The following is a 144,179-nucleotide window of genomic DNA, read 5'->3' as shown; positions in this document are numbered from 1 at the left end:
GGTGACATATCACTTAGCCACATTACCCTATTATGAGCTTATAGGTAATGCCACTGAGGTGCAATATCACTTAGCCACATTACCCTATTATGCGCTTATAGGTACTGCCACTGAGGTGCCATATCACTTCGCCACATTACCCAATTATGCGCTTATAGGTAATGCCACTGAGGTGACATATCACTTATCCACATTACCCTATTATGCGCTTATAGGTAATTTCACTGAGGTGACATATCACTTAGCCACATTACCCTATTATGCACTTATAGGTAATTTCACTGAGGTGACATATCACTTAGCCACATTACCCTATTGTGCGTTTATAGGTATTGCCACTGAGGTGACATATCACTTAGCCACATTACCCTATTATGCGCTTATAGGTAATGCCACTGAGGTGACATATCACTTAGCCACATTAACCTATTATGTGCTTATAGGTACTGTCACTGAGGTGACATATCACTTATCCACATTATCCTATTATGCGCTTATAGGTAATGCCACTGACGTGACATATCACTTAGCCACATTACCCTTTTATGAGCTTATAGGTAATGCCACTGACGCGCAATATCACTTAGAAACATTACCCTATTATGCGCTTATAGGTAATGCCACTGAGGTGACATATCACTTAGCCACACTACCCTATTATGCGCTTATAGGTAATGCCACTGAGGTGACATATCACTTAGCCACATTACCCTATTATGAGCTTATAGGTAATGCCACTGAGGTGCAATATCACTTAGCCATATTACCCTATTATGCGCTTATAGGTAATGCCACTGAGGTGACATATCACTTAGCCACATTACCCTATTTCGACCTTATAGGTAATGCCACCGAGGTGCAATATCACTTAGCCACATTACCCTATTATGCACTTATAGGTACTGCCACTGAGGTGACATATCACTTAGCCACATTACCCTATTATGAGCTTATAGGTAATGCCACTGAGATGCAATATCACTTTGCCACATTACCATATTATGAGCTCATAGGTAATGCCACTGATGCAATATCACCTAGCCACATTACCCTATTATCGGCGTATAGGTAATGCCACTGAGGTGCCATATCACTTAGCCACATTACCCTATTATGAGTTTATAGGTAATGCCACTGTGGTGCCATATCACTTAGCCACATTACCCTATTATGAGTTTATAGGTAATGCCACTGACATGCAATACCACTTTGCCACATTACCCGATTATGAACTTTTAGGTAATACCACTGATGCAATATCACTTAGCCACATTACCATATTATGAGCTAATATGTAATCCCACTGAGGTGCAATATCACTTAGCCACATTACCCTATTATGAGCTTATAAGTAATGCCACTGAGGTGCCATATCACTTAGCCACATTACCCTATTATGCGCTTATAGGTAATACCACTGAGGTGCCATATCACTTAGCCACATTACCCTATTATGCGCTTATAGGTAATGCCACTGAGGTGACATATCACTTAGCCACATTACCCTCTTATGAGCTTTTAGGTAATGCCACTGAGGTGCAATATCACTTAGCCACATTATCCTATGATGCGCTTATAGGTAATGCCACTGAGGTGACATATCCCTTAGCCACATTACCCTATTATGAGCTTATAGGTAATGCCACTGAGGTGCAATATCACTTAGCCACATTACCCTATTATGCGCTTATAGGTACTGCCACTGAGGTGCAATATCACTTAGGCACATTACCCTATTATGAGCTTTTAGGTAATGCCACTGAGGTGCAAAATCACTAAGCCACATTACCCTATTCTGAGCTTATAGGTAATGCCACTGAGGTGGAATATCACTTAGCCACATTACCCTATTATGCGCTTATAGGTACTGCCACTGAGGTTACATATCACTTAGCCACATTACCCTATTATGCGCTTATAGGTAATTTCACTGAGGTGACATATCACTTAGCCACATTACCCTATTATGCGCTTATAGGTAATGCCACTGAGGTGACATATCACTTAGCCACATTACCCTATTATGAGCTTATACGTAATGCCACTGAGGTGCAATATCACTTAGCCACATTACCCTATTATGCGCTTATAGGTACTGCCACTGAGGTGCCATATCACTTAGCCACATTACCCTATTGTGCGTTTATAGGTATTGCCACTGAGGTGACATATCACTTAGCCACATTACCCTATTATGCGCTTATAGGTAATGCCACTGAGATGCAATATCACTTTGCCACATTACCCTATTGTGCGTTTATAGGTATTGCCACTGAGGTGACATATCACTTAGCCACATTACCCTATTATGAGTTTATAGTTAATGCCACTGAGATGCAATATCACTTTGCCACATTACCATATTATGAGCTTATAGGTAATGCCACTGATGCAATATCACCTAGCCACATGACCCTATTATGAGCTTATAGGTACTGCCACTGAGGTGCAATATCACTTAGGCACATTACCCTATTATGAGCTTTTAGGTAATGCCACTGAGGTGCAAAATCACTAAGCCACATTACCCTATTCTGAGCTTATAGGTAATGCCACTGAGGTGGAATATCACTTAGCCACATTACCCTATTATGCGCTTATAGGTACTGCCACTGAGGTTACATATCACTTAGCCACATTACCCTATTATGCGCTTATAGGTAATTTCACTGAGGTGACATATCACTTAGCCACATTACCCTATTATGCGCTTATAGGTAATGCCACTGAGGTGACATATCACTTAGCCACATTACCCTATTATGAGCTTATACGTAATGCCACTGAGGTGCAATATCACTTAGCCACATTACCCTATTATGCGCTTATAGGTACTGCCACTGAGGTGCCATATCACTTAGCCACATTACCCTATTGTGCGTTTATAGGTATTGCCACTGAGGTGACATATCACTTAGCCACATTACCCTATTATGCGCTTATAGGTAATGCCACTGAGGTGACATATCACTTAGCCACATTAACCTATTATGTGCTTATAGGTACTGTCACTGAGGTGACATATCACTTAGCCACATTACCCTATTATGCGCTTATAGGTAATGCCACTGACGTGACATATCACTTAGCCACATTACCCTTTTATGAGCTTATAGGTAATGCCACTGACGTGCAATATCACTTAGCCACATTACCCTATTATGCGCTTATAGGTATTGCCACTGAGGTGACATATCACTTAGCCACATTACCCTATTATGCGCTTATAGGTAATGCCACTGAGGTGACATATCACTTAGCCACATTACCCTATTATGAGCTTATAGGTAATGCCACTGAGGTGCAATATCACTTAGCCACATTACCCTATTATGCGCTTATAGGTAATGCCACTGAGGTGACATATCACTTAGCCACATTACCCTATTTCGACCTTATAGGTAATGCCACCGAGGTGCAATATCACTTAGCCACATTACCCTATTATGCACTTATAGGTACTGCCACTGAGGTGACATATCACTTAGCCACATTACCCTATTATGAGCTTATAGGTAATGCCACTGAGATGCAATATCACTTTGCCACATTACCATATTATGAGCTCATAGGTAATGCCACTGATGCAATATCACCTAGCCACATTACCCTATTATCGGCGTATAGGTAATGCCACTGAGGTGCCATATCACTTAGCCACATTACCCTATTATGAGTTTATAGGTAATGCCACTGTGGTGCCATATCACTTAGCCACATTACCCTATTATGAGCTTATAGGTTCTGCTACTGAGGTACAATATCACTTAAACACATTACCCTATTATGAGCTTATAGGTAATGCCACTGACATGCAATACCACTTTGCCACATTACCCGATTATGAACTTTTAGGTAATACCACTGATGCAATATCACTTAGCCACATTACCATATTATGAGCTAATATGTAATCCCACTGAGGTGCAATATCACTTAGCCACATTACCCTATTATGAGCTTATAAGTAATGCCACTGAGGTGCCATATCACTTAGCCACATTACCCTATTATGCGCTTATAGGTAATACCACTGAGGTGCCATATCACTTAGCCACATTACCCTCTTATGAGCTTATAGGTAATGCCACTGAGGTGCAATATCACTTAGCCACATTATCCTATGATGCGCTTATAGGTAATGCCACTGAGGTGACATATCCCTTAGCCACATTACCCTATTATGAGCTTATAGGTAATGCCACTGAGGTGCAATATCACTTAGCCACATTACCCTATTATGCGCTTATAGGTAATGCCACTGAGGTGACATATCACTTAGCCACATTACCCTCTTATGAGCTTATAGGTAATGCCACTGAGGTGCAATATCACTTAGCCACATTATCCTATGATGCGCTTATAGGTAATGCCACTGAGGTGACATATCCCTTAGCCACATTACCCTATTATGAGCTTATAGGTAATGCCACTGAGGTGCAATATCACTTAGCCACATTACCCTATTATGCGCTTATAGGTACTGCCACTGAGGTGACATATCACTTAGCCACATTACCCTATTATGAGTTTATAGTTAATGCCACTGAGATGCAATATCACTTTGCCACATTACCATATTATGAGCTTATAGGTAATGCCACTGATGCAATATCACCTAGCCACATGACCCTATTATGAGCTTATAGGTACTGCCACTGAGGTGCAATATCACTTAGGCACATTACCCTATTATGAGCTTTTAGGTAATGCCACTGAGGTGCAAAATCACTAAGACACATTACCCTATTCTGAGCTTATAGGTAATGCCACTGAGGTGGAATATCACTTAGCCACATTACCCTATTATGCGCTTATAGGTACTGCCACTGAGGTAACATATCACTTAGCCACATTACCCTATTATGCGCTTATAGGTAATTTCACTGAGGTGACATATCACTTAGCCACATTACCCTATTATGCGCTTATAGGTACTGCCACTGAGGTGACATATCACTTAGCCACATTACCCTTTTATGAGCTTATAGGTAATGCCACTGACGTGCAATATCACTTAGCCAGATTACCCTATTATGCGCTTATAGGTAATGCCACTGAGGTGACATATCACTTAGCCACATTACCCTATTATGCGCTTATAGGTAATGCCACTGAGGTGACATATCCCTTAGCCACATTACCCTATTATGAGCTTATAGGTAATGCCACTGAGGTGCAATATCACTTAGCCACATTACCCTATTATGCGCTTATAGGTACTGCCACTGAGGTGACATATCACTTAGCCACATTACCCTATTATGAGTTTATAGTTAATGCCACTGAGATGCAATATCACTTTGCCACATTACCATATTATGAGCTTATAGGTAATGCCACTGATGCAATATCACCTAGCCACATGACCCTATTATGAGCTTATACGTACTGCCACTGAGGTGCAATATCACTTAGGCACATTACCCTATTATGAGCTTTTAGGTAATGCCACTGAGGTGCAAAATCACTAAGCCACATTACCCTATTCTGAGCTTATAGGTAATGCCACTGAGGTGGAATATCACTTTGCCACATTACCCTATTATGCGCTTATAGGTACTGCCACTGAGGTGACATATCACTTAGCCACATTACCCTATTATGCGCTTATAGGTAATGCCACTGAGGTGACATATCACTTAGCCACATTACCCTATTATGAGCTTATAGGTAATGCCACTGAGGTGCAATATCACTTAGCCACATTACCCTATTATGCGCTTATAGGTAATGCCACTGAGGTGACATATCACTTAGCCACATTACCCTATTTCGACCTTATAGGTAATGCCACCGAGGTGCAATATCACTTAGCCACATTACCCTATTATGCACTTATAGGTACTGCCACTGAGGTGACATATCACTTAGCCACATTACCCTATTATGAGCTTATAGGTAATGCCACTGAGATGCAATATCACTTTGCCACATTACCATATTATGAGCTCATAGGTAATGCCACTGATGCAATATCACCTAGCCACATTACCCTATTATCGGCGTATAGGTAATGCCACTGAGGTGCCATATCACTTAGCCACATTACCCTATTATGAGTTTATAGGTAATGCCACTGTGGTGCCATATCACTTAGCCACATTACCCTATTATGAGCTTATAGGTTCTGCTACTGAGGTACAATATCACTTAAACACATTACCCTATTATGAGCTTATAGGTAATGCCACTGACATGCAATACCACTTTGCCACATTACCCGATTATGAACTTTTAGGTAATACCACTGATGCAATATCACTTAGCCACATTACCATATTATGAGCTAATATGTAATCCCACTGAGGTGCAATATCACTTAGCCACATTACCCTATTATGAGCTTATAAGTAATGCCACTGAGGTGCCATATCACTTAGCCACATTACCCTATTATGCGCTTATAGGTAATACCACTGAGGTGCCATATCACTTAGCCACATTACCCTCTTATGAGCTTATAGGTAATGCCACTGAGGTGCAATATCACTTAGCCACATTATCCTATGATGCGCTTATAGGTAATGCCACTGAGGTGACATATCCCTTAGCCACATTACCCTATTATGAGCTTATAGGTAATGCCACTGAGGTGCAATATCACTTAGCCACATTACCCTATTATGCGCTTATAGGTAATGCCACTGAGGTGACATATCACTTAGCCACATTACCCTCTTATGAGCTTATAGGTAATGCCACTGAGGTGCAATATCACTTAGCCACATTATCCTATGATGCGCTTATAGGTAATGCCACTGAGGTGACATATCCCTTAGCCACATTACCCTATTATGAGCTTATAGGTAATGCCACTGAGGTGCAATATCACTTAGCCACATTACCCTATTATGCGCTTATAGGTACTGCCACTGAGGTGACATATCACTTAGCCACATTACCCTATTATGAGTTTATAGTTAATGCCACTGAGATGCAATATCACTTTGCCACATTACCATATTATGAGCTTATAGGTAATGCCACTGATGCAATATCACCTAGCCACATGACCCTATTATGAGCTTATAGGTACTGCCACTGAGGTGCAATATCACTTAGGCACATTACCCTATTATGAGCTTTTAGGTAATGCCACTGAGGTGCAAAATCACTAAGACACATTACCCTATTCTGAGCTTATAGGTAATGCCACTGAGGTGGAATATCACTTAGCCACATTACCCTATTATGCGCTTATAGGTACTGCCACTGAGGTAACATATCACTTAGCCACATTACCCTATTATGCGCTTATAGGTAATTTCACTGAGGTGACATATCACTTAGCCACATTACCCTATTATGCGCTTATAGGTACTGCCACTGAGGTGACATATCACTTAGCCACATTACCCTTTTATGAGCTTATAGGTAATGCCACTGACGTGCAATATCACTTAGCCAGATTACCCTATTATGCGCTTATAGGTAATGCCACTGAGGTGACATATCACTTAGCCACATTACCCTATTATGCGCTTATAGGTAATGCCACTGAGGTGACATATCCCTTAGCCACATTACCCTATTATGAGCTTATAGGTAATGCCACTGAGGTGCAATATCACTTAGCCACATTACCCTATTATGCGCTTATAGGTACTGCCACTGAGGTGACATATCACTTAGCCACATTACCCTATTATGAGTTTATAGTTAATGCCACTGAGATGCAATATCACTTTGCCACATTACCATATTATGAGCTTATAGGTAATGCCACTGATGCAATATCACCTAGCCACATGACCCTATTATGAGCTTATACGTACTGCCACTGAGGTGCAATATCACTTAGGCACATTACCCTATTATGAGCTTTTAGGTAATGCCACTGAGGTGCAAAATCACTAAGCCACATTACCCTATTCTGAGCTTATAGGTAATGCCACTGAGGTGGAATATCACTTAGCCACATTACCCTATTATGCGCTTATAGGTACTGCCACTGAGGTTACATATCACTTAGCCACATTACCCTATTATGCGCTTATAGGTAATTTCACTGAGGTGACATATCACTTAGCCACATTACCCTATTATGCGCTTATAGGTACTGCCACTGAGGTGACATATCACTTAGCCACATTACCCTATTATGCGCTTATAGGTAATGCCACTGAGGTGACATATCACTTAGCCACATTAACCTATTATGTGCTTATAGGTACTGCCACTGAGGTGACATATCACTTAGCCACATTACCCTATTATGTGCGTATTGGTACTGCCACTGACATGCAATACCACTTTGCCACGTTACCCTACTATGAACTTTTAGGTAATACCACTGATGCAATATCACTTAGCCACATTACCCTATTATGAGCTTATAGGTAATGCCACTGACATGCAATACCACTTTGCCACGTTACCCTATTATGCGCTTATAGGTAATGTCACTGAGGTGACATATCACTTAGCCACATTACCCTATTATGCGCTTATAGGTAATGTCACTGAGGTGACATATCACTTAGCCACATTACCCTATTATGCGCTTATATGTAATGCCACTGAGGTGACATATCACTTAGCCACATTACCCTATTATGAGCTCATAGGTAATGCCACTGAGGTGCAATATCACTTAGCCACATTACCCTATTATGCGCTTATAGGTAATGCCACTGAGGTGACATATCACTTAGCCACATTACACTATTTTGAACTTATAGGCAATGCCACCGAGGTGCAATATCACTTAGCCACATTACCCTATTATGCGCTTATAGGTACTGCCACTGAGGTGACATATCACTTAGCCACATTACCCTATTATGAGCGTATAGGTAATGCCACTGAGATGCAATATCACGTTGCCACATTACCATATTATGAGCTCATAGGTAATGCCACTGCTGCAATATCACCTAGTCACATTACCCTATTATCGGCTTATAGGTAATGCCACTGAGGTGCCATATCACTTAGCCACATTACCCTATTATGAGCTTATAGGTAATGCCACTGTGGTGCCATATCGCTTAGCCACATTACTCTATTATGAGCTTATAGGTTCTGCCACTGAGGTGCAATATCACTTAGACACATTACCCTATTATGAGCTTATAGGTAATGCCACTAACATGCAATACCACTTTGCCACATTACCCTATTATGAACTTTTAGGTAATACCACTGATGCAATATCACTTAGCCACATTACCCTATTATGAGCTAATATGTAATCCCACTGAGGCGCAATATCACTTAGCCACATTACCCTATTATGAGCTTATAAGTAATGCCACTGAGGTGCCATATCACTTAGCCACATTACCCTATTATGCGCTTATAGGTAATACCACTGAGGTGCCATATCACTTAGCCACATTACCCTATTATGCGCTTATAGGTATTGCCACTGAGGTGACATATCACTTAGCCACATTACCCTCTTATGAGCTTATAGGTAATGCCACTGAGGTGCAATATCACTTAGCCACATTACCCTATTATGCGCTTATAGGTAATGCCACTGAGGTGCAATATCACTTAGCCACATTACCCTATTATGCACTTATAGGTAATGCCACTGAGGTGACATATCACTTAGCCACATTACCCTATTTCGACCTTATAGGTAATGCCACCGAGGTGCAATATCACTTAGCCACATTACCCTATTATGCGCTTATAGGTACTGCCACTGAGGTGACATATCACTTAGCCACATTACCCTATTATGAGCGTATAGGTAATGCCACTGAGATGCAATATCACTTAGCCACATTACCCTATTATAAGCTCATAGGTAATGCCACTGATGCAATATCACCTAATCACATTACCCTATTATCGGCGTATAGGTAATGCCACTGAGGTGCCATATCATTTAGCCACATTACCCTATTACGAGCTTATAGGTAATGCCACTGTGGTGCCATATCACTTAGACACATTACTCTATTATGAGCTTATAGGTTCTGCCACTGAGGTGCAATATCACTTAGACACATTACCCTATTATGAGCTTATAATGCCACTGACATGCAATACCACTTTGCCACATTACCCTATTATGAACTTTTAGGTAATACCACTAATGCAATATCACATAGCCACATTACCCTATTATGAGCTAATATGTAATCCCACTGAGGTGAAATATCACTTAGACACATTACCCTATTATGAGCTTATAGGTAATGCCACTGACATGCAATACCACTTCGCCACATTACCCTATTATGAACTTTTAGGTAATACCACTGATGCAATATCACTTAGCCACATTAACCTATTATGAGCTAATATGTAATCCCACTGAGGTGCAATATCACTTAGCCACATTACCCTATTATGCGCTTATAGGTAATGCCACTGAGGTGCAATATCACTTAGCCACATTACCCTATTATGCGCTTATAGGTACTGCCACTGAGGTGACATATCACTTAGCCACATTACCCTATTATGCGCTTATAGGTAATGCCACTGACGTGACATATCACTTAGCCACATTACCCTTTTATGAGCTATAGGTAATGCCACTGACATGCAATATCACTTAGCCACATTACCTTATTATGCGCTTATAGGTAATGCCACTGAGGTTATATATCACTTAGCCACATTACCCTATTATGCGCTTATAGGTAATGCCACTGAGGTGACATATCACTTAGCCATATTACCCTATTATGAGCTTATAGGTAATGCCACTGAGGTGCAATATCACTTAGCCACATTACCCTATTATGCGCTTATTGGTAATGCCACTGAGGTGACATATCACTTAGCCACATTACCCTATTTCGACCTTATAGGTAATGCCACGGAGGTGCAATATCACTTAGCCACATTACCCTATTATGCGCTTATAGGTACTGCCACTGAGGTGACATATCACTTAGCCACATTACCCTATTATGAGCGTATAGGTAATGCCACTGAGATGCAATATCACTTTGCCACATTACCATATTATGAGCTCATAGGTAATGCCACTGATGCAATATCACCTAGTCACATTACCCTATTATCGGCGTATAGGTAATGCCACTGAAGTGCCATATCACTTAGCCACATTATCCTATTATGAGCTTATAGGTAATGCCACTGTGGTGCCATATCACTTAGCCACATTCCTCTATTATGAGCTTATAGGTTCTGCCACTGAGGTGCAATATCACTTAGACACATTACCCTATTATGAGCTTATAGGTAATGCCACTGACATGCAACACCACTTTGCCACATTACCCTATTATGAACTTTTAGGTAATACCACTGATGCAATATCACTTAGCCACATTACCCTATTATGAGCTAATATGTAATCCCACTGAGGTGCAATATCACTTAGCCACATTACCCTATTATGAGCTAATATGTAATCCCACTGAGGTGCAATATCACTTAGCCACATTACCCTATTATGAGCTTATAAGTAATGCCACTGAGGTGCCATATCACTTAGCCACATTACCCTATTATGCGCTTATAGGTAATACCACTGAGGTGCCATATCACTTAGCCACATTACCCTATTATGCGCTTATATGTAATGCCACTGAGGTGACATATCACTTAGCCACATTACCCTAATTCGACCTTATAGGTAATGCCACCGAGGTGCAATATCACTTAGCCACATTACCCTATTATGCGCTTATAGGTACTGCCACTGAGGTGACATATCACTTAGCCACATTACCCTATTATGAGCGTATAGGTAATGCCACTGAGATGCAATATCACTTAGCCACATTACCCTATTATGAGCTCATAGGTAATGCCACTGATGCAATATCACCTAGTCACATTACCCTATTATCAGCGTATAGGTAATGCCACTGAGGTGCCATATCACTTAGCCACATTACCCTATTATGAGCTTATAGGTAATGCCACTGTGGTGCCATATCACTTAGCCACATTACTCTATTATGAGCTTATAGGTTCTGCCACTGAGGTGCAATATCACTTAGACACATTACCCTATTATGAGCTTATAGGTAATGCCACTGACATGCAATACCACTTTGCCACATTACCCTATTATGAAATTTTAGGTAATACCACTGATGCAATATCACTTAGCCACATTACCCTATTATGAGCTAATATGTAATCCCACTGAGGTGCAATATCACTTAGCCACATTACCCTATTATGAGCTTATAAGTAATGCCACTGAGGTGCCATATCACTTAGCCACATTACCCTATTATGCACTTATAGGTACTGCCACTGAGGTGACATATCACTTAGCCACATTACCCTATTATGAGCTTATAGGTAATGCCACTGAGATGCAATATCACTTTGCCACATTACCATATTATGAGCTCATAGGTAATGCCACTGATGCAATATCACCTAGCCACATTACCCTATTATCGGCGTATAGGTAATGCCACTGAGGTGCCATATCACTTAGCCACATTACCCTATTATGAGTTTATAGGTAATGCCACTGTGGTGCCATATCACTTAGCCACATTACCCTATTATGAGCTTATAGGTTCTGCTACTGAGGTACAATATCACTTAAACACATTACCCTATTATGAGCTTATAGGTAATGCCACTGACATGCAATACCACTTTGCCACATTACCCGATTATGAACTTTTAGGTAATACCACTGATGCAATATCACTTAGCCACATTACCATATTATGAGCTAATATGTAATCCCACTGAGGTGCAATATCACTTAGCCACATTACCCTATTATGAGCTTATAAGTAATGCCACTGAGGTGCCATATCACTTAGCCACATTACCCTATTATGCGCTTATAGGTAATACCACTGAGGTGCCATATCACTTAGCCACATTACCCTCTTATGAGCTTATAGGTAATGCCACTGAGGTGCAATATCACTTAGCCACATTATCCTATGATGCGCTTATAGGTAATGCCACTGAGGTGACATATCCCTTAGCCACATTACCCTATTATGAGCTTATAGGTAATGCCACTGAGGTGCAATATCACTTAGCCACATTACCCTATTATGCGCTTATAGGTAATGCCACTGAGGTGACATATCACTTAGCCACATTACCCTCTTATGAGCTTATAGGTAATGCCACTGAGGTGCAATATCACTTAGCCACATTATCCTATGATGCGCTTATAGGTAATGCCACTGAGGTGACATATCCCTTAGCCACATTACCCTATTATGAGCTTATAGGTAATGCCACTGAGGTGCAATATCACTTAGCCACATTACCCTATTATGCGCTTATAGGTACTGCCACTGAGGTGACATATCACTTAGCCACATTACCCTATTATGAGTTTATAGTTAATGCCACTGAGATGCAATATCACTTTGCCACATTACCATATTATGAGCTTATAGGTAATGCCACTGATGCAATATCACCTAGCCACATGACCCTATTATGAGCTTATAGGTACTGCCACTGAGGTGCAATATCACTTAGGCACATTACCCTATTATGAGCTTTTAGGTAATGCCACTGAGGTGCAAAATCACTAAGACACATTACCCTATTCTGAGCTTATAGGTAATGCCACTGAGGTGGAATATCACTTAGCCACATTACCCTATTATGCGCTTATAGGTACTGCCACTGAGGTTACATATCACTTAGCCACATTACCCTATTATGCGCTTATAGGTAATTTCACTGAGGTGACATATCACTTAGCCACATTACCCTATTATGCGCTTATAGGTACTGCCACTGAGGTGACATATCACTTAGCCACATTACCCTTTTATGAGCTTATAGGTAATGCCACTGACGTGCAATATCACTTAGCCAGATTACCCTATTATGCGCTTATAGGTAATGCCACTGAGGTGACATATCACTTAGCCACATTACCCTATTATGCGCTTATAGGTAATGCCACTGAGGTGACATATCCCTTAGCCACATTACCCTATTATGAGCTTATAGGTAATGCCACTGAGGTGCAATATCACTTAGCCACATTACCCTATTATGCGCTTATAGGTACTGCCACTGAGGTGACATATCACTTAGCCACATTACCCTATTATGAGTTTATAGTTAATGCCACTGAGATGCAATATCACTTTGCCACATTACCATATTATGAGCTTATAGGTAATGCCACTGATGCAATATCACCTAGCCACATGACCCTATTATGAGCTTATACGTACTGCCACTGAGGTGCAATATCACTTAGGCACATTACCCTATTATGAGCTTTTAGGTAATGCCACTGAGGTGCAAAATCACTAAGCCACATTACCCTATTCTGAGCTTATAGGTAATGCCACTGAGGTGGAATATCACTTAGCCACATTACCCTATTATGCGCTTATAGGTACTGCCACTGAGGTTACATATCACTTAGCCACATTACCCTATTATGCGCTTATAGGTAATTTCACTGAGGTGACATATCACTTAGCCACATTACCCTATTATGCGCTTATAGGTACTGCCACTGAGGTGACATATCACTTAGCCACATTACCCTATTATGCGCTTATAGGTAATGCCACTGAGGTGACATATCACTTAGCCACATTAACCTATTATGTGCTTATAGGTACTGCCACTGAGGTGACATATCACTTAGCCACATTACCCTATTATGTGCGTATTGGTACTGCCACTGACATGCAATACCACTTTGCCACGTTACCCTACTATGAACTTTTAGGTAATACCACTGATGCAATATCACTTAGCCACATTACCCTATTATGAGCTTATAGGTAATGCCACTGACATGCAATACCACTTTGCCACGTTACCCTATTATGCGCTTATAGGTAATGTCACTGAGGTGACATATCACTTAGCCACATTACCCTATTATGCGCTTATAGGTAATGTCACTGAGGTGACATATCACTTAGCCACATTACCCTATTATGCGCTTATATGTAATGCCACTGAGGTGACATATCACTTAGCCACATTACCCTATTATGAGCTCATAGGTAATGCCACTGAGGTGCAATATCACTTAGCCACATTACCCTATTATGCGCTTATAGGTAATGCCACTGAGGTGACATATCACTTAGCCACACTACACTATTTTGAACTTATAGGCAATGCCACCGAGGTGCAATATCACTTAGCCACATTACCCTATTATGCGCTTATAGGTACTGCCACTGAGGTGACATATCACTTAGCCACATTACCCTATTATGAGCGTATAGGTAATGCCACTGAGATGCAATATCACGTTGCCACATTACCATATTATGAGCTCATAGGTAATGCCACTGCTGCAATATCACCTAGTCACATTACCCTATTATCGGCTTATAGGTAATGCCACTGAGGTGCCATATCACTTAGCCACATTACCCTATTATGAGCTTATAGGTAATGCCACTGTGGTGCCATATCGCTTAGCCACATTACTCTATTATGAGCTTATAGGTTCTGCCACTGAGGTGCAATATCACTTAGACACATTACCCGTTTATGAGCTTATAGGTAATGCCACTAACATGCAATACCACTTTGCCACATTACCCTATTATGAACTTTTAGGTAATACCACTGATGCAATATCACTTAGCCACATTACCCTATTATGAGCTAATATGTAATCCCACTGAGGCGCAATATCACTTAGCCACATTACCCTATTATGAGCTTATAAGTAATGCCACTGAGGTGCCATATCACTTAGCCACATTACCCTATTATGCGCTTATAGGTAATACCACTGAGGTGCCATATCACTTAGCCACATTACCCTATTATGCGCTTATAGGTATTGCCACTGAGGTGACATATCACTTAGCCACATTACCCTCTTATGAGCTTATAGGTAATGCCACTGAGGTGCAATATCACTTAGCCACATTACCCTATTATGCGCTTATAGGTAATGCCACTGAGGTGCAATATCACTTAGCCACATTACCCTATTATGCACTTATAGGTAATGCCACTGAGGTGACATATCACTTAGCCACATTACCCTATTTCGACCTTATAGGTAATGCCACCGAGGTGCAATATCACTTAGCCACATTACCCTATTATGCGCTTATAGGTACTGCCACTGAGGTGACATATCACTTAGCCACATTACCCTATTATGAGCGTATAGGTAATGCCACTGAGATGCAATATCACTTAGCCACATTACCCTATTATAAGCTCATAGGTAATGCCACTGATGCAATATCACCTAATCACATTACCCTATTATCGGCGTATAGGTAATGCCACTGAGGTGCCATATCATTTAGCCACATTACCCTATTACGAGCTTATAGGTAATGCCACTGTGGTGCCATATCACTTAGACACATTACTCTATTATGAGCTTATAGGTTCTGCCACTGAGGTGCAATATCACTTAGACACATTACCCTATTATGAGCTTATAATGCCACTGACATGCAATACCACTTTGCCACATTACCCTATTATGAACTTTTAGGTAATACCACTGATGCAATATCACATAGCCACATTACCCTATTATGAGCTAATATGTAATCCCACTGAGGTGAAATATCACTTAGACACATTACCCTATTATGAGCTTATAGGTAATGCCACTGACATGCAATACCACTTCGCCACATTACCCTATTATGAACTTTTAGGTAATACCACTGATGCAATATCACTTAGCCACATTAACCTATTATGAGCTAATATGTAATCCCACTGAGGTGCAATATCACTTAGCCACATTACCCTATTATGCGCTTATAGGTAATGCCACTGAGGTGCAATATCACTTAGCCACATTACCCTATTATGCGCTTATAGGTACTGCCACTGAGGTGACATATCACTTAGCCACATTACCCTATTATGCGCTTATAGGTAATGCCACTGACGTGACATATCACTTAGCCACATTACCCTTTTATGAGCTATAGGTAATGCCACTGACATGCAATATCACTTAGCCACATTACCCTATTATGCGCTTATAGGTAATGCCACTGAGGTTATATATCACTTAGCCACATTACCCTATTATGCGCTTATAGGTAATGCCACTGAGGTGACATATCACTTAGCCATATTACCCTATTATGAGCTTATAGGTAATGCCACTGAGGTGCAATATCACTTAGCCACATTACCCTATTATGCGCTTATTGGTAATGCCACTGAGGTGACATATCACTTAGCCACATTACCCTATTTCGACCTTATAGGTAATGCCACCGAGGTGCAATATCACTTAGCCACATTACCCTATTATGCGCTTATAGGTACTGCCACTGAGGTGACATATCACTTAGCCACATTGCCCTATTATGAGCGTATAGGTAATGCCACTGAGATGCAATATCACTTTGCCACATTACCATATTATGAGCTCATAGGTAATGCCACTGATGCAATATCACCTAGTCACATTACCCTATTATCGGCGTATAGGTAATGCCACTGAGGTGCCATATCACTTAGCCACATTATCCTATTATGAGCTTATAGGTAATGCCACTGTGGTGCCATATCACTTAGCCACATTCCTCTATTATGAGCTTATAGGTTCTGCCACTGAGGTGCAATATCACTTAGACACATTACCCTATTATGAGCTTATAGGTAATGCCACTGACATGCAACACCACTTTGCCAAATTACCCTATTATGAACTTTTAGGTAATACCACTGATGCAATATCACTTAGCCACATTACCCTATTATGAGCTAATATGTAATCCCACTGAGGTGCAATATCACTTAGCCACATTACCCTATTATGAGCTAATATGTAATCCCACTGAGGTGCAATATCACTTAGCCACATTACCCTATTATGAGCTTATAAGTAATGCCACTGAGGTGCCATATCACTTAGCCACATTACCCTATTATGCGCTTATAGGTAATACCACTGAGGTGCCATATCACTTAGCCACATTACCCTATTATGCGCTTATATGTAATGCCACTGAGGTGACATATCACTTAGCCACATTACCCTAATTCGACCTTATAGGTAATGCCACCGAGGTGCAATATCACTTAGCCACATTACCCTATTATGCGCTTATAGGTACTGCCACTGAGGTGACATATCACTTAGCCACATTACCCTATTATGAGCGTATAGGTAATGCCACTGAGATGCAATATCACTTAGCCACATTACCCTATTATGAGCTCATAGGTAATGCCACTGATGCAATATCACCTAGTCACATTACCCTATTATCAGCGTATAGGTAATGCCACTGAGGTGCCATATCACTTAGCCACATTACCCTATTATGAGCTTATAGGTAATGCCACTGTGGTGCCATATCACTTAGCCACATTACTCTATTATGAGCTTATAGGTTCTGCCACTGAGGTGCAATATCACTTAGACACATTACCCTATTATGAGCTTATAGGTAATGCCACTGACATGCAATACCACTTTGCCACATTACCCTATTATGAAATTTTAGGTAATACCACTGATGCAATATCACTTAGCCACATTACCCTATTATGAGCTAATATGTAATCCCACTGAGGTGCAATATCACTTAGCCACATTACCCTATTATGAGCTTATAAGTAATGCCACTGAGGTGCCATATCACTTAGCCACATTACCCTATTATGCGCTTATAGGTAATACCACTGAGGTGCCATATCACTTAGCACCATTACCCTATTATGCGCTTATAGGTAATACCACTGAGGTGACATATCACTTAGCCACATTACCCTCTTATGAGCTTATAGGTAATGCCACTGAGGTGCAATATCACTTAGCCACATTACCCTATTATGCGCTTATAGGTAATGTCACTGAGGTGCAATATCACTTGGCCACATTACCCTATTATGCGCTTATAGGTAATGCCACTGAGTTGACATATCACTTAGCCACATTACCCTATTTTGACTTATAGGTAATGCCACCGAGGTGCAATATCACTTAGCCACATTACCCTATTATGCGCTTATAGGTACTGCCACTGAGGTGACATATCACTTAGCCACAATACCCTATTATGAGCTTATAGGTAATGCCACTGAGATCCAATATCACTTTGCCACATTACCATATTATGAGCTCATAGGTAATGCCACTGATGCAATATCACCTAGCCACATTACCCTATTATCGGTGTATAGGTAATGCCACTGTGGTGCCATATCACTTAGCCACATTACCCTATTATGAGCTTATAGGTTCTGCCACTGAGGTGCAATATCACTTAGACACATTACCCTATTATGAGCTTATAGGTAATGCCACTGACATGCAATACCACTTTGCCACATTACCCTATTATGAACGTTTAGGTAATACCACTGATGCAATATCACTTAGCCACATTACCCTATTATGAGCTAATATGTAATCCCACTGAGGTGCAATATCACTTAGCCACATTACCCTATTATGAGCTTATAAGTAATGCCACTGAGGTGCCATATCACTTAGCCACATTACCCTATCATGCGCTTATAGGTAATACCACTGAGGTGACATATACTTAGCCACATTACCCTATTATGCGCGTATAGGTAATGCCACTGATGTGACATATCACTTAGCCACATTACCCTCTTATGAGCTTATAGGTAATGCCACTGAGGTGCAATATCACTTAGCCACATTACCCTATTATGCGCTTATAGGTAATGTCACTGAGGTGCAATATCACTTGGCCACATTACCCTATTATGCGCTTATAGGTAATGCCACTGAGTTGACATATCACTTAGCCACATTATCCTATTTTGACCTTATAGGTAATGCCACCGAGGTGCAATATCACTTAGCCACATTACCCTATTATGCGCTTATAGGTACTGCCACTGAGGTGACATATCACTTAGCCACACTACCCTATTATGAGCTTATAGGTAATGCCACTGAGATGCAATATCACTTTGCCACATTACCATATTATGAGCTCATAGGTAATGCCACTGATGCAATATCACCTAGCCACATTACCCTATTATCGGTGTATAGGTAATGCCACTGAGGTGCCATATCACTTAGCCACATTACCCTATTATGAGCTTATAGGTAATGCCACTGTGGTGCCATATCACTTAGCCACATTACCCTATTATGAGCTTATAGGTTCTGCCACTGAGGTGCAATATCACTTAGACACATTACCCTATTATGAGCTTATAGGTAATGCCACTGACATGCAATACCACTTTGCCACATTACCCTATTATGAACGTTTAGGTAATACCACTGATGCAATATCACTTAGCCACATTACCCTATTATGAGCTAATATGTAATCCCACTGAGGTGCAATATCACTTAGCCACATTACCCTATTATGAGCTTATAAGTAATGCCACTGAGGTGCCATATCACTTAGCCACATTACCCTATTATGCGCTTATAGGTAATACCACTGAGGTGACATATACTTAGCCACATTACCCTATTATGCGCGTATAGGTAATGCCACTGAGGTGACATATCACTTAGCCACATTACCCTATTATGAGCTTATCGGTAATGCCACTGATGTGACATATCACTTAGCCACATTACCCTATTATGTACTTATAGGTACTGCCACTGAGGTGACATATCACTTAGCCACATTACCCTATTATGCGCTTATAGGTAATGCCACTGACGTGACATATCACTAAGCCACATTACCCTTTTATGAGCTTATAGGTAATGCCACTGACGTGCAATATCACTTAGCCACATTACCCTATTATGCGCTTATAGGTAATGCCACTGAGGTGACATATCACTTAGCCACATTACCCTATTATGCGCTGATAGGTAATGCCACTGAGGTGACATATCACTTAGCCACATTACCCTATTTTGAGCTTATAGGTAATGCCACTGAGGTGCAATATCACTTAGCCACATTACCCTAGTATGTGCTTATAGGTAATGCCACTGAGGTGACATATCACTTAGCCACCTTACCATATTTGACCTTATAGGCAATGCCACCGAGGTGCAATATCACTTAGCCACATTACCCTATTATGCGCTTATAGGTACTGCCACTGAGGTGACATATCACTTAGCCTCATTACCCTATTATGAGCTTATAGGTAATGCCACTGAGATGCAATATCACTTTGCCACATTACCATATTATGAGCTCATGGGCAATGCCACTGATGCAATATCACCTATCCACATTACCCTATTATCGGCATATAGGTAATGCCACTGAGGTGCCATATCACTTAGCCACATTACCCTATTATGAGCTTATAGGTAATGCCACTGTGGTGCCATATCACTTAGCCACATTACCCTATTATGAGCTTATAGGTTCTGCCACTGAGGTGCAATATCACTTAGACACATTACCCTATTATGAGCTTATAGGTAATGCCACTGACATGCAATACCACTTTGCCACATTACCCTATTATGAACTTTTAGGTAATACCACTGATGCAATATCACTTAGCCACATTACCCTATTATGAGCTAATATGTAATCCCACTGAGGTGCAATATAACTTAGCCACATTACCCTATTATGAACTTATAAGTAATGCAACTGAGGTGCAATATCACTTAGCCACATTACCCTATTATGCGCTTATAGGTTATACCACTGAGGTGCCATATCACTTAGCCACATTACCCTATTATGCGCTTATAGGTAATGCCACTGAGGTGACATATCACTTAGCCACATTACCCTTTTATGAGCTTATAGGTAATGCCACTGAGGTGCAATATCACTTAGCCACATTACCCTATTATGCGCTTATAGGTAATGCCACTGAGGTGACATATCACTTAGCCACATTACCCTATTATGAGCTTATACGTAATGCCACTGAGGTGCAATATCACTTAGCCACATTACCCTATTATGCGCTTATAGGTACTGCCACTGAGGTGCCATATCACTTAGCCACATTACCCTATTATGCGCTTATAGGTAATGCCACTGAGGTGACATATCACTTAGCCACATTACCCTCTTATGAGCTTATAGGTAATGCCACTGAGGTGCAATATCACTTAGCCACATTACCCTATTATGCGCTTATAGGTAATGCCACTGAGGTGACATATCACTTAGCCACATTACACTATTATGAGCTTATAGGTAATGCCACTGAGGTGCAATATCACTTAGCCACATTACCCTATTATGCGCTTATAGGTACTGCAACTGAGGTGACATATCACTTAGCCTCATTACCCTATTATGAGTTTATAGTTAATGCCACTGAGGTGCAATATCACTTAGCCACATTACCCTATTATGCGCTTATAGGTACTTGAACTGAGGTGACATATCACTTAGCCACATTACCCTATTATGTGCTTATAGGTAATGCCACTGAGGTACCATATCACTTAGCCACATTACCCTATTATGAGTTTATAGGTAATGCCACTGAGGTGACATATCACTTAGCCACATTAACCTATTATGTGCTTATAGGTACTGCCACTGAGGTGACATATCACTTAGCCACATTACCCTAATATGCGCTTATAGGTAATGCCACTGACGTGACATATCACTTAGCCACATTACCCTTTTATGAGCTTATAGGTAATGCCACTGACGTGCAATATCACTTAGCCAGATTACCCTATTATGCGCTTATAGGTAATGCCACTGAGGTGACATATCACTTAGCCACATTACCCTATTATGCGCTTATAGGTAATGCCACTGAGGTGACATATCACTTAGCCACATTACCCTATTATGAGCATTTAGGTAATGCCACTGAGGTGCAATATCACTTAGCCACATTACCCTATTATGCGCTTATAGGTAATGCCACTGAGGTGACATATCACTTAGCCACATTACCCTATTTCGACCTTATAGGTAATGCCACCGAGTTGCAATATCACTTAGCCACATTACCCTATTATCGGCGTATAGGTAATGCCACTGAGGTACCATATCACTTAGCCACATTACCCTATTATGAGTTTATAGGTAATGCCACTGTGGTGCCATATAACTTAGCCACATTACCCTATTATGAGCTTATAGGTTCTGCCACTGAGGTACAATATCACTTAGACACATTACCCTATTATGAGCTTATAGGTAATGCCACTGACATGCAATACCACTTTGCCACATTACCCTATTATGAACTTTTAGGTAATACCACTGATGCAATATCACTTAGCCACATTACCCTATTATGAGCTAATATGTAATCCCACTGAGGTGCAATATAACTTAGCCACATTACCCTATTATGAACTTATAAGTAATGCAACTGAGGTGCAATATCACTTAGCCACATTACCCTATTATGCGCTTATAGGTTATACCACTGAGGTGCCATATCACTTAGCCACATTACCCTATTATGCGCTTATAGGTGCTTGAACTGAGGTGACATATCACTTAGCCACATTACCCTATTATGCGCTTATAGGTAATTTCACTGAGGTGACTTATCACTTAGCCACATTACCCTATTATGCGCTTATAGGTACTGCCACTGAGGTGACATATCACTTAGCCACATTACCCTATTATGCGCTTATAGGTAATGCCACTGAGGTGACATATCACTTAGCCACATTAACCTATTATGTGCTTATAGGTACTGCCACTGAGGTGACATATCACTTAGCCACATTACCCTAATATGCGCTTATAGGTAATGCCACTGACGTGACATATCACTTAGCCACATTACCCTTTTATGAGCTTATAGGTAATGCCACTGACGTGCAATATCACTTAGCCAGATTACCCTATTATGCGCTTATAGGTAATGCCACTGAGGTGACATATCACTTAGCCACATTACCCTATTATGCGCTTATAGGTAATGCCACTGAGGTGACATATCACTTAGCCACATTACCCTATTATGAGCATTTAGGTAATGCCACTGAGGTGCAATATCACTGAGCCACATTACCCTATTATGCGCTTATAGGTAATGCCACTGAGGTGACATATCACTTAGCCACATTACCCTATTTCGACCTTATAGGTAATGCCACCGAGTTGCAATATCACTTAGCCACATTACCCTATTATCGGCGTATAGGTAATGCCACTGAGGTGCCATATCACTTAGCCACATTACCCTATTATGAGTTTATAGGTAATGCCACTGTGGTGCCATATCACTTAGCCACATTACCCTATTATGAGTTTATAGGTTCTGCCACTGAGGTACAATATCACTTAGACACATTACCCTATTATGAGCTTATAGGTAATGCCACTGACATGCAATACCACTTTGCCACATTACCCTATTATGAACTTTTAGGTAATACCACTGATGCAATATCACTTAGCCACATTACCATATTATGAGCTAATATGTAATCCCACTGAGATGACATATCACTTAGCCACATTACCCTATTATGCGCTTATAGGTAATGCCACTGAGATGACATATCACTTAGCCACATTACCCTATTATGAGCTTATAGGTAATGCCACTGAGGTGTAATATCACTTAGACACATTACCCTATTATGTGCTTACAGGTAATGCCACTGAGGTGACATATCACTTAGCCACATTACCCTATTTCGACCTTATCGGTAATGCCACCGAGGTGCAATATCACTTAGCCACATTACCCTATTATGCGCTTATAGGTACTGCCACTGAGGTGACATATCACTTAGCCACATTACCCTATTATGAGCTTATAGGTAATGCCACTGAGATGCAATATCACTTTGCCACATTACCATATTATGAGCTTATAGGTAATGCCACTGTGGTGCCATATCACTTAGCCACATTACTCTTTTATGAGCTTATAGGTAATGCCACTGAGGTGCAATATCACTTAGCCACATTACCCTATTATGCGCTTATAGGTAATGCCACTGAGGTGACATATCACTTAGCCACATTACCCTATTATGAGCTTATAGGTAATGCCACTGAGGTGCAATATCACTTAGACACATTACCCTATTATGTGCTTATAGGTAATGCCACTGAGGTGACATATCACTTAGCCACATTACCCTATTTCGACCTTATAGGTAATGCCACCGAAGTGCAATATCATTTAGCCACATTACCCTATTATGCGCTTATAGGTACTGCCACTGAGGTGACATATCACTTAGCCACATTACCCTAGTATGAGCTCATAGGTAATGCCGCTGATGCAATATCACCTAGCCACATTACCCTATTATCGGCATATAGGTAATGCCACTGAGGTGCCATATCACTTAGCCACATTACCCTATTATGAGCTTATAGGTAATGCCACTGCGGTGCCATATAACTTAGCCACATTATCCTATTATGAGCTTATAGGTTCTGCCACTGAGGTGCAATATCACTTAGACACATTACCCTATTATGAGCTTATAGGTAATGCCACTGACATGCAATACCACTTTGCCACATTACCCTATTATGAACTTTTAGGTAATACCACTGATGCAATATCACTTAGCCACATTACCCTATTATGAGCTAAAATGTAATCCCACTGAGGTGCAATATCACTTAGCCACATTACCCTATTATGAACTTATAAGTAATACCACTGAGGTGCCATATCACTTAGCCACATTACCCTATTATGCGCTTATAGGTAATACCACTGAGGTGCCATATCACTTAGCCACATTACCCTATTATGCTCTTATAGGTAATGCCACTGAGGTGACATATCACTTAGCCACATTACCCTCTTATGAGCTTATAGGTAATGCCACTGAGGTGCAATATCACTTAGCCACATTACCTTATTATGCGCTTATAGGTAATGCCACTGAGGTGACATATCACTTAGCCACATTACCCTATTATGAGCTTATAGGTAATGCCACTGAGGTGCAATATCACTTAGCCACATTACCCTATTATGAGCTAATATGTAATCCCACTGAGGTGCAATATAACTTAGCCACATTACCCTATTATGAACTTATAAGTAATGCAACTGAGGTGCAATATCACTTAGCCACATTACCCTATTATGCGCTTATAGGTTATACCACTGAGGTGCCATATCACTTAGCCACATTACCCTATTATGCGTTTATAGGTGCTTGAACTGAGGTGACATATCACTTAGCCACATTACCCTATTATGCGCTTATAGGTAATTTCACTGAGGTGACTTATCACTTAGCCACATTACCCTATTATGCGCTTATAGGTACTGCCACTGAGGTGACATATCACTTAGCCACATTACCCTATTATGAGCTAATATGTAATCCCACTGAGGTGCAATATAACTTAGCCACATTACCCTATTATGAACTTATAAGTAATGCAACTGAGGTGCAATATCACTTAGCCACATTACCCTATTATGCGCTTATAGGTTATACCACTGAGGTGCCATATCACTTAGCCACATTACCCTATTATGCGCTTATAGGTGCTTGAACTGAGGTGACATATCACTTAGCCACATTACCCTATTATGCGCTTATAGGTAATTTCACTGAGGTGACTTATCACTTAGCCACATTACCCTATTATGCGCTTATAGGTACTGCCACTGAGGTGACATATCACTTAGCCACATTACCCTATTATGCGCTTATAGGTAATGCCACTGAGGTGACATATCACTTAGCCACATTAACCTATTATGTGCTTATAGGTACTGCCACTGAGGTGACATATCACTTAGCCACATTACCCTAATATGCGCTTATAGGTAATGCCACTGACGTGACATATCACTTAGCCACATTACCCTTTTATGAGCTTATAGGTAATGCCACTGACGTGCAATATCACTTAGCCAGATTACCCTATTATGCGCTTATAGGTAATGCCACTGAGGTGACATATCACTTAGCCACATTACCCTATTATGCGCTTATAGGTAATGCCACTGAGGTGACATATCACTTAGCCACATTACCCTATTATGAGCATTTAGGTAATGCCACTGAGGTGCAATATCACTGAGCCACATTACCCTATTATGCGCTTATAGGTAATGCCACTGAGGTGACATATCACTTAGCCACATTACCCTATTTCGACCTTATAGGTAATGCCACCGAGTTGCAATATCACTTAGCCACATTACCCTATTATCGGCGTATAGGTAATGCCACTGAGGTGCCATATCACTTAGCCACATTACCCTATTATGAGTTTATAGGTAATGCCACTGTGGTGCCATATCACTTAGCCACATTACCCTATTATGAGCTTATAGGTTCTGCCACTGAGGTACAATATCACTTAGACACATTACCCTATTATGAGCTTATAGGTAATGCCACTGACATGCAATACCACTTTGCCACATTACCCTATTATGAACTTTTAGGTAATACCACTGATGCAATATCACTTAGCCACATTACCATATTATGAGCTAATATGTAATCCCACTGAGATGACATATCACTTAGCCACATTACCCTATTATGCGCTTATAGGTAATGCCACTGAGATGACATATCACTTAGCCACATTACCCTATTATGAGCTTATAGGTAATGCCACTGAGGTGTAATATCACTTAGACACATTACCCTATTATGTGCTTACAGGTAATGCCACTGAGGTGACATATCACTTAGCCACATTACCCTATTTCGACCTTATCGGTAATGCCACCGAGGTGCAATATCACTTAGCCACATTACCCTATTATGCGCTTATAGGTACTGCCACTGAGGTGACATATCACTTAGCCACATTACCCTATTATGAGCTTATAGGTAATGCCACTGAGATGCAATATCACTTTGCCACATTACCATATTATGAGCTTATAGGTAATGCAACTGTGGTGCCATATCACTTAGCCACATTACTCTTTTATGAGCTTATAGGTAATGCCACTGAGGTGCAATATCACTTAGCCACATTACCCTATTATGCGTTTATAGGTAATGCCACTGAGGTGACATATCACTTAGCCACATTACCCTATTATGAGCTTATAGGTAATGCCACTGAGGTGCAATATCACTTAGACACATTACCCTATTATGTGCTTATAGGTAATGCCACTGAGGTGACATATCACTTAGCCACATTACCCTATTTCGACCTTATAGGTAATGCCACCGAAGTGCAATATCATTTAGCCACATTACCCTATTATGCGCTTATAGGTACTGCCACTGAGGTGACATATCACTTAGCCACATTACCCTAGTATGAGCTCATAGGTAATGCCGCTGATGCAATATCACCTAGCCACATTACCCTATTATCGGCATATAGGTAATGCCACTGAGGTGCCATATCACTTAGCCACATTACCCTATTATGAGCTTATAGGTAATGCCACTGCGGTGCCATATAACTTAGCCACATTATCCTATTATGAGCTTATAGGTTCTGCCACTGAGGTGCAATATCACTTAGACACATTACCCTATTATGAGCTTATAGGTAATGCCACTGACATGCAATACCACTTTGCCACATTACCCTATTATGAACTTTTAGGTAATACCACTGATGCAATATCACTTAGCCACATTACCCTATTATGAGCTAAAATGTAATCCCACTGAGGTGCAATATCACTTAGCCACATTACCCTATTATGAACTTATAAGTAATACCACTGAGGTGCCATATCACTTAGCCACATTACCCTATTATGCGCTTATAGGTAATACCACTGAGGTGCCATATCACTTAGCCACATTACCCTATTATGCTCTTATAGGTAATGCCACTGAGGTGACATATCACTTAGCCACATTACCCTCTTATGAGCTTATAGGTAATGCCACTGAGGTGCAATATCACTTAGCCACATTACCTTATTATGCGCTTATAGGTAATGCCACTGAGGTGACATATCACTTAGCCACATTACCCTATTATGAGCTTATAGGTAATGCCACTGAGGTGCAATATCACTTAGCCACATTACCCTATTATGCGCTTATAGGTACTGCCACTGAGGTGCCATATCACTTCGCCACATTACCCAATTATGCGCTTATAGGTAATGCCACTGAGGTGACATATCACTTATCCACATTACCCTATTATGCGCTTATAGGTAATTTCACTGAGGTGACATATCACTTAGCCACATTACCCTATTATGCACTTATAGGTAATTTCACTGAGGTGACATATCACTTAGCCACATTACCCTATTGTGCGTTTATAGGTATTGCCACTGAGGTGACATATCACTTAGCCACATTACCCTATTATGCGCTTATAGGTAATGCCACTGAGGTGACATATCACTTAGCCACATTAACCTATTATGTGCTTATAGGTACTGTCACTGAGGTGACATATCACTTATCCACATTATCCTATTATGCGCTTATAGGTAATGCCACTGACGTGACATATCACTTAGCCACATTACCCTTTTATGAGCTTATAGGTAATGCCACTGACGCGCAATATCACTTAGAAACATTACCCTATTATGCGCTTATAGGTAATGCCACTGAGGTGACATATCACTTAGCCACATTACCCTATTATGCGCTTATAGGTAATGCCACTGAGGTGACATATCACTTAGCCACATTACCCTATTATGAGCTTATAGGTAATGCCACTGAGGTGCAATATCACTTAGCCATATTACCCTATTATGCGCTTATAGGTAATGCCACTGAGGTGACATATCACTTAGCCACATTACCCTATTTCGACCTTATAGGTAATGCCACCGAGGTGCAATATCACTTAGCCACATTACCCTATTATGCACTTATAGGTACTGCCACTGAGGTGACATATCACTTAGCCACATTACCCTATTATGAGCTTATAGGTAATGCCACTGAGATGCAATATCACTTTGCCACATTACCATATTATGAGCTCATAGGTAATGCCACTGATGCAATATCACCTAGCCACATTACCCTATTATCGGCGTATAGGTAATGCCACTGAGGTGCCATATCACTTAGCCACATTACCCTATTATGAGTTTATAGGTAATGCCACTGTGGTGCCATATCACTTAGCCACATTACCCTATTATGAGTTTATAGGTAATGCCACTGACATGCAATACCACTTTGCCACATTACCCGATTATGAACTTTTAGGTAATACCACTGATGCAATATCACTTAGCCACATTACCATATTATGAGCTAATATGTAATCCCACTGAGGTGCAATATCACTTAGCCACATTACCCTATTATGAGCTTATAAGTAATGCCACTGAGGTGCCATATCACTTAGCCACATTACCCTATTATGCGCTTATAGGTAATACCACTGAGGTGCCATATCACTTAGCCACATTACCCTATTATGCGCTTATAGGTAATGCCACTGAGGTGACATATCACTTAGCCACATTACCCTCTTATGAGCTTTTAGGTAATGCCACTGAGGTGCAATATCACTTAGCCACATTATCCTATGATGCGCTTATAGGTAATGCCACTGAGGTGACATATCCCTTAGCCACATTACCCTATTATGAGCTTATAGGTAATGCCACTGAGGTGCAATATCACTTAGCCACATTACCCTATTATGCGCTTATAGGTACTGCCACTGAGGTGACATTTCACTTAGCCACATTACCCTATTATGAGTTTATAGTTAATGCCACTGAGATGCAATATCACTTTGCCACATTACCATATTATGAGCTTATAGGTAATGCCACTGATGCAATATCACCTAGCCACATGACCCTATTATGAGCTTATAGGTACTGCCACTGAGGTGCAATATCACTTAGGCACATTACCCTATTATGAGCTTTTAGGTAATGCCACTGAGGTGCAAAATCACTAAGCCACATTACCCTATTCTGAGCTTATAGGTAATGCCACTGAGGTGGAATATCACTTAGCCACATTACCCTATTATGCGCTTATAGGTACTGCCACTGAGGTTACATATCACTTAGCCACATTACCCTATTATGCGCTTATAGGTAATTTCACTGAGGTGACATATCACTTAGCCACATTACCCTATTATGCGCTTATAGGTAATGCCACTGAGGTGACATATCACTTAGCCACATTACCCTATTATGAGCTTATACGTAATGCCACTGAGGTGCAATATCACTTAGCCACATTACCCTATTATGCGCTTATAGGTACTGCCACTGAGGTGCCATATCACTTAGCCACATTACCCTATTGTGCGTTTATAGGTATTGCCACTGAGGTGACATATCACTTAGCCACATTACCCTATTATGCGCTTATAGGTAATGCCACTGACGTGACATATCACTTAGCCACATTACCCTTTTATGAGCTTATAGGTAATGCCACTGACGTGCAATATCACTTAGCCACATTACCCTATTATGCGCTTATAGGTAATGCCACTGAGGTGACATATCACTTAGCCACATTACCCTATTATGCGCTTATAGGTAATGCCACTGAGGTGACATATCACTTAGCCACATTACCCTATTATGAGCTTATAGGTAATGCCACTGAGGTGCAATATCACTTAGCCACATTACCCTATTATGCGCTTATAGGTAATGCCACTGAGGTGACATATCACTTAGCCACATTACCCTATTTCGACCTTATAGGTAATGCCACCGAGGTGCAATATCACTTAGCCACATTACCCTATTATGCACTTATAGGTACTGCCACTGAGGTGACATATCACTTAGCCACATTACCCTATTATGAGCTTATAGGTAATGCCACTGAGATGCAATATCACTTTGCCACATTACCATATTATGAGCTCATAGGTAATGCCACTGATGCAATATCACCTAGCCACATTACCCTATTATCGGCGTATAGGTAATGCCACTGAGGTGCCATATCACTTAGCCACATTACCCTATTATGAGTTTATAGGTAATGCCACTGTGGTGCCATATCACTTAGCCACATTACCCTATTATGAGCTTATAGGTTCTGCCACTGAGGTACAATATCACTTAAACACATTACCCTATTATGAGCTTATAGGTAATGCCACTGACATGCAATACCACTTTGCCACATTACCCGATTATGAACTTTTAGGTAATACCACTGATGCAATATCACTTAGCCACATTACCATATTATGAGCTAATATGTAATCCCACTGAGGTGCAATATCACTTAGCCACATTACCCTATTATGAGCTTATAAGTAATGCCACTGAGGTGCCATATCACTTAGCCACATTACCCTATTATGCGCTTATAGGTAATACCACTGAGGTGCCATATCACTTAGCCACATTACCCTATTATGCGCTTATAGGTAATGCCACTGAGGTGACATATCACTTAGCCACATTACCCTCTTATGAGCTTATAGGTAATGCCACTGAGGTGCAATATCACTTAGCCACATTATCCTATGATGCGCTTATAGGTAATGCCACTGAGGTGACATATCCCTTAGCCACATTACCCTATTATGAGCTTATAGGTAATGCCACTGAGGTGCAATATCACTTAGCCACATTACCCTATTATGCGCTTATAGGTACTGCCACTGAGGTGACATATCACTTAGCCACATTACCCTATTATGAGTTTATAGTTAATGCCACTGAGATGCAATATCACTTTGCCACATTACCATATTATGAGCTTATAGGTAATGCCACTGATGCAATATCACCTAGCCACATGACCCTATTATGAGCTTATAGGTACTGCCACTGAGGTGCAATATCACTTAGGCACATTACCCTATTATGAGCTTTTAGGTAATGCCACTGAGGTGCAAAATCACTAAGCCACATTACCCTATTCTGAGCTTATAGGTAATGCCACTGAGGTGGAATATCACTTAGCCACATTACCCTATTATGCGCTTATAGGTACTGCCACTGAGGTTACATATCACTTAGCCACATTACCCTATTATGCGCTTATAGGTAATTTCACTGAGGTGACATATCACTTAGCCACATTACCCTATTATGCGCTTATAGGTACTGCCACTGAGGTGACATATCACTTAGCCACATTACCCTATTATGCGCTTATAGGTAATGCCACTGAGGTGACATATCACTTAGCCACATTAACCTATTATGTGCTTATAGGTACTGCCACTGAGGTGACATATCACTTTGCCACGTTACCCTACTATGAACTTTTAGGTAATACCACTGATGCAATATCACTTAGCCACATTACCCTATTATGAGCTTATAGGTAATGCCACTGAGGTGCCATATCACTTAGCCACATTACCCTATTATACGCTTCTAGGTAATGCCACTGAGGTGACACATCACTTAGCCACATTACCCTATTATGCGCTTATAGGTAATGCCACTGAGGTGCAATATCACTTAGCCACATTACCCTAACATGAGCTCATAGGTAATGCCACTGAGGGGCCATATCACTTAGCCACATTACCCTAATATGAGTTTATAGGTAATGCCACTGAGGTGCGATTCTTTTATGTCGGCGTTGCCCCTCTTTGCAAGGAGGACTCGTACGAGGCAAATTAGTTTGACAATAAACCTAATCACTCAACAGTTGGGAGATTTGTTGTTTGCAAACTTCATTGATTTTTTTCAAGGGATTCTTCCAGAGAGCTGTGAGCCCCCTTGGTGGTACGACTAGGTGCCATCAAACACATGGTCCTATAAGATGCCCCAGTGTTCTTTAGTGGACTGGCAGGCCCGCGCAAGGCAGTAAGGCATGGTAAACCTTTTTTCCTATTTCAGCTCTCCAGCACTGGCAGTAATAAAAAAGTATAAACCATTGTCGAGGTGAGAGGGAGACAGCGAGACCATGTGGCACAGCTGGAGGAGCAGGGGCAAAGGGATTACTTTGATGGGGGTGAGAAAGGGCTTATTCAAAACCCAAAAGTGATCCCTAAATATATGCAAATGAACAAATGTTGGAACCACTTTTGGAGGTTCATTCACTTTTGGGGAAGTTTGCCCCCTTTGTCCACAGCAGGGATTCATTTTTTAGGGACGGAAAAGAGAGAAGTGACTTTGCATGATCTGAACATATGTCTGGGAACTCTATAATTGAACCCAGAAATGCCAGTAATACTTAGAACGTTGAAAACCGTGCATTGTTTTCTAAAGTTTGTAGCACTGTTCGGGGGCAATTACCTAAATCCTGTGGATCATTATTCAATAATGGCAAATGTTTTACTAGCATTTTTACAGACCCGTGGAATTTTCTTAGATGCATCAGGCAGAGTTGGAGCGCAGAGCAGACATAGGGCCGGATTCATGGAATTTTTAGCGCAGCGCATCAGTTCAAAGTCATAACATAACAGGCGTATTTGTAAAGTGCTCATTCACCCACAAAGGGGCATCTTGGCGCTAATAACAGATGTTTATTGTTACCCAACTTAATGGTACTCATTTCATCCACCTCTGAAGGATGAAGGGCTGAGTGGACTTGCCAGGATTTGAACCTGTGACCATGAGGTCAAACACAAGCACCTGTTGTGGATGGATTAGTCCACTGAGCCACAGACCCGGCTAAAGTCAGCGAATGGTCACTTTGCACTTAAAAATTCACTTTGCCTCGCTCCATGAATCCGGGTGTGTGTTGGCAGTGCAAAGTCACTTTGTGCAAAGTCACTTTACACCGCACTACAAATTCCATGATTCAGGCTGTAGGATATTTTGTCTTACTGGAGTAAATTTGGGGTTTGGCAGTAATTTCTTACTGTAAAAATGTTGGTGGTGATTTGGTGGTAAATTAGTATTGGATTTGGATTGGGTATTTAGTGATGAGCATAGCTTTCTTCCTTATATCATCATAAAGCTACACCTTCCTTTCTATTAGAATACCTCCGAGTGGTCTATAGAGGGCCTTTGACCTATGCACTGTTATAACCCAATAATTTTATTCAGAGCGCCATCTACAGTTTGTGGCTGGTATCACTGGCTTATCTACATCCAGTAATCTATGTACCCTTAGGTGTCACTGACTCATGGACATCCAGTAATATATATTATTTCATGAAGTATCACAGGCACAATATTTACATCCAGTAATCTATGCCTTTCCCGTCAGCATGCAAGGAAAGCACACACACACACACACGCACACAGAAAAACCTGCTTTATCAGTTACTTGGTTTGCATTGGTAATTTGGCAAATGCACTACTGCACTAAAATGAGCCTCCCCTTTAGACCTTGTCTGCTAAAAATAATTCACATATGCATGAATGACACAAACCCATTAGTTTTTATATACTCTCATTATATTATATGCAAATGTTATTGACAATCATTAATTCTTGCCATGAATACATTGCATCGTCATCTAGAATACAAAGAGAAAACAAAATAGAACAAACAGATCTTTTGAAACATGGGTTAATACTCCCACATTCTGAACATGACGAAAAAATACATGCAGTGACTTCCCTGCCTTTCTACACTGCTTTAAAACTCAGCCATTCATGCAGCATTTCACAGTGTCCTCACTTGTACATCTTACCAAAAATGTTTCTTTGAAGTCCCCACGCAACCTTACTCCACTTGCAAAGACAGGCCCAGTCAGCACAGAATGCTTCTGTAAATCTTGTGTGTGTGTGGGGAGTACAGCAAAATCATTTTCTCAGCCAACGCTCTGTACCCTTCAGAACTCCTTCTGGAATTGTATGCAGACACTTTCTTCCAATCAGGTCAAAAGCATGTTTTCTGTGCCACCCTTAATTTTTAGAACAATGAAATCCTTGCTCTGTGAGCAACTGTTTCAATTTATTTCCTGCTGCGCATACTTTCTGCTCTCCACAAACTAACACAGAAAGGAAGAGAAAAAAAGCCATTGTGCATTTAAAATGCATTTCAGCAGTGCCACCAACATATGTATTTTCACCTCATTTTGCACATGACACTATATTATATGATAAGGAAGTTAGAATTAGTATTTAGTAATGTTAATTCAATTAGTCAGTTATATGATTAATGTAATCTCATATATAAGGCATCACAGTGAAAAAATTGGTGCACTTCATTCTCTGCAGTTCACATTGGGCTTTTACTGTGTCATGAATTCTGTACCTTGCATGCCACCAACAACATATTCACATGTTATACTGGCAACACAAAAATATATGTATGTACCACATGACTGCTGGCAATAAAATGCCACTGCACTTTTCAATAAAAGTATGTCATTACATTTTGGTAAAACTTCATATATTTTCTTACACATTCCCTCCTTTTCCGACAATTATGGCTACCCAAATCCACAATTGGAGGAAACCCAAATTGTTATCCTTTTTTCTTTCCATCATAGCAACTCAATAAAATGAACATTGACATTTTTCATCATTCATCACTGCTCAATCATAATTAAAGTAAAATTCATCTCAACTGAGTTCATAAGTCCTTATAACATTTTGTACACGTTTCTTTCCAACTGAATTGTCCATGTGTATTCAAATGTCTTTGTTCAATTGCGAAATCAATATTTTAAGTTGCAATAACAAAATAATAAAATAAAATAAATAAATAAAATAAAGAATTAACATAACTAATTAAAATAATTAAATAAAACAATAATGTTGTGGGACTCCATCGCCCATACTTTCAGTCACATAGGATAATCTTCTTCACCCACAAGAATGCAAAATTAAGTTCAAGTCATCACTGTTCCATTAATAATGTTCACTATCTTTATGATCACACCTCTGAGACATCTTGTTCATCAACTTTTCATCATCTGGTTCATTTGGTGAAATTCTTTCATCCTGGCACCCTTGGATTCTTTTCTATAAGAGTCATCCCTTTGGGCGTCCCTGTTACTTTGTCTTCACCTCCATATTTCGTTCCGCAGGCATTGCTCGAGCTTCATCCGTTGGACTCCAAGACTCCGTCATCTCTTGTGCGATTATGCGCTTGAGCCTTGATTGCCTTTACTGTCTCCTCGACCTCAAACATTAGGCAAGGCCCTATAAAATCTAACTCGGCATCTGGTCGTTCTGACCCAAACAGGTTACCAAAATGCATTAGCCAGGCCCCTTCTTCCACATGGGTGCTACTCCCCACATTGGACCAATGCCCCTCCGGCCCACTTTTTACATATGCCCAAAAAGCCTTCTGGTCCCCTTTCAATGCGGCATTCAAAAAACATTCCCAAGCTGCCTGTTCTATCTCCCCTTTCCTTCTCTTTAGCTCCTTTTGGTAGGTTTTCCTGTCTTGGGCAATCTTCAATCTGCAGCTGGTCGGGTCCTTTAGAGTTATCAACAACGATTTCTTCGCCCTTTTGCATGCCTCATCAAACCAACCTCTTTTTAATACATTTCCCTTTGCCTTTGAAGTTTTAGTAAATTTGGATGTGAGGGCAGCCAGTAGTTCTATAAATTTCTCTACAATTTCACACACAGGTTGATGATTGCCCAAAATGTCCATCACGAGGGGTTTATTCTCACTTAAGGAGATGTAATGTAACTCCTCCTCTAGAATGGTACCCCATTTAATTCTTCTTGAACCAGTGGGTACTCCCAACCAGGGACTGGGGGCTGTGACCTGCGATGCCCCTTCCCCCAACAAGCCCTTAAGTATTAGGCAGTTGGGCAAATGGTCACTATGTGTGTCCGTAACACCTCAAAACTTACTACACATTCCCAAAGATTCACTGAGATGCAGAAGTAATCAATTGTTGAACAACCTTGATGATTTTTAAAAGTCCCCTCACCTGGTATATCTGGTGCCATACGTCCATTAACAATACGAAAACCCCATTCCAGCAACCAAGAGCTTAGCTGTAGGCCCTTTGGGCAGACTCTCCCATCTCTCACACTCCTATGCAGGATATTCTCTACCTGATCCTCAACGGGGTCTAGAACATCCATGTCTACCCCTCCCCCCATTTTAATATTGAAATCCCCGCCCCAGATATAAAAAATGGACTTCCTTCTTCCCTTGGACAGCAGATTCTCAATAAACTTTTTAACCTTGGTTAGCCTATCTAAATCAGAGATATGAGGACTGTTATAAAAGTTAATGATACCAATTTCATCCCCCTTTCTGGTTGTTAAAAGCACCACCTGCAAAAAGTCCAGCCCAGTAGGAATCACCTCAATCCTACACTCCAAAGCAACCTTGATCAAAATACACAAACCACCATAGTGTCTACCTCTCGGTTTTTTATTGGCTGGAATATCAAAGGAAATAAAACCATCGAGGTGTGGAGGTTCTAATGCCCAGGTTTCTTGGAGTAGGACTACTAGTTGGCTTGTAGGAGTTCTATCACAGGTCCCAACTTCAGTTTCCTAGGTGCACCTGCAATATTCCAAGAAAGCAGGCACAATTGCAGACTTTCGTTGGCCAAACTCCCCTGGGATGCTAGGGGGGTTGGCACAGTTGCACTAGCCTCCATGACAGCCTCTTGTCAATCCACATCCTCACAGGACGTTAAGATCTCAAAATGATTATCCAGGGGCAAAGGTGCTACATCATTCCTTACCGAGGCATTTCGCTGGCTCTTTTTATTTGAAATTATGCTCCGACCCCCCGATGGAATATTGGTTGGTAACTTCCGGCCCGTATTAGTATTTTGTTCTCCATAACCTCCTCCTGTCCTACTTCCCATGGTTAGGTTCTGCGTCTTCCTACCCCCACCCTGGATGTAAAAATAATCCACTGGTTGAAGTTTACTGGACAGGATATTGCCATTGGGCTTAAGGCCCCGGGCAAAATTGGTATTCAGAAGATATTCTGCGATCTGTGCATCAGAAAAGGTAATTACCACACAGTCCCCGCTCAAATTCTTGGGCCTGTTCCCCACCCAACCCACTCGCCTGGCCATACGTACCAATTTGGGATCAATCTTGGGCCCCATCAAATTCGAATTGATCCGGTGGGGGGCCTTGTTAATCAGGGAGAGTGTAGATTCAAAACTTCCCATTGGGAGCCTGGGTAGTCCAGTAATGATCCCCACAAAGGGGACCGCTTCCGGGGGTAGGTTCAGAATTACATCATTCCCCAACCCCCTCCGCTGCCCCTATACATTTGTGATTGTATCTTGTTTACCACTCTCCCTATCCCTCCTGCGACCTCCGACCTCCAAAGATATATAAGTAGTTCTAAATCAAATAGAAAAGAGACAGATTAAGTACATATCACAATACCAATTTCACCCTTTCTACCATAAAAAAATAGTTCAAAACATCCGCTTCATTCGGAAATTAAACACATGTTAAAGAGAAAACAAACATATACATAAGACGCCATTATATATCAAAATATATTTCAACATTGTACCATGCTAATTCAATCTGCTTCAGCCTTTTATGTCAATGTTTATCATCCATGCTATTTTCATTTACATTTATCTTTATAATAAGGACTACAACTATTTTATTTCTATGATGTGGGATATTATTATGGGTTAGATTGTGGGCCAATGAGCATGCTTCGCTGTGTCATTTTATTATTCGCTCTGTGCTAGGTAAAGCTGGCTGGAACAAAATCCCCTGGCTTGCGTATGTCTCTTCAACCTTGGGTGAAGTCAACTTAGGTGTCCTTTTTCTGCCTAACTCACTCATAACTAAGAGTGAGTGGATTGTTTACAAAGTAACGTTGGGTGTAATCACAGTAACAAAAAGAACCCTATTAGAGTATGGCCATAAAACTGGCCAATTTCATACCAGCATTAGTAGCTTCACTGGAATACAACCTTACTTGTTATGGAGCCCGTTTAAAAAGGACAGGTGGCTGATTACAAGGGCACGGTTTGATTGCCTTCGGCTGCAAGGAAACACATATAAGTGGAAGGGTTTCCCCAATTCAGCGGGTTGCCCGGTTTGTGGCTACTCTTGAGAGGATCTCTCTCATTTGCTGTTCTTCTGTTTAGGGTATGTTGGTAAAATGACCTTGATTCCCGCCCTTAAGAAGACAGCGATTCGCTCACATAGGGCTGCACTTGTGTTCCTCTTGAGTGCTGAAACAGTTTTTACAGCTTGGGCTCTCTTGACGTTCCTGAAAAGAACGATGTGCTTTAGAAATAGTTTACTGAAATTGCAAGGGGGTGAAAGTCAGTGCTATAAAGTATAAAATTATCCGTAATGGGACAAATGTCTAAGTACTGTTTTTTGTATGACTCAGTTATATTTTTAATGCAACGACTGCTTAGGTAAGCATTTGATAGTTAATTTTATTTGTATGTCGCTTTTAGAAATGCTTATTGATTGAATTTTTATGGAAATGTAATTTTATGAAATTGTAACTTGGATTTGGCAATAATGTGTATTTATGTCGTTTAATGGTTGTTTTTATACATCCGAATAAACTTGTTTGACCATGACCATTATATATCAAAATATATTTCAACATTGTACCATAATAATTCAATCTGCTTCAGCCTTTTATGTCAATGTTTATCATCCATGCTATTTTCATTTACATTTATCTTTATAATAAGGACTACAACTATTTTATTTCTATGATGTGGGATACTACAAATACAACCACTGTGTCTTCCCTTCCATGTATCCAAGGGCTCTTAAACTGTTTCTACTTGCTCAAGTCTCCTGATTTCATGTTTGGGATGACAGGGCTTGATTTGGTTGACATGAACAAATTGCTCTGTTACCGTTTCACCCTCTGTCCTCAATATTTTGTAGACTACTGGGGACACCTTATCCACAATTTGAAAAGGCTCTTGCCAGGCTGCCAGAAATTTAGAATTTTTATGTTTACCTTTTCCAAAATGAAATTTATATACCTCATCCCCTACGTTACACTCTTTCATAGATGTTTTTCTATCATAATATGATTTTGCACTGCCAGCAGCCCTTTCCAAATTTCGCTGCACAAATGCAAATGCATGTTGTAAATGCTTCCTCAGTTCTTCCACATATTCGTGAACTGTAGATGCACTTACAAGTGTCTGTTCATGTGTCCTGTATAATAAATGTTGTGGCAGCACCATTTTCCTTCCTGTTAACACCTCATGAGGCCTATACCTGTTGCTTTGGGACAGTCGATCTGATTGCCATCAAAACCAGTGGTAATCGTAAATCCCAGCTTGAAACTGCCTCTGCTACAAATTTCTTTAATATCTCCACAACAGATCTGTTGCAATGTTCAACATTCCAAGAAGAGGCGGGTCTGTATGCAATATGCAGTTTTCTTTTCACCCCCAGTATCTGCCATACTTTACTCATTAAAGCGCTTGTAAAATGGCTTCCTCTATCTGATTCTATTCTTTGAGGTAACCCAAATCTTGAAAATATATGATTTACCAGTAATGTAGCTGCGGTTTGCACACTACAATCTGGTGCAGAAATACACTCTATCCATTTTGACATCAAACAAACCACGCTCAAAATAAAACGGTTTCCCCTACTCAACCTTTTTACAGGCCCTACATAGTCTATTTGCAAATCTGACCATGGAAGGGTTAAGCCTCTTTTCATCAGTGGAGCTCTATGCATTGGTGAAGTGGGTTTAAATTGGGCACATACTAGTCACCCCCTAGTATATAACTCTACATCTTGGGGCATATGTGGCCAGTAAGCATAATCTTTCAGTATCTCTAAAGTCTTTTGTGAATTTCTGTGTCCAGCAGTTATTGCATCACGTGCATGGTGTAGCATTAGCCCTCTGAATGAAAGGGGTACCACCCACTGTATTTGTCTTATTATGGATTCCCTGATCATGAGTCCATCCTGTAGTCTAATTCATTTTTGATTCTTTAATAATACCCTCAACTTCTCTTTTCCTGTACAATCATTCTCAGTTAAAGGATTTTGTTCGGGATTCATCAAATGATTATAATAGATTCCCAATATTGGATCATCTTTTTGTGCCTTAATCAGATCTTGATCTGGTGTATCATAACTCCATTGCACTACTGGTTGTTCTACCTCTTTTGGAGACTTAGAGCGTGTAACGGCATCTATTTGTATTTCACCAATTAAGTGTTCAATGGGTAGATATTCTCCCATCACAGCCCCAATTTTGGCTAAATGATCTGCCTTATCATTTCCCTCCTTATCTTCTCCTGGAGTTTTTTAATGTCCACAAATTTTCCTCCAAAAAATTGTTAAATCATTCTCTGATACTAATTTGTCTATAGCCTGTATCATTTTTCCATGTTTGAGTGGCTTTTTATCATATTGAAGCATGCCTCTTGCTTTCCAGCCAGGCAAAAATATCATAAAGCTATTTCGTGCATAATCAGAATCGGTCACCAGGACAATTTCACTGAATTTATTATCAACTGCAGTAGTAATTGCTTTATAAATGGCTGCCAATTCCGCTACCTGACTACTTCTAGCCCCAATTCTCATCCCTATACTAGGAACAAGACATTCCCAATTCCTGATACCAATTGTTTATTACTGTAATTTTCAATATGAAAAGCACAACCATCAACATATACAGTTGGTAAATTGTTGCATGTCTTTTCATCAAAAGCTTTGTGTGGTGACTGTTCAAACTCCTGCAAACTAGATTCCACCTCTACTTCATCTGATACATATTAAACTGCACAATCATATAAATCTGCTAAACCTTTAGCAACTGGTCTATTTTTATTTTGGCCATACCTCACTTCTACAGGAAAGCCTTGCAATGCCAATGTCCATGAAATAATTCTGGACTGTGCTAGGTTGCCTGACCTAATCCTTTTACTCTGTAAAAACTGTAATGGTTGATGATTTGTCTCAATGATTACCTTTTTTCCTGGAACAATGGGGCAGAAATGCTGCAATGCCCACACAGTGGTTAAAAGAGCCTTTTCAGATTCAGTGAATTTAATTTCAACTTGAGAAAATGCCTTACTTGCATAAGCAATTGTTCTGTGGTTCAAATCATGTTTTTGAGATAACACTGCTGACATATATTGTTCAGTGAAACCTATTTCTATAAAGAAATCCCTGTTTCTATGGGGTATGCTAAACATGGTGCCTTTATGAGACATTCCTTTAATTTAGCAACTGCCTCAGATTGCTCCTTTTCCCATTACGAGGGAGTATGCAGCTTCAATAGTTTAGTTAATGGTTTAGTAATTTCAGCATAATTCTCAACAAATTTCCTGTTATATCCTGTAATTCCTAATAAACGTTTTAAACTTTACACATTTCTAGGATCTTTCAATTTATGTATGCCCTCCACCTTGTTCTTTTGTGGATTTAGTCCATGTTCAGTTACTTCATGGCGTAGGAAATTCACCTTTTTCTTGCACCATTGTGCTGTCTGTAAAGATACTTTGGCTCCTGCCTTTTGCAATTGGCCAAGCACATGTCTAATTTAATCAAAATGGCTTTTTAAGTTTTCATTTCTTATCAGAACATCAGCCACATAAACTATAGTTCCTCTTTCCGCTGCATCTGGCATAGCCTTTCTCAAAAATATGCCAAATTCGCTCCCACTTTTGACGTACCCAAATGGTGTTCTAGCCCGTGCGTATTGTGTTTTATCAAATGAGAATAAATTCTGAATATCCTCGGCCGCTGGCACACACCAATATCCAGATGTGAGATCTAAGGTAATAAATACTTTTGAGCCATGCACCTGAGCAAGGCCTTGATCAATGAATGGCAGTGGCCATCTGGACACTGGCACTCATTTATTTAATTCTCTCAAGTCTGAACACAGTCGCCATTGACCATTTGGCTTTAACACACCCAAAATAGGAGTGTTGGAGGTGCTATGAATGGGCCTGATAATTCCAGAGACTCCAAGTTTCTAATTATCTCTGCCAATGACTCTAAACATGCCAGTGGTAATCTATATTGGCGCACAAATGCTGGATTTCTACCACATCCTTCCGGTAATGTGGCAACATGTAAATTAGTTAGGCCGCAATCATATGCATCTTTGGCAAAACCGTCTTTAAATTCCATGAATATTTTCCTCAATTCATTTTTATCCTCATCGCTATCACTGTCATGAACCAACACCTACGTCCTTTCTGGACTTCGTGGTCCCTGACCCATAGGGGATTGAATGCAGTAATCCTTCCAACATGGCCACATGATATGGAACGCGGCTTGCCAGTCTTTGCGCTCCACGCTATACGTTCTACTAAACAAACACGCCCTCGTGGCTCTGCGCTTCTCAATGCTACCGATTGTTGTAGTTGGACGTGTGTTGCCGGAGTTCGCTCGGGGCTTTCTTCTGAATCCTGTTTCCCGGTTCCTTGAATCCCCCTTCCTTCCTTCTTTTCTTCAAAACTTACCTTTGAACTTCCTGGATTTTCACCCGCGCTCGGGTCACGGCGTTTCGTGTCTCCGAGCTCGGACATTGTTCCTTCCTGGTCTCCGTCCTGGACATCTGAACGTATCCTGGAGTTGGATTGTCATCCTCATGCTGGAATCCGAAGACCAGCACACGGGTTTATACAAATCCTGGAAAGAAGTCACCAAAGGAGGTCTCAAGCAAACAACAAAGGCAGGTGAGAAGGGGAGAGACTTGTGACAATCAATTGCATCTGCTAACAAAATCTGCTCCTCTACCATTTTTGAAAATTCAGTGGAGGAATCTTTGTGCTTTCTTCCTGTGGCTTTTTCTCTCTTTAAAGCTGCCACTTTTAAATATTTTGGCATATTAGCCTCAACTTCAATGTGTTGATTTTCTATTTCATTTCCATGTAAGTCAAATACTATACAATGTTCTTGGTGACAGCATACTGTCTCATTTTTATCATAAGGGTACACAGACTGAATTTTAAAGATCCCATTGGGTTGAGAATCCTGATATTCTGGCAACACACCCTGTGCATCTACTATCTCTCAGGGATATTTCCAATTACCATGTTATTGAAATCTGCAGTATAGTGTGATTTTTGTATGGCCATTCCTAAGGAAAAATTATCTTCTAAATAACTGACACCCTTTATTATTCAGCATAATTTTGACAAATCCTTCTCCAACATCTATCAATGGGGTGTCTTCATGATCCAGGCCTTGCTGTTTTATGGATTCATTTAAGCACACAGATGCAACAGAATCTTTCATTTGCTGTCCATTCTTGCACTTTAGTGTTATAGTAGCCTGCTTGGTGAATGCAGGAATGGTAATATCCTCTTCACCTGTAATTCCATTGCATATGGTACCAGTTGTGCACAATGATATAAGCCTTTCTCTTGTCTTCAAATTCAGGCACAGGGCCACCTAGCCGGGACCATATTTTTTGGTTAAGGAAATCTAACACCATACACATTCTGTGCATGATATCATTGCCCATGTAAAAATCATTTTGTGTTCCACTCACTATCTACACATAGTGTTCCAAATACTTGCACTTTTAAGGAGCACATCTGCCTCCTTGCACAAATAATTGTTTTCATCACTCATCTTGTTACTCACACTTTGCATATCGCTCATTTGCATTTGGCATTCATTGAATTCTTTGTCTCTCTTGTCTCTTTCTTGAAACATTTTAACCATTTCCTGTTCAGCATTTTGAAGATCCATTTCTTTCTCAAAGTGTTTGTTTTGTAAAATCTGCATTTCTAAAACAACTTCATCTTTATATTGTCTAATATGATCTACCAACACTTTCAAGTGTTTTAATTCTTGCACACTATCCTCAAAGTGTTTCTTTCTTTGAGACAATTGAATGTCGAGATCTTTACATTTTGACTGCATGTCCTTTTGGCATACCTCTAGTTCTGTTCTTAACTTTTCTTCTTGTTCACTAGCTCAATCCAGCTCAATCATTAACCTGCTAATCAGCTTGGCATCATTTTCTTTCATTTGCAGAGACCTATTTAAAATGAGCCTTGTCTTGGCACATAGCTGTATCAGACAATCTTTCTCTGCATGTTTATCAGCAGCATTTAATAATCTCAAAAGACAGACCTGGATTATGCTACTTTCTGCAAAAATGCTGTCTAATGGTTCTTTCTGCACTTCACCATATATGCGGTCATGCCATTCTGTGGTATTATTTGATGACCATGTCCGATATGCATATAGCTTTGCCTCCAGATATTGCACTAACTATGGGAATGTGGCCTCCATTTGAGACATTCTGAGATTCCCTTTTGGTGTCACACTGCTCTCATAAAATGGGTTCCCTTTAATGCATGTATGGTAGTGTGAGACGCACTTGCCACGCCCATTATCTGTAGAATATTTTGTCTTATTGAGGTAAATTTGGGGTTTGGGTTTGGCGGTATTTTCTTACTGTAAAAATGTTGGTGGTGATTTGCTGGTAAATTAGTCTTGCATTTGGATTGGGTATTTAGTGATGAGCATAGCCTTCTTTCTTATAGTATAACCCCATTATAAAGCTACACCTTCCTTTCTATTTGAATACCTCCCAGTGGTCTATAGAGGGCTTTGGACCTATGCACTGTCATAACCCAATAATTTTATTCAGAGCGCCATCTACAGTTTGTGGCTGGTATCACTGGCTTATTTACATCCAGTAATCTATGCCTTTCCTCTCAGCATGCAAGGAAAGCACACACACACACACACACACACAAACACACACACACACACACAAAAACCTGCTTTATCAGTTACTTGGTTTGCATTGGTAATTTGGCAAATGCACTACTGCACTAAAATGAACCTCCCCTTTAGACCTTGGGGGTAATTACGAGTTGGGCGTAAGGGTTTACCCGCACCGTTAAGGATGCCGGTGCCGCTAAACACTTACCGCCCTATTCCGAGGTCCCTTAGCGGGTCCCAGAAGGAACGGCTGTTCTGACCAGCCGTTCTCTGCAGGTCCCATTAAGGGACCACGGAGCTAATAACTGGCCTGCAATTTGCAGGCCCGCTATTAGCGCCTTCCCCATTCCCATTGAGCCCTATGGGTGCTCAAATGCGAATGGGGAATGGTTTACTGAATGGGGACTTACCGGGTCCTCCAAGGCTGGAATGACCGGTAAGTCCCCATTCAGTCAGACCGGACCCGGACCCAGGTTTGGAGGCAGCCATGGCGCTATTAGCTAAGAATCTTTAATTCTTACCATGAATACATTGCATCGTCACCTGGAATACAAAGAGAAAACAAAATAGAACAAACAGATCTTTTGAAACATGGTTTAATACTCCGACATTCTGAGCATGGCAACAAAAATACATGCAGTGAACTCCCTGCCTTTCTACGATGTTCTAAAACTCAGCCATTGATGCAGCATTTCAGTGTCCTCACTTGTACATCTTACTAAAAATGTTTCTTTGAAGTCCCCACGTGACCTTGCTCCACTCGCAGAGACAGGCCCAGTCAGCACGGAATGCTTCTGTAAATCTTGTGTGTGTGTGGGGAGCACAGCGAGATAATTTTCTCAGCCAGCGCTCTGTACCCCTCGGAACTCTTTCAGACTTCACAGCCAAGTCCCCACTAAAATCTCTATGCAAGTTTTGCCGTTAGCAAAACTCAGAGCCTTCCTACTTTGTTTACGTGGCCCGTCTGCAGACACTTTCTTCCAATCAGGTTAAAAGCATGTTTTCTGCCCCACCCTTAATTTTTATAACAATGAATTCCTTGCTCTCTGAGTAACTGTTACAATGTATTTCCTGCTGCGCATACTTTCTGCTCTCTACCAACTAACAATGAAAGGACGAGAAAAAAAAGCCATTGTGCATATAAAATGTATTTCAGCAGGGCCACCAAAATATGTATTTTCACCTCATTTTGCACATGAGACTACATTATAATGTTAAGGAAGTTAGAATTAGTATTTAGTCATGTTAATTCAATTAGTCAGTTATATGATTAATGTAGTCTCATATATAAGGCATCACAGAGAAAAAATTGGTGCACTTCATTCTCTGCAGTTCACATTGGGCTTTTGCTGTGTTATGAATTCTGTACCTTGCATGTCATCAACAACATATTCACATGTTATACTGGCAACATAAAAATATATGTATTTACCACATTACTGCTGGCAATAAAATGCCACTGCACTCTGCAATAAAAGTATGTCATTACATTTTGGTAAAACTCTATATATTTTCTTACAAGGCCCTTAATACATCCACCTGCTCTTCCTCCTCCGCCTGTCAAATAGGCATACTTTTCCCCATGCATATTTTCTAAAAATTGTAAATTGCCTAAAGGGCACCTCTAATGTTTGCACCCCTCAGAGACAATTTTCATCAGTTGCACTCTGCAGTGCAAAAGGGAAGTGTAAAGTGATGCCAGAATCATCTTTACACCTCTTGTTTGCACTCGTCAGTGAGATACAGTAAAGGCTTCCTGCCATGTACCCACAGCAGTCTGATTTACAATGATTGAATCCATCTGCTTTTTGCAGGTACATAAAGCAGACGTGTTCCATAGGAAATCATTGGTTTTACGCCAGCATAAAAATCTCATGCTTGCGTAAAACTATGTTGTTTTTGAAGACGGAGAGTAAAATGGAGGTGGAAACGTAACTTGCATTCTGCTTCAGCCATCCACCTTCAAAAAAAATAAATATTCCCCACAGCATGAATGGATGCGTTGTGCAAAACTTATACATTTATGCTTTGGGCAACTCGAGAATGAGCCCCTATGTATTATCAAGGGAAGAAGAATGGATTCCTTTGGAATCCGCTTGAAATGACCACCAGCTGAAATGTGTTGGATTCCATAGGAATCTATTGTAAATGCCTCCCACAAACATTGATTGTGGGATTTACTGTTTTCCTCATGCATGCATCAAATCGCCCCTCGCGCCACCTGACTTGCTAGACGCTGTGTGCCCCTCTGCTCCCCCCCACCCGGTACCCATCCTCTGTATCCCACCGCCCCCTGCTGTATATCTGTTCTGTTGTTACCTCTGAAAAGCACTCTGTTATGCATCTGAGCTGTTGTATACCTCTTTAAAGTGCTCTGCTATGTATCTGTTTTGTTGTATACATCTGTAAAGCGTTCCGTTGCTTCCCGAATCTAGGCAAGCACTCAATAAATACAATAATTATAATGGAAATTGAAGAGTAAATACGATTTACTTTTCAATTGCATGTTGAAATTCACAGAAATGCACAGAGAATACCTTTTTGCACAAATGTGCACATTTAGCCACCCGCCTCCATGCAATTAGTACTTGGAGGAACGTGACCTCCAGTGACGTTTGCGCTTCTTGTGGTTTTTGAGCTCGGTATTTATGCCTCATTTTGCTAGACGGGCCTGTGTTTGATATACGACCAAAGGTGGGAGCAAAAGAGCAATGCTGAGTTATATATTTTTATTAACTGGTATGCTGGTGATGCAGAAACTTAACTGTAGGCACTTTCACATATCTCAATAATGACCTTGCCATACACGCATTACTTGCACATTAAGTTGTTTTGCATAGTAATTGAATTAAATGGTGAGTGCCCAGAGTGTGAGGACCTTTTATTTTTAGCAGATGGTGCCATAAGGAGCGTATGAGCTCAACTGTTTGCAACATGACAGCACCCGCTCTGAGCATCCTTGCTGCATTACATGCCCAGTTACCTCCTCCTGTCACCCAATTACAGCCGCAGGCATCTGCCGGGGCCAGAATCTCTTCGAGTGTTTACATCTTGAGAACGTTTTTTTGGTCTTTTAATAGTAGATTTGCCTGCAATGATTCGAAGCTGCTGAAGTTGACTTTATGATGACACAGTTACATTTAAAAACTAAATGGCTTGTGAGAGACTTTATAGTCAGCAAGAGGTATCCGGTCATTGCATCGAATCCAAAGCATCAGCATACCATACCATTGAAAAAAATGCATAAAACAAAAAACAATGAATGCATTTTTTTTAAATGGTAAAGGGTTTAATTTAGTAAAAATGTGTTTTAATGTTTTAAAAAAGGGGGGCAGGGGAGAACCCCCCAGTTAAAAAATAAATAAAATAAAATGCATTTGATGGGTTTTTTTAGATGCTTTTTCTGTCAATGGTATGGTTGTCGATGGTTTGACTGTTGATGGAATCACTAGGAACCTCAGCAAGAGCAAACCCGGCCTTGTCAAACCGGGTTTCAATATGAGTGTAGAAAGCAGAGAGGAGCAGAGAAAGGTTTAGCTTACGGATGCACTCTAGGCAACCAAGCAAAGTCATCAAACCTCCCTCATCCACCCACTTGCTCCCGTTAGGAAACAACAAATGAATGGTGTCATGCTGCCCTACCCATCTCCCTCATGCACTCCACCCAAAGGAAAAACAAAATGTGACACAATGAACACAGCTGGGGGCCGATCTCTGTCCTCGGCTGAGGCCTCCCTTTGGAACAGCCTCCTGGCCAACCTGAAACTTGAGGAGAACCATCTCCGGTTCCGGAAAGCGCATCAAGACCTTCCTCTTCACTTCTGCCTTTGCCCCTCTTCTCCCCTGCTGATCTGCTTTGATCTCTCGGCACCATGCACCTGGCCACCCTCTGTCCTTCGGGCCCAGGTACCTGCTCAACCTGCCTCACTCCTGCACTGCCTCCGGGCCACCCCTTGCACTGGGATCTGTATCTGTACGCATACAGCCTCCCATTTTCTTCTGCACTTATCAAATATACTCTATCTGACTAATCATACACTTGCTGGCTGCACTACCACTTCACACTGCCTTTATTTATTTATTTATTTATTTCACTTATTATTTATTCGTTTCTCTCCTCTATTCTGCACTTTCCACTCCTCCCCCTTCCATGCATTTTCCCCCTTTTCCCTATTCCATGCACTTGCGTGTTCCTGATGTCACTGGGCCTAGCAAGATCGTTGTTTTCGTTTCTCCCTTGTTCCCCTCCCTTTGCTTGGTCGCACCTTGAATCATTTGTGAATGAGCGCGATATAAATAAAATATCATATCATCATATCATACAGCTCTGCAGGTGTACAGGGATGAGTAGTGCCTAAAATGCCCCATGCCACCATTAAATCAACCGCAATTCCAATCATAGAGGTCAAACATGCACAGCCCAACAGTTATTCCACCTTCGCCTTTTGAGGTAGCATGGACCAAGGGCAGACTATAATCTATGAAGGGGTATGAAGTAAACAGTAGCAACCCACACAGCTGTAGGACATAGACTCACAAATAAGAGAGAGCCCAATCAAGGCGCTATGAAACATGTATACTGTAATTGAACAATCAAATAACAAACTATAAAAAATCAACAAAAACACGTACCTTCAAAAAGAACACTTAAAATTCATAACTGGTAGAGAATAGCGCATTGCGTACTTGAGTAGGGGTGATCATACAAGCAATTTACAGCAATGCCAATGTTCAAGGATATATCTTTACAAGAAAAGGTGCAAAAGGGGCTAAAAAGTCACTATGGACCCAGCAAGTGAACCACGGGACAGGGTCACTTAACAGTACCTTGTTCTCAAGCTTGGATGGTTTAACAGTGTAGAACTGGGCCTCTCTGCACTGTCCTTGTCATCAAGCCTGGTTTTGCATGTGGTGAGGCGGGTTGATACAAGCAGCGAGTCAGCGTCGAATCAGCTTTGGGACAGGCTCTGTGTGGTTCAATTCAGTGTTCACAGCAATGAGGTTTGATAGGTTTAAAGAATTCAGATTGCTGGTGTAGTAGGCTCAAAATGATAATAAGTCTGGCTTGAGTCAGCATGTGAAACAATGGTCTCACGTGGTTCAAGTCTATGTTCAAGTTGGTTCGTGGCAAGGTCCTGTTGGTTCAATGCAGTGCTCAAAGAAGCAGTGAGTCGAAAGGCTTCCACAGTGGTGAGTCAGTATTTTAGTTGATGCGGAGATGAGTGCTGCCAGTCCGATGCAGCATCATCCCGGTTCGAAGATGCAAGCAGCGGTTCGACTATGAGAATGACTGCTAAAAGTCACACTGCAGGTCCTGTGATGGTTCGAAGGTGTGGACCACGGTCAACGCTGTTCACAGGTGCCTCCAAGTGGCAATCAAGGTACCATGCTACTTCTGACTTCTTTGGGTTGCTTTGAGTCCCGATGCAGAATTTCTAGGACAGGGTAGGTCCTTTGGTACTGCACTTCCACTCCATGGAGCTTTGCTATTACCTAAAGGGGATCCTTCACCTCCAGTGAGGTGCCTGGCTCGGATGCATAGGGGAAGACCTTGGTTGAAATTGCAGTCACCTCCACTGTTCCTGGGAGATGGCTAGGAGACAGAACTCTCATCTGCCTTCAATGCCTTATCCCTTCGCCTCTCTGTTGGAGGACATTGAAATGGACTGCACTCCCAACAGATGACCAGTCAATTAATGTCTTCTGGAAAGTCAACAGATAAATCAAGAAATGAGTGGGAGACCCCTTTCTTATAAAGGCAAAATTTCACAGGGGATTGGCCAAAACCAAGCCTGTTGTAATTGGTCCAATATAGGTTGCACTAACAAGTGACCCTTAGCTTCTTGCATCATACCCAGATTACCTTGTCCTACAGGAAATGGAGGGGACACGAAAGGAAGAGCACCACAATACAAGCAAGATGGTGGAACACCCTCCCAGGTCCACCTTTGTTCTGCCTACTCCAACCAGGCCCCCAACCCAATCCGGCTAACTTCAATAGGGTTTATGGTGTGCAGCACCCTGGTGTGAAGCTGCCCTTTGTTTTGTGGATGCTCCATTAAAGTATGGTTACAGTGAGTTTTCCTGGTGAGAGCTCCTGTGCCTGAGGGGAAGTGTTACCCTTCTCCCTGAGATTCAAATTTGGGCAGCACCCTGCCTATGTCTCAGTTGCTGAAGTGGATACAGCTAGACTGCCCTGTGTCCACATTGCCCACAACTAGCTGGTCTGGGTTTACCGGTGAACACTTCTATGATATGAATATGGTTTGGCATTAATACTTGTGTGCTCTTATCAGTCACCATACCGTAACCATGATGGGCTTATTCTTAGAGTTTACCCTGCCACCAGACGTATAAGCAACAATTATTACATTTAATATCAGAGGTGCAGGAGTTAAAATGCAGCGTCTGTTTGCATGGGCATGGTACGCAGGCAGCTGTCAAGAATGCACATGTGACCTGTGAACCTGCCCTGTGCCCGCAAAGACAGGGGCTGTAGTTATAAAGAGACTGGTGCAGCTAAGGCACATGGATGCACTATGCTTTTTACAATGGGCTTTATGAAAGGATGGATTTAGGAGGCTCTCGCTTAAGGAACATAATTATCTGCGTAATGGTATATTGATACAATTCAAAATAGCTAGGGATGTCACAAATGCAGTTCTGTCATACAAAATTCCCTTTATTCCTGACTTTCACCATAGTAGACTCTACAAAACATGTCAGTCTGGCCCAGCTGCTGTGGAGTGGTGGGAGTAGTGGAAATGCCCACCAGTCTCTGAAAGTGACTAAGAGACTGCTTTGCACAGACTGCTCTCTTATGCTATTCCTCATCAATAGTTTTATTTCAGCAAAGTAAGTTTTAAAAACATATAGAAAAAGGTGATACAAATTTCCAAATGTCCCACTATTAAGGAGCATACCAATTATCATAGTTAAAATCCTTAAATCTCACATTAAATAAACTGTGCATTACATTATGCTATCAACACTTATTTCAGGAGAGTACTGTAGGGAGTTCTGGATGCTTTATTTGTCCTTCAAAATCCTTAAGTACCAGAAACCTGGAATGCCACAGAAGGGAGAAAGGGCCACAGAAGAGATAAACACTGTGGTCGAGGCCCTCTTTTTCATTTACTTTCAAATGTTGTATAGCGGAACACACATTTCCAAGTCTCTTTGTATGTGCTCAGTATCTTAGATGGATTAAGTTGACGCTTCTCGAATCCCATATGCGCCCATAAATGAAAGTGACAGCAACTGGAAGTCATGGTCTATACAGCTGTTATGTTACAGTGCTCACCAAGGTTGTTTTTTGTGCATTGCAATAATCTCACAATAATCTGCTGGCAGAAGCTTTGGCTGCCAATGCAACACATAATGTATATAATTTGTTACCTTCAGGAAAATGCTCAATGCAAGTGCACACATTGCAGGACTTCTGATCTTTTTGGGGCCGAATGCTCATTGCAAATGCATACCCAGCTCAACTTGATGGGTTATTCTTAAGGTTTATTTTACAACCCACAGCTTGTCCTTCCTAGACTTCTAAAGAGAGTTAACATCTGAGAGTTATCGAAACATCAAAGTCATGTATATGTGGGCATCTGATCATAACTGTTTTTGTATGCAAATTTGCACTAGTATTATTAGATGGCTAGCAAATATGTTGGTACATATTTTAGTCAAACAATACAGACCATTTCAATTAAGATACATTGTGGCAGTGTATGGCAATTGCTCTATATCTTTGAGCTTATTGACACAGGTCCTGCATTTAATATGTTTATCGAATTTTTGTTCAAGTGCTGAATTGTCAGATCATGTCAACACATATAAAGCAAATTCAAAAATATAATGTATTCAATAATGATTAAAAATAAATAATTACACCAACATCTCCAAGTGGCATGGGCACACAAATAAAATGACTTGTGGAATGATCACTACCTCTCACATAATTAAATAATGATAATAAAACACATATGACGCTAACACATTTCATATAATTAGGGATAGCAATTCACAACTGAATATTGTCAATACTGAAGTGTTAATCTCTTATTCTTGTTGCTTCTATGGTGTAGCTCAAACACTTTCATAACCCCCTTTTGTGCAGCCTCCCTAACGTAGTTCAACAACACGCCCCAACAAGTTTTGTTCACTCTAATATCAATATCCAATTATTGGAAATTCTTCAGGGGATCTTCTACATTGAAACTGTGTTAGCAAACTAAAACAATCATTACAGTATTCACATTGTCTACAATATATTCACACCACATTTAGTTCCCAATTCATGATTTATGCGAACAGGCACAAGTTGCAGGTGTTACGACCTTTCAAGAAAATGTAAACACAGCCAAAATTAGTACTGTTGAAGTCGTTCTTTATGCATTTTTCTAAAAATGTAATAAAAAGAAAAAATCTTACCACCAATACTATTGTAAATCAATTCAGGTGTGTCAAGCGCGTATTTAGTTGGAGATCTCCTGAAACCAAAACAACATACATACTTTCTTAAGGGGTAACTCACAGGCCGATTCATGGAATAATTAGCGCGGCGCAAGTGGCCAAAAACGTGCGAATCGCAGTGGAATAGCGAAAATCGCAGTGGAATAGCGAAAATCGCACGAAAAGCAGCGCACATCGATTCATGGAAGGCCGTGCGCGAGAAAACCATCGGACGTGCGATAAGAAAGTGCGCGGCGCACGTTGGCGCACAGGCCATCTAACGGCATGCGCCAGGTCACAGCGAAAATCGCACAGTCCACAGCGAAAATCGCACATAGCGCGGCGCACGCAACAAAAGTAGGCGGAACACGGGGCGTAACACTCGGAATGGGGAACAACTTGCCAAAATGTGGGCGTCACGGGGGAAGCACAGGGTAAAAGTGCGCAGAACGCCCACACGCTCGCCTACAACACGTATTCATGGAATAGAATAGGTCAAAAAAGCGCACGCTCAAACCAGCGCACAGGCACAAACACGACCGCCACAAGAAAGCAGGCGGTAGCGTCTCAGCGGCTGTAAGAAATGTGCGCCAAAAGGTGCGCCAACAAATAGCACCCATATACTGCCATGATGAATGTCCTATACTGTGGCCCTCCAGGACAAATGACGTGCAAAGGGGTACCCACAAACACGGACACGCTGACAAAAAATACGTGTGCGCGGGAAGTCTCACACGCGATTTGGCCGGGTACGTGGATTTCAGGGGTGCGCGGGAAGGTCCACACGCGATTCCATCAGGGTAGGTGTATTTCAGGGGTGCGCGGGAAGTTCCACACGCGATTACAGCAGGGTACGTGTATTTCAGGGGTGCGCGGGAAGTTCCACACGCGAATAGCCTGGGCGCCTGTATTTCAGGGGTGCGCGGGAATTTCCACACGCGATTCCAGCAGGGTACGTGTATTTCAGGGGTGCGCGGGAAGTTCCACACGCGAATAGCCTGGGCGCGTGTATTTCAGGGGTGCGCGGGAAGTTCCACACGCGAATAGCCTGGCCGCGTGTATTTCAGGGGTGCGCGGGAAGTTCCACACGCGATTACAGCAGGGTACGTGTATTTCAGGGGTGCGCGGGAAGTTCCACACGCGACTAGCCTGGCCGCATGTATTTCAGGGGTGCGCGGGAAGTTCCACACGCGATTACAGCAGGGTACGTGTATTTCAGGGGTGCGCGGGAATTTCCACACGCGAATAGCCTGGCCGCGTGTATTTCAGGGGTGCGCGGGAAGTTCCACACGCGATTACAGCAGGGTACGTGTATTTCAGGGGTGCGCGGGAAGTTCCACACGCGAATAGCCTGGGCGCGTGTATTTCAGGGGTGCGCGGGAATTTCCACACGCGATTCCAGCAGGGTACGTGTATTTCAGGGGTGCGCGGGAAGTTCCACACGCGAATAGCCTGGGCGCGTGTATTTCAGGGGTGCGCGGGAAGTTCCACACGCGAATAGCCTGGCCGCGTGTATTTCAGGGGTGCGCGGGAAGTTCCACACGCGATTACAGCAGGGTACGTGTATTTCAGGGGTGCGCGGGAATTTCCACACGCGAATAGCCTGGCCGCGTGTATTTCAGGGGTGCGCGGGAAGTTCCACACGCGATTACAGCAGGGTACGTGTATTTCAGGGGTGCGCGGGAATTTCCACACGCGAATAGGCTGGGCGCGTGTATTACAGGGGTGCGCGGGAAGTCCCACACGCGATTACAGCAGGGTACATGTATTTCAGGGGTGCGCGGGAATTTCCACACGCGAATAGCCTGGCCGCGTGTATTTCAGGGGTGCGCGGGAATTATCACACGCGATTTGGCTTGGTACGTGTATTACAGGGGTGCGTGCGAAGTTACACACGCGATTAGGCTGGGTGGGTCCTGTCACCCTCGACGGCCCCTGCAGGCAGCCCACAAAACAGGGGACTACCCTGCACACCTGCTCATGTCTCCCACCACCCCCACCCCCCCCAGTCACCAGGGGTACCCTCCACCAGGCCCCCACCCATGTCTCCCACCACCCCCACCCTCCCGCCACCAGGGGCAGCCTCCACCAGGCCCCCACCCATGCCTCCCACCACCCCCACCCCCCCGCCACCAGGGGCAGCCTCCACCAGGCCCCCACCCATGCCTCCCACCACCCCCACCCCCCCGCCACCAGGGGCACCCTCCACCAGGCCCCCACTCATGTCACCCACCACCCCCACCCCCCAGTCACCAGGGGCACCCTCCACCAGGCCCCCACTCATGTCCCCTATCACCCCCACCCCCCCGCCACCAGGGGCACCCTCCACCAGGCCCCCACTCATGTCCCCTATCACCCCCACCCCCCGCCACCAGGGACACCCTCCACCAGGCCCCCACTAATGTCTCCCACCACCCCCACCATCCAGGGGCACCCTCCACCAGGCCCCCACTCATGCCTCCCACCACCCCCACCCCCCCACCATCCAGGGGCACCCTCCACCAGGCCCCCACTCATGTCTCCCACCACCCCTACCCCCCACCATCCAGGGGCACCCTCCACCAGGCCCCCACTCATGCCTCCCACCACCCCCACCCCCCCCACCATCCAGGGGCACCCTCCACCAGGCCCCCACTCATGTCTCCCACCACCCCCACCCCCCACCATCCAGGGGCACCCTCCACCAGGCCCCCACCCATGTCTCCCACCACCCCCACCCCCCAGCAGTGCAGGGGCAGCCTCCACCAGGCCCCCACTCATGTCACCCACCACCCCCACCCCCCCAGTCACCAGGGGCACCCTCCACCAGGCCCCCACTCATGTCTCCCACCACCCCCACCCCCCCAGTCACCAGGGGCACCCTCCACCAGGCCCCCACTCATGTCTCCCACCACCCCCACCCCCCAGCACTGTGGGGAACCTGCCAGCAGGCCCCCACACATGTCCCCCTGGCCCCAGGTCCTGACGATACACAATCATGGCAGTAATGGCCAGCATACCCAGCACAAACACCCATGCAAGGATTGCATCCACCCACATAGTGAATGCAATCACATGACACAACCCCAATGCCAAGTATGCAAAAGAACACATGTCCGTCACACACACATACACAATGGGTGCAAGTGAATGTCAAAACCCATATCATGACATGTAACAAACCAATGAGAAAATAACACAAGTGTAAGAAAATATAAAAAATGTATTAAATACCAAAAATAAGTGAACTTATCAAACATACAACGATGTGGCTAAGTAAATAAATGGTCCATGTCCGAGAACAAAAGTGATAAACAAAAAAACAAAGGCATAAAAAATAAAAATGATTTTGTCCAAAGCAATATCATGTCATAGGAAATTAATGAAAAACCATTACGTCATGGTGAAAACAATAACAAATTAAAAAAATGTATCTCCCAAAAAAACAAACTATATACAGGAATGTTCCAGGGTCCATGAGCCCAACACCAAAAATGAAACCTACCACTAACTAATGAAAAATATATGTACAAAAAAGTGGCCATTGTCCGAGCGGTCCAAAATAATAAAAATAAATAAAGGAAACCTAGCACTAACTAACTAAATAACTATATACAAAGGCAGCGGGCAAGTCCTGCGGCTCACTTGGTGATGTTGCTGGCCAGGGCATCATCGAACTCCATGTCGATGTCCTGGAGGCGGGACTCTGTCCTGGCCCCGAGGTCTCGCAGGGACAACCCCATGTCCACCTCAAACTCCCTGCGAGCTTCCTCGAGGCACTCAGCCCGCCTCAATGCCCGACGCATGGAGAACTCCGCCCTGACCATGGCGAGCCGCTCCTCTTCCGCCCGCTGCCGCTCCGCACCTATCCGCTGGCCAAACTCCTCCCACACGGAACACACCACCATCCCAGGGTTGCCCTGCCCTCCGGCCGATGCCTGCCCCTCTGATCTTGATGGCCCCGAGCCATGATGCCTCCCACGTCGAGCCCGCTGCTGCCTCCGACGCCACTGCCTCTGCCAGCATGACGGCATCCAGGCTGATGGAAACCACCGACGCCGTCGTGCACGTGCCCTGCCCGATGATGCCGTCACATCTTCCATCTGCTGGGGTCCACTTGCTGTGTTGTCCACCCCTGCTGGACCTCCGACTCCCAACTGTGGCAGGGATGGGATCCCCACCGAGCTGGCTGCATTGGTCAGGGCAGGTCCACAGGGGGCCCTGGTGGCATCTGGGCCGGAAGACGGCAAGGAGAACGACCGGTGGATAGCCTGCACAGAGGAGGAGAGGGCCGTCAGATTGGCCAACACATGCAGGAAACCCCCGAACATGGCCGATCCCAATTGGGCCACGTCGGCACGGTGCACTTCGTGATGACGTGCGTGCTCCTCCCGGGAAGCACGCACGTCATCACGAATCACAGCCGTGCGCATCGCGACCCCAATCAGGACCTTCTCCACGCGGCCAGGGGTTACCACGTCCGCAGGTGGAGGGGAGTCAGGTGACATGGACATCCCCACTACCTGCGGACGGGCCTGGGACGGGGCATCCCTGCTGGTGCATGGTGGTGCACTCACAGGGTCAGGGACAGTGACATGCACAGGCCCCTCCACGGTGACCTGTGCTGCCTCCTGCCCCTGGCCCTGGACTGCACCACTTGCACCTGCAGGGATGCTCCCACCAGGCCCCATGTGTGCACCTGTGTCGGCCTCCTCCTCCTCTGTGCAAACCACCAACCTGGATGGCTCCTCACCGTCTCCCGCCGTAGCAGGCCCCTGTGGGGGCTCACCCACCCCTTCTGCTGCAGCCGTGGGGGCATCCCCGCCGCCTTGCTCCACAGCGCCGTCTCCGCCCTCTTCTTCACTAGCCGCTGCGTAGAGGGAGACAAAGGACACAAGCATCAGGCTACTGTACAATGGTCCCCTAGACAGGAAGCAATAGCAGATGAGCACCACTGTCAAAGTACACTTCCATCATGTCCCTCCACAACACATGGGTCAGTCCAGGCAAAACACACACAGTAACAGGCATGGTGCATGCAATGGACATTTCCATGCATGTCCAATGGACTCTTGAAACATTCAATGATATGTAACTCACATGCATCATGGCTCATGCATATCACATGCACACACTTCACCTCAGTCACATCCATCTGGCCCCAAACACACCGAACACAGGCGAAACAAGGGTAAGTTGGGTGCGTCACTGAATCTGTGCATTGTCACACACATGTGTCATGCATCCATGCCATGCACAAGTCACAGACACACAGGTCAGGCACACAGACATGGCTACCATATATGTACCTGGCATCAGCACCCATCCTTCACCCCCATCCATGTCCAGGTACAGAGACTGGCATGCTCTCATGTCCAAAATCTGCATAGGGCTCCCCATGCCGCATTTCAACACATGCAACAACCATGTGGGTCACACATCACTGGTCGCACATGCATTACCATGATGTCCCTGCACACATACATGCATACATGGCCCATGGCACACATACAGGCAAGTATCATAGAACCAGCACACCGCAACATGCCCTGTCTCACACAGTAATGCTTGGACACATACCGCTCAACTCCAGACGGGCCTCCCTCTCAAGGACCTGGACGTGGAGCGCTGGGTGTACGCGTTCCAGGACCCTCTTCTGGATGGAACTCATGCAGCCCCGGCCCCCCTCCACGAGGCGCCGGGCCTTCACAAGGGTCCTGGACCTCAAGTCCTCCCAGCGCTTCTTGATCTTCTGGACATTGCGGGTTGCCACCCCCTCCGCGTTGATGGCAACCACACAGTCGGCCCAGATCCTCTCCCGTCCTTCCTTGCTGGCGCGGGACGATCCAAAGAGGGCATCATACTGCCCCAGGACATGCTCCACCAGGACACCAACTTCGGTGGCAGTGAAGCTGGTGCCCCTCTGCCCCTCTGGCCTGGGGTTGCCACTGGTGCCAGATGTGGAAGTGCCCGACATGGCAACCCCAGAGGCAGGTGTGGGTGGGCAACTGGGTCCTGGGGCTGGGCTGTGGAGCGATGTAATCCCAGTTGGGAGTCTTCAGTTCCAGCAGGGGTGGACACAGCAACTGGACCCCTGCAGATGGCTGATGTGCAGGCACCAAATGGCAGGGCAAGGTGGCAGCAGGCAGGCAGGCAGGCAGCAGCAGATAGCACGTGGGAGGCTGCTCAGGGCACTGGGGGGCAGTAACTCGGCCTTCTGGGCAGGAGCGTGGTGTTCCGTGTGTTTTCGGGTGGCCAGCTTGATACGGAGTGATTTGGCACGTGAAAATCCTGCACGTCAGCGTGAAATCCGAGGAAAGGCCCTTAGCGCGTAAGCGCGTCAGCACGCATACGAGATTCTATTGGACCAGAGTCCCTCAGCGCGTAAGCGCGTCTGACGTGACCCGCACGGGCGTTCCCCACTCAGCAGGTGATGACGGAACACCCGTGGAAATACTGCACGTCAGAGTGTCATCGCGTGATTGGCCTATGTACGTGTATTTCATTGCGTGTAATTGGACAAAAGTGCGCGTACACGCGATTGGCCTATGTACGTGTATTTCATCGCGTGTAATTGGACAAAAGTGCTCGTACACGCGATTGGCCTATGTACGTGTATTTCAGGGGTGCGCGGGCACTTACACACGCAAGTACGTCAGCGCACCTGTATGCCTGCTGCGTGGGAATTTCCACACGCTATTGGAGTGGGAACTAGATTCCAGGGGTGCGCGGGTCACACGCTCTCCTAGTACACGCGCAAAGCATTAATTTGCGCACTTTTCAAATAACAAGCCAGATGCCAGGATGAACATACCGTTCCTAGCAGCAGTGGCAGTGGGCTACCAAAGGAGGAGGAGGAGGAGAGTCAGGGCCAGAATATTCACACCCAGAACCAGCCTTTTCGGGATGCCTGATGACCAGGTGTATGGAAGGTACAGGTTTCCACCACACATAATACTGGACCTGGTGAGTGAGTGGGAGGATGACCTCACATCACCCACCCTGTGCTCTCAAGCACTCAGCCCCCTGGAGAAGGTCCTCAATGTACTGCACTTCTTAGCCACTGGATCATTTCAGCGGACAAGTGCCATAGTGGGTGGGGTGTCACAGGCCACCCAGTCACGCTGCCTACACCAGGTCTTGGACATCATCACTGCACGCCCATCAGTCCGCAGGCACATATACCTGCCCAGAACACCTGCTGAAAGGCATGGTGCCATCGACTGCACCCATGTGGCTCTACGTCCCCCCAGGGCATCTGAGCACATCTATAGGAACCGCAAGCACTGGCATTCCATCAACGTGCAGGTAGTATGTAATGCCAAGGGAATCATCACCTCTGTATATGCCAACTATCCCGGGTCCACCCACGACAGCTTCATTTACCGAATGTCCACCCTATGCCGGGACATAGATGCTGGGCGGCATGGCGATACATGGCTTCTCGGTGAGTATGTATGCCACTGCACATGCATGCATGTTGGATACTGAGCAAGGTCACAACCCCACCAATGATACCAATCACCACCTCCACAGGGGACAGTGCCTACCCTCTCAGCCCCCACATGATGACGCCAATTCGGAACCCCACCACGCCACCCGAGGTAAGATATAGCACAGCCCACATTACAACCCGGGGCATAGTGGAGCGCACATTCGGAGTGCTAAAGTCACGCTTTCGCTCCCTTGACCGTTCTGGCGGGCAGCTGTTATACGCTCCCCCAGTAGTGTGCAGGATCATAGTGGCAGCATGTGTCCTGCACAACGTTGCAAAACGCCGGGGCCTGCCCGTGGACATGGTGGTGGCCCCACATCCCCAACCACATGCACAGCCGCTGCGCATGGGAGGGGAAAGGGCACGAGGGGAGGCAGCCCGTACACAGCTAGTGGCTAATTACTTCACATAGTATTCACTCCCCTGTGGAGTGCACACTGGCCTGGCACATTCCATCTGACAATCAATGATGACTCAACCTGACACTGATCCTGAATGTCTGGAGATTCAACCGTGAAAAGCATATCAGCCTGAGATTGTTCACCTGGAAGTGTTACAATGTGTGCATCCCTACCCACACACAACACCAATGCAGTTTTGTGAAGGAACACATTCAAGCAGCCAAAATTAATACCCACTTGCTAAATGCAACAAGAGGGCAGTGCCATGTCACCCAACCCATCACCAGCACCGCCACACAACACACCGTGCCATGTCATGCTATGTGCAGGTAAACAAAGTAATCCCCACAACGTGACAAGTGTTGCGATGTACAGTGTCCCCAATTGAAACTTCCTACACCTGAAATGCTCACTGTAATGCAGGACAAACAACATACTTGAGCACGTACTACCATAAACATGACTTCAGTAATGTAATAAATCAGTTGTCTCACCACCTGGATATGCCTGCACTCCCACCACTTCCAACTGAACAGTGTTGGTGCCATGTAGAGTTGTAGGTGCACTGCTGCCAACAAGGACCCCATCTCCAGACTAGAGGGCCTTGTGTAGACATGAGGAAGGGACCTGCAAATTGGGAGGCAGACACAGATGATGAGTTACACATCAATGCAACATGCAGTGTACAACACAACAGCAATATGCACTAGGAATGTATACACAGTATTGACTAGACTACCCACACATGTAGTGGGAGTCCAATGTCACCATGTACTTCAATGTCACTTGGGCACACCCTTTGCAAGCCCATGGAAACGGGAAGCAGGAGGGGTGTGTGTGACTCAAACCCAGGCATCTGAACCTAATACATGACAAGCCTGCATGTGCCCAGCCACAATGCAGCGTATGCCCACAGGAACCACGGAAGCCAACAATTTGTCCCAAAAAATTGGGAAAAATATAAAAATAAAAATAAAAATAAAAATTTAAAAAAAAGAAAAATAAAAAGAAAATCAAAAATGGCCATTAAAGGGCCCGGGGGGGTTGGGGAGGCCACCCAGGAGGTCCGAGGTCAGGGTGCACACCAGAAACCACCTGTGTGGATCCTGGGAAAAAAAAACACCTCCATGGGCTCATGGCCCACACGGCTACCCTATTGTGGGAGTATCACTGCTGTCGCTATTATCACCCTGTGCAGCTGCATCCGGAGGTGGTTGCACTATGGGAGGCAGCCCACGCAAGGCCCTACTCTGTTCCTCCATGGCTGCAAGCATGCGGGTGTGGTAGGTCTCGTTCTGGAGGATGAGGGTGCGGAGGTCCCCATGCAACAACTCACGGGATGCCCGGACCTCCGCCCTCGTTGCTTGCATCTCAGCTGAGAGCGTACGGGTGAGACGCTCCAGCTGCTGTTCTGTCCTTTGGTGTGTTGAAGCCTCTAGCTCAACAAGAGTCGTCCTGAGTTGATGTAGCTCCTGCCTCAGGGCTTCCCTGTGGCCCTGGGACTCTATGGAGATGGCCTCCTGCAGAGTCGCCAGTGCCGCCCGCCTGTCCCTGTTGGACGCCAACTTGTCCTCCCTGTGTGACTGGCAGATGGAGTCGGTTGCCTGCTCTAGTCGCTCCATCAGCCTTTCAGGGGGGACAATGGAAGTGGCCACCCTATCCATGGCCTGAGCCATCATCTCGGATGATGCTGCCTGTTGGCTAGCCATACCGTAAATGGATTGCTCCCATACGGTATTGCCAGGTGGCGTACGGCCACCACGTCGGCGGGCACCACACCTGTCTGGGGCAAGGCGGACTGCGTCTTGCTGTGCCGGCACTGCCTGAGGCTGCAGGACTGTATTCCCCCTCTGATCTGCTGGCCCAGGAACAGGATCAGATGTCGCAGAGTGTGACCCTGCATCCGTAACCACCAAAGGCCTAGCTGCCAAAACTAACATCCCCATTGAGGGTTCTGACGCTGGTGCAGGTGGGTGGGACAGAACAGATTCCCTCCCTGGAACACTCACCTGCGACGGCACGTAGGTCTCATCATCCGAGTCAACAGCTGAGTACAGCTCGGGGGAGGTGCAGCCAGAGACACCCCTTGAGAGCACGACCTGCAGCACTTGTGGGTTTTCACCCACCAGCACACCACGTCCCTCACTGGTGGTTGGTCGGCCCTCGGACCCCTCCTGGCGCTGCACCATCTCCACAACCCCAGCAGTATCAGGTGCGTCTTCCCCTGCAATGACATAATGACAAAGAAATGGAAACCCGCATTAGCACCATGGCACACAATGAGGGCTGTGAAACAAGAGAACCAGTACTTGATTGACACATGTCCCACATGACTAAGACCCTCCCATGCATGCACCCTCACTGCGTATGAAGGGCAGGCAAATGGCACACACTCATTACACAAAGATGGAAGATGAACACATTTCATGCATGCTGCCTGGCAGTGGCATCACACATTGCCCTGTGATTGCCAGGTGACACACACATGCCATCACACAGATGGCATGTGCCATTGCTATTGAGTGTAGATGGAGAGGAGGGCAGCACTTATTCATTCTGTCCAGTTCCCACATGCAATAGCTTTTCTAATTCTGACAGGTCTGCTTTATCACCTGGAGCTGCCAGTCCAATATGGTCCAATTGCACAGGGACATGTGTGAACATATGATATCCAGGTAACAAAGTAACTCCACTTTACCATGGCCATGCCATACATGTGACTAGAGGACTGAGGAATGCCTAGTATAAGTGGTGGAATGCATACAATCTGTCTGATTGAACATAGGAAAATAATCAACAATGTAGTGTCAAGGTGACACTTCAAGGCCAACTTGGGTGCTGTTGGGCTAGATGTCTACTGTTGGCAGAAGGGATACTGCAATGGCGAAATGCAGCTGCGCAGGATGTGTTGCATGAAGCACATGGCTGACCCATTCGACTCAGGCGCACACACTCTCACCTGGCACACAAACAGATGCCCTCACACACACACCATGCACATGGATGACACACACATGCATGTGCACTCACCGGACAATGCCTCGTAATCAGGCAGATCTCCCACGCCTTGGATCTGTTCCTCCGTGACGTAGGTCCCAGCGACTGACTCATGTGGAGTGAGTTCCATGTCTTCTACTGGAGACCCACCTCCAGTCACTAGAGTTGCGGCATGACTTGAGGCCAGCTTCTTCTTTGCCCTGCGCTTTAGGTCATTCCAGCGCTTGTAGCAATCATTGGCTGTGCGCCTCACGATTCCAAGGGCACTTACGATGTCCGCAATGGTCTGCCAGTGTGCCTGGCGTTGTGCAGGTGTGGTCTTGGATCCTGCAACAATGACCATCTCGTTATCATGTCCGGACGCATACTCGACAAGTGCATTCAGTTCCACATCCGTGAAGCTGGGCTTCCTCGACGGGCCGGACTGTGTAGCCGTGTCGGGGGCATCAGCCTGTGCCGGACGAGCACTCTTCCTCTTCCTCTTGGAAGGTGGTGGTGATCCTGAGTGTCCTGCGCCGCTCTGGACACTAGGGGCAGGAGCCCTGGTGGGCTCTGTATCAGGTGTGTGGGATTGCACACTCAGCATGGGAGTTGGTGCAGGCATTGGCTCAAGTGTAATGGTGTCATGGGGAATGTCAGCAGAATGGACTAGGACGGACACTGTCCTGGCTGGGTGTGTGAGAGCTGGGGTGGATGGAGCTGCAGCTGCCCCTGCAGCCTCTCCGCCCTGCCTACTTGGGGCAGCAGATGACCTTGCTGCCCCAGATCCACGTGGCATGATAGCATCAACGTGCACCAGTGCACGTGTCGTAGCCCTGCTGACCTGGAAGTCAGCCATGGAGTCAGCCACGTCTGGTGCCACAATGGGCTGGTCCAACAAGGGCTGAGCATGGATGGTGTCAGCCACTTCAGCCTCAACGGGAGGGGGAGAGGGGGGGAGGGGAGGGTGATGGGTGCCCTTGACTGGTCCTCCACACATGGGGGGACAGGCTCACCCTGCAAGTTACGACCACGTCCCCTACCGGATCCACCACGGCCACCACTTGTGGCTCTTCCACCTTTGCCACCCTTACGGAATCCTCGCCTCCCAGCCATGGCACTGATATTAATGTGCGTATGGGAGTGGCTGTAGACAATTGTCCTGGGCAATTGGGGGCCAAAGGGGTTGGGTACCAGATGATAATTGTACCCTAGTGCTCTAGCACGACTGATTGTAACCCCTGGGGAAAGATGACGGGTCACGCAATGCACAGGAGGCCCAAAAAAGGGAGATGACGTGCACTCAACCCCTCCTAGACCACGTGTGCAGAAAGAAAAACCTGCACTACGCTGTGGCACCCAGTAACACAAGAATGAACGTATGCGTGTCACACGCAGCCTAGAATGACCTCTGAAGGGGTAGGCTACACACGGGGCAAGCACAAAAGTTGGATACGTGCGTGACTCACCGTCTGCCAGGTAAAAGAGCGTGAAAAATGAGCGCGTTTGGCTGGCAATACCCCCGCCAAAAGAAGATGTGTACGCTGTCTGAGAAGACAGGACAACAGTAGAAGGGGACACTGTTTGAGGGAACAGGCCCAGGTAAACCAGTACAAGAGGAAAAAAGAGAAAAAGCTGTCAGAGGTAACAGGGAGTACGAACTGGAAACGCCGTGAAGTAAATCGCGTGTGAAACGACAAGAAGTACAGAATTCACCCACTCGCTCTCCACGAAAAGCACGTACAAGGAAATGGTGTTCTACATGTACCTTATATACAGGCCCACACGTACAGCGTCACTTACGCGGCGTGTACGTTCACCAATCACACGCTTTGTCACTCCTGCGTGTAGATCCATTTTCACCAATCACACGCTTTGTCACTTCTGCGTGTAGATCCATTTTCACCAATCACACGCTTTGTCACTCCTGCGTGTAGATCCATTTTCACCAATCACACGCTTTGTCACTTCTGCGTGTAGATCCATTTTCACCAATCACACGCTTTGACACTGGGACGTGTCACGCAACAATTTCCTGCACGTGCAGGTGACTATAGGCACGCATATGCTGTTGACGGGTTTACGCGCTAAGGGCCTTTCCTCGATTCACACGCTGACGTGTGGGATTTCACTCCCTATCAGGCTGTCCACGCGTTCACACACGAGAGACCACGCTCCTGGCCAGGAGGCCAAATTACTGCCCCCCAGAGCCCTGAGCACGCTCCCACCTGCCATCTGCTGCTGCCTGACTGCCTGCTGGCCACGTGCCCCACAGTGCTGGTGGGTGGGGGTGTTGGGAGACATGGGTGGGGGCCTGGTGGAGGCTGCCCCTGCACTGCTGGGGGGTGGGGGTGATAGGGGACATGAGTGGGGGCCTGGTGGAGGCTGCCCCTGGTGGCGGGGGGGTGGGGGTGGTGGGAGACATGGGTGGGGGCCTGGTGGAGGCTGCCCCTGGTGGCAGGAGGGGGTGGTGGGAGACATGGGTGGGGGCCTGGTGGAGGCTGCCCCTGCACTGCTGGGGGGTGGGGGTGATAGGGGACATGAGTGGGGGCCTGGTGGAGGCTGCCCCTGGTGGCGGGGGGGGTGGGGGTGGTGGGAGACATGGGTGGGGGCCTGGTGGAGGCTGCCCCTGCACTGCTGGGGGGTGGGGGTGCAGGGGGACATGAGCAGGTGTGCAGCGTAGTCCCCTGTTTTGTAGGCTGCCTGCAGGGGCCGTGGAGGGTGTACAGGGAACACCTGTGAGGACCCACCCAGCCTAATCGCGTGTGACTTCCCACGCACCCCTGTAATACACGTACCCAGCCAAATCGCGTGTGATGATTCCCACGCACCCCTGTAATACACGTACCCAGCCAAATCGCGTGTGATAATTCCTGCGCACCCCTGTAATACACGTACCTGGCCAAATCGCATCCCTGTAATACACGTACACAGCCAAATCGCATGTGATAATTCCCGCGTACCCCTGTAATACACGTACCCAGGCTAATCGCGTGTGATAATTCCTGCGCACCCCTGTAATACACGTACCTGGCCAAATCGCATCCCTGTAATACACGTACACAGCCAAATCGCATGTGATAATTTCCGCGTACCCCTGTGATACACGTGCCCTGGCTAATCGCGTGTAAAACTTCCCGCCTACCCCTGTAATACACGTACCCTGGCCAATCGCGTGTTAAACTTCCCGCGTACCCCTGTAATACACGTACCCTTGCTAATCGCATGTAAAACTTCCCGCATACCCCTGTAATACACGTACCCTGGCCAATCGCGTGTTAAACTTCCCGCGTACCCCTGTAATACACGTACCCTGGCTAATCGCGTGTATAACTTCCCGCGTACCCCTGTAATACACGTACCCTGGCCAATCGCGTGTTACACTTCCCGCGTACCCCTGTAATACACGTACCCTGGCTAATCGCGTGTATAACTTCACGCGTACCCCTGATATGCACGTTACCCGCTTTGCGTTCCTTGTTTGGCAGCCCTGTAAACTGGTCCAGGGTTAGCGCAGCCCTTTGCGATGATTTTGCGATTTTGATGGCTTTTCCTTGCGCGAGGGCGTTCTTGGGGGCGTTACTGGCGCTGCTGCAGGGTCGTTGCGATACTCTGCGCCACGGCTGGTTTGGGAGCCTGAAATCCATGAATACGCTGTGCGCGGAAATCGGTTTTAGCGCACGTGCCTGGCGCAGACAATCGCACGCGGACACTCTGCGCCAGCCGCTTGCGACACTTTTCTGCGAAATTCTATGAATTACCCTGTCAATGTCTCCTGACTTGCAAAATTTGCAATACGACTACTATCAGTTTAATGTAGCATGCATATCTAGAAGTACATACTTGTGTACATCTAGTGTACATATTTTAGTATCATAGCAAATCAAGAACAAGGACTGATGAATCACTTCTCAAACAGCGCCTCAATTCTAGATAAACATTTGGATGATTCCTCCTCATCGCCCTGCCATCCACTCTCGCAAATACTACTACTACGGACTGAATTACCCATCACACACAACAGTATGTCTCACAATTGGCACTTGGACAGGATGGCATTTTCCAGCCTTCTAATTGAACAGTGTCAGTATTTTCACACATGGCAGCAGGAATGAAGTCTCCTTGGCTAATATGTAGCCTGGAGTGGTTATCGTCAACCCTGTTTAAAGTACTGCACACATATTAGAGTGTTTTCTCGCTGTCACTGGTCCATGTAAATTGCAAGTAATATAAGAAGATGTAAAAGGACTTGTCCCCTCCCCAGTCGGTTTATGTTATGTTGATTTATACCGTGCACCGCTAAATGCCAACGGCAGTCTCCAGGCACTCACGTGGCTCTGCAAGAGAAGAGAGCTGAGTGTGTAAGTGGGGATAGGATCATAGGATAGGGTCAGAATCAGGAGGAACTGGCATCTGTGAGCATTGCAATGCATGTGGGAGTTGGTTCGGGAGGTCCCAATGGGCAGGATTTAGTGTCTCAAATATGTGCTAGTATTAGTGCTGGGTGTGTGTGTTGGGTGATGTTAGGGTGGGTTTTGTGATCGTGCACGTGGGTTAGTTGTATCCATATGGGGCCCAGAGTCACGGTGGTTGTTAGGTGTATGAACATGATGTGTTGGTGTGCATTTGTGTAGTGTTGATGGATCTATCGACCATGTGCAACGGCGATTCCTCTAGTGTTGTTTCCAGAGTCACAGAGAGTTGGTAGTGTGTGAACATTTAGATGAATTCTCACTGTGTTTACATGTAGTTTGGCTAGCCCCTAATAATGCGTGGTGGCATTGGTTATGTTGGAGGAGCAGGAAGGGGGGAAATGGGTTAGTAAGTCAGTCGGTTTGGTGGTGCTACTGGCGTGAGCCTTTGGTTAAGCAATATTTGATTGTTTATATTTCGGCTCTCTGACGTATAACCTAAAAATCCATCCAACCAAGCTCGATCCTCACACGCCTTTCTAAACCCTATTCCCCCCTCATTACAGAACCCTGATAACCCCATCTTATCCAACCCTATGACCACTGTCTGCACGCTTTCACTCTATCCATTCATGTCCTTCACTAACCCAAACGCACAATTCTGGGCCTTTGTCAATTGGGCCTCAGCATTTTGCGATACTGTGACACCAATCTGACACACCTTCACATTCAGTCATCCAGATCCCTGGTCCTATGCAGTGTGCACAAACCAACCATACACAACTGCTGCCACCCATCTTTTTTCTCCCACACCTCATTGTCCTGCCATGATCCTACAGTTAATATTCTTCACAATGTGCCTAAGTGGCCCAGTATATAGTTCTGCATACCAGGACTCTTTCTCAATATCACCTTCAGATGGAACAGGGCCATCACCTTATTATCCCTGTGGGACTAACATCCCCCACCATAATACTTGTGGCCCGCAGCTTGACCTTGACCCCTAATGCTACTGGTCTCAATCCTGACTTTCACATGCATTTCTGCTTTTGTAAATCCAGTATAGTCTTGCAGGGAAAGGAGTCAGCAAGAAGAATGGTGAGCCATGAGAAAGAAGATTTATGGAGACCAATTCAAAAAGATTAAGGGAGATTCAGAACAGGTGAGCAAAAAAGAATGAGAGATTAAGAACTAGATGTTCACTAACTTGGTTACATGAACACACTAGGCCACCACTACCCACTCTAATCACCACCTGCTATGAAAGGAGAGTTAGAGAGTGGCAGAAAACCCACTCTGCCAAAGAAAGAGAGCGAGTGAGAGCAAGAGAAAAACAAAGAGAGATAGAGAGTGCTAGAGAGTGAGTTAGAGACAGAGAGTAAGAGAGAGAGAGATTGAGACAGAGAAAGGGAGACACGGATGGAAACAACACATGATTGATAGAAAGAGATATGCTTCATGAATTGCCAGGATTGGCATTGAAGGACAGTTGTTTGAGTTGCAAACACAATAAATGTGCACAGTGCTTTAGCGGAGCGGAGAAAAGAGGAACAGATACAGTTAGACCTCAACCCTCTGAGTCACAGTTTAGGAAAGATACATTCTCACAATTAAAGACAGAGTTACGAAGTAAAGCAGTGAGTGGCTGTTGGAGAAGAGGTAGTAAGGCCTAGTGAGGTATAAAGACCGGTGCTGTCTTGAGCAATATCCACCAGGGCGAGCACTTTACCAATTAACGTGTATTCCCCACACACGCTAATCCCCTCAGTATAAGGGGATGACTTGTCTGATCAACGAAAGAAGGATCACCAATGCCATCCTCAAAATGTTTCACAGTGACAGATATGTTCACCACGGCCATCCAGAAATGTGCCACAACAAACTACCACTACAATCATTCTCCTATGGCACTGTACAAAAACTCAGGATATCTCCTCATCTGGCCCTCCTCCTTTTCCCCTGTGGCTCTGCATTATCACTGAGGCCCAAAGATCATTCCCATGCCCTGTGCTATGTACATAAAAGAAACCCCTCTCTGTTTCTACAGACTGACAAGTCCCTGAAGACCCTTCAGTCAATCTACAACTCCTACTATCAGAGCCAAGGGACAATTAAGCTTGTTTTGAGTGTTAAATACATAGTTATTATTGAAATATTACAATGGAGAGGGTGTTATCTGCGTTCACAAGGGGTCAAAGAGTGGCAAATCCCAGGTTACAGTCTTGCTGGCGACAGCATGGCTGGAGGGAATACACATAACCCTTCCAGAGCTGAGCTTCCCTTACATGGCTGAGATATGTGTGATATCAAATTTCTGGAACTCGCTCCCCACTCATTTGTGAATGGACCAAACGTTCCAAATATTCAGGAAAAACATAAAAAAATGGCTAGTTGTGAACGACAGCTGATTACATTTAGTTCCTGAATTACGGTGTCCTTCATCGAAATCTGTTCCTGCCTTATACAATTGCCTGCTTGCCTAATTTGTATGTTCTACTACTGCACTTTAACTAATTGTATTTCTCGTTGTCTGAAACTGTAATACATGTACTTCTTTGCAATGCGCCCAGATACCCTTGGGTTAGGAGCGCAATACAAATAAATCAACAAACAAACAAACAAATTGATGTGGCTTGGATAATTACGAGGTTACAGTCTTGCTGGCAACAGCATGGCTAGAGTGAATACACATAACCCTTGCACAGCTACGCTCCCCATAACATGGTCAAAACATGTGTGATATCAAATTGATGTGGCTTGGATAATTACGAGAGATGCTAGACACCATACCTAACAGGTATGGCTTATATTTACAGTTTAACATGCCACAAGGTTAGGGATTCCCATAGTTATGTCATTTTAGGAAAAGAAGGGCATGTCTTAAAATGCAGCCCCTGTGCTGCAGGGACAGGGCTGCTGTCAATTGGCACATGTACCCGAACCTGCTATGTGCCATGGGAGAGCAAGTACAGCAGATCATGCAACTGATTATGCTGGGCACAGGTCTACACTTTGCCTTTGGCATGGAGTTTGTGGAGAGGCCTGGCCTGGTCAGTAGACAACCCTCTATGAGAGAGAATAACCTGCCTCATTTTGTTTTATTAAAATTTAAAAAAACAAGACTTCAACACTCTTGCCAGATGGCAATCATTCTATTTCTCTCCCATTGAAAACTAATAATTAAAGGGATCGAAATTTTTGTGGAACATGCAACAAAAGTTAGAAATATAAATACATAGATACATAGAAATGCCCTTCCAATGCCGAGAGAGACCATCAACTCAGGGATGAAGTAAAGAGCCCCGATGGAAACCCTCCCATGTTAATTTTAGCAGATTACGAACACCAACAAGAGAGTAGTATATGCTACAAAAATGCAATGTCTCTGGAGGATAGCTTAGGGGCAACATGCTCGCCTTGGAAGCAATGCAACACGGAGCATCACAGGTTCAATCCCCGGGTCTGCGCTTAGAAACCTATGGGTATGTAAATGAGGCAATCATAAAACAGAACCCCAGTTACATCCAGTTGTGTGTATCTTCACATCAGGAATGAGCAGCCATTTAGGAACATTTGGTAAAGAGCCAAATGCTGTTCCCTTTTTGTTATGCAAGTATTTTGGAGACTGGACTTCTCAGAGAGGAATAGGACACCAAAGAATTTGCTGAGTTCATTCCTTTCCCTCAATCCTCCGGTACTGCCCACCAGACGAGGACAGGTTTAGGGCGGATTCTAGTCTGTAAAAGGTAGCTCACTCGGGATCCACACTATCATTGTGTGTTGTTATTGTTATCAATAGGCAGACAGCACCAAACTGTTGAAAGGTTGCATAATAATTGATAATGTGGCAGGTTGCAAAGGTGGCTGCCCTCTTACTAATTTGAGTGAAATTCCACTATGTTTACCTCCACCACTTTTTAAAACCTATCGCTGTTCTTCGAATTGGGTGAAGAATATTTGATTGAGTGATTTCATAAAGTGTAAGGCTAGTAAAGCACCCATCCTTGATTGGATAGACACCGTCTGGAAAATAACAAAGGTTATGATGACTTGGAAGGTCAAGAATAATATTTCGACAGCCATGGTTGAGAAAGCTATTCCCCTCCACCATTGCATGGTCACATCAATTGCCAGTAGTTATCTTTCACAGGGTGGGAGCTGCAACAAGGCAGTGTTAGGCAGCTGCCTAGGGTGCCACAAGCGGTGAGGCCAAGGTGGAGGGGAGATTTATTTTTTGTTATGAAAACATTACATAGGGCTCTCTGGTAAGGGATGTGGGTGCCAAACTGGCACTGTGTCTAGGACAGCATGAATCTGTGCACCGACCCTCGTGCGATCTCAAAGATGGGAATGAATACGCAATGCTTTCCTGCTTTCCTGTCACTGAGTTATTATGTTCTCACCACCTCATGAAGTGTGGTTATGCCACAACCTCAGCTGATTCCGTTGTACCTGAAGAGGATCATGTGCTTTCAGATTATGGTTCTGCAACGCTTGGTGTAATTCTATATGACACAGAAATGGGGTGGTGAACAAAAATCACTGACAGTTCACAAATCCAATGGCGAGCAAACACCCTCTCCTACCCGATTGATTTGTGTGAGTAGAATGACGACAATGCTTAGGACAAAGAGTAGATTAGAAAGGCGGATGGTGGTGAGAAGGGCTGTAGAGAGCAGCGACTATATGTGACGGGCCCATCACGTCCCCTAGACTTTTCATTAGAAAACATGTGCATACATGATGATTCCAAGGCCTCCATCTATCAACGTTTTCCTCGCTCATCCGGTTTGTTCTTTTTTTGATGAAAGTCATAACATAAGTGATAAGAAAACATAATTTTGGAAAAACTATACTTATATTGATACTTTATACAATAGTGATAATAGTAATAACAAATATGTATATCAATCATGATTATTATTATATTACTATTATTAACATTGCCTCTCTCAAACATACTTCTTACTCTGATGATATCATCCCGGCCTCCATCATTAACCAATTGACAGGAACAGCATTCAACGCGCTCCTCAGCATCATTAATGCCTCCCTCACAGAAGGGTAATTCCCAGAAACCCTCAAGACTGGTCTCATATGGCCTCTTTTGAAAATGCCAACCCAATATCTAGCCGACAGAGCCAAATACCAGCCCATTACGAACCTCCCATTTATTGGAAAAATCTTCAAAAAAGTAGTTGCTATACAGATACTCGCCAGAAGTGAACAGCTCCACTTCCAAAATGACTATGAGTCAGGGTTCAGCCCCAAGTATAGCACCGACACAGCCACCATCCAGATGGTGGATGATGCACTCCAAATCATGGATAAAGGCAAAACCTCATTGCCCTCTTTGACCAATCGGCTGCCTTCAACACTGTCAACCACCACATTCTTCTCTCCCTCCTTGCAGACAGATTGTGATTTTCTGGCACTGTCCTGAATTGTGGAGTCCACCAAGGCTCAACCCCGTCACCAATCCTTGTTAACATTTACATGGAGCCTCTTGGCACTCTCCTCAAAGATCCCAATATAGCCATCCACAAATATGAGGAGGATGTTCAGTTGTACATGAGATTAAATACCGCACAGGACAGCACTCATCTCCGTGATCACCTAGTCATCATTCTGTCATGGATATCCACTACCTCAAACTAAACCCATCCAAGACTGCATTCATCCTCATTGGTCCGCCTGCTTAAAAAACAACTTGTCCAACAATGTCTTAATGATTTGCGCCTAGAAGGATTTTATCCACAACTCCCGGACTCAGCAAAATTCGTAGGCTTCACCATTGACAACAGCCATTCCTTCCAGAAACACATAGCCAAGAAGGCCCAAAATGCTTACCTCTGAATCTCCTCCCTTTGAAAAAATCTAACCCTTCATATAACCCTAGGACTTCCGGAGCATAGTGCAGGCCCTTTTAGTCTTGCATATCGATGGGGGAAATGCTCTCCTGACAGGGCTCCCAGCTGCTCCTATAACTCCCCTAAAAGCAGTCCACCACTCTGCAGCACATCAAAATGTGGGTGCTTGATAATTTGACCAAATCACCCCTGTCCTACGCAAACTGGCTTCCTTTACAGGCCAGACTGCATGTATCATCTACAAAGCGGTCACGGGTAGCACACCCATGTACCTGTGGCTAGGCTCCACATATCTGGTGGCACATGCTCCTCACATGCTAATTGACCAAACGGCTTGATTCATAACTCGCACGCAAAGAGAGGACCCGCAAACAATCCTTCTCTTGTCACTCACCCCCTCTCTGGAACACAATCTCAGTTCTCGACTCGTAATCCCCCCCACAATTCTGCAATTTCACAAGTCTTTCAAAACATGACTTTTTCAACAACACCCGACTAATGACTAATTCCAATGGACGCACATAATGACGCGCAGACCTCAGCTCACAGTACTGCGCTACTGTTAAAAGATGCCAGCCCAGAGGCTGGCTCAGCACACGCTGTACAGCGCTCCACTGCGCTCGAGCTAAATCCACTCTTAAAATAATTTAAAAAATATCTTGTATGATAATAACTTTATGCCTATGTCATTAACTGCTTTAGTTTGCAAGAAAAATGTGATAGATTTTCGATAAATTTCATTTTCTCATCCCCAAAATGATATTCAAAAATTAACAGTTAATCCTACTTTATATGTTTTCCTTAAGCGGATGGACTCAGTTTTCTCTCACCATGTCTGTAATGATGTCTTACTGTGCTGCTGCACACTTTGTAAATGTGTTTGATACATCAATTCCTCCACTGCATAATGCCTGTCCCTCAAGAAACTACATGGTAGAGGCCAATCATTACCTGTCAAAGTGGAAGAGCTTAAGAGAAATGAGTTTTGCTTTCTCTTGTCTTAATACTGTTTAAAGATGTGCTTTGGCTAAGGAAATCTTCAGCGACCAAATAATCGACTGGTTAATGGCTGACGGCTGAAACAACATGCATGAAAATAAACATGTCTGCAACATGCTCTGAAATTATAGGAGACAATATTGCGCACCCTCTTCGATTCAACTTTGAACTTTCAACTGCAGCTTTTGCTTCACTTCTACCTTAAAGCCACATCCTATAGCTGCCGGGCTTTTAACATTATATTATTGTCCCTTACTTTAAAGGCATAATTTCGCGGATTCTCATATGTTTTTCTTGTCGTATCTACCACCATTCATGCTATGGTGTTGGCTGACCATAGCTAAATGTTCCAACCACAAGGATGTCAGACTATACTGAAATGATGATCCATCATGAGGGTGAAACATGTATGTGGCTGTCTGCATCCTTGAGCTCTGTCTGGCTCGGGGTGAATAAGGTATGCATACAATAGTCCTGCCTTATAATACATGGAAGATTTTCGGGAGTAAAACAAAACATGTTTGGGAGGTAATTTGCACAGCCACAATGTATTGCACAGTGGCTCCAACCGAGAGATGAACTTCCAGGGATGGCTACTAGGTGGCACTGTGACATGCGTGGGTAGCTGAAACAGCCTAGTCTACATTACAACATCTATTAACTCATGATACCTACAATTCCAGCTCTAAACAATTGCTCTCTTAAAACATCTGTGCATAGCTCATGTAGAGTAATAGAATTGGGACAGACTTCCCATATACCAATAATGATATGATACGAAATTGTTTGCACTAGGGTTGTGATAAAGAAAGTAAACAGTCTCCGCTCTCAAAAGAGACAGACATAGGGCCTCATTAGGACCCTGGCGGAGAGGGTATTACGCCAGCGTAGTGCATGGCGTACCTCTCCGCCATACTACGAGTTCCCGTAGCGCCATGGAGGTTTTCTCCGCCTGGTTTTACCAGCCGGAGAAAACCATGGCGCTACGGGACCTCGTTGTTAATTACGCCACCGTATTTTACGGTGGCGTAATTAACTCCTTCCCCACTCCCATTATACCCTATGGGGCAAAAATGGGAATGGGGAAGGGCAGAATGGGGATTGGGGATTTACCGCTCCGCCGAGGTCGGAATGGGGCGGTAAATCCGCCAACCCCCATGGCGCTATCGGCGGCTTTCCGCCATGCTTCGCGGTGCATTTAGCACCGCGAAGTCCGCCTGGGTCGTAATGAGGCCCATAGACGGATACCCACGTCACTTTCAGCACTGTATGTTGTGTTAGTAGTTATCATTTTCAACTATGGATTGGGATGCATTGAAACACAGGAAGCCTTCCACATCTCTCCTGCAATGTATGATAGGAGCGTTGTTGCTGTTTGGAGTATGAACAACAAATAGAAGAAATACAGAATGGCATGCATTGATGGAGGTCTGGTAACACATGTGATGTGCCCAACATGGGCCAGAGATCCTAAGACAGGGAGAGCTCAATGCTACACTTTTCCTTGCATGTCTCATTGGGAGCAGGCGGAGAACAGCCTCACTGTGAGGCTCCTCACATGTGCATACTTCACTGATTAAAACACAGGAAGTAGCACTGTCACGAGCGAAATGTTTTCCCAACAAAGGCCTCTGCTTTGCTGGTACCTGCACCTCTAAGCAGGACCATGCAGGGGAGTGAAAGGCCAGCATCTTAAATTGCAAGACCGATGCTATTTCACTTGTTGCTGGTTATGATTTCAACATATGACATGTATCCTTGTTTTTTTCCTCCACATGTCAGTTCTTTATTGGGCATGACTCTAAGGCTAGCCATTCCTTAATTTCTATTAATTTATAGAAGGAGAGTGCTAGCACTTTTTAGCAGTGTGTTTAAAGATTCCCTTGGGTTTACCCACCTTCAATGATTTCAGACTCCCGGAACAGGGACGTCATTTCACCAAAATGCCAGGGGGTAGTGCAGGTGTCTTCACACGACCCTTAACCTATGATGACATCAAGGAAGTGATGTAATTTGACCTCATCCCGAAGTGACATCACAGGAAGCAATGGAACATGACCGTTCACCCCTGGCAAACCCCAAATGACGTCCCTGTCCCTGAATCCCCTTTAGGTGAACTTGCTCCCACAAAGAGTGTGGCTAAAGGTTCTGCATATCAGCCATCCTCAGGAAGGAGCTAAGGTGATACGTGCATGCAGAAAGTTAAGGGGGAGGGGACACAGGGGGCGAGCAATGGGTAGAGGTAGTGCCACTGGAGGAAGGGGGTAAGTAGGATTGGTGCAGGGCCTGTGCATGGAGTGGGGGCAGTGTAGGCATGGGAAGGGGAATATGGGGGACATAGCCCCCATTGATGGACAACAGGAACATGAGAGAGGATCCCAGGGCAGCTGGTGATTCGGTGAATTGGTATCAGAGAAATTGCCCAGGCACAAGAAAACAGAAGAAAGATTAGGCCCGATTGCAGTTTCAAAATAACATCCAAGTTGCTCAGCAACTGCAGGTTCAGCAGTAGTAAAAAGATAATAAAATGCAGGTCGAACTTGAATAAAACCTTTATGTTTTAGGATTGGAAAATGGTTTTTTGACATATTAACATATGCTTAGTAAAGAATAACGTAAGGTGCAAAGCTGTCTCTACCAATTGAAGTCAAAAGTGAGCCATCGACTACTCCTCAGATAACTGACACCATATTGAAGTAACACTGTTACGAGGTATTGCATTACATCTAAAAAGTATTAGCCATTCCCTGACTGTGCCGAATAATCCATACTAAATATTGCTTAACAGATAAGCAAAGAGAAATGTCAAAATGACCCCTGTTCAATGTTTTGCCTTATTCGTTGTTTTCGCTCTCGGCGTTCCATTTCTGATATAATAATCGCTTAGCTAACAATTGATGCATTCATTATGCTTTGCAGAGTAGAAAACCAATGGGAATGGTTAATAGCTTGGCTTGTAACATAATCAAGACATGTATAAATCAGGAAAAACGACTTGCACAATCTCTAGATAATTAAACACTAATAACTCTTCATGATAGAGACGCTGATGGATTCGATCATAAAGAAAACTAGATCAAGAATGACCTAATAGCGAAAAGATCAATAACATATCTATAATTCAACTCACGCCGTATTGCAAAATGATGGATTGCTAAATGTGTTGCTGTAAGTGGGAGCTATAGTATATATTTGTTTAAAGCTGTGTCCCACTTTATTTGTAAATTATTATCAGATGCAAATCCCCAGTGCAATAATCCTTAGTTTTGCTATATAATAAATCAGTCAGTTGATTACCATTAAACTGTATTAGTTGTAGTGATCCACCCAATAACTACACTCTTTTGGTACATTGAAAAGAACCATCATCCTTTCCACTCTACTATTCATTAAAGACAACACCCAAATAATTAAAAGAAGAGACTATGTTTATTGTGATGGTACTTATACAAAAAACGTATAACAGTTTATTTTTTATTTTTATTAGTGCTATCAATCGTAATTTTTGGATTACTCATAATAAATACACGATCAAGCTTGATCTTTAAAGTGGTGGATACATTAAATAATGCCGGGAGAGCAAAGGGTGTACACACTATTAGAATGATATCATCTCTGTAACAAAAAATTGGTATAAGCTAACCGTTTATCAGAGGAACACCAAGATGAACATCAAGATTGAGAGGTATCCAGTGAAAATATGGCCAGCAAAAATGTAGTCAGTGAAAAAGTCGTGGTGGAAAGTCCTCTGCAGTGAAAAAGTAGCCGAGCAAAAAAAAAGTAGTAAAACATTCAGCTGAAAAGTAGCCAGCAATGTAGTGCTTCTAGGGTAATGGGGGGTTGTGGGCTTTTGATTTCCTGGTTTAGTTTAGTGTTAGGATAGGAGTTAGGGTTAGAGTAAAGGTTTTGGTTAGAATTACGGTAAGAGTTAGGGTCAGAGTCAGAGTCAGGGTGATTACTAAAGGGCTGGTGATGGGGTTTGGTTAGTCATTAGGGTAGATCAAGTGTCAGGGTAAGTGTTGGGTAGGTGGTATGGTAAGGCTAGGGCTAATAGAGTAAGGCTTTGGGTAAGTGTTAAAGAAAGGGATAGGGAAGTTGGGGAGGGCTGGTGATGGTGGCGTGAGAAACCGGTTAGGATAAACCTAGGGGTTAGGGTAGAGTATCCATTAGGATAAGTGTTAGAGTTGCAGTTATGGAAAGGCTAAAGTTAGGATTACAGCAAGGGCTTGAGTTAGGGCAAGGGCTATGTCATTTTCGACGAGCTGGTGATGAGGTTGGAGTTAGGTTCACTTTTCATTTTCAAATGATTTTCTATTGCGTAACATGCACATAAAATGCTTTACCACACTGAAGGGTTAGTTTTCTGTAAGAGTTGGGGGCAGTAATTAGAGTTAGGTTAAGGTTTAGGAATGTAGTTAGGGGGATTGTCCAGGTTTTATTAAAGGTTTGGGTCATTGTTAGGATTACAGACTTGTACTTTTGTGACCTTATTACTGGCAACATTTTAACACTTTGCATTGATTGTATTGAATATCTACATTTTTTTTAAATGACTTTTTGTTGCCTACATTTTCCTATAACTACATTGTTCTAGGGACATTTTTCAATGGAACAGATGGAGATACATTACATGTAATGTTCCAAAACATTTATCCACAGGTTAGAAAGGAATGGGGCGAAACACAACCCCGGCAAAGACCATTAGAAATGCTTAATGGCATCGTACATTCACCTTCTTCTCCAAACCTGACACATATCTTTGTGTCCACGTGAAGGGCTTGTATCATAAGAAACACATGAGTGGCATTGTGAATGGATGGCATAAACATCACACAAAGTGCCTGATGTACAAAAGCGTTTTACAATGGGAAAATGTATTTCTATTCACGTGATCAAAGAACAAACAGAGAGCCATGAGCGCTAAATATATAAGTGCCTTAGCATAACTGTACTTGGCTGTGATTTAATAGATCCTTTACATGGGCTAGGGCTGGCTGGTGTTAGAAGCCAGCAGGTCCCAAAGAAAGGACAATGCACATGTCTGTCCAACGTTTTAAATAGATTGTTGTAATGTTGAATAATTAGACACACATTTGGCACTTTTAAGAATGGTTCAACAGATACTTTATTAACTTGTTTCTGGATAGGGGTTGGACCAAACACCTCTAGGATCTAGAGGAGAATCTTCAAATGGCAGAGAAGTATCCTGTGGCGTGGCAGCGCGTTTCCTTCTGGTGCGGTTTTGTAGATTGGTGCACTTGTCTCTCTGGGTGAGCTCCCTGCTCCTTAGCTGTTCACCTGGCAATTTTGTCTTAATTTATATTGTTGTATTGTCAGCTCGCTTGAACCCTAATGTTCCCTGCACTTGGTTTCTCCCTCATGCCTCTGGCTTGCCACTCTGTCTGTATCCTGGGATTACCAAAGCCATGCATTTTGTTTCGCCTCATGTTCTAGTGTAAAATGTGTGCCCGACAACTGCCTACCTTATTTAACATAAGAGATAGTCAACCTGTGCTTGTTCAAACTAGTCTGTTGGCCTTACTCAAAGCTGCATTTGACTATATTTTCAAATCTGGTTATGTTTTACATGTGCATTGATTTTTGAATCTAGGTGTGTTTTACATGTGCATTTGAATATCGAATCTAGGTGTGCCTAACATGTGCATTTGAATCTTGAATATAGGTGTGTGTTTACATGTGCATTTGAATCTTGATTTAGGTGTTCTTTTTTTATCTGCTTCCCTGTTGTAACTTTTAAGGCATTTCACACGTATGTTTGAACTAAAATTAGGGTTTGTATTAACTGCCTCCCTTGCTGAAGCTGTTTAAAGTACATGTGACAGTGTTATATTCTGGGCTTGTTCCACCTGATCCCCCTGCCCCCCTCATGTTGTGATAGTGCTGCTTGCTGTAACTTAGCCTTTCTCATTGACTCTTGACCTACTGTACTTCTGTTTCATCTCCCCTGTATTGGCTACTAGGCCTCCTGGTGTATTCTTCCTGCACAGTCCTTCTTCCTGACCCTTCCTCCGCACCCCTCTACCCATGGTGCTCTATGTCTCCCTTATCTATGCTAACTGTTACTCTATCACCTATCCGACCTCTCTCACGAAGTTTGCAAGCAAAGAGTTGAAGAAAGCTCTCCTGGCCTCCAACCAAGACCTCCAAATTGCAGATGCCTACATCAATGCTTCACTGGCATCCTCTTCACTGTCCCTTCTACTGACTTATGGACTCCCCGCATGGTCTCTATCCCCTTTTTTCCTCCTCTCCCATTAACGGTGAAACCAGATGGGAAGTTCTCCTGGCATACATCTCATCATCAAGGTGCATCATTAATGTCTACCAACATGGTGATATCATGGCTCAGGGTTCTCAGCCCAGCCGCCTCCTTCTGGATATGTATTAACTTCCTGCACTCTCCTGCCACTCATCTGACTGCCACCACCCTGGCCTGTCTGTCCCCACCGATGGGGGTATCACGTCCGTGGACCCCACCTCAGAAGACCTTTAAAGGTGGCAACCGCTTCACTCAGCTACCCTCAAATCTTGCTCTGCTGTTAAACACTACTCCGACATCTGTCACCTCCTTGAAGACTTTGACCTCAATGTCCTCGCTCTCACTGAGACATGGTTCAATGCCAGCTCTGTCACTGCATTTCACACTCTCCTTCCTGAGGGCTACAAGATCCTCTCCAAACCCAGCACTAACCGGTCTCAAGATGGAGTTGCCCTTATCTTCCCGAATGGATTCCTGCTACTATCATTCCCACTCACACTTACTCTTCCATTGATTGCCTCATCTATAAAATGGGTGTCTCTCCTACCCACTCCATCAATCTCACCACTATCTCTAGGCCCCCTGAACCTACCTTCCTTTTCTTCTCTGAATGGGCAGACCTCTGCTCCTCTCTCCTGACCCACTTCCCCAGACGTCTCTTCCTTGGTGACTTTAATATTCATCTTGACTCTCCTGATGCAGCCAATATTCCTTTACACATCCTCTGTGACTCTCTTTCCCTCACAATCCTTCCCTCAAGCCCGACCCGCTCTGCTGGTCACACCTTGGATTGGCTCATCTCAGCAGACATCACTCTCTCAAATCCTTTCTCCTGGCCTGACCATTCTCTGTGCTCCTTCCATCTAGATCTCCCTGGCCAACCGGCAAAGCCTCTGCCAGCACTGCCAGTCTGACGCATGTGTCAGTCGCTGCATTTGCTGTCACCTTCATTCCTCCTCCCATCCCTTCTTTTGACTTTCATTTTTGGCTTATCACTTGCTATTCTCCATCTCTCCATCTCCAACACTCTGGACATCCTTGCCCCAGTCATGAGTATCCGCATGAAGCCTGCCTCCAAGTACAACTCTTGGTATGATTCTGACATGGCCGCTATGAAACGCAAGTGCAGAGTTTCTGAGAGGAAGTGGCAGCCTTCAAGAGCATCCTATGAAAAACTGGCCTGCCGCCTGCTCCAAAGGCAATATCGTCTCCTCATCCACTCCAAGAGGAGGGTTCATGTCGAAGCCCGCATTTCGGAGCTACCAATAACATGGCTGAACTTTTTAAAATCTGCAAAGCACTTGCCAACCCTATTGCAGTCTCCTCGTCTCCCCTTCCCTTCCCTCTGAGGCCCTGTGCACTGCACTGGCCTCCCACTTCTCCACCAAAACCCAGGACATCCTGTCCACACTCTCTCCTACTCCACTCACCACCCCCTCCACTCTTGCCTCCCTTGGCCTCCCTTTCCCTCACTCATCCTCTCTGCCTTCTCTCCAATTGCACCAGACAAGGTCTCAAGAGTAGTTCACTCTATGAAAGACTCCTCCAAACAGGTGCTCCCCTGCTCTTCCAGAACTATCAAGGACAATATCTCCTCTTTTGTCCCTGCCTTGGCTGACTTCTGTAACCACTCCTTTGCCACTGGCTCTTCCCAACAACCACTTAAGTGCTCCCTTGTGCACCCTCTACTAAAAAAGCCATCTAATTACCTTTCCTGCATGGCTAACTGTCGCCCTATCTCCATCTCCCCTTTTCTTGGCTCACTCCTGGAAAAGTTTGTCATCCCCCAACTGACTCACCACACTGAATCTGCTGGCTATTTCCACGACCACCAGTCTAGCATCAGAGTATCCAGAGCATCCAGAGGCATGGAAACTGCTCTCCCGAACACCTGTGAAGACCTGCTCTCTAATCTTGTTTCCAACTCTCCCTCCGTTCTGATACTTTTTGATCTTTCCTCTGCCTTTGACATTGTCAATCATGCCATCCTCATAAATCGTCTCTGTGATACCCTAGGTATCACAGATCGGGCACTGGCCTGACTAACATCTTTCCTTTCAAACTGATCTTCCCAAGTACAATTAGCCTCTTTCCTCTCTGGCACCTCATTCTCCACCTGCAGTGTTCCTCAGGGGCCCATCCCATCTCCATGGCTCTTCAAATTTACTGTGCCCCTCTGGCCATCTTGATCTCCACCTTCTCTCCCCACTTCCAGTGTTATGCCAATGACACACAGATCTTCTTTAAGCTTCCCTCCTCTACCTCCTCTTCTTCTTCACTCATACCTGACAGCCTGACTGATATCCAGGCATGGTGTTCTGTTAATGATCTCTGCTTTAATGCCAGTAAAAATGAGATCTTTCTCATTGGGACGCCTGTTCTCTGTTTCCCTGCCACACTCTGGCCACCCTCCTTGGGCCCCATCCACTCACTCTCTTGTGAGGCAAAAAACCTTGGTGTCCCCTCTCTCTCCTTCTCTCCTTTATTACATGTGATTATGTGGAATCCCAAAAAACAAATGCATTTACAATGAATATAAAACAACTAATACCAAAATAACAAATTCCTTTTTTGTTGTGTTTGGGGGAGTCACCTGCAAAGCCCCCATTTTTTTCCGAATACTTTTCCCACCCCCAAAACCACTATTCCCTTTCCCAAGCCCATTTCTTTCCGATTTTTGTTATTTTCAGTGTTTTGGATTCATTGTAATTGCATTCATTATTTTGGGATTCCATATAATCACTGCATACCCTCTCCACTTTCATATGCATCTCCTCAGAGCATTCTCCCTTTCCTAACCTATCCCCAGAAACTCAATGTCTCCAGAGCTGTGGTCCTCTCAAGGCTGGACTACTGTAACAGCCTCTTCCTCAACCTGCCTAACTCCTCCCTTTGACCCCTTCACCTTATCCAGAATAGGACAGCAAGACTTAACCTTGGCCACAAGCCCAGGGACCACATCTCTCAGCCCTAAAATCTCTCCACTCGCTATTGGTTGCTGTGAGGATCAGGTTCAAGACCCTCTGCATCATCCACGAGGCTTTTGGGGGCCTGGGATCCTGCTACATCCAACTCTCTGTCCCTAAATACCTCACTGATTGACCCCTTACGTCTTCTAGCTAGAATTATCTGCAGATCAGACGCTTTTCCAAGTAAAGAGTGGGGGTAGATCGCTCTCCTTCGCAGGTGCCTCCTACTGGAATGGCCTCCCTGCCCCACTCAGACTTAATCTGGATCTCTTTAAGATACGGATGCTTCTCAAGACTCTCCTTTTGTCTTCCTCTTTCCCTCTCCCCCTCCCCTGCTAATGTCCACCTCTGCCTCTTTGACTGACTGCCTGGTTCCTTTAGATTCTTACAGGTCACCATGCCCTCCTCGACCAGGTCCTGGTGCCCTTCATCTCCCTGGCCCTCCACCCCCCTACCTGCACTTACCCTTCTGGTCTCCCTCCCCTTCACTAGCCTGTCCAGCCCTGCATGTCTTGAACCCTTCCAGCTCCGTCCCTCGCACTTAGCATGCAAACCTACTTCCCCTGCACTCTCTGCATTCCCATTGCACTGTCTACCTGCACTCTGCTGATACTCGCTTAACCCACAGTTCTTTCTGCTCTGACTGGCACTTCTACTCTCCCGTCCCCTCTACCCCGCACTTCTTGTTACTGCACTTGAACGATCCGAATGTCAGAAGGAATAGTAGGACTGGTTTGAGTTTTTCTTCATCCCACCCCCCTTGCCTTGTTGCGCCTTGAAACACCTTGTGTATCGGTACATTATAAGTATGCAATATATAAATAAATAAAGTAAACAGTGTCAGAACGAGACAATGCAATCATAGGGCTTGTTTCAGTTGTAGTTGTCCAACTCCTTGTGGTATCAATGATCAAACTCAAACATTTCAAAATATATTCTCAGAAGTTTGTGTCCCTCATTGACCCTCCTTGGGCCACCCTAGTCATCAAAGTAATGTTTAAAGTATAAGGTCAACAGAAAGTCTTCAAACCGAACCTTAACCTCCAAGATGCCGTAAGCTTAAACATAAATTGTTCCAAAGTTAAGCTAACAAATGAGTCCTTCCATCCTAGCCTCAACATGTCCAACCTTAAGCAAAGAAATAAGACAAGCAATTTCCTTCAGAGAAGGCTCTTTTTCAAAGTTTTTTCAGAGTCCTCAGTCACTGCATTCTTCCTTCTTTCATCAGTTTCTCTGAGCACCTCACCGAGAGGTTTGGTTCTACAGTTCCCTTTATCAGGGTATACTGATAAGATCTCTCTCTCTCTCTCTCTCTCTGTAATTTCTTGAGCTTTCCTATTAGGTTCTCTTCGAAAGATTGGATTTCCCAGCATTTTCTTCAATACGTCCCTCCCATGCCTTAGATTTCACAACAGTCAATTTCATAGGTCTCTCCAAGATCTTGAGTTTCAGTAGACTCATTTCAATGGGTCTCTCCTAGACGTTGGCTTTAATATCCTTAACTTTAGTAGATGTTACTCCTCTCCTCAATCAGGGTCCTTTTCAGGCAGCTGATTTTATGTCACCTTCCTGCCCTGGCTCAGTTAGGAAACACTTTCATGCAGGTTTACTTTCCTTATCCCAGGACCCTCCACAATCTCCACCTAAGTCCATACCATAGGTCATCTGGAATGTGGGGCTCTTGGTTAGCCCTCTTTAGAGTAGCTTCTGCAGGGTGGCAAAGGCAAATGTTACCTTCTCCCAGGTACTGAAGTAACTGCATATCCAGGGACTTTTGGGGAATGCATCTACTTCGCTATTGGCTCCTTCACACACCCTTCCCTTATTCTCTCCTCATGTATAGTACTTACTTGGTTTCTGCATTTGTGTTGCCCTTTGCATTGGCTGGGGCTATTTTGGTACACTTTCCAAGTTTCAGATTGGATCTGTAGAAGTGGTTTTCTAATATATATTCAAATCCCTGATTTAGCTTTGCTTCACATTGGTTATTTGTGAGATGTCCCTCACGTGTTCTTTCCATGACTGTAAAGCGTAGCCTCGCCTCCATCTTGGAATTGTTCCTGTTTCGGTGTTGACATCTGCAGCATTTTCCATGATAGGAATGAAGATCTGCAGCTTCTGCTGTAATCTCTCCCTGACTGTGGAAACTACAGTCCTCTGAACTCCTTTGACGGTGAGTATGGGAACTTCTTAGTTGCTTCTGTAAAGGAGTTTTGCTTGCGTGTTTCAGCCGTACACTGATTGCTTTATGAAATGCTCCTGTGATGTTCATGGTGGGCATGGTGGGCATGAGGAGCAGGTACCATCACAATCTTCAGTATGTCTTTTGCCACTAAAGCCATACTAGGCAGATTTGCCTACAACTCTTGATCTGGATCCTGAAGCATGGCGTTTCTAGGATTAGAAACCAGAGTATGTATATAGTGGGTATGCTAGCACACCCTGATGGGAATGGCAAGCCTGTTGGATCTGTAAGGAACTGTGTGATAAAGAATTTGTGCAGCACATGCTATGTGCTCTATAGTGTAATCCATGGGTTACTAATATGAATTATTAACATGGATCACTAACAATGGAGGTGAATTTAGCATTAGGAACTGAAATGGGGTGAACCAAAGTAGCTGATATGGGGTTTACATTTGTGGGCTGCAGGTCTTAACATACTAACGTTGTGGCATGTGCATGAACAAATACGCTGGCTTTGGTTTTTCCAGTTTGAGAGAATAGAGCAAAGAGTGAAAATTGCATTTGCAGGCGAGATTCAGAGCTTGTTTTCTGAGGCTGCGGAAAACGGGCTTTGAAGATAAATGCTCATTGTTCTGAGTGGGAAAGAGGAAGGAAGGAATATGTTACATTATCGGGAGATGTGCCAAATGCTGCCCACGGGACGCTTAAGGCTGGCTAGAAAAGTACACGAGATGGATGCTAGAAGGCACTGGAATATTCTTAAATGTTCCGACACATGATCATTTGGAAGTGACTTCATGAAAGGGGAAGGCTAGTAACAGCTGACATCATCAGATAGTTGAGTAAGAATGTTCATAATCTATATGTGAGATACCATACTGGGCTAGACTGTGGAAAAAGGAAAGTGTCAGGGAATATAACTAACAACTCCCACTCCTTCCATCTTCTTGGAAGCACATCAGGTAGTGCCGGAGCAACCTAGTCCCTTGCTGCTCCCCCATCACATAAGATGAAGAGTTTTTGTTACTCGCGACAGGACCCTCTTCTGGCAATAGCTCTGCCTCCAGTCCATTCTCATCCCACTGTATCTGGATATGGTTAGCTACAAGCTTTTTCAGTTCTGCTGATGACTTCTGTGATGCCTCCTTCATTGTGGAGGGGTGGTGTATGGGAGACGCCAGGATTCCTTGGAGATGGGTGCCAGTGAGGCAGGCCACATGTGGCAGCTGTTTCTCTATAAACTGCTTTGCTGTACAGATGAGCCACTTGATGGAGAAGCTTCAGCCAAGCTGATCATTGTCTCAAACCCTTCATGACTGCCGTACTGTGTCAATAAGGTGGATCCTATGCCTTTCGTCCTCATGGCTTGGGTGGCCGAGAAAGGCCAGGGATCAGCTTAGGCAGGAACGATCTACTTAATTTCCATAGAGTCATCACTGTATGAGTGTAACATGCGGGGCACTCAATAACAATGTACCTTTATGAGAAGTTGAATTGCCCAAATATGCCTGTAGATATTGTAATTTAATTTGCATTGTGTTGCCCCATGAGAGGAGAGTCATGGGGCTGAATTAAAGCCCTTGAAGTGTTTGAACAAAATAAACATCTGCTTATTAGACATACATTCTACAAATCGCCAATTCACGCATATTTTCAAATAATTTAAGATGACATGTGGCACCATATCCAATTATGTAATATTGTGGATACACTTACATTTCTAAAGTGCGAATTTGGTCAATATTCACTATCTTTATACTTCCCATATTTTCACCATAGAGATTTTTTTAGAAAACAAATTGATCACTGGTAGAAATAAACACATTTTTCATTGTGTGCCAAACATTAATTGATTTGTGGAAACACACATATTAGTTTGTGACAAAGCAAAGGATGTTTGAATAAAACATTCCAAAACCTAAATGTGACCCTTCGGCACAAAGGAGTAAAAAAAACGACAAGCCCTACAAGTAATTGTGGCATTACAAGTCTTTAAAGAGTTTAGTGGCCATATTGATCTACAAGAGCAACACAAACAAAGAACATTTTCAAATGGCTTGTGCCGGTAAAGTAGTGTATATTATCGAGACGCGTGAGGTCCTGAACTCATCAATACTTTGCCATATTGGGCAGGTGTGTGTGGCATGCCATAGATTTGGATTTTGAAATTTACCAGTGAATAGTCATCTACATTGAATGGTATAGTATAACATAGTAACTTCCTATAACCGGATGTGTCAGGCGCAAACCATGACTGTATGCATCATTATCTTAAGGAATGCTGTTCTCAACACAGTTATAGAGCCAAGGAACAACACAGTACTCTGTGGCAGACTGGTGGGTGAACTGGCTTCTCCGAGATTGGTGGAGCATCTCAAGCAACACTGCCAGTGCTTGTACAAGTGGCATGCCTTTGTAAGGGGGGTAGGAGTGGAGGGGAGAAGTTGACATTGGTTCCTTGCTCCGTGATCTTCCAGTGGGTCCCTGTCATTCTGGTTGACTCTTCCCAACTGGCAGCCAATGGGTGCTCACTGAATATTCACCACTTTGTGGGCGACGGACAAGCAGAACATTCCCGCAGTCCCCCAGGCCCATATTGCTCCAACTCTTGGTTTTTTAATACAAATAATTGCATAGGTGTTCTCTAATATGTATGGAGGCATTCGCAGGCAAATGAGGAAATTACATCTGTAGAAGGAAAGCCCAGCAAACAAAGCAAGTGCACATTAGGAATTATAGTTGATGACTAGCAGCCAGTTCTGGGATAACAAGGTGTGCTGCAGATGTGCAAACGGCACAATGCACCATTAACACCGGGACGGCATGTTGGTTCATCCTGATCCTTGGTGCCTCGGACAAAAGTGAAGGATGCCTCTCTGTAGCCCTCAATGATATGCTTTGATCCTTGTCAGTAAGTGTTCACTGACAACACAACTAAAAGTAATGCGACCTTTGTCCAGTTGCCATTTCACAACTCATGGGTTATAACGAGACATTTCAATGCATAATCCTGCCACTGTGATGCATTTATGACATTGCAGTTCTAGCTAGAGAAAGATGTATATTCCTGCATAGCTGTAACAATATCATTCAGAGGTGTTCTTTTGTAATTTACCATCTCCATGCTGCAGAAGAAATGCATAATACTTAAAGCTCACTTATTGGACATGTTGTAGAACCTAGAGTTGTCAAATGTTGCTTTGTTTCCATCATGCTTAATACATGAATCTTTTCCACGTCTGCGGTGCATTACAGTGCTGTTCCTATTATAGTTTTTAGTTACACTGTTTAGTACATGTATGCTTTTGTAAATTTGTGTTGTAAGAATGTGCTTTTATTTGTTTGTAACTGGCACAGTTAGTGTGGGTAGGAAAAATAAGACAAAGCCATCTAAGCATAACAATCAGCTGCTCATTGAGGAAACGACTGCCGTTCCTTTGCCTATTGCAACTTAACACACATAGTGCTTTCTTTGGAATTGTAGAACATGCCGGACAGTGTTAATGTTGCAGTCTCTAATCCAAGGGAGAGGCTTTCATAGAAATGGAAATGAGACCTGGCTGATTTCTGGAGCATGCATGATAGGTGGTCCTAGAAATAAACACAAGACTAACGCTGTAGTGCAAACAGTGAGTATGGTAATCTGGCAGCTATTTTACGGTGGAAGCATTGTGAAGTGTGTTTAATGACAACTCTACCATGCAAGCAATGACAAAGGCAATAGGTTTGGCGTTGTAAAGTTATAGGCTAAACCGGTGGGGCTTTACACACAAATCGTACCCTCAACCTATGGGTTGCCAATGGTAGTAGGTTTTGGCACCTAGGGAGATAGAGCTATTGCTATAACCATGTGGGCAGAAGTGAGATGGCATACTGGGCTCAGGCGCAGCAGTAAGAAGACAAACAACTGTTGTAGGTTGTTCATGCTGAGGCCTAATTCATCCTGAATTTATTTCCGCCCCCCCTCCCTCTTAGACCACAGACTAGGCACAGCGTGGGAAATGTGAAGACACTTTAGCACACATGCACAGCCCTGCGCAAGGTGTGATGCTAATGAGCCCACACTGTCCTGCTGACGCCTCTGGGAATAGCCCTTTTTATCTTCATATCATCTCTCTACAGCTATCATTCAGTTGTTCAAGAGCACATCACCACTAGCTAATACACAGTATGTAAATTCATTGGCATAATTGCCCGGAGAGTGAAACGTAATAGCCCCAAACACCGGAGTGCCCAGATGCCCTGCTCTAGCTGAGCATCGTGCCCCACAAAGAAATGACCTGTTCTCCCACTGCATCCAGCAACGAGGAACATCACAGCATGAAGATGGCCACCGCTGCAGTGTTACATAACCCTAAGCCTGCAGCTGGGAGCCATGTCCCACCTCCAGGGAGCTCAGATAGGCCATGGCCGCCTAATCAGGCCGATTTCCTGGGAGCTGGCAGGCTTCGCCAGCCCCCAGCAAAGGCCCACACACAAGACCCCTGAGGAGCCCTGTCAGGCCCTGTCTGGATGATTGGATGGCCGCTGCCCGACCCACGTCACGCATGGTATGTGTCTCATTCAACCATGTCCAGTGCACGTAACATTCCTGTGCCAAGTACCCTCCCGCCATCTGGGCTTATCCAGCCTGTGTGTTTCCTTCCCACTGCTCTAAATAGTCTCACCGGGCACAGTACTGCCAAGGCATGCCCCACATTTAAAACATTAAAGATTTTCATTGCCTCTGCACCTTGCAGTACCATTGTGCACAACTGGCGCCCTACTGCCTGTACTGCTATGATTCCTATGACTGTAGTCACGCCGATATGCTTCCAGGCCTGCAGTGCTGGCATCGGCGTAATAAGGATGCTATGCCAACCACCCTCTCAACCACCTTCAAGGCTGCGCTCGAGCCTTATGAGCCAACCGGCCATTAAACGAATATTACCACACAACATGATGGTGATGCCCTCTCCTGGACCATCAACGACCTCCAGTATGAGCGACTCCACCCTCCTTCCTCACCGGGCACATAAAGACATGCCTGCCATGTACAACGTCCCCCCCTGAAGCATACCATCAATTTGCCTTCATGTAATGCTGCTGCATTGCTTAAACGTGATGACATGCCTATTGATATGAACGATATTGCCATCTACACGTGTGCCCCCAAATGAGAGCTGTGCCTAATGCTCTGATGGTCAGTGCCATGCCCAGATATGCCTTGCAATGTACTGATGACTCTCAACGTGACGTTATGCCTAATGCCTTGAATGCTATCACCTTGCAAACATAGGCCCCAAACGTGTTGATATGCCTAATTCTTTGAATGCTATCGCCTTGCAAACATGTGCCCCCAAACGTGATGATATAATATGATATGATATGCTATGGCATTTATAACGCGCCTATGCACAAGTGTTTCGAGGTGCGATAATGTTGCCTAATGTTTTGAATGTTACCGCCATGCACTCTAGTACTCCCAAATGTGACATCTTCCCTAATGCTTTGAATGACTCTGCCACGCCTTCAGGTGTCCCGAAATGCACTGAGCTCTGGCCTGACACCACTACAGCTACCGTCACACCATTGCACGCCAGCCTCCCAATATCCCCATCCTGCCCCACACTGATTCCCTAGTTCCCTTATTTGACCAGTCTCACTTAATCTGCCAAAATGCCCCCCCTAGAAATAGGCTTAATCAATGCTCGCTCACTATTAGCGCACGCCCTCGACATCCATGAACTCTTAACCAATCATAACCTTGATGCCCTAGCCATTATTTAAACCCATGTTACATAGCAGTCCAATCAACAGCTTTTTAACACGAAAATAAAAGAAGTGGTTAAAATCCTGTATCAAAAATAAAAATCAGAATTCATTATAAAACAATATGACAAAGAAAACCCCTGCTAAGATCATGACCCAGCCCACATCAGTTAATCGAAGAGATCCTCCAACATACATGCAATTTGTTCCAGAATATTATGAAGAAAACAATACCGGGTTCATTGTCCCCCCCCCCAATAATCACGTCCCATAGTGTATTACCAGTAAAAACAAGCCCCAACTCGGCTGCAAGAGAAGCCACAGATCTACGGCAAACCAGTACATCGCAATGGAGAAGCAGATGTTTAGCAGTTTCATGTTGCCCATTGTTGCATAAACAACATACCCCTTTTGGCTTAGGTATGTTACTCCAGGCACCAGTGACTTCAAGAGTCTTCACTGAGTTGGTCTTGCGCTTGAGGTAATCCCAGCCTAAAGAATTGCCCACAAACTGGCCAATATAATTCAGAATGCAATTCCCTGCCAGAATGTATTCAGTAAAGAGCCTGCTATCAAATAAGGAAGCAACATAAACAATGTATTGCTTGCGGAAACAATTGAGAATCGGGGCTCGCATAGCTGCTTTGTACTGAAGCTGGGTCCAGCTAAGGGAAATGCCAGACGCTGGGCCAACCACCTAGTTGCTGCAGCAAAGATATGATGTAGAGCGCTACTCTGCATAAAAGAGGCATTGGCCCGAGCAGCGTTAAATAGAATAAAATTCAAAGAGCAGGGTCTGGCGTTTGCTAAACGCCAGTAGGTGGTCAGAAGGGACATCTGCAGTCTTGCTTTAGAGTAAAAAAAAACAGGTTCAAGAGAAATAGTCAGAACCGGTGTGTGGGTGGGCAAGCAAAAGAGTCTCTTAAGAAGAAACAATTCCTATTTTGCCAACCCCTCACCATTAGAGCGTTGCCAGCATTCAGCCCGATACATAAGGATTGGTGTAATCGTATCCCAGTATAAATGCCCAAGATTCCAAATGAATAGCCCCCTCCAGAGCAATCCAATTTTCCCAAGCGTCCAACCACCTGTGAGAACCTTAGTTTGGTCATAACTAAAGGAGAGGTACCACGAAGGGTGTCATAAAAATGAATCCCAAGGTATTTATATTTGTGAACCACCACTAACATCTTCCCTTCCAACTGTCAATGGAAAATTATCTTTTTCTTTTTTTGGACCGGCGGTTGGAATACCATAACCTTGGTTTTATGAATGTTAATCACTAATTTCAAGGAATCAGAAAATTGTTTCAACATATCCAAGGTAACCTGAAGGTCAGTCGGAGTAAGGTCAAGCAGGATGATGTCATCGGCATGCCCCATCCAAATTAGTGGGAAATCACCCAGTTTTGGTGAAATAGCTGTGGGATGTTTTTACCCATGCATCCAAGCCCTACCATAAAACTGTGCAGTACTGGCATTGAAAACATCATGATGGCCAGAACTCCCCAGAGAGTGCACAGGGAAACATGAAGAATAGGCTGCCACCCATTTTTGCCTATGTTGTGAGCACAGGAGGGCACTGCCTAAAACCACCATTGGGCTACACACACAGTAGCCTGAAACCATTGGGAATGGCAATGCTGATTGCCAAGAGCAACCCAGAACTGTGGGGAATTCATTTTCTTAATGTCAAAAATGGATGCAATACTGGTGCTCACAACTATCAGAAAGCCGGCGTTTTAAAACCACCAGGCTTTTGTGTAAAACTGAACAAATGAACCCAAATCAGGCCAAGGAAAGACTTGCTAAGAGGTGGATACAATGTAAAACTATATTCTGAAATGACTTGAAGGAAGTAATTATTTAATGTATATATAAAGAATAGCTGGGGATGTCAGCAGCTTAAGTGAATTTGGGTTTAAAGCCACTAAAATCGAAATGTTTAGAATAAATGGGTGACCTACTTGTGAGTGTCACATAGGTTGCAATTGTTTAAATGTCATAGTTTTGAACTTAGAATCAGCATTCTAGCTGCATGTGCAAAAATTGTAAGTTGGATTTGAATGTAGAAAACTGGGAACTAAAGTGACATTTAGCTGAATTCTGCCTGACAACTACCCCCGACAGGAGTTGAACTGGCTCAACAACTCTTCCCAGGCCTGGCTCCATCCTGCTGCCCCCACCAAAAGGAGGTGAAAGCTCTCTGATTGAATTAGGGGAGTGGTACCTGCAGACTGCAGGAAGTTGAACAAAGCCCTGTCCATAACTCAGGCAAATGTTATATTGGCGGGGTCGTAAAATGGCTTCCTCTTGGGAAAAACTGGGAGGGGCAGTGCCTGTGAGGGCAAGCTGAGCTTGGGGGGAAGTGGATAAACCAGAAATTCCACCATGTGCTTTGGAAAACCACACCCATTTGGGCCCAGAGCATGATTTTAAAAAGATGGATATTTCACGACTTGTCAAAATTATATAAATAACATCATCATTCGTGTGATTTTTCTGTGCACATTTTAAGAGGTGTTAGGACCCTGTGGTATGTTCTTGGGGATAGTAGCGGAAAAAAAGGTTGTTACTCCAAATGTATGCATGTTAAAAATCTGACACTTTATCATCTGAAACCCATATCGCTGGTGCACATTTGTGTAAAATCTGGAAAGGTTTAGAGGTCGTTATCTGGATGAAAAGGGGAGAATTCTGTCATCAGTGGACACGACATCGTACAAAGACAGGGATCGGATGGTTTGGTGCTACAGAAAATATGTTAACTGGACCTATAATATTAGAAAAATGGTACATAGATAAATATGTATTTGGATCAGAAATAGATTTGTGTGCAATTTGACAAGGGGAGGTTCCTCTGACCATAAAACCTACAGCATCACTCTGATACTCCATTTCTTTCCCCCACTCAAGGGAGAGAGGAAAGCTTGGCCAATGATAAGTGAGAGGGGCAGGCTTAGCTGGGCCCAGGCACACACCCATTTTCAAAACACATAAAAAGAGCCACTGGAACCCAGGTAGACATTCACTTTCCACTTTCTTGCGGGACGCTTTGCCGGGAGACTTCAGACTTCACATCCAGAGATCCAGACTTAAAATCCATCAATCTCCAGAGACCAGAAATTAACTCCAGAATTTGTAGCAGAGAGGCCTGAATCCACAAGCTGAATCCTCTTCAGCAGGCCTCAAAACCAACCAAACTATTCAACAGCCGGGCGAGCTGTTTGAATTCTTTGCCAAGAATTTTTGCAAGAACCTGTAGCAGTATCCAGAAAGCAGTGCTGTACCCGGAACCAGAGAGAACCAGAGACCAGACCACTGTGCAGTGCCGCTAGCAGAACCGATAACAGAACCGGTGCTTGACAGACCCAGAGAGCAGAGCTGACCCAGATAGCCGGGACTTCAGAACCACCCGCCGGAAGGCCCGTCCAACCTGACCAGACCTTGACGGCTTATTTCAAAAATATAGTGTGAGTACCCAGCTAGCACTGTGCCAAAACCAATCTCTTAGTTTAAAATAATCTAATCCAAACTATTTTAGCCTCTTAGAACTGCCTCCTAGAATCGTGTCATTCTGTCATCTTTAAAACTGAAAACTGTCATCTGTCATTCTGAGCTTTAAAACTTAAAATCCGAAAAACTACTTTTACTAAATTGGCCCTATCTCCGGAACCGAGATTTAACTGTCATCTTAAAGCTAAGATTCTAAGCTTTCCAACGAGCCTAGATCCGACTTCCTACTCCTTATAGTGCCTCCGTAATTGCGCTCGACGCACGTGACTAAATTTGCCACGATTTGACATTTTGCTTAATTTCAGCCAAGTGTAAAAATATTTGTCCTTGCTTTCCTTGCTGAAATTCGTGTGCAACCTACAATCATTCATAGAGCATTGCTAAAGTGATCCTGAATTAATTTAAGTATCTCTCACTCACCCTGAACCTCCTATAGGGAATTAAAAGCCTTTTTAGCATATTTTTCACTTAATTGCAACCACATCAAAGTATCTTACCTGTGTTTAAAACTCCTACCTGTTTTCATCTAAGCTTGCTAGGGGGGAACTGAATTATATTTGATTGCATTCCTGAGAACTGTGTGCTTTTCTCCCATCTCTTTACCTTGCATAAAGGGGGGGGGGTGAATTGTCAAAGAAAAGTGATTACATTGTCTTTTGTTGAAGTCACATCAAGTTTATTTTCTGTACTGCATTTTCATTCATCATTGCATTGTCCTTGAAGCCATAAAAGCATTCTCAGCTACTTTATCCTCTCTATATCACTTCTAAGCCATCAAAAAGAGTGTACCACTGTAACATTATCCATTGTTGATCACAATCATCTTCACAAGTGTGCTATCAAACATTAATTTATTATAAAAGTGTGATATATATATATATATTGTTTAATTTTCAAATAAACCTTTTAAATTTGCAAAACAAACCTACTTCTTGGCTCAGCGGGGTCGGGGGGATTCTGAGAGAGGGGTGTTATATAAGGGTTGTCATCCAGAGTAAATGAACTGGACATAAAAATACATCAATAAGGGCTTCCATCAGCATCCTAGACTAGGAATTTACTTAGCTGTAGTGTTGAATTGAAGTCACTTACATAGCAGAGGGATGAGCCAAAGCTGAACCTATATCAGCAAGATAAAGGTTAAACAGTAATGGTGCAAAAATGCATCCCTGTTTCAAGCCTCGAGTGGTAGTAATCCAAGGTGAAGTACTCCCAGACTGGTCCAACTGGACCTTTACCCAAGTAGCAGAGTGATAAGAGAAGAGCATGGACAAAAGTCCCGTAGAAATGTTCCAGGCACACAATTTCTGCCACAGCTTATTACGGTTAATGGTATTGAAATCCGCGCTATAATCGATAAATGCTGTATAAACTGGGTGCTTCTGAACAACCCAGGCATGTTGGATAGTGGAAAAGAGTGCCATGCTGTTGGTTGTAGTGCTCAGGCCCTATTGGAATCCAGTCTGATTAAGAGATATAAGCTTAGCCCCATCAGCCCAGGTCCAGATTTCATTGAGGAGCATACAAGCAAAGATTTTTGATGATGCATCAAACTGGCAATAAGGTGATAATTACCTGGAACCATGCGGTCACCCTTCGTCCAGACAGGGATGATGATAGTGTCATGCCATGATGAAGGAATACGTTGGGATTCTCCAATCCAATAAAAAAGGTTCTCTAACGCATGTGCTGGGTTAATCAAATCCTTCTTAATCACAGCATGGGAAATGCCATCAGGGCCGGGGGCTTGCAATAACTTACTACCATTGATGATCAACAGAATGTTATTAACAGTATAACTGTAATACCATCTACCCAAGGCATTGGCAGGGACATTCAATGTGGCAGAGTCGCCACCCTGCATGTTAATAATGTGCTCAACCCAGGCTGATTCCGAAACATCAATCAAGTCCTGGACCGATTCATAACTATCAATCTCTTTCCAAAACTGACGGGGGGCATTAGAGAGAGCTAGGTTGACCAATTTCTTCCTGCATGAGCACTCCAAAAGATAACAATGTTGCCTAAGCTACTTCTGATAAATTTGTTTAGCTTTATTCACTCTGATAGCACATCGTGAGGGTGCCAGGATGGAACCCACTATAGTTCGCAATTCACTGCGTAGCTCCTGACTCTTTGAGGCAATTTTCCCATCATAAAGATGATGATGTCAAAGAGAAGAAGAAAAAGGTCTATTTATCGGGTATTGCTGCTGCTGCTGAATATTAAAGAAATAGAGGCTTGGATAACTTCCTCAAAATCCTTTATCGGCACAAGGGCATTAGTGAATACTTGATCCAGACCCCAAGTTGCACAGCGATTGACAAAAGAGGCCAAAGCAGGTCATAATCGAACGCAGGCATCATCCAACTGACGATCGTTCCATGAGATACAACTAAGAGAAGGGTTAATTCCAAGAGTCCCAACAACCTTAGGAACAATTTTGGATAGAGTCAGATTTAAAGTTAATACAGGGGGCATATGGTCACTTTCCAAACCAGAAGATATATCCATAACCAATACCAAATCAGGATCATTAGCCATAAATGCATAATCAAGAACACTGCTTGATTTGGGGCCAAACCGGGTACATTTAGGAGGGGAATCGGATGGGAAAGAGCCATTGATCATAGTAAAACAAAAGAAATATAGTAAAGAAGCCCACTCCAAGCCCCGCTTGCAGGATTGAGAAAGCAGAGTAGAGAAAATGATGCATATAAGTTAACCACAGATGGGAGCCCTGGAGTCCGAGAATTAAAGTCCCCACATATAATACAAGGCAGATGATAGGACAAATCATTAACCAAGGCTTCAACTTCAAGTAAAACCATCTCATGGGGCTGCTTATATGGGTGAACATATAGGTTAATGACCACTAATTCTTTGTGTCCCGTAGCAAGAGGGGCAACAATCTTGGCCATGAGTGTGTTAGGAGAGATGGTAGGCAATTCAGCAAGACTCATGCAGTGCATAGCACCAAGAAGTAAACCCCCACTAGAGTACCCAAGAGGGCCCCGAGTGGCCAGTTTGTTAATAAAATGCTAGTTATCAATAACGACCCAGTCGACCAACCAGGTCCCCTGGGGGGCAACCACCATATAATCGTCAAGCTCATTCCAAAGTCCTCCATCCTCAAATAGGTGGGAATGTCTGCATGTATTTCAATGAATAAAGTGGACACAGCAAGCCAGGTCCCACAATAAGAGCCTATTTCCCCCCTCTGGGCAACCAGGATGGACAACCAGACCAGTGAATCTCTTCCCCCGAAGATACCACTCCAGCCACTGCCCTAGGTGGCAAGCAAGGGACTTGGGGAATTATGGATGTTGAAGACAAAGGAATGCAGCTCCCTCCCTTCTGGTCACCAGGACAATATCAATATCTTTTTCAATTATTGTACACTGATAACCTAGACGGTTTAAAGAGTCTGTGTGCTCAAATATATAGTCCAATGTGTCCCCTGGTGAAAAAAAAGTAGGCCAGAAGTGGCAGTTAAAGAATGTTCACAAATATCCAAGATTTGAATGTCACTGCTCTGGATGACGCAGAGCGGTATGACAGAATGAAATAAAACAAGCAGATAGTTGCGGTTTAAAAACTGACCTTTGGCCTCTCCAAAGAGACATCGGATCCTAAGGGCCTTGGATGGAAGTTGACAGGTTGAACCCCTCAAGGTAGTCCCCTGGTGCTGTTCAGAACGATCTAAAGTTAGAACAGCCTGGCCTCTCCCAAGTGGGGATTTAGCGAGAGGCAAGAGTGAGGCAACAAGGCAAGATCCCATGTTCATCTGGTCAGAGGGGTTGGCAGTGCATTTACCCACCCCATTACTTGTGGAGACAAAAGATACCTTAGAAATACAATGAACCTTCTCAATTAGAGAAGGCACAGATTGAGATTTAGGTAATGGAACAAAAGCAGTCCCGCAGGGCAAAGATTAAACAACAGGTGTAATAGCAGAAGGGGGGAATGTCTTGCAATCAGTAAAAGATCTGCCATACAAGTCTCAGTGGTCACTCAAATAGAAGAGATAATGGTTCTGTCCGGGACCATGGTGACATGGGCCAGAACCAAAGGTAGATGAAAAATGGGGAACAATGGGGTGTTAGAATCCTCAAGGTGGCGCCAGTGCCATGGGTGGCAGTTCTCGCCTGTCGCTTTTTTTAATTATCCAATGGTTCGTACATCATGGCTTAGCTAACCACTTTCCGAGGGCGTCTCTTTAGAGTAGGTGCTGGTAACACTTGTAGAGAAGTAGGGGTCAAGAAAGGCAAAGCTGGAACTTCTGTCAAAGAATTACGCGGAATAGAGGAAGACAGCAAATGTGGGGGGGTAGAGAAAGCAGTCATACGTGACCGAGCCACCAGCAAATATGAGCAATTCTTGGCAAGAACATGCGATAAGCCAGCAATCTTATCCAAAGATTTGGAAAAAAGCAAGGCTTGCGAAGACAGGTTAGAGGGTTTGGTGGTGTTAGATCGTCTGATAATTGATTGTGGCAAATTGTCCCAAAAAAACTGCCTGCATGCATTCAATTATCAGATGATCAAACCACAAACCAAATGAGTTCACACCAACCCACACAAGACTACTCCCATACTTACCTGTTTCACCCCTGCAGCGTCAGATCCGTCCCTCTAACACAGGTCGGATCTGACACCAAGTGGGTCCTTTTTTCCTTTCCGGTCCCCCGCCGCCCACGTTGAGGAAGCGGGGGACACCACCGTAACCCCCAACGGTTAAAACATACCGATCATAGCGAGCAGGGAACACCCCCACAACCCCTGCTCCACATGTTCGGTATGCATTAGCCTAATTGTTCATTTTTAATTAGTAGAATTGTACTGGCCAAATTCAATCAAATGTACCATTCGAACAATTAAAAATGAACAATTATGCTAATAGATTCAAGGGTGTTACATTTAATATATAAGCAAGTCAAAAGTGATTGCAAAACATTGAACATCGGTGCTGACGAGATGCTCATGTCCGCAAAATCGAAAGAAGCAGGCGAAGAAGGAAAGGCTGTAACCGGATGAAGTTCACTGGACAAAACATTAGTGAAAGGTTCTCTGAAAACACACAGAAAGTCAGAAGAGGCAGTAGGTTCCAGGGAAACAGGAAAATAAACTTCCAAGTTGGAGGCAGCATTGTAGAAATGCACCAAATGGACCATTATGCCAAACTTGCCAGCCAACACAGGACTAACAACAGGCGGGAGGGTGGCCGACATCAAACGTGCAGCTGCAGTCAAAAAGTCCCACAGGACTAACAAGACGGGAGGGTGTTTGACATCAAACGTGCAGCTGCAGTCATGAAGTCTTTATCAGACAAAGGAAGTTGGGGTGAAGCCAATGATGGAGCAGAAGAGTTTGTCAAGGGGGGTAAGGTAAGAGTCCTGGCCACTTGTTCTATAAATAGTGAGCCAAGGCACTGTAAGGGAACAGCAAGTTCTTGAATCAAATCCGCAGTTAACAAGTGCGATGATGAAACAATATCAGTGCATTGATTCTTTTGAGGTGGATAAAAAGCCTTGATTAAAGAGGCAGGAGAAGGGTCTTTAGGGAGTTTTAATGTGCATTAAGGGCAGGTGTGCTTGGTGCGTCGAGTATTGTTATCATGAATATCCGAAGGAAATGTAATAGAAGGGTCAGTTGCACTGATTTCAAACACCTCTTCCAATGCAGTTGTTAATAGTACTCTGTCATGTGGGCCGACACTGAAAAAGCCACGCATTTGTGTGGGCGGTTTAAACAACAATGCTGTGGCACGACACTTGAAGGAGGCTAGAGGAGTAACTTCCCTTGATATGGTGGTAGAAAATTCCAAGCAAGACAGTGCGAGGGTCGGGAGTGAAGAAGGGGTAACCCGTACAGTGAACAAAGGAACCAAACCTGGTTTGGCGTGCAAACTAAAACAGGAGAAAGACTTTTACAAAAAGAAATGGCGAATAAACCCAGCCGGAACCAAAATAAAACATGTATGGTCTAGCGGGTTTAAGTTCGAGGCTACCAAGATAGCCTAAAACAATACTAAGGTTAATTAAGATAACCGCAGTAGGAAAAATAGGGTAGTTACCACTGCCATCAGCCAAGTCTTGATGAAAAGGGAGTGAAACAATGCTCCAAGAGAAACAGACAAAAACGGATAAGTATTAACCTTTTCCGGTAGGGTTAATACTTCTAATACTTGTCTAAAAGACAACCCTGTGTCACTGCACTGAAGGTGCTGTGCAACACACAGTAAAAATATGATGCCTGTGGAGTAGGTGAGGCTCCACAGACTATAAACAAAAAACATTTTAAACACACAAAGCAAAACACATGTAAGAGTGGGAAAAAAGGCTCACACTCTTACCAGGTGAAAAAATAAATCATATAAATCCAGCAAAGCCGCTGAGGGACTCAGTAGGTAAGGGAAATTAGCCATTCTGGAGAATTCTCAATAACAATCACTCATATAACACACCCTTTTCAAATACCCCGGGTCACAATGGACCAGGAACCAGGCTAGTAGGTAAAGGTAATATTTATTTATTCATTTAGAAATTCAATAAAATCACACACATTTTAATATATGGGGTAGCAATCATCAATGGGGTGATAAGAACAATATGAATGTAAGCAGTACACTTCGTTTAACCTTCTATTGACACAACTACAAAAAACCAGGCAATAGGAGCACTTTTGATTTTAGGTAAAATAGCACTGGAGTTAGAATTTCCCCTTGCAATGTTCCCTCAACCCACAAATAAACAATTTTAAGTGGATAAACAGAATCAGCAGGTAATCAGGAATGACAAATAAGAAACAGAATATAAATCCGACTTTCCCTCCCCAAACAACAGAGGAAACATGAATTTAAACCCTCACAATGCTAAAATGACACTCAGAAATGGATGGATAAACAATGTATGTGCCTAAAACTCTTGAAACAAAAAAAATTCTTTACTGGAGCAACACTGGAAAGATACTAGCAATCACAAGCAATGGATTGAGCAAAAGCACACAATTCTGAATTGAATGGAAGATTGAAAACCGTTTATAACCAAAATGACACGTAAAATTACACACTTTTACAAATCCCGCCTGAATTTACCATGGGATTGGGGTGTAGCTATGGATCCCAGGTACAACAAGAAAGTGAAATGAGGTCTTTAGTGTTAAATTGAGTGAGTTATTCCAGATAGATTGAGGTGCGTTTTTGGAAAAATAAAGGCGCGAAAAAGGAACAGAAATCAATTTTGACAAGGACAGTTTTCTTTTACGCTAGGGCATTCAGGCTAAGCTACCAGCTTGAGACACAGTAAGCTCCATTTTTTGCAGAATCAACTCTAGTAACTCCGTGCCCACCCTGGCGGACCCAGTCAGATCACCCGAGGGCTAGCCAAGGGTTTAGGATTTCACAAGACAAAATTATTAAAGAAGTTAGCACTAGAGCAAGGAATCAAAGGCAGGGTTTCAAGAATGATTGTGACAATATTACAGTTATCAGGATAAGGATTGGATGATTTAGAGATTGGGATAGAACAGAGCAAGGTAAGGTTTACTATGTTTCTATGGTTCCTATTGATAGTCACAGTCCACTTTAGTTTGGATTTTGGACAGTCAACACTCTGGATCACCGCACGGATCTGGTCTAACACAGGGCAGCCGGACAAACTCAGTGGGGCAGAGTCAGCTGGGCAAGGACTGGATACCAAAGGATAGTTCTTCTGGACTGGCAGTTCTGGTTTCTGGATACTATAGGGCATCAGGATAGCAGGATAGCAGCAGCATGCAGTAAGTGGCAACATGCCAGGTAAATTCAGGATGCTTCCCCAAAACACCACAGCACTTCCCTTGGTTATGGGGATTATTTTAGAATTGATGCCTAGCTGAAGCAGGCTGGGATCTGGAGTTTAGATGGATAGATGCAAGATGAAGACAGGAACAGACAGGAACAGGACGCCGGTGTAGGAATCAGGAATCAGTCAGGAATTAGTGTGTGTCCTGAGTGCTAGTCAGGGGCCTTTATTTATAATGCCAGATGACATCATTACAGTATATGACAGGGGCAGGATTCACTACCCACGCCCCTAACAATAGGATTGGGCATGGGCATAGTCTCCACCTTGCTCACAATTGGCTGGATATCAGAAAAGTGATGTCATGTTTATGAGGTGATTTTTACTGTATCTAGAAACTCCCACATTTGCTTTACTGACACTCTGATTTTGCCAAAAACAGATATTTATGCAGTTGCCACCTCTTAGTAAATCAGATATACAGATTACATATTTTGTGCAGCACAGATTAGTCCAAACCTCCAGTCTGTGCAACCTTGTTTTGTCTTTCTGACACATTTTGGTAATTTTACACAAATAAAGATTTGGCCCATAATTCCCCAATTTTATACACAGTTGCGAATTGTCCCCAGGGATGTATGTACGCAATATGACATTTGTAACATGGATGCTTTTCTGGTAATACAACATATATCACTGTTTCTGTCCAGAGTGTGCCACAACATTCTACCAAGTTTTCAAACACAGCCCACAATTCCACTTTTACGCTGTGAAAATTCCACATTTTTACCAATTTTGACAGCTGAGCTATAAGTCTTTTTAAAGTTATTTATAAAATAGTCTTAAGACAAATGTGAGTCATTGTCTGTCATTTTTTTTCTTCCCAGCTAACACCAACTGGCAGTTTTCTTCCAAGCAGGATGGGGGCCTCTCTCTCTTAATTGAAAGTTTTATTGCCCTCACACTTGACAGGTGAGTGTCCCAGGACTGCTATTGTCCCATCCTGGAGCAAAGACGAATGTCTGATGAGCATGTGAACTCTCATTGTCCTATCCCATTCAAAGTTTTTCAAGCTGGTACTTTGCACCTAAGTGTCCTGGATTTAGGGTGTATCTCCCTACCTAGGAGGAGTTTCATAGCTGGCAACTGGAATTACAGGTTGCTGAGAGCTTGCAACTCCAGACTATGTGTTTTAAACTGTTTAATTTCTTACGTTGTCTTGAATTAACCCAATTTAGGACAGAACATATCCTATGTGTGTATTGTCACCACTGACACAACTCCTTTACATTGCTAAGTAAGCAGGGTTTCGTTAACAATTGAGTTTTAAACAGGTCATTTTTTTCTCTTCAATCAGCACAGCCCAATTTTTCACATGTGTCAAAAACTGATATAATGCCTTTCTTTAATTTGGTTTGCAGCTCCACAGAATGCCACTGTCTTGGCAGCTGTAGTCATTTCCCTTGCAGCAGGACTCTTATCTAAAGTATAGATACAGTTCTCCTTGACCTGACTCAGAGGGTAAAAAGTATCTTCGAACTGCTGTGCCTGGATACATTTCATCAAGAAATAAATGCGTGTTTCTTGTGAGAGTGAAAATGAAGTTGCTTTTGAATTTCTCTGAAAGTTGGTTTTAACTGGGCCTTTTTACTCACAGTGGTTTCAGAATGACAGATGAAATTGGCATCAAAGCAGCATTTTGAAAGGGGGAAAACGGTTACATTTTGAAGGGGACTTTGGCTTTTGCAGCAATGTCAGGCTTTCCTTTTCACTTGATTCCATATATGTTTCAGAACACACTGGCATATTTTTCAGTGTGCCTCCTTGTTCCATTTTGCTTGAAGTGTGTGAGGCAACATGGTGCAGCATTTTTCTGTTGTTGCTGCCAAAAGCAGTTTTGAGATTTTGTGGTGCGCTCAGGAGCCAGCACAGCCAGGTTACTGTTGCTTGCGCACAGGCAGCGAAGTGATGTAAGGCAATGCCGTTGAGTGGGTCAATATATCCCACACTGGAAGGTAGAGTCATGAAGGTCTTTGCAGAAAATGGATGTTCTTCAGCCTCCCCTATCACCTGCGGAGTCCCCCATGGAACCTGCATCTCACCGACCCTGTTTAACATATTCACAAAGCCCCTGTTTTACAGTCTGGACACGCTTAGCATAACTTACACAAATTATGCCGACAATATACATATCCTCCTTCCCCTCACTGGTTCTATCCAGATGACACAATCATGATGAACTCCACCTACGCCACCATCCAAGCATGGATGGCATGTCATGGCCTTTGTCTCAATGAAAACAAAATGTAACTACTAATCACAGTCTGAGCCGCTACATTAAAAAACCTTGATCCCAGATACTCAGCCTTCAGCATAGACGGGTCATTAATCCCTGTCTTTGCCTCAGTAAAACCCAAGCTGTCTACCTGGACTCTGCTCTCTCTCTCTCAAGGCAAGTCAATGCCATCTCATCTGCTGCAGCCTACTCAACCAAGTTGATAAACACTGCCAGACCATTCCTCTCCATATGCAACAGCCTAACCACCGCTCGTGCAGTGGTGGGTGCAAGGCTTGACTATTGCAACATCCTCTTCACCTGCACCTCGACAGCCAACATCAAAAAACTCCAGACCACCCAGTTCTGTGGAAGCCTGTGACAATAAAATGAGTAATAAAAACAATGGGAAATCTGACTGAAAAGAAACATCCCTTCATTATATCAAGCCTGTACCTGTGGCACTGCACTGTGTTTGTTGTGTAGGGCAGGGGCCTTCAACCGGTGGCTCTCCAGATGATGTGGACTTCAGATGTAGTGTTCCCTCAGCATTGACTATGCTGGGTAGGGCTGGTGGGAGTTTTATTCCAGAATATCTGTCAAAAAAAGATTGTGGACTGCTGGTGTAGGGGCATAGCATGGGAATCTAGGCCAAGAATGTCTCTGAGAAGGCGTTGCTCATTCTATAGCAGCAGTGACTACCTTTTCTAAACATGTACCTGGTGTACTGGCTTTTCTTTTACTTGAGTAGTGTCATAATGCAATACAGGACATGTATGGCATGTTCAGACATACCTTCCATCACAGACTCCACATATTCTCATATTCAAAGATCGGGGGAGGTGAATAAGTTTATGCACAACTTAAACCATCCAAATGTACATTGGTTTGAGTTCCAGTAACCTTTTGAATGTTTCTGGAGGTTTTTCTGGAAATGTTTGAGTTAACCTAGATGTCAAAAGTAGGGCCCTGAGAGGTAAGGAGGGCAGGCTACTTCATTCCTCGAAAGAGCCCTATAACACGCCTCAATGCCCTACTGCGGCATTCCAGGCACCCTCATGAGGCATTTTAAACTTTATTTCTATTTTAATAACTCTGGCACTGGAAAAAGAATAAGATATTAAGATATATTCAAACCTTTCTTGGGGTGCTGGAGGTGGTCGAGGGATGCCATGTGGAACAGTGTGGGCATGAGGAATGCAGGACCACGGAATATCCCTAGTCTCCAAACAATTGCACCAGAGATTTTGGGGAATTCACACACCACTAATAGGCAATTTCAGGAGTATGACACAGTCAAATAACATGCAAGGTGTGTGACATTCCTTGTTACTTTCAATTGCCATAACATGAAGTTGTTTGAATGCAAATAAAACGTAGAGGATCAGAATCTGAAACATATGTTCTTAGGCACTCATAGATGAGCTATGTTTGTTTGTATAGTGTTATTCACCCTGCTGTTAATGTACACTCTTCGTTGTGGTCAGTTGTAAAGAAATTGTTGTGTTTATCTGGTGTCAATGTGAGAAAGATGTGATGGAGATGGGAACCTGTGAAGAATAACTACAGCCTGTCACCTGCAAGGGTCAACACAAGGCCTTAAGCAACCTGTGAAAGAAACACCAGAATAGGGAACTGGTATGAGGAGTACTATGAGTTTCATCGCTGACACTGGGTCGATGAGCGACGCATTTTATATCTGTTTATTTTGGAGAAGCAGCCAAGGGGGCAGCCAGAAAAGGCTGAGGTGCCCAGTAGAGGTGGTAGGGGAAGGGGAGACTTGCAGAAGGGCCACGCAGTATGAAAGGGCGCATGTCGACCCCCTTCCCCCTCCTGAAAGGACTGTGTGAAGGGGTGGCAAAAAACTGAAATTGCGGTGTGGGGCGGGAGGCCATAATGGCTGCATTCCTCCATCTCATCCTTTTGTTTGTGTGTTCGGACCCCAAACCTCATATTTTATTCCTGGGCACCGAAAGGAGTGGAGTCTGAGCAGCAGCACCATACTGGGTACTCCCCCCCCCAGGGCCTCAACTGTTGTTGCCAACATTCTTTGCTTATTTATTTAACAGTTGATAAAGCATTGATGACCCGATGGTACCATTTTAAATCACAGATGATCCATTAATTTAACTGAGAAGCAGCTGTGAACCTAAGAAGGTGATGAAATCCAAATATCAAAAATTGACAAACAAGACAGGCTTCTAATGTTTCTTAAAAGTCATCAGGTTGTTCCCTAACCTCAGTTATAGAAGAATATTGCTCCATGTTTGGGCTCCCTGTATGGCTAGGTTCTTGCTGGCTACATGCATGAGATTAAAGAGGGGAACCGTGAGTAATGCTTAAGCGGTAAGACTTGAGGGATCCACCACTTTGACAGCTGGTGAATAGATTGATCAAAATAATTGAGAACGTTTTGATGATGGACCAAATGAGTTAATAAACATACCTTAAATATAATTCTAGGCTGAACTGGCAACTAGTATAACTTACATAGGAGTGTGGCTTCATGAAGGCCTTAAAGTGAGTTTGTAATGGTGCAGGCTATGTTATTTTGGACCTCCAGCATTTGCCACAAAGGCTTCTGAGGAGCACCGGTATAAAGAGATTTAGCACAGTGCAACATGGTATCAACTATTGCTTAAACTATAGTGTTCAGTTGATCCTCTGGGATATAGGGTTGGCTATGTCTAAACAAGCAGATGCAAGAGCTAGCTGATCAGAGCTTGCCAAAGAGTTAATGTGTGAGTACATAATTAAATGAACATCAATGAGTACTCCAATAAATCTTGCCAATTCTTTTATTGTAACCTGCTCTCTCCGGGGGCGGGGGAAATGGGGTTGAAGTAAAGCTGTTAATCCTTGGCATAGTAGTGGAGTCCACAGCCAGGGAAACCAGCAAATCATTAAAGGGATTCATGCAAATGTTGATATAATATATAATGATAATGCTAATTCCTGAGGGACCCCACATAGAATGTTTAAAGCAGGCGTCACACGTCCCTCCACACTGACACAATTTATATGGTTGATGAGTTAAGGGCTCAGACCAGCAAATGTCGCTATTTGAGATCCCAATCACAGAGTGTAATCCTAAATAATGATGTGGTGGTTAAAGGTAACAAATGTGCCCAATAGATCAAACATATCAACAATAGTGTTGTGATAGTGTCCTTCATGCTAGAGTAATTCCCACTTTACATCCAATAATACGGCCTGCAGATCTCAGTCCAGTGTAAATGTACAATGTTTATCACCCAGACAATTGGAGAATTCTATTATTTTATTGTGTATTCAGTTTAAAGAAACTTTTACACATACATAACACATAAAAGAAAACTAATATGCAAGAAAAATAAAAAGGAATACACATCAAATTCATTTACCAAAAGCAATCACCAGTCCAGCTCATGTAGGGAGAAGAATTGTTGCATCTCATTAAAATCAGCAAATACACTAGCCAAAATAAAAAGGTGAGCAAGTAGAACACAGATTAGAAAGTAGAGTGAAGTGAAATCAAAGTACTGCTAGGGAAGGATTAGCAGAAACTGAGCCAGCAATCGGCAGGTATAACATATCTGGCATATCAGAAAGGCAGATTTGGAGTTCCTCCAACAATTTAACATCATCTTCAAACTTAGGAATGAGGTTATCAGCACATTTCTATACATGTGTTATGGCAATGATTCTACTACAGCTATGGCCGGACATACATTGTAGCCAGAATAATTTTCAGGCTACATCATTTACGTCTTCCACAAATTTAGAATAATATTGTTCATAAGTAGATCTTATCCCTGGGCATTTAGTAAGAACAGGTCTAGCTGATTCTACTTCCTGCCTGTCGAAACAGATTCTGCAAGTTCTTTCATGTACAGGGATTCCAGCCTAAGCACCTCTGATTTCATGTACATCGAGACGATTTAGCCTGATATTCAGGAAGATCTGACGTGTTACCATAGAGGGGAGAAGTTGCAAGTATTCTTGGGGTTCCTTATATTTAAAGACCATCATGGAGAATTCAACAAAGGCCTAATCCTGAATAGTTACTACCTTTTCAAATATTTTAATATTAGCAATTGAACAGGTACCATGATTCATAGAAGGATTCTTCAAAAGTAAAATAGTCTGTGATCTCTTGAGACTTTAGAGACCATGACTTGTTCCTGCAAATTGCTTATCACTAAGGTTACAAAAGGCAGAATATCTTCAATACATGATACAAGTAGGGTATGGGTTTGCAGGGCACGAAGAGGGTTTAAGGTTTTAGATAATATTTCTCCTCTTATCAATTCTAACCTCCTCACATTTAAATTACGAATTTGCATGGATAGAATTGGTAACATATTCCAATTGTGGTATTAACCATTTTTTCTCTATCAATAGATTTTCACTAAGATCTGAAATTGTCTTTTACCAAGGAAATTGTGGATGCTTTGTGGACAATGCATAGTTATTGGATTAGAGAGTTGTGGCTTCTTTTTTGTCCAGCTGTATTTGAGTAGTAAAGATTTTCTTTGGGGTGTATGATGTTTCATCAGTTAATTAAAGAGTATTATGATTAGTTTTACACCCCTAATTTCCGATTTATGTTGATTCCTGAGATACAATACAAATGTGTGTTATTCTTTGGGGTGTTATTCAGATATTTTGTGCTCTTCCATGCTTGCATAATAGAAGGTTAAGATTGGAAATATACTACTTTAAATGAACCAATCTCCAGGATTGTCTAATTTCTTTAAAGGAGGTTATTATTATTATTATTATTATTATTATTATTATTATTATTATTATTATTATTATTATTATTTTATTACTATTATTATTTGTAGCCAAACCAAGCACAAGAACAAAGGAGAACAGAACAGGTCATTGAGCAAAATATTAGTAGTGAGAATTTAACAGTTCATCAAGAAAATATGAGTAATAATTATCACAATACAATATACAGGGCTGAAGAATAGCTTTAGCAGGATGTTAATTAGAGGCACAGTAAAGACTCCAACCTTTGTCCTATCCAAGTCAGCGGTCATGGAGGGGGTGGTCTCTCATTTGGCAAAATAGTGTCCAGGTGTCTCCCTTGGTTTGACACACCCATTGGCCATCATTTTCCAAAAAGTGGGTGGACAAATGAAAGGGAATCCCTTACATGTCTTGCCCGTAGTGCATAGTGTTACCAAATAAGAAGTGCAAAAGAAAAACAGTAACCTCAATAGTTAATTACACTGACATTTGGATTGACATGTCACTTTACGCAAATATATTTTTAAACAACCAAACTGTTCCTGGGAGTGTATTTTATTTACTTTAGTAACCAATGGGGTGGTTTTATTAGAGAATTACATTTATAACAGTGCATGTTGACAATTTTGTTATTTCTACAGCAACCAAGTGACCATAATTCATCAGAGCTCTTAATTAGTTTGCATCCCCAATGGATAAACTAAATTGAAACATGTTTAATCCTTTCACTGCCAAAGGACATTTGTATAGTCCTAATAAATTGGGCCCCTTTTTCCGTAAGAATGAACATATTGTAGGGAAAGTTAAAGAAAGATAGACACTGGTGGAATAAGAGTGTGAAATGCTGAAGTTGTGCTTTGCTGTGATTATGTACGGTGTACTTTTCTTCAACCAAGAACAGAAAGTGTGGTACTTTAATGAACTACAATATAATGTACTCTACCGAACTCTACAAACAAGAAATATGGATCCTGGGAAATGCAGACTAAGTACTTCCTGTAGACATTATATAACACTGTTCCCTCCAAATAGTGTGTAGAATAATGCTGGAAAGCCAAAGGATTGGCATGTTGTTGCACATTACCTGAGGATGTTACCATATAGTTTCAATGAGAGCGTTGTATTGTACATTAAACATAGCGAACATGAGAATGTATGATAATCTTTTCTTCATCTTATGATGAATATTTAAAAATGTTTTCAACTTGACAATGTGTATCTCACTGAGAATATGTGCCAAAATCTTTAAAAAAAACAGCATTCATATTACCAACTGCAATGAGATTAACAAATTTAACAAATTTAATGTAATTTTCCATAATTATATAGAGACAAATTGCAGTAATGCAACTGCAAATGGAGATTTGCACATTCCAAAAGCATCAGGGATAAACCAATGTATTTAATAATATCAGAAACTCATACATGGGCAGTGTTGAATATAGAAGAGCATGGTCCTAATTTCATCTTTTGTTAAAACCTGCTCTTCAGTAGTTTCCATGACATGAGGTAACTGGAGTTCCCAATACTTTTGAAAAACATGTTTACAAAGTTGGAAAGGCATTGCTGGTCATGTGTTGGGTCATCTGGCAGATAAAAGCCTGAATAATGGGTTGGAGCCACCCACATCGGGTCATATTAGGAGAAATATTCCTGCACTTCCATTAAAATACATTCCAGTACAGCCCAGTAATTGCTCCTCAAGCTGATAAAATCTAGGAGGTAGTCACATGATGAAAGGCCCTGCTCTCAGAAACAATATATCTATGGAATCACTTCCATATAGCGTGTCGCCTATGTGAACTCTTCCTGTCCATAAGACTCACCAAATCATGGAAAATCAGACAAATGGACCCACCAGCCACTCATATTAATCAGTAACTGAAAGGAAGCCATATGTTGCATATTTCAAAAGGAATCAATTTGACCATCAATATTGCCTTATATGGTACATTCAAAATGATATTGGTCATACCATTCTCTTGCTAAGGTTTAGAACAAAAGAGTCAAGTGTTCTGAAACTAAGAGTCTCCACTACAAAACTAGACTAAACATTGTATATTAATATGTATTCATAATTGAGAAATTGTATCAATGTTGATAACTTCAGAAAATGTTATCAAACACATTCATGCTGCATATGTTGCAATTCGGCTTGATCATGAGATTCTAAAAATACATATTTCCTTGATAGGAAATGTTCACATGGCAAGATATGTAAGGACATTTGATTATGTGTCCAAATTATCCAGAAACACTCCTTGTCACATGTTCAGAATATGTGCGACATATAAGGGAGTGGTAGCCTGTTAAGCAAGCTAATGGGAAGATTTTGCCAGTCAGAAATTGCTTTGACAAATGACATACTGTGGGTAAAAGTTGAGAGTATTTCAGTAGAAAACAACATGAAATGAAGCGAGAGCTCTTGGATTTTGAAGGCTGCGGAAATGGGATACTCTGCTCAACTGGATCGACACTGAGGAGGGGGTGACATCTTGAGATGGAAGAAACCATGGGCCTAGTCTAAGAGGAAGTCTGATGCAGAGTTTACCTGAGGCAGACCTGATTCCGAGAGATGGATAAACCAGAGTGTGCAGGTGCCTAGTTGGCTATGGTGATTCCCTGGAAGCTGCAAGGAACCATGTTGGCTCTGTGCCTTAAAACAACTATCCCAAAGTGTGTATACAAAGCTGCAATGCATTTAGAAATATTACCTCAGAATAATTTCTCTCTTATGTCCCAAGAATGAGTGCAACTGGGAGGGGAAGCGATTTGGATGGCCTGACTCCACATAGAATGATTTAACAATTCTAGTATGAAATGCAACTTGCTATCTCATTACATTCCAACCGAAGTGAGACCTAATTTAGTGTAGAATATATAGCATTTTCATGTGCATATTGTGCAGTGTATGCTAAACTATAACCAACTAAATTTGAGTAGAATGTTGTAGCATGTTAGTGTAGTATGTATTATGCTTTCCTTGAATATTCAAAGCCACGGGAAGATTAATATAAACTAGAATCCAATAGCATTTATTTACATGGTGAACAGTCCCTTGCAACCAAAGCCATCTAAATTGTACCCTGAGTGTTTTCAATAGTCAGTAGTCAATAACTGGGGCTGTGAACCGGTTGCAAATGCTTCATATCCTAACAATGAATTTGTAAATGAAGACCTGTGAAAGCAGAGTCATTTAAAAAGAGATATTGGATTGAAAGGAGGCTTAACTGAAACACTTTTGTTCTCAAAGAGAATTATGCAATTTTAAATTAACAGTCCGGTTTCACAAATTACATTGTATTGAAGTCATAAGCCCTAAATAGACACACCCAAATCATTCTAGAGAATTGGGGGAATAGTTGTTGTCCTTTCAGAAAATCATAATTTAGGGATGATAAATAGTGTAGATGGATCAATATTCTGTGCATTCTGAATGGATAGCAGAGCTTCCCCAAACTCAAGCATGTACATTTTGAAGAAACCCATGATAGCTTGCACATAATTTACATGCCCATGCTAAGAACTCACAGCACCACCTCAATATATGGGGGGAATACACACCCAATGTGGTTTATATGAATGTTCATGTTTATGCAACCTGTATCTGATGCCGATGTTTGACATTGGCATTTGGTAAAACAATATTCTTTAACCAATTTGTAACATAATCAAAGGTGAATTGTTTGCGACAGTAAGGAAAGCTTTAACACAGTGGCCGGCAAGTGGCAATGTTATCAAAGCATTAAAATATGCTACTTAGAAATTGCTTTGCATGATTTAGGATTAGAAGTTTAGAAATATGTATATAGATATTTGAGTTATGTTAATCATTGCGTGTGTGTCACATAATTAGTGAGAATTGTGCAGATAAGCTGATTTTATTCTTTTGACAAGCTGCCTATGTTTGTAAATTATACTGTGCTGACTTGCCCATCACAGGTTAGGGAGCTACCTTTGCCTTCGATCTTTCATAAAAATTAAAGAGAGTAATTTGAATATGTCCTGATTCCTCTCCCAGCCTTTGGGGTGGGATTGTACAATAGGGGGTATTAAATCAGAGGGTTTACCTTGGCAAAAAATGAATACTTAAATCCACACTAATACTGAACCATATGCCCTATATCGGTGTTGTCGAGGGGTCTGTGTAGTCCCAAAATCTAAAGACCATTAGCCAAAAGATTTACTTGGCAATGGAACTCTCAGTCCTCGAGGGGTGGGGGATCAGTCAAGGGTTAATATCAAAGATTGTTTTTGTTGTATTAATCCCTTTACAGATACAGGCATGTACATTACATAACACAACAGGGTAATTTTCCTTAATGCAATTTTACCAAATACATCGGCAGAACTTATGGAGCCAAAAATGTACCTGCCTTCATAACCTGCTCAAGCCTTGGTGAGCACTGATGGACCTGATCAGCTTTCCTCCGTGATTGGCAGATTTGTGACATTTCACCTCGTGATTTACTATTAGGGAACATGGAAGAGATCTGCTAAGCAGAGAGTAAGGGTGCAAAGCTGGACATGCACTTAAAAGGACACCAGGGTTTGTTAGGAGCATGAGGGTGAGCCACTTACGAGTTCAGCACTCCAGGATTAGTGCCCCAGAGGTGTCCACCACCGGGTGATTCAAAGTGACTATGCCATGCAGAGGGCATACCCTGCAGTTCAATAGTTCTGCGATGATGCATGCATTAGTATCTATTGTTATGTCAAAGAGCTATAACAGAAATAACATGATCCTATTAGCTACCATAACGGTGGTGAATTTAAGACTCTATGGAGTAATCTGGGTTGAATTTATGGACCTCAGAAGGTTGAAAGTTTGAGTAAACCACACCAAGGGTTAGGGTGAACAAAGATCGCAGAAGCCAATGCCTATACGTCTAAGCTATCAGACTGCTTGACGCAGATCACAATGCAATAGAGGGAATCTCTAAATGTAGAAGGGTGCTCCTTATAAAGATGAGGTCCAACACTCACACATGCTGCCTTGTTTGTGTTTTTCTGTGCAATTGAGTTGATCTGAGTCAAAGACTGTAAAGGGTGCCTTGAAAACCTTCTGCAATGAATAACCATTTCACACTTTCAAAGGATTTGCTAGAGATTGTTTTGTTTCATTCATGATTTGTGTTTTTTTTTTTAGATCAATGCACCTACAATCTGGTCTGATAACGTCGGCCATATGTATGGGTGGGGTGTAATCGTCCTCTCCCTTGAGTGGCACGCAGAACAGTCCTATTATTTGCAGGTGGACTGTGTTGCCTGCATCTAAGCAGGACCTCCCCCCAACCCTGATTCCGCAACATTTTTTTTTTGCGTTTTCAACACAGAGCCCTTTGGACTCCGCAAAATGCACAGAGCACAATCATGATTGGTCAGTGGGGCATAGGAAGGTAGCTCGGCTCCCTTTCAACATTGCGCTACTAGCATAGGTGCATGTTGACTGACAGGAGTGGAGTTCTCTCCATTCCTGTCAGCCAGCACACTTTGCACGAGGCGGGCCTTCGGGTCAGTGTTGTGGATGGTGTTGGTGTGCTGAAGATGTGAGGTAAGAGAAAATGGGTTGTGGCATTTATTTGTATATATGCGTGGATGCAAGTGGTCCTGTTTGAGTGCGCAGGTGGGAATGTGTTGGCGTGTGAACGTTTTTTTATGTATGCATGCATGACTGCTCTATGAATGCGTGGGTGAAAGAGAGAGTGTATGTTGTGTGAATGTATGAATTAATGATTGAATGCGAGAGTGTATTTTTTGTGAATGTATGAATGCCTGGTTGAATGAAAGAGTGTATGCTGCGTGACTGTATGGATGCCTGGGTAAATGAGAAAGTGCATGCTCTGTCAATGTATGAATACCTGGGCGAATGAGAGCGTGTATGTTGTAAGACTGGGAACATGTGCCCTGCGCAGAATGCATGAGAGGAGCTGGCCTCTTATTTTGGCATATGTGGAAATTGCTATCGGTAGCATTGGCTTTCATACTAGGCATCAAGGGTAAAAGTTAAAGCAAACATGATGAGTGGTCTTACGTTGCTAGACTGGCATACTTGGGTTCAGCCAGTCTAGTTTTCTTATGTGGCATAGTATTTTTATTTGGCGTCAAGGTTTAAGCAGACATAATGACTGCTATTACATAGCTAGACTGGCATACTTGGGTTCAACCTGCCTGACTATACTTTCTTATGTGGCATAGTATTTTTTACTGGGCATCACAGGTAAAACAAACATAAGTGTTAATAATTAGGTAGAACTGCATTAATTGGTGCCACAAGTGTGGATGTACTTTCTTACTGCTGCATGGCATTTTTACTCCAAAAGCCAACATGACTAAGTTCTTATATGGTAATAATGGCATCTACTGGTACAGTCTGCAGGGATATGTATGCGCCCAGCCAGCATAAAAAATGTGTTTAAACTTGCATAAATTGTGAGAAAATGCATCATAGAAATGTTTTGGAAAAAGCTCCTGTACACTGTTGGTGACTTGCATTGAATGGGATTGTTCATATGCTCCATACAAAACTGATTGCATAATTTGTGGCTTTTAACGCAATTTTTTTACAAAAATTGTGCTAGAAAATGCACCATTTAAACCCATTATTTAAAAAAATGTTACGCCCCTTCAATGAAAAAACTCACTAGCAGCCACTGCTGATAATCTCAGAAGGAAAACAGAAAAGGTTAAATATCACATATGCAGGAGACTCTCCGGCTGCAATACGTACATGTACACTTTGGTACTTGTGTGATGGGCCATGAACATTTTCTGTCCCCACTGAAAGTGAAGCACTGTGTGTTATGTGACCCAGAGTTCCCCTGATTTATTTAAGCATGTCATGAAAAACAGGGCACAACATACTTGACATGGGTTTGTGAGAAGTCAAATGTTACTTGAAAACTGTTGCAAAATGAAGGGCACCGTTTGGAGGTGGGGCACTAAGCATAATCTGGGATTTGCAGTAATCTCTTCAATTTTTACGGTCTGAAAAAAGGTTTTAAAAAAGGAGCTCTTCAAAGTAATTGCCAATGCAACACCATCCCTTTTCTCGCCATGCTTACTGTAACTCAGCCCTTTGCCAAGGCGCGCCGTAATAACTACAGCAGAACATTAAGGCATCTGCATGGGCTGTTGTCTGGACAATCAATTGGTATTTTTCACATTCCCACTATTTATTACTAGCCAAGGCTTTTAAATCCGTGTTTATTGCATGGTTGAGTACTTATTAATTTACCACTAATGCCTACTTCATACGCGAGACATGCCGGGCGCCTGACTTGGTCGGTCTCTCGACACCATATTCCCTCCATTACTGTGTCTAGTTAATTTACAAAATTATTAGTAAGCGACTTTAGGGATGATCTGTCACCATTTGTTTAGACGCACCTGGGAAATAACATTAGTACATTCCTTTTATGTCAAATAATTCAGTGTTATCCGTGACTATGTTATACATTTATTGGCTTTTGCGAGACAAAAAAAAAATAATACTGGTTACAGCTATTCTCATCTCTGAAAAGGGTTATGTTTTACCATCCAATAAAGAAAGGACTAAAACCAAGCAAGTGGAAGAAGGCCTTACTGCTCGCATAGACTCATTGTTACACTGTGCTGAGCTCATGAACCCGTGGACTTCGCTGATCTGACTGGGGCAAGGGTGTGGAGAGGATTAATCTAGGACTAGGATGCAGACTTAACTTCTGAAAGAACATAGCCTAAAGACAAAGGGCCCGATTCATGTAATCATTTGCCCGGAAAAGACTGGATTAGCACGACACAATGCATGCAGCATCCCGTCTGTCGATTCTTGGAATCGACTGCGTGGGATATTTTGCCGACTTGCGCGTGAGTGGCCCAGTGCTTTGCACGAGAGACCACGCAGGGCGTGGCCGAGGTCTAGGCAGAGTGCCAATTTGTGGGCGGAACATGGAAAATGAGGAACAACATGCCAAAAAGTGGGCGAAACGATGGACGGCATGCAGGCAGTCCATGGCATGCCCACAAGTGCACACGCCAAAGCGTGTTCATGGATGTGACTGTGCAACTTCTCACCTCCTTCTGGCTACCGATACCTTCTTTGGCCACCACTCTCCAACTCGTTGAATTGGATTTGCATTTCTCTATGCATGGGTTGGAATCACCCAGCCTGGTTTCACCCCCTTGGGTTGGTTATTGCTAGTTCACATTGGGCTCAGGTGTATTGGACATATGTGTGGTGATGTCTTGTGTAGTGTGAACTGTGGCTCTAAACACCTTGCCCCAGCAACCTGGGTTGCCAGACCTTGCTTGGCTGTTCATTGGCATGAGGGTCATGCCCCAAAATCAGAGAGGCATTCCCACTGACTAAAGCATTGATTACAGGGAATTTCCACACCATGTATTCCACCTAAGTAAGGACAGAAGATGTATTCACCCATCCATTGATGAGGACCTGGTTCCATGGTCTGCAATAATGTACTTCAAAAGATGGTATCTTCCCTGTAATGAGCACGTCTTCTTAAAGGGCTGGACAAAGGAGTATGTCCCATTTGACAGGCCCCTACCTAATGATTAGGACTCAGCGAGGGTGTCCAGGGGATTCTCCCGATAACATCTCTGGGCCAATAATCCTCTTTGGTCTCCCTACTAGAAGTGACAAGAACCGTGCAGGGGGATTTGTCACAGCTGTAATAGGGAGTGGATTTCCCTCAGTCCTGGTTACAATGGCAGAAAGCAGCAATGTTATGTTGCCACAACAGTATTTATTTATTTATTTATTGTTCGTTTGTTGGGCCGTATACAGTAAGTCAATTCTGTTTCAAAGTGCCCACAGGGCAACAGGGTGGGAACATGGTATTGAAACATTAAATACAGTGGAGCAAAAAAAGGACAAACCTACTATGTATGTGAGTATTCAGAATGTTCAAGTGCAGCAACGAAGAGGGGACTGGGGGTAGCTGCTGGGGTGTCCATGCACGTGGGTGAGCAGTGGGTGAAGTGCCTGGTATGGTGAGTGCTAAACTGCTTGGCCCAGGTAGGGTCTGCTGAAGGCTTTTTCAGGAGGGGGCACACAGGGGATTGCTTGAGGGAGGCGGGGAAAGATCCAGTGGCAAAAGAGTGGTTGGAAAAGTCAGCGAGTGTGGGGGCAAGAGAGCCAATGTTGTCCTTGATGGTTCTGGAGGCGGAAGGCGAGACCTGTTTGGAAGAGACCTTCATGGAGCAGACAACTCTGGTAACTTATTCTCGTGTAAGAGGGGCGAAGGAGGAGAGCGAGGAAGAAAGAGGGTGAGGGACCATGCAAGGCAGGGGAGTGAGGGATGGGTTGGACAGATGAGTAACAAGGGTGTTCAGGATGTCCTGAGTTTTTGTGGTGAAGTGTGTAGCGAGTACGTTGCAGAGGGCCTGGGAAGGAAGAGGGGAGGAGTAGACTGTGGACATGTTGGCTAGTTCCCTGCTGAAAAGTTCAGCCATGTTGTTGGATGCACCAGATACCTGTGCCTGAATGTCAGCCCTTTTCTTGGCACGCATAGTCTGTATTGCCTTTGGAGCAGGCAGCAGGCCAGTTTGTCAGAGGGTGTGCCTCAGATTTGCCACAGAGCACCACGGGACCACTCCGGTGGTGATAGTGCGCGGTACAAATATCCTTTAACATTAACAATAACTTCCGTTCCACCGCTCTGCACTTTCGTTTCGGGGCTGCAAGTTTGGAGTCGTACCAGGTGTTATGCTTGGAGGCTGGTTTCAGGTGGATCATCAAAACCAGTGCAAAAATGTCAATGGTTTTGTTTGGTGATGGCCAAATGGAGGTTGCTGAGAGCAGAGTCAGTGGTAGAGTCTGAGGTGGGGGGACAAGAGGTGTTGAAGGTGGATGAGAAGGCAGCTCTTTTCATTGGGCGTTTGTTCATGAACGAGATTGGAAGGGCTTTTGGGAGTGCGGTCGGAGGGCCAAAGGGCCAAAGGGACCTAGGTGGGAGGAGAGGAGAGAATGGTCGAACCAAGAGAGAGGGGCAACTTTAGGGGAGAGAGAGGTCAGAGTCACTGGCGTAACAGGGGCCCCCGCAGCCCCCCCAGCACATGGCTGGGAGGGGGCCCCAGTAAAAAAAAAAATAAAAAAAAAAATGTTTAAAAAAAAAGTTTCTTTTGAAATTCCCTCTGCATTCATAAAGAACATTTCTGTAACAGAAATAATTTCTTTATGAAGGCAGAGTGACTACAAAAAGAAACTTTCTTTTTGAAGTCTGAGGGCCCCCGTACCCCATGACATGGAAGACCCTAGGCTGGAGGCCTCCATGTCATGGGGTGGGGGGACCCTATGCCTTCAAAAAGAAATTGTTTGTTTTTGAAGCCACTCAGCCATCATAAAGAAATTATTTTGATTATGGTTCGGTCCTTAACTGAAATAATTTCGTAATGAAGTTATAGTGACTTAAAAAAGAAACAATGGGGCTCATTCTGACCATGCCGGTCCGGAAACAACGGTGCTGGTAAGCTTACAGGCACTGTTGTTTCCGGACCGGCATATTACAGGTCTGCCTGGTGGGGCTGCCGTGCCCGACAGGTCTGACCCTGCCGGGCACAGCAGCCACGGTAGGCAGACCTGTCACGGAAGCACCGGCACCATTAACAATGGTGCAGGTGCTTCTGTGTCCCCATTCCCGTGGAGTCTGGGGTTTAACGAAATTACCGGCACCTGATTTCCCAGCCGCCGGACTTGAAATAGCACGGTGGCACCGGGAAGTCAGGCCATAGTAATTTTTTATGGGTCTGGCGGCAACCCGCCGGTAGCACCGGCACGGTTACCGCTGGACCCGTAATGAGCCCCAATTTCTTTTTTAAGTAATAGGGCCCCCCCTCAACTCCATGAGGTGTGCGTGTATGAGTCTATGGTGAAAGGGTGCACACTCAAATGTATAGCCGGCTGCCTGTGTGTGTATGGTGAGAGGGTGCACACTTAAATGTATGGGTGGCTGTGGGGGTGTGCCTGCATGGTGAAAGATTGCACACATAAATGTATAGGTGGCTACCTGTGTGAGTGTATGGTGAAAGGGTGCACACTTAAATGTGTGGATGACTGGGTGTGTATAAGGTGAATGGTGTGTGTGCTTGTGTACAGGGGCACAAGAAAACCTTAATTTCGGGGGGCTAACCCTTCAAATGTTGGGAGAGGCGCTAACTTCACATGCGGTAGGGAGGGGGAAACTTATTTGTGTGGGCGCATCCAAATTATTTACGCATTTTAATGAGACTATTCTAGTGCAGATTCAATGTTACAAGCAGTTAACTCTCTCCTATAAGTCTCCTGTTCCCTCTCTACCCTTCCAATCACTCCCCTGGCATGCAAGTACTAAACCCACATCACGATTTCAATCGCCTAAACAATGTGGCATTTGAATGCAGGTACTAACAGTGAAATGCTTTACGTTGGTAATTGCTGGGTTCTTGTTAACAGCAAAAACCAGGTGCCGTTTAAAATCTGTGTCCTGTTCGGTCTGGCAACTGCTCTAAAGGTTAGCCAAGTTGAGTCAATATAGCCCAAAATGTCAGGGGGGGTAGTGCTGAAGCCCAGTCAACTCAATGGAGTTGCGCTACTACTTGTGTTTAATGCCTTGCTTACTCCTAGCCCTATTCTTCCTCGTCCCAGTACTTATATACGAGGCAGTACGTGTGTTTGAGGCACTCTGCCTCATACAAAAGTACTGGGAAGAGGTAGAGGTACATGGAGGTAATGCCTGATTTAGCTACCTGTAATCTTCATCACTCATAGTCCCACTGTTCCTCATCCCAGTACTTACCTATGAGGCAAGGAGCCTCATACGAAAGCTCTGGGACAAGGAAGAGGGACGCAGAGGTAATTCTGGGCCAAGGAGCTGATTGTGGAGGTTGGGGTGGTGGGTGGGAGGGAGAGTGGATGTGTGGGGGGGCAGGATTGTGTGATAAATCATAATGGTTGTCCATGTCCAGGCTAAGTAGGCATGATATGTGGTATTAGTGGCTAGAGAGGCATTTTGATTTAGCCAGTCTAGTCATTCCTCAGTTTGGTATGACTTTCTTTTAACTGGACATTTCTGATAAAGTAGTCCTGCTAACTTTAATTACCTGGCTAGATTGGCATTTGGGTGCTGCCAGTCTAGCCATTTCTTACTGCGGCATTGTATATTTTTTTGGGCATCTGTGATAAAATGATATGATGTGATTCAAGTCATTTATAATGCGCCTGTACACAAGTGTACACAAGGGAGGGATGATAGAGGGAGGACAAGACAAACAATCTCACTAGGCCTTGTGTCATTGTGAGAACGAGAAGTGCAAGGGAAAAGGGAGCAGGGAAGTGCAAGTGAGAGGGGAGGGGAAAACAGGGCAGCAATGCTCTCAGTAAGTGCAGCCAGGGCAGATCAGCTATTGGTTGGGCAAGGAGAACAATGGACTGCAGGGTTACAGTGACAGCCCCTAAGTGCATGGTAGGCCCGGAGGCAGTGCAAGGGTGACCAATCAAGAAAGAGCCTGGACTCAGAGAGACTCTGAGGGTAGCCAAGCAGCCAGTCAGTACAGCAGACAGGTAGGTCAGGTAGGTCAGCAGGGGGGGAGAGAGAGCGAAAGCAGCAGAGAAGAGGAAAGCTTTTAGCTGCTTCCGAAACTTCAGGTTGTCCGCCTCAAGTTTGAGAGGGGCAGGGAGGCCATTCCAGTTGGAGGCACCAGCAGAGGAGAGAGGTCTACCCCCACTCTCTGCCTGGAGAAACGTCTAAGCCTTAGAGAGTTGGAGGTAGCTGAGTGAAGGGTTAGAGAAAGAAGGTATTTTGGAAGAGAGCATTGGATTTAGTGTTGGCACTGGCCCCAGAAAGCCTTGTGGGCAATGCAAAGGTTCTTGAACTTGATCCTTGCAGCCAGTGGAGAGATTTCAGGGCTGGAGAAATACAATCCGAGGGCATGAGGCCAAGGCTAAGTCTTGCAGTCCTGTTCTGGATTATTTGCAGATGACGGAGACTAGAGGAAGACAGATTGAGAAAGTGGCTGTTGCAGTAGTCCAGCTTAGAGACAGTGAGCTTCTGGTGGAGAGTGAGAAAGGGAAGAGTCCCTTTGAGGAGGAGCAGCTGGTAGTGGGACTTCTTGGTGATGTCCGAGATGTTAGGAGAGAAAGAGAGTGTGGCGTTGAAGATGACACCAAGGTTTTTTGCCTCGCAGGAAGGCAAAGGAAGAGGGCCCAAGGTGGTCTGCTATAGTGAGAGAGGAAACACAGTGGCAAGGGTCCCAATGAGAAGGATCTCTGTCTTACTGGCATTAAGGCAGAGATTGTTGAAGGCGCACCAAAGCTGAGTCATCCGCACAACACTGAAAGTTAGAGGATAAGGTAGAGATCAGGGAGGCCAAAGTGGCCAAGTAGAGTTTGAAAAACCAGCGTGAGAGGATAGAGCCCTGGGGAATGCCACAGGTAGAGAGAGGTGGCGGAGAGAATGGGACCACGATCGACCTGGGAGCGGAGTGGCGGTCCAAGTGGAAGTAGGTCAGTCACTCTAGGGTCTGATCTGTGATGCCCAGGTTCTCACAGAGTCGATTGATCAGGATGGCGATGTTGACCCTGTCGAAAGCAGAGGAAAGATGAAGGATGAGAATAGAAGGAATGCTGGAATCAAGGTTAGAGAGCAGCACAGGTGTTAAGGAGAGCAGTTTCCATGCCTCTGGCAGCTCTGAAGCCAGACTGATGGTCATGGAGACAACCAACAGATTCAGTGTGGAGAGTAAGCTGGGAGATGGCAAGCTTTTCCAAGAGTTTGCTCAGGAAAGGTGGAGATTGAGCGATAGTTTTCCAGCAGGTAGGATCAGCAGACTGCTTCTTGAGGAGTGGGTGCACAAGGGAGTGCTCAAAGGGAGAGGGGAACATTGCAGTGGCGAAAGAGTGATTACAGAAATCGGCCAAGGCTGGAGTGAGGGTGTCAATATGGGCTTTGATGGTTCTGGAGGAGCAGCGGAGCACCTGTTTGGACGACACTTTAATAGATCGGAGTTGTCTAGAAACCTCGTCAGGTGTTGTCAGAGAGAAAGAGGAAAAAGGAGGAGGAGAGAAGAGATGGCCAAAATGGGCCGAGAGAGGAAGAGGACATAGAGGACAGGCTGTCCTGAGATTTAGCAGAGAACTGAGAGGCCAGAGCTGTACAGAGGGCATGGGAGGGAACTGAAGAGGTATAGACCACAACAGGATTGACCAGTTCCTTGCAGATTTTAAAGAGTTTGGCCGTGTTGTTCGAGGCCATGGAGACACATGCTTTATTGTGTGCTCTCTTCTTGATGAGTGTTATTGCTTTGACTGGCATTTTGCTGAAAACAGTCTAGGTATGTCTAAAGGTGGCCTGGCATTCTGTACTATAATGTTATTACGTGTTTACACTGGTCTACATTGTGCAGCCAGTTGGAAGCATTAATGTTCCTGTGCACTGTTGGTGACTTGCATGTATTGGATTGTGTTACCCTACAAAACAATTGCAAACACTCTGGCTTTATAGCCAATTTATCTCAGAAAGTGTGCTGTATATTGCATTAAAACACATATTTATATCTTTTTCCTAGTGCAGTGTGCGGCATACCCCTTCAGCAGCACGTTCATGCGTATTGTGCAAGCGTGACAGTCTAGGCCGGCCCAGAGTGTGGCGCAACCCGTGATTTGTTGCCGAGTTGGGGGGCCCCCTCAGCATGGCTCGCAGGGGGGCCCCCACATTTTGTGTTACGTCACTGGTCAGAGTGGATGAGGGCATCCAGAGTGTGTCCAGCTGAGTGGGTTGGACCAGAAGAGAGAATGGAGAGGGATAGTGAGGTGCAGAGGTTAATGAAGAGACTGGATTCTGTGACAGGAGAGTCCAATTGGATGTTGAAATAACCAAAGAGGAGGAGATTGGAGGTGGTTGAAAGTAGGGAAGAGCAGAAATCAGCCCATTCAGAGAGGAACAGGGTGGTAGCGCCTGGAGGCCAGTAGATAATAACAATATTCAGGGAGGAGGAAGAAGAGATGGCCAACCTGCATACCAGGCTCTCAAAGGAAGAGTAGTGCTGGGTGGCCAGCACAGTGAGCTCGAGGCTTGGAAAGGATCTTAAGGCCATCAGGGAGAAGGTGGTCAAAAGCAATGACTAAACTGACATTGAACCATTTCTCGGTAAGAGCGAGAATGTCGAGGTCAGTGTCTACAAGAAGGAGGGAGATGACGGCAGAATGTTTGTTGGCTGAGCGGGAACTAAGAGTCGGCAGGTGAAGGAGGGCTCAAACTTTGAAGGTTTACTGAGGTGGAGTACAGTGGTGTGGTAGACCAGTCAGAGGGAGAGGAACAGGGAGAGTGGTGGGGGAGAGGCAGGTGAAGGAAGGAAGTTAATGAGGGATGGCAGGGTCTGCTCAAAGAGAAGGAGGTTGGGTTGAGGATCCTGAACAAGGATACTACCTGTGTGGTAGACATTAATGAAGCAACGTTATGATGAGAAGCCAGCCAAGAGGACCTCCCACTTACTGCCACCGTTAATGGGAGGAGTATAACAGGGCATGGATTAGAAGTCAGGTTACACACAAAAAAAGGTTAACTCTCAAGAGTCATCTGTGGGGAGATCACTGATGGTCCTGGCTAAGAAAGGGACTAAATATGGTTGCACCTGCACATGTAGTGCATGGGTATCAACGAAGTGGTGCAGATTTCAACTACACCTGTGTTTGTGCAAAGGTGTGGTTGAACCAGTGTAGATAAAGACCGTGGTCAAGTCTTATTGGACACTCGTGTTTTTCTAATGTTAGTTGTTTATGTTTGAGGAACAGAAAAAAGCAGCCACTGAGTTAATTGAGGTAGAGAGGGGCTGTGACGTGTATTGCCATATGGTGTAGCTACCACATGGCTGAAGAAGAACGTCTATGTTTGACTGAGCTACTAAAGAATTAACACTCTTTGCTCACAGTTACTCTAAGCATGAACGAGTGCATGGGCAACACCAAGGATTGCCCGGGGCCCATAGAGTGCAGACACTCTTCTGCTCTGACCTACTTCTTTGATCACTATAGAAAGGAGACGCCTCGTTCGACACACTACCGGTAATGTGAAATCACAAAACTGCTCAACTGGTTCTCTATGAATCAATACAGATGGACTTGAAAGCTTGGAAGGTACTTTTTTAAGTATACCTTTTTTATTGTCAGTGACCCAGTCAGCTACGAAATCGAAGGCCTGGCTACCTGTTAAACAGCTCAACATTCCTGAATGCATTATAGGCTATGATATGATAGGATATGTCATTTATAATGCACATGCACACCTGTGTTTCAAGGCAACATCCTGACATTGCTACATAGGGTTTCTTGGTTCTTTAATACATGTGGCACTGATATAGCTGTTATATTTAGTTAGCAACCTATTGCTTGCTATTCCCTTGCAGGTAGTTTGGCTACCATATTGGAAGGCTCAGCTTGGTCTATAGAAGATCCCATCATTTACTGTGTGCTTGAACTTTGAATAAGGCGATCATTACCTGCGTTATGAACTATTGTGGCAGGTAATGGTCTGCCAGCTCCACATAATGGCATCTGCACAGTGAGTGCCACTACAGAGGACAGCTGCACTGTTACCAGATGTCATGATGGCTCTTCGCCCAATTAATTACCGCCGATTAGAATGTCTGGTTGCAGATTGTTATTTTTACGGAAAAAGTCATTTCGCATGGGAAAGCAAACTTTGTATTTTGGGACAGAAATAACTATATAACAAAATGCCTACCATCTAAAAGGAAGGAAGATCGAGTCATTTTAATTGGTTATTATAACACGCTTAATACCCAGCGATGTGTAAGCCGCAGACCGAATGTTGCTCGTCGTCCATGCTTCCAAAGCAAGCGTGTTGCCCCTGAGCTATTCTCCCGAGTCCCCTTTCTCTTTCAATAGCACAAGAAAGGAGACTGCAGAGTCATGATGGGGAGTAAAGGCGCTGAAGCACTGAAGTGGCGTAAAAGTTTCTTTACTTATTATTTCTTGAATTTTCAGGGAGGCGAGTGAACAGAGGAGAATCAGAACCGCGGCCACCCGTTTAGGAATTTCACCTGTGAATAATTCCTGCGTTCTTAGCAACTTGGGTGGCTGTTGCACGTTCTGTGGATGTAAAATGGAGAGTTAAGGCCACCACGTCATGCACACTTTCTAGAAGATGGGCATCTTAAATTCTTTCTTGAAATCATGGTGAAGCTCAGGTGCACAAGAATACATCTTGTTTTGAGGCGTATGGTCACCACAGGAGAAAATATGATTTGGTGGGATAGGACATAGTGTAGAAAGAAGACTAATTTTGAGGTGCATTTGTAACATAGGGGCTAGTCTCATTTGGAGGTGTAGTGAACTCCAGATCGTGCAAGTACAGTTCAAAAAGGCACCCCAGTGTCTTCTTTTTTGAACCAGGTGTTTCCAACCTATGAGGTGTTTGGAATGTGGCTGTCAAGACACTACCAGGCATGGAATTCATTATTGTATGGCTTTTCCTTTGGTAATGATGACCTGGGAAATTGATACCTATTTTCTTGTAATATTGAAAGAATCCGATTTCAATAGATGCACAATATAAAATGGTCTCAGAGATTAATGATTTTAAGAGAAACCTTACCTTTAATAAATTCAAATCATACAGGCTTTATCAGTAAATGTTACCATCAAAGCACACACCATCCATAAGAAACATAATTACAGAATAGTAATGATTAAACACTGATAAAAATGCATTTTAAGATATCGGTTAAAAACAGATAAAAAACATCTTATTGTCACAAGAAGTTACTTTATCAATGGCATTAAAAACACCCTTTCTCCTTATACATGCCATGTGCAAATAACTTGTCACCAAGTGGGTCACAGATAGATCAGCGTTTGTGGTGCAGACATGCTTCTACAGTCCTCCGAATTCCATTTAATCTAAACACGGGTAGTATGTAGCTCTCTCTTAAGGCATCGTACCCATGTCACAACAACATAAAATGGGAGATTGATTCAACAGATGCACCACGGATCAAGCACTCTGGGGTATTTGCCGGAGACCAGTTCTTTGTATAAGCAGCAGTTCCTAAGGTGCCAGTTCTTAAATCTAGATAAAGTGATCATGCATATGGGGGTTGAAGGAAATAAAGATATGGTTCGAACCCGAAGTCTACTTTGATACGCAGGTACTGACAACCACATGAGAGTTTTAGGCAGGCTGACTCCATAGATTGCCTACACTCCTGCACTCACCTTCTTAACCAGGTCCAAAGAACCCTTTACCATGGTGGTTGGTCGTTCCCACAGATTCAGGAGATTAAGTTTGAGCAACAAGAATTGAACGTGTTTCAGCCAAGGAGTAGAACTGCTACCTTCCACAGACATAAAGTCTGTCAACATAGCTCTGAAATTAACTAGGTCAGGAGAGGTCCACAGGATTGTCCAAAACAAAAGTGGTTTAAGGGATATCAGCTGTTCAATTGGCAGGAGGTTATACTCTAAATGTAGAATGTAGGATCACAAGTCGGTGACCCTTTTGGTTCGATTAACACATATTTAAGAACGCTATTTTCAGAGACTACCAGGCTGGTTGATTTGTCATGGCCCTATATCTCTGCTCCATACAGGGCCGCTGGTACTACCTGCAGCCTGCATAGTTGCAGAACTGGGGATACTGCACCCCTGCGTGACAATGAAAACTTTCTTATTCCCCCTCGGTACTTTTGCAACTTTAGATTCGTTTTGGACACATGATTGGTCCAAAGACCATTCTCAACAAAGCAAAGGCTCAGCTTTTCAAAGGATTGGACCTGCTCCATTGTTTGCCCATTAACGTCTATGGCAACTGTAGATTTCCTAGACGTTCAATGCATACAAATCACCAATTTGGGTTTTGCTTGGTTTATATCCAGTTGCAGTTCCCCACATTTTCTCACAAGTTATGGCATGGCATGCTTGGCACCCATGGGGCTGGTTGCAAGCAGCACAGCGTCATTAGTGAAGTTCAATGCTCGGTAGCGCGTGTTGCCCATCCTAGGGGCATCCAGTTTTTTGGCCACCAACTCCTCTGTTAGTCCATTAATATAAACACTAACCTTACCTTTAAGGATATATATCCCATTACAAATAATTTGAAATAATTTATTTTTGTAGATACATACATCATCACAACTAATTGATGGTCATTTATATTTAATATTACATCGAATTGTGGGATTTGTTGCACAATCGAGATTGAATATATTTAAGAATGACTTATCAATAATTTCATTATATCTTACTTACATATTTGTATGTTAATCTTGATTAAGCCAATAGACTGAAACATGTGTTGGTTATGTCTGTTAACCCTTTAAATAAGGTTACATTTATTACCTTATATTTATTCATTTACTTTTAACATTTCTATAGTGCGCTTAACCCATGGGCATCTAGGCATGTGTAGCATCTTAGTAAGTTACAGACAGTTAGCAGGAAGAGTGCTGCTAATGTGGACAGCTGAACAAGTTACAGTCGGAGAGCAAGGGGGTGCTAGTTAAATAGGAGTGTTTTCAGCTTCTTGTGGAACAAAGTGTAGGAGGGCTCTGATCTAAAGATGGGTGGAAGACAGCAGAGACGGGGATGCTGGATAATACATTTTAATACATTTGATAAAAGGCTATGTTTTGTAGAGATATAATTCATTCTGATTGAGGTTTCCTTCGAAAATTTGCTTTTTCTTGAAATTCACAGTATCCTGACTATTCTTTCTAAGTGCACTTCTCTTTTAGTGGAATCAGAGGGCATGCCACTAGCTGGTCTTAAGTGTACACGTAGCAAGTGTATACACAGGGTTTTGGTGCAAGAATTTGTTTAGATCAACCCAAGTTTCCCTATGAGTAGATTATCTCACATGGGTTTGACAAGTCACATACATACATATTTGTGTGACTCCTTGGGGTATTCATAGAGCACAACTATATGCATCTATCTGTAGTTGTCACTGGCAAGCCTGAATGGATTATACTTACAGTTTAGGTATTCTTATTTTTTCTATGCCCTTTTTAACTTACTTGATATCCTGAAGACTATTGCCTCTCGATATCTGTCATTGATCATAGCACACTTTATTTGAATTGTACAAATTAGCAAAACATTTTCAGTGGTTTTCCATCTTTATCGTTTTTATTCTACAAGTATTTGTCTTATTTTGAAATAATGATATTTAAGAATTACGGAATACGGTGAAGGTGGCCGAAGGAAGATTTGCTGTTTGGTACTTGGAAAGCCCAATTTAATTGCTTGTAATGGATTGAAAGACCTTCATGTTTTACCATTCTTTATCCCAGCAGATCGGTCCAAGATTAAAGGACAAGAAAAGTTAGTAAAGCGGTGATTGGATTAATTAATTAATATTTTGTAGCTTGCTCATTACCGTAGACCAGTCTACAAGCACAGGACAGGGATTTGATTCTGTGTTGCTCTATGTTGTCTTGCTTCCAAGACAAACACATTGCCCCTGAGCTATCCTCCTGGCTTGATTATGTAAGGATGGTTCAGTGAGTATTCTACCAGCTGAATAAAGTCAGCTGCTTCAGTTGACATGTTATATGCAATCCCTGCATGGGTCCCTATAGACGTTGGTCAATCAACTTGTTTAAATAAAGATCCTCTGCAAAAGTAAAAACATCTGTCCCATGGCTTAATCATTGTTCGGAGGATAGTTACAAGGCTATAGGGAAAGTACAGAAATGATGGCGCTAATTGTGCTGTATGGGTTTGCTGCAGGTAGCAGGGAAAGTGAAACAGTAACAAATTAAGACCACAACATCTGCATAAAGCCGACATGCCCAAAAAAGCAGCAGAGAATCGGGTCAGTCCTTGTTTAAAGTGGTACATTGATGGTATCAATCCACGTCCTGAACTGAACAAACCATTCTATGAAAATATTTAGATCATGTGATCAATAATTTGTTAATACTACTGGTAAATTTGATTAAGAGATACATTATAAACAGAGCTTAAGTGCTTCTTAAACACTTCAGGTGAGTGCAAGGCTGTGTACAAATGTCACACCTTTTCAAGACACACAAGTCAATGATTTTAATAAAATCATTCAGCTCTTAAAGGCTACTGCCTATGTTGATGTTATCATACTATGTTGTATCATGAAAGAACTGAAGGGTGAGTCCAATACTCCTGTACTAAAAATAGTCAATATTGAGTTCTTTATCAAAGTATAGGCGTTTGGGGGTAGGATTCTGCAATATATGTTATCTAATTTCTCTGGACATAGTTCATTTGTCAGAGCTTCTCTCCCTGTAGTTTGTGGGTTACATGTGATGTTACTGAATCTTCTTTTACCGAAAATGGTAATACCGAACAAATGTTACCAAAAAATGTACTTATTCCCCCAAACACCCTGTTTTCTCCTGTGTGTTTCCATCCCCCTCTCTACCTGTTTTACCCCTTTACCGCTGTAAGTATATTTGGCGTGTTACAGCACAGAGTACAGCACTACTGCACAGGTAGCAATTTTATTTTTTGATGCAGCACCAAATGCCTATGGTGCATTGCTATATGTGTTACCAGATTAACAAGAAAAGACAGGCTATTCAGTCAAAAACGATTTTACCATATAAGATGCAAATCTATTTTTACAGTTAAAAGCACACGTGCACATTCAAAAATGCACACTATTTTTCACCTGAAATGCCTATGGTGCGAGAGACACATTTGAAAATAATAACTAACATTACTTATAACTAACCTGACTAATGAAACATAATCCACTAATAAAAATGTGTCTCCACTGCAGAATTAGGCCTATTCTGAAAGTGAACTTTTAAACGCACATCCATTTTTTTTTTCTCTGCTGCCCTGTCCACATAATTACAGGAAGCAAAAGAGCTCGAAAGAACAGGAAATCAGTTGGTTACAAAGTATTACTATAAAAATGAGCCATTGTGTAGAGAAGGAGGAGATGGCATGATTGATTCTGATTGGAGCAGCGTCATAGCAAGTATCATGCTAGAGGGAGTGATCAGAGTTTTGCTGGGGGGAGTTGGAGGAGAGAGAAGGGCAGTCAAGATTTGGCAGAGCTGGAAGAAGGACCTTTCCCCTGGCTGAGGCATTCCTATCTGCAGAAGCTGAGGATTCCAGATAATAACCCCGGTTTGAGAACGAAAAGCGTTCGCTTTCACTGGGGTTAATCTTCAAGGGAGCCACATTCAGAAAGAGAACAACTAAAGAGATAAGGTAATTACAGAAGTGTGGGAGCTGAGTGTGTATGAAAATATGCAGTCAGTGTAGGAAAGGAGATTCCTGTGCATGCCTTAATCAAATGCTAATGTTGCAATTTGAGTTCTGTTCTCCGCCACTCTCTTTGCAGTGTGTCATAGACAAAGCTGTTACTGTGCTATTGTATTTATTTCTGTAAAGAATGAGATCGTGTTTAAATGCAACTTTTATAATACAGAAAGATATTTGAAAGCAGACGGGTGGTGTGTTTACTATTTACCATTACAATGCTGATGATGTGGGGAGATTTTTAAACAATGCAATGGTCATTTTAAGACAGATGTGTGCATGTCAGATTCAGTATGAACAGTTGTGAGTGACTGTAGCATAGCTCGTTGGAGGTACATGAGCCAACGGGAAGAGAGACTCTCTGGACATAGTTCCCTACCGTATATAAGGTAGTGGAAATTACCACAAAATTACCGCATATAGCTCTCTGTCGTAAATAAGTCAGTGAGATTGCCCATGGTGGCACACTAACGCTAACACTAACACTGAAAATGTGGTATTCCTGAAATGTAGGCCTGAGGTCTCTCTAGTGATTACACGAAAAATCTAAGCAAAGATAAGGGATTCTGGACATTGGGGCCACCAATAAAACAAGGGAATAATGCTCACCAACCACGCATACCAACCACGCATACCAACCACGTATACCAAATATGCATGTCTAGGTGCTGAAATAATGCATGTCCACTGTATTATTGTTGCACATGGCCAAATCTGAATACAAGGAGTAATTATTGCTAAGTTATTTTTCGGCGGTAATAAAATACCGTCAGGCCCCAAATCTCCACAAAATACCCTACATATTTATGGTGCGTTGCAGGCCGGGAAAGTGATCATAGAGTACCTACTGGGCGTGGCAAGTGTGTCTCACACTGCCATTTGCACATTAAAGGGAACCCATTTTATAATAGCAGTGTGCCACTAAAAACGAATTTCAGAATGTCACAAAGGGAAACCACATTCTCAGATCTAGTGCAATATTTAGAGGCAAAGTTGTTTGCACATGGGAATTGGTCGTCAAATAGCACGTTGGAATGGAGTAACCGCATTCAGGGTGAGGTGCAGAAAGAAAAACTAGACAATATTTTTGCAGAAGGCAGCATAATTCAGGTCTGCCTTACAAGATTATTGAATGCAGCCGATAAAAGTGCAGAGAAAGACTGTTTAATACGGCTATGCGGCAAAATATGGTTTATTTTAAACAAGTCCCTGCGAATGCAAGAGAATGATACTCAGCTAATTAACAGGTTAAAGACTGAATTAGAGGGGGCAAGTAAAAATCAGGAAATGTTGAGAGCAGAATTGGATGTATGCCAAAAAGACATGCAATTAAAATGCAGAGACTTTGATACTCAGTTATCCAAAAGCAAGAAACAATTTGAAGATAGTGAGCAAGAATTAGCACACTTAAAAGCCTTAGTGGATCACATTAGACGGGATAAAGATGAGGTTGTTTCAGAGATGCAGATTTTACAAAAAGAACATTGTGAAAAAGAAGGTGATCTCCAGAGTGCAGAACAAGAAATGATTAAAATGATTCAAGAAAGAGACAAGAGAAATAAAGAGTTCAATGAATGCCAAATGCAAATGTGCGACATGCAGGAGGTGATTAATAAGATGAGTGATGAAAATAATTATTTGCAAAATGAAGCAACCAGACTCCTTAAAAAGTGTAAGGACTTAGAACAGCAAATGTGCATTCCCAGGTCCCAGGAGAGGCGGCAGGGTACCACATTCAATGGAGTGGAGGTGAATTCTAGCTCTGCCCAAAGAGCTAGTGCTCCAGTGACTGGGCCGGTGACTGAACTTGGTTGCAGCGCCCTTGGGGGATTTGATACTCCCATTGGGGGCAGCCACCAATCTCATACACCTGAAAACAGGATTGAATCACAAAATAGTGCAATTCCATGCATTGCAACAAGTAGCCCCATAAAAATAATGAAATCCATTAAAGCCCTGATCAAACCATTTAAAAAGGGAGGTGAATGCTGCATTGAGGATCACTTAGAAGCGGTGCATGACATTTTTAAAGCACTCCAGATACCTAAGGAACAGTACAGACAATATTTTCATTTAACTTTAGATGCCCCGACGGACAGCATCATAAGGGGATTAAATGAACAGCAGAATATGACATGGCTGGAGTTTGAAAAAGAAATTAGGCGTCATTTTTCTCCTTTTCAGTCATTGCATGAGGCAAAGAAAGTCGCGTACACAATTACTGCTGGACCTAATATATCCCCTCGCCAATTTTTACAAGACTTAAAAAGAGCATTTTCTCGCTTTGATGTATCTTTTGACTCAAATTCCAATGAGTTTAAAACTGCATACTTCTATGGGCTACAGAAAGACATCATATCCCAATTGGTCCGTGAATTTGACCGTGACAAGTCCCTTGAATGGATTGTACATCAAAGCACAAAACTATATGAGGTACTCTATTGTCAGGGTAGAGAAAGTGATAAAATGAAAGATGCTAGACCCAAATCTAAAGAACCCTCAGCCACAGTAATGGAAATCAGGTCAGCCAAAATGTCCCTTGAGTCTGCTCAAAGCCAAGGTAAAAATAATGTGACACCTGAACAAAGGGGTAATCAACAAAGATCGCCATTTCCTGTACCAATGTTCCAATCACATGATCCTAGTAATAGAGAGAGCTACATCAGCCCTAGGTATTTAGGGGACAGACCCCGGGTAGGATACCGGTCTGATATGGCAGGTATGAACAATAACCAGAGACAAAATCAAGATCAAAGAAATGATGGTCCCTACCAGTCATTGGGGACACAGAGCAGATTTGATCCCAGCACCATGATATATGGTAATCAGGATAGGCCCCGATATGTGGATCGATTTACTGATAATGGAAATCAACATAGGGGCCAGTACCCACAATCTGAGAGACAGGACATGAGGCAAAACGTGAACTACAGTCCACGCCAGTACAATGATTCCCCACCAGGGGACTATAATCAAAGGATGGGTGCAACCCGCTCCCCTCCACAAATGAATCAAGAGTTCAGAAACCATCCCAACCGACATCAATCACCTGAGAGGTATCAGAATAGATCCAATCAGGGGGAAAACAACCAATATCGACCTAGGCCACAGAAAGAGGATCCTAGAGAGATGGAAAGGTTCCAGTGCCTTGAGGCCCAAGTGAAAATGTTAGCTGAGCAAATAGGAAAGCTCTATACAGCGCAAAAACAACCTTCCAAAGAGGGGGCTGATGGCCATAGCAATGACCGGGGGGCTTCCGAAAAGTGACTAAGTACTCATGATAACTGCAGTGCCAAAATGACAGATTGCTCTAATATAATTTTGCATAACGACTCTGAGATGCCTAATGGATTAAAAATGAAAGTACCAGTAAATGAGATTGTGACAGAAAGTGCAAATACTTCTAAAAAAGAGGTACGGTTTAACTTAGAGCTAAATAAAACAGTAAAGATTTGCACAAATGAAAAAGAAACATTAGGAATTCCAAAAGAACAAAGGAACAGATTTAAGAAAAATGACTCATGCATGGGGAATACCAGTGAACAGGGAGTAAGTGGGGATACTATAGCTCCTTCCCTGGGCAAGCAAAACAATGACCAAACACAGACAGAAAAAGGAAATACTCACAAGGAGGGTACAAGTCAATCACCTGAAGAATTCTTTGAGCCACATATTTTTGAAGAGACTGAAAGGGCTGGTATGACACTAAATGATTACAAATGCACAGAATTAAAACATGACAAATTGCTGAATGATGTTGTTACACATGTTCAGTTGGAGGATTGTAATGTGGTCTCTGATGTTACCCAGATGGATGGGCGAACAGTGGCCACACTCAAAAAAACCTCTGATCATGGAGAAATGAATAAAATCTCTCGCGCAGAAATGGGTAAAAAGGAGGGAAAAATGTCTTTCCATTTACCAATGTGCTTAGCCAAAAGTGAAAAAGACCTGAGAAAGGTGAGCCCTGAAATCAGTAAGAATTCACATTTCTTATGTGTATTAGAGGAAGTTGAGGACAGATATTATGCACCCATCACTGTAGAAGAAAAATGCCACACCTTTGCTATGATTGACACTGGCGCACAGGCCACAAGGAGCTGGTAAAGAGTATCAATGAAGGGAGGCCTCCACAGAGTCAAATCACAGTGAAGGAAAATCAAGGCCCAGTGCATAACTTTAATGGGGAGGAGGTGCCCATCATAGATGTAACTGAGGTTGACATAAAAATAGGAAAGCACAGAATGAAACAAGAGGTATTGATCACATCTATTTGTGAAATTCCATTTCTGATGGGGACAGATTGCCTGAAAAGATTGTCTCCTCTCATAGATGGGGTGAATGGAGTGCTGTGGTCCTTAACCAAAAAACCATTGAGGCCTAAGAAACTAAAATCACAAAACAGCAATATAAATGAATGTCACACCGTTGCCAAAACAAATGATGCTGTGGAGGTATATCTCCAGAATAGCTGCATACCTAGTGTCACTGTCATATTAATGTGTCAAGACAAAATGCAGAGTGACAATGAAAAACTACCTGTACAAATATACTTGAACCCAAGGAAAGATTGGCAGACTGCCATAGATGAGCACACATTACGTTTCTATTTAAAAGAGAAAACATGCAAACAGAATATTGCTCCTAAAACAGATTCAGAAAAACACATTACCACTCTGGCAGAAATACACATGGAAGATGAGCAACCATGGGTTCATGTTGGTATAAATGACTATTTTAAAACAATAAAAGCCACTTTAGCGCTTGGACATGAAAGGAGCTTCATTAATGAGAAATTGTTGCAAAAAATTATGGAGAGGGAAGAAATCCCGAAATTTAGGATTAAAAACCAATATGTTTCTGGGTTGGACAGTCCAGACAATGAAAACCGAATTGCAGGCAGATGCATGCTTAAAATTAGCATTGGGCAGAAAACAATTAACCATAATGTCTGGATAGTGAGTGGAGCACAAAATGAATTTTACATGGGAAATGACATCATGCACAGAATGTGTATGTGTTAGATTTCCTTAATCAAAAAATATGGTCACGCCTAGGTGGTCCGGCACCTGAATTTGAAGACAAAAGAAGGGCTTATCATTGTGCACAACTGGTTCCTTATGCAGTCGAATTACAAATGAGGAAAAATACTATTATTCCTGCATTTACAAAACAGTTTGCAATAACACTGAAATGCAAAAATGGACAGCAGATGAAAGGCTCTGATGCATTTGTATGCCTGAATGATTCCATAAAACAGCAAGGCCTGGATTATGAATACATTCCATTGGTAGACATTGGTGAGGGATCTGTAAAAATCATGGTAAATAATAAAGGTTGTCAGGATATTCATTTAGAGGAAAACTCCCCATTAGGAATGGCCATACAAAAATCACATTATACGGCAGATTTAAATAACATGGTGATTGGGAATATTCCTGAAAAATATGTAGATGCCAAGGGCGAGTTGCCAGAACACCTGGACTCTCAGCCCAAAGGAATATTTAAAATTCATTCTGTGTATCCTTATGATTCAAATGAGACGGTGTGCTGCCATCAAGAGGATTGCATAATATTTAATTTAAATGAAAATTAAACAGAAAATAGCCCATTGAAGTGGAAGCTGATATGCCAAAATATTTAAAAGTGGCAGCTTTACAAAAAGACACAGCCACACAGTTAGAAGAAAGCGCCGAGATTCCCTTACCAGAAGATTTTCCAGAATTTTCCAAAATGGTAGAAGAGCAGATCTCCTTAGCGGATGCATGTGAAAGCAATGAAGAGAGGGACAATCTGAGGGAGATATTTATGGAGTTTAAGGATGTATTTTTAAAAGATGCTTATGATTGTGGTTTAACTGATTTACATGTGGCCACACTACCAGAAGGGTGTAGCAGAAACCCAGTGTTTGTACGCCAGTATAGACTACCGCTGGCATGTTTAGAATCATTGACAGAGATTATTAAAAATTTGGAATCACGGGGAATCATCAGGCCCATTCATAGCACATCCAATACACCTATTTTAGGTGTATTGAAGCCAAATGGTCAATGGCGGCTATGTGCAGACTTGAGAGAGTTAAATAAAAGAGTACCAATATCTAGATGGCCACTGCCATTCATTGATCAGGGCCTTGCTCAGATACATGGTTCAAATGTATTTACCACATTAGATCTCACCTCTGGATATTGGTGCGTGCCATTGGCAGAGGAGATACAGAATTTATTTTCCTTTACATTTGACAGGACTCAATATGCCTGGCTTAGAGCTCCGTTCGGGTACATCAATAGTGGGAGTGAATTTGGCATATTTTTGAGAAAGGCCATGCCGGATGCAGCGGAAAGAGGAACAATAGTTTATGTGGACGATGTCCTGATAAAAAATGAAAGCCTGAAAAGCCATTTTGATGAAATAAGACATGTACTTGGCCAATTGCAGAAAGCAGGCGCCAAAGTATCTTTGCAAAAAGCACAATGGTGCAAGAAAAAAGTGAACTTTCTAGGGCATGAAGTGACTGAACATGGGCTAAATCCACAAAAGAAGAAAATAGAGGCCATACAAAGATTAAAAGATCCTAAAAATGTGAAAGGAGTAAAAAGTTTATTAGGGATGACAGGCTATAACAGAAAGTTCATTGAAAATTATGCAGAAATCACTCAACCATTGACTAAACTGCTTAAACTGAATACTTCCTGGAAATGGGAAAAAGGGCAGTCTGATGCAGTGGCTAAATTAAAGGAATGTCTTGTAAAGGCACCATGTTTAGCATACCCCATAAAGGACAGGGATGTCTTTATAGAAATAGGTTTTTCTGAACATTGTATGTCAGCAGTGTTATCACAAAAACACGATTTGAATCACAAAACCATTGCATATGCAAGTAAGGCATTTTCCCAAGTTGAAATGAAATTTAATGAATGTGAAAAGGCCCTATTAACTACTGTGTGGGCGCTACAACATTTCCGCCCCATTGTTCAGGGAGAAAAGGTGATTATTGAAACAAATCATCAACCTTTGCAATTTTTAGAGAGTAAAAGAATTAGATCAGGCAATCTAGCACAATCCAGAATCACTTCATGGACGCTGGCATTACAAGGTTTTCCCGTAGAAGTGAGATATGGACAAAATAAAAAGAGCCCAATTGCTCAAGGGTTAGCTGACTTACATGACTGTGCAGCTGAACAAATACCAAATGAAATGGAAGTGGAAACTAGTTTGCAGGAATTTGAACAATCACCACACAAAGCTTTTGATGAAAAAACATGCAAGGATTGGCCAACTGTACATGTGGATGGTTGTGCTTTTCACATTGAAAATGACAATAATAAACAATTAGTGGCAGGAATAGGAAATGTCTGGTTGAAATGTGAAGGCGTTCCCAGTATAGGGATGAGGATTGGAGATAGGGAGCAGTCAGGTGGCGGAATTGGCAGCCATTTATAAAGCAATTGCTACTGCAGTTGATAAAAAGTTCAGTGAAATTGTCCTGGTGACTGATTCTGACTATGCACGGAATAGCTTTGTGGAGTATTTTCCTGGTTGGAAAGCAAGAGGCATGGTTACATACAACAAAAAGCCACTTAAACATGGAAAAATGATACAAGCCATAGACAAATTGGTGTCAGAAAATAATTTAACAATATACTGGAGAAAAATTCGTGGGCATTTAAAAACACCAGGAGAGGATAAGGAGGGAAATGATAAGGCAGACCACCTGGCTAAAATTGGGGCTGTGATGGGAGAATTGCTACCTATTGATTATTTAATGGGTGAAATACAAATTGACAAAGTCACACGTTCTAAAGCACCAAAGGAGGTAGATCAACCGGTGGTGCAGTGGAGTCATGACACGCCAGACCAAGATTTGATTGAGGCACAAAAGAATGATCACATTTTGGGAATCTATTATAATCATTTGATAGACCCCGAACAAAATCCTTTAACAGAAAATGATTGTATGGGAAAAGAAGAGTTGAGGGTGCTATTAAGGAACAAAATACGAATTAGTTTACAGGATGGACTCATGATGAGAGAGTCCATAACAGGACAAATACAGTGGGTATTACCCCTTTCATTCAGAGGACTAATGCTACACCATGCACATGATGCCATAACTGCAGGCCATAGAGGTTCACAAAAAACATTAGAAATACTAAAAGATTATGCTTACTGGCCACATATGTCCCAAGATGTGGAATTATATACTAGAGGATGTCTAGTATGCGCCCAATTTAAACCTGCTTCACCAATGCATAGAGCACCATTGATGAAAAGAGGCCTAACTCTCCCATGGTCAGATTTGCAAATAGACTATGTAGGTCCTTTAAAAAGGTCGAGCAGGGGAGACCGTTATATTTTGAGTGTGGTATGTTTGATGTCAAAGTGGATTGAATGCATTCCTGCACCAGATTGTAGTGCGCAAACAGCAGCCACATTGCTGGTGAACCATGTGTTCTCAAGGTTTGGGTTGCCACAAAGAATTGAGTCAGACAGAGGAAGTCATTTCACAAGTACTCTAATGAGTAAGGTATGGCAAATACTAGGTGTGAAAAGGAAACTACATATCGCATATCGGGCGGCGTCTTCAGGTACAGTTGAAAGAAGCAATAGGTCTGTTGTGGATATTTTAAAGAAATTTGTGGCAGAAGCAGGTTCCAGCTGGTATTTACGTTTACCGTTGGTTTTGATGGCAATCAGGTCGACTCCTGCCAAAGCAACAGGTGTTAGCCCCCATGAGGTCTTAACAGGTAGGAAAATGGTGTTACCACAACACCTACTATACAGAACACATGAGCAAACCCTTGTGAGTGCATCCACAGTTCATGAATATATTGATGAACTGAGGAGGCATTTGCAACATGCATTTGCTTTTGTGCAGAGAAATCTGGAAAGAGCTGCTGACAGTGCAAAATCGTATTATGATAAAAAGACATCAGTAAAGGAATACAGTGTAGGGGATCAGGTATACAAGTTTCATTTTGGAAAAAGTAAACAGAAAAATTCTAAATTTCTAGCAGCCTGGCAGGGGCCATTTCGAATTATAGATAAGGTCTCTCCTGTAGTGTATAAAATTTTGAATAATGAAGGTGAAACAGCAATAGAGCAGTTTGTCCATGTAAATCAAATCAAACCATGCCATCCCAGACATGAGATCAGGCAGCTTGAGCATGTAGAAACAGATAAAGTCCCTTGAACACAAAAAGAGAAAATAAATGGGTGTAATCAGGAGGCAGTGACAAATAAGTTAAAAAAGTTGATTGTTATGATGGTACATAAACACTGTAATATATGTAAAAATATATAAATAAATAAATAAATAAATAAATAAATAAATAAATAAATAAATAAATAAATGCACATATAATGGAAGCTCATGGTTGGTGTGCCGAGAGAAAATGTGTTAAATATTGAATATCTGCTTGTTTTCTTTTAACTTGTGTTTAATTTCAGGAAAAAAAAGAAAAAAAAAAATGAAATATTTTTACCAAGCATGTTTTATTTTTGGCAAAAGGATGAAGTTAGTATTATGCTATGTACTTAATTTGTTTATTTTCTATTTTTGATTTAGAAAATTAACATTATTTGGTCGGAGGTTCTGGGATCAGAGCCCACGGGAGACGATGGAGTCCTGGAGCCCACGTGGACGGATTCCGGGAAAGCCCCAAAGAGGGGTGAAG

The sequence above is a fragment of the Ambystoma mexicanum genome, chromosome 11 (genome assembly GCF_040938575.1).
Source record: "Ambystoma mexicanum isolate Mex_15411 chromosome 11, UKY_AmexF1_1, whole genome shotgun sequence".
NCBI lineage: Eukaryota > Metazoa > Chordata > Amphibia > Caudata > Ambystomatidae > Ambystoma > Ambystoma mexicanum.
This window is presented reverse-complemented; position numbering follows the sequence as displayed.